The sequence below is a fragment of the Rhinoraja longicauda genome, chromosome 17, assembly GCF_053455715.1.
Source record: "Rhinoraja longicauda isolate Sanriku21f chromosome 17, sRhiLon1.1, whole genome shotgun sequence".
Taxonomy (NCBI): Eukaryota; Metazoa; Chordata; class Chondrichthyes; order Rajiformes; family Arhynchobatidae; genus Rhinoraja; species Rhinoraja longicauda.
The window spans coordinates 20,128,987-20,244,347 of NC_135969.1; the positions used below are offsets into that span (position 1 = coordinate 20,128,987).

General features: G+C 47.8%; 2 protein-coding genes across 2 annotated transcripts; one reads left to right on the plus strand and one right to left on the minus strand.

Moving 5' to 3' along the window:
- Positions 1 to 677: 677 nt before the first annotated feature.
- On the minus strand, positions 678 to 1,816 carry LOC144601816 (histone H2A). Its single transcript, XM_078414264.1, has one exon. It carries the CDS (start codon positions 1,665 to 1,667, stop codon positions 1,287 to 1,289), a length of 381 nt encoding a protein of 126 aa, XP_078270390.1. The 5' UTR covers positions 1,668 to 1,816; the 3' UTR covers positions 678 to 1,286.
- A 7,915-nt stretch (positions 1,817 to 9,731) lies between these two features.
- LOC144601817 (thioredoxin reductase 1, cytoplasmic-like) lies at positions 9,732 to 61,497 on the plus strand. Its single transcript, XM_078414265.1, has 17 exons — positions 9,732 to 9,862; positions 10,549 to 10,677; positions 12,593 to 12,653; positions 15,071 to 15,180; positions 16,278 to 16,382; positions 17,671 to 17,743; positions 18,273 to 18,392; positions 19,946 to 20,088; positions 22,189 to 22,304; positions 23,913 to 24,138; positions 26,743 to 26,835; positions 29,439 to 29,515; positions 50,956 to 51,112; positions 53,496 to 53,603; positions 55,890 to 55,985; positions 58,548 to 58,682; positions 59,313 to 61,497. Exons 1-17 carry the CDS (start codon positions 9,809 to 9,811, stop codon positions 59,376 to 59,378), a joined length of 1,869 nt encoding a protein of 622 aa, XP_078270391.1. The 5' UTR covers positions 9,732 to 9,808; the 3' UTR covers positions 59,379 to 61,497.
- The last annotated feature ends 53,864 nt before the right edge of the window (positions 61,498 to 115,361 follow it).

The window sequence follows — 115,361 nt, forward strand, 5'->3', positions numbered from 1 at the left end:
CATAACCAAGCCATTGGGAATAAGGTACAGGAGCCTGAAAACATGACCCCCAGGTTCATGAACTGCTTCTTCCCAGCAACCATCAGCGCTTCCTTGAACACTGCACAACACTAACCTCAGCAACTGTGATCTTCTATGGTGTCTGTCTTCGGTTGTACAATAGACTTTGGTTTTCGTACTAGTTTAAGGTTATTAATTAATTGACATATTAGATAGTTATGTGTGTGATTGTGTTTACAGGCCTGTTTCATTACTCCCTTGTCAGCACCCATGACAATTAAACTCGAGAACTACAGGGGAAACCATCGTGTTGTGTTCAAAGAGTAGGTAAACAGGCGAGTTACTCCAGCATTTTGTCTCTATCTTCAGTGTGAACCAGCATCTGCAGTTCCTTCCTACACATGTAAGCAGGTCCTTCGGCCCACCCGATCCGTGCTGTCTCACGTCAATCCTTCATTAAACCCGCTTTTAAACATTCTCCAATGAAAATCTTTAAAAGAACGATTGACCGAATAGTGCGAAGCTGTTTGTGTGTAGCTCCACGCCTCAAATTGTCAATCCACACACGGTGTCCCGCGGTCCTAAAGGGTTTGTGCGGTCGAATGCGTCCCTTCCCACTTCCTACAATCCGTCCATCCGACCAGAAGACAAAATAGGACAGCAATTCAAAACACTCATTAAATTTTATTTCAATTTTTCCACCCCACAAAAGTAAAAGTGCTCAAACGACGCGATGGCAGTGCTAAATCTACAACGTCTCACTATCCCAAGGTTAAATTAAAAACACACACAGGGATGCAGAATAAAAGCGAAATTATCGAAAACAAAATTCTTCAGGATAAAGACGAATTTAAAAGGCGGCAGAGAGAGGAACAATCACACAACGCCGGTCCCAGGGTCGCAGACTGCTCCACCGAGCGCACGATTTGTTAGGAATTCACGCCCCCGTTTTCACAAACAAAAATATCTACAACATTCCTTGTAAGTTAAAGACCAAAACACAAGAGGTGCACACTTTCACTCGCACACACACGCGAGGGCGGCTCACACACATTTTCCGGCCACAGATCCTTTGTCTTTTTTCCTTGCGTCTGTGTTAGGCAGAGAATTCACCGGCAACATCAACGGTACAATGAAAATGATGGAGATTGAGAGATTGGGGTCGGTGATGTTTCAGTTGGATTTACTCTTCCCCCCCCCCCATTATGTTTTATCTCCCCTCCCTTCCCCCTCAAAGAAAAATCAGTTGGTCAAAAAACATTCGCAAAACAAACTGCTCGGATGCCTCATTTTTTGGAAGTCTGGGTTTTCTTGGGCAACAGCACGGCTTGGATGTTTGGCAGTACGCCTCCCTGCGCGATGGTCACCCCTCCAAGCAGCTTGTTGAGCTCCTCGTCATTCCGGATGGCCAGTTGGAGGTGACGAGGGATGATCCTGGTCTTCTTATTGTCCCGGGCCGCGTTGCCGGCCAATTCTAGGATCTCAGCCGACAGGTACTCGAGCACGGCGGCCAGGTACACCGGCGCCCCGGCTCCCACTCGCTCGGCGTAGTTGCCTTTCCGCAGCAGGCGGTGGACGCGGCCGACCGGGAACTGCAAGCCAGCCCGAGAAGATCGGGACTTGGCTTTAGCCCGTGCCTTGCCCCCGGTCTTACCTCTGCCAGACATGTTTCGGTTTTTCAATTGACTCGCCTGCTCGATACAATGTAACCGAGGGCCGGTTTCAGCAACAATGTAACGCCCGCTTATCCGTTTCGGCAACAATGTAACAAATAAGCCGCCGACCTCAGGTTCTAGAACCGCATTGGCTCCGCCCCCTGAGCGTCACCGCATATTAATAACCCGCTCACGTCACAGGCATCTCACTCTCTGCCCTGCGATTGGTCCGCCACAGGTCAGGTAACTCTCCCATTGGACCTAATTTGGATCCTTCATTTGCATACTGCTGCAACGCCAACAGGCTCTCCAGCGTTGGGAAGCCCCGATGCTCCTCGGCTGAGACTCGAATGGGTGGGGCGTGTTGGGCGCTTTGCAGGAACGCGTATTAAGACAATGGTTCAATGCTTCTTTTATTCTCACGTGTACAAAGGTACAGTGAAATTATTTTTTAGCATACAGATCAGTAAGATTATTGCCGTACGTAAGTACACAATGCATAGAAACCGTCCACTGAGTCCATAAACAAGAGTTTTGGCGCCATTTCACAGTCCAAGCTGCAGCTGGCCATAAAGGTCCGTTACAATGGTTGCCTCCATCTGTTTGTCCTGGAACGGTCGTTCCTCTCCATGCCAGGCCACCTTCAGCCTTCGTGCCCCTGGGGCGCCTCCCGCAGCTGAACTTGAGGGCACGGAAGGTGGGTTTTTTACCGGCCCTTTGTCCAGCACCTGCCGCCGTCTACGACTTTCTTTCTCTCCAGTTCACGGTCCTCAGGACACCCAGGGGCCGGGTTCAGCGCCTTCCTTCTCCCGGTTTTGCGGCAGGCGAGCCAGGCCTGGGGTTTGGCCGTGGCTCTCCAGAACATGCACACGGACTGACAAACACACGTACAAGAAACAATCCCTCACAATTACACTCTCGACATCCCCCACTGCTCCTGAGCCTTGCTTGCCCGGGATTTTGCAAAAGCAACAATCTCAATTTTATAACCACTTCTGAGATCAAAGCAAAACTCTGGCTCCATGCAAGATATAAAATACAAGCCATGTTGTAATCTTGAACCAAAAACAAAACTGCTGGAAGATCTCAGTGGTATCTGTTGAGCCAGCGACCTGACCTGACAACGTTGACTATTTCCCTTCACAGATGCTGCCTGACCCGCTGAGTTCCTCCAGCACTGTGTCTTTTACGTAAACCAGCATCCGCAGTTCCTTGTATTTCCACCTATCATCAGGCTTTGTCCCGGCTCTACCTCTCTTTCCAGCTTTCTTCCTCTTCCATCAGTCCCCATCCAAAACATCATCTGCCCATTCCCTCCACAGATGCTGCATGGCCTGCTGTGTTCCTCCAGCAATTTGGGGGTTTTTTTTGGTTAAGATGTTAAAGAGGCTGTCTGGACTGATAATTCGGTGGGCAATTTGGAACAAGCTAGCTAGTATGATTATATTGCAAATATTGTAATATCTTTTCTCTCATTTGCAAATATAATTGTACTAGCTTGTTCCACATCGCCTACTCAATCATTAGTCCAGTCTTCCTCTTTAACATCATAACCAAAAAAAACGTCAAAGTGCTGGAGGAACTCAGCGGGTCAGGCAGCATCTGTGGAGGGAATTAACAGGACATTTCAGGTCAGTTCCCTTAGACCGAAAGAGAAGGGGGAAGAAAGCTGGAAAAAAGAGGTGGGGGTGAGACAAAGCCTGGTGAATGATTGGTGGGTACAGGGGAGGGGGTGGTGATTGGCAGATAGATGGAGTAAGTGACAAAGGCTGGAGGTGAAAAGGACACAAAAGGGTGTCAGGAAAGGAGAGGAGGGGTGAAATGTTTTAGAGTTGGGGAGCAGGCCCCAGATGTAGCTGAGCTCAGGAACTCAGCTCAGTGAGATGAGAGGAGACTAGATGGATTTGATAAACAACCTATAGGAAGAGGTTAACAGGCTCGGACTTGATTCCATGGAGCGTAGGAGGCTGAGGGGTGATCTTATAGAGGTGTACAATATCATGAAGGATCAGGTAAATTAATAAAATCTTATAGCCTGAGTTGGGGAATCAAGACCAAAAGGACATAGGTTTAAGGTGAGGGGGAAAGATTTTTTAGGAACCTCAAAGGTGGTGGGTGTATGGAACGGGCTATGGAGGTGCTAGTTGAGGCAGGTACTATCGCAATGTTTAAAAGACATTTGGACAGTTACGTGGATAGGATAGGTTTGGAGGGACGTGGGCCAAACACAGGCAGGTGGGACTAGTGTTGATGGGGTACATCGGTCAGCGTGGGCAAGTTGTGCCGAAGGACTTGTTTCGACGCTCTATATCTCTATGACTATGAAACGTGATGGCAAGTTATAACAATGTTGAGATTAAAGTGCTAACGATGTTAACTGACTACTCAAGGCCAGTTAGATAAGTTTTTAGACTTTCTGGGTGAACCAAAAGTTGAAACAAGATGAAGTTGCCTCTCGTTGCAGATACCAATGGCCTTGAGGCAGGTTATCAGCGGCATATCCTGCTGCTGTTCACTGCATGGATCCTGCAGCAGAGAACAGCTCACAGACAGACAGGGAGCTGAATAGAACCTAGAACAGTACAGAAGATAGACACATCTCTGGATACTGCCTGAACTCCTGAGTTACTCCAGCACCTTTGTGTCGATCTTTAGTATAAATCAGCATCTGCAGTACCTTATTTCTGTAGACCACTACAGCATTGCAACAGGCCCTTTGGCCATACCGAACATAATGACAAGACCATCTCTCATATGCCTGCAGGTGATCTATATCCCTCCATTCCCTGCATATCCATGTGCCTATCTAAAAGCCTCTTAAACATCACAATCGTATCTGCCTCCACCACCACCCCCGGCAGCGTGGTCTGGGCCCACACCTAAAAACCTTCTCCACACATCTGCTTTAAACTTTGCCCCTTGCACTTTAAAGCTGTACCCTCTATTAGTTGATTTTTCTATCTGGGTAAAGGTTCTGACTGTCTACTCCATCTATGCTTCTCATAATTTTCTATACTTCTATCAGGACTCTCTGCAACCTCTGGTGTTCCAGAGAAACCAATTCAAGTCTGTCCAACCTCTCCCTGTCAATAATACTCCCTAATCCAGGCAGCATTCAGGTAAACCTCTGCACCCTCTTCGAAACCTCCACATCCTTCCTGTAATGGCGCAAACAGAACTGCATGTAATACCTTGAATGTCATATAAAGCTGCATCATGACTTCCTGACTTTGGAATGTTGCATTCGTCTGAACGTTTGGGTAAGGTGTCTGGGCAAGTGTAAAGTTTAGGCGTAATACCCCTCTTGATCTTGTATTTGTGAATAGTTGTATAATTGTCATTTGTAATGCACACAGCAGGGAGCTCAGTTAAACAGTGAAAGAAATGAGTGGCACAGTGACGCAGCGGTAGAGTTGTTGCCTCACAGCGCCAGAGACCCAGGTTCGATCCTAACCATGGATGCTGTCTGTATGGAATTTGCACGTTCTCCCTGTGACCGCATGGGATTCCTCTGGGCGCTCCAGTTTCCTCCCACATCCCAAGGACGTGTGGGTTTGTAGGTTAATTGGCCTCTGTAAATTGCCCCTAGTGTGTAGGGAGTGGATGAGAAAGTGTGATAACACAGAACTAGTGAACAGGTGGTCGGCCTGGACTCCATGGGCCGAAGGGTTTCTTTCCATACTGTATCGGTAAACTAAACAAAGATTTATCGCTCCACATGTTGGGTTGATGTTTATTATCGTCACTTATTGTACAGTGAAAAACATTGTTTTGCATGTTTAATCAGATCAGATATACTAATCATAAATACAATCAGTTTAAACTCAAGTACAATAGATGGAGCAAAGGGGAAGATACAGAGTGGAGAATATAGTGTAGGAAAACAACTGCAGATACTGGTACAAATCGAAGGTATTTATTCACAAAATGCTGGAGTAACTCAGCAGGTCAGGCAGCATCTCAGGAGAGAAGGAATGGGTGACGTTTCGGGTCAAGACCTTTCTTCAGACTGATGTCAGGGGGGCGGGACAAAGGAAGGATATAGGTGGAGACAGGAAGATAGAGGAAGAACTGGGAAGGGGGAGGGGAAGAGAGGGACAGAGGAACTATCTAAAGTTGGAGGTCAATGTTCATACCACTGGGCTGCAAACTGCCCAAGCGAAATATGAGGTGCTGTTCCTCCAATTTCTGGTGGGCCTCACTATGGCACTGGAGGAGGCCCATGACAGAAAGGTCAGACTGGGAGGGGGAGTTGAAGTGCTCAGCCACCGGGAGATCGGGTTGGTTAAGGTGTTGAGCGAAACGATCGCCGAGCCTGCGTTTGGTTTCCCCGATGTAAAGAAATTGACATCCAGAGCAGAGGATACAATAGATGAGGTTGGAGGAGGTGCAGGTGAACCACTGTCTCACCTGGAAAGACTGTTTGGGTCCTTGGATGGAGTTGAGGGGGGAGGTAAAGGGGCAGGTGTTGCTTCTGCGGTTGCAGCGGAAAGTACCCGGGGATGGGGTGGTTTGGGTAGGAAGGGACGAGTAGACCAGGGAGTTACGGAGGGAACGGTCTCTGCGGAACGCAGAAAGGGGAGGGGATGGGAAGATGTGGCCAGTAGTGGGGTCCCGTTGGAGGTGACGGAAATGTTGGAGGATGATTTGTTGGATACGCTGGCTGGTGGGGTGGAAGGTGAGAACGAGGTGGATTCTGTCCTTGTTACGAGTGGGGGGAGGGGGAGCAAGAGCGGAGCTGCAGGATGTAGAAGAGGCCCTAGTGAGAGCGTCATCTGTAATGGAAGAGGGGAAGTCCCGTTTCCTGAAGAACGAGGACATCTCTGATGCCCTAGTGTGAAACATCTCATCCTGGGCGCAGATGCGGCATAGACGGAGGAATTGGGAGTAGGGGATAGACTTTTTGCAGGAGACAGGGTGGGAAGAAATGTAGTCCAAATAGCTATGCGAGTCAGTGGGTTTATAGTGGATGTCATTCACTAGTCTGTCTCCTGTGATGGAGATGGTGCGGTCCAGAAACGGTAGGGAGATGTCGGAGATAGTCCAAGTATATTTAAGAGCAAGATGGAAATTGGTAGTGAAGTGTATGAAGTCAGTGAGTTCTGCATGGGTACAAGAGATAGCACCAATGCAGTCGTCGATGTAGCGGAGGTAGAGTTCGGGGATGGGGCCGGTGTACATCTGGAACAGGGATTGTTCGACGTACCCGACAAAGAGGCAGACATAGCTCGGGCCCATGCGAGTGCCCATAGCTACGCCTCTGGTTTGGAGGAAGTAGGAGGAGAGTGGAGAATATAGATTCTGTTGCTTTTCTCATCTGTGATAAGGTTGCCCAGTTTTGCACATCCCCTCCAACGGTCCTGTGCTCCTTCAATGTCGTCCCTCTGGCAGTATGTGCTGCCTCAGTACTGCTCCATCTGCAATATTCCCTCAGCACCCCCTTTCCCAGTGCGATGCTCCCTCAGTACTGCCCCTCCCACAGTGCAGCACTCCCTCAGTACCGCCCCTCCCACAGTAAAGTGCTCCCTCAGTACTGCAAGACATCTACTCCTTCACAGTCTGCTGATGTCAGTATTACACTGGGCATCCACGGTGCACAGTGCCAGGCTGGTTTGAGAAGCACTTTTAGGAGCAGATGAGCCCTTAGCTCTAGGGAGAATACGTGTCTAAAGAACCTTGCGTAAATCTCCTTCAATCCCTCTTGGACAGCAGCTGGTGGATTGTGTCATGGTGTGACCTTGTGGAGAGTGACTGCAACAACATTGATGTCTGGCAGGCAGTGGTGTTCCATCTCCTTGTCCTTAACCATGCAATCTCTGGGTCTGGGAGGTGTTGTCAGAGTAGCCAAGAGTGTTTTATTTCATATGTCTCAGACAAAACAATGAAATTCTAGCTTGCAACAGCACAACAGAATATGTAAACATAGTACTCTATAAGCAATATAATAAATGAAAAAAATTCAGTATATATTATATATATATATAGAACTTTTTTCATTTATTATATTGCTTATGTGTGTGTGTGTGTGGAAATCATGGATAGGTGACATTTCGGGCTTTCAGTCAGATGCCACCTGACCCACTGAGATACTCCAGCACTTTGTGTCGTTTTTGTTGTAAACCAGCATCTGCAGTTCCTTGTTTCTCTAATCTTCTTGGTCACCTAACCAAACTGGTGAGACATGATTTTTCACGCACAAAGCCATAATAATAATTCCTGATCAGTCCTTGCCTTTCCAAACACAAATAAATGCTGTGTCTCAGAACCTTCCCACCACTGACTGATGCTAGACTTACCAATGTTCCCTGGTTATCCCTGTCCCCTTCTTAAATAAAAGACTAATGATCTATCCTTTGGTATCTCACCTTGGCTAAGGAAAGCACATATATCTCAGCCATTACATCAGTAATGAGATGGGTCCCAACGTGAAATGTCACGTATCTGTATTCTGCAAGGATGCTACCTTTCCCGCTGAGTTAGTTGCTCCAGCATTTTTTTACCTTTCAGTAATCTCCCTTGCTGCTTGCAACATCATAGGATATTTGACATGATGACATTTATTGATCAGTGCATTGAGTACAGATTGGGATGTCATGATGTATCTGTACAAGATGATGAGACCACACTTGGAGCACTGTGTCGGAAAGAACTGCAGAGGCTGGTTTAAATCGGTTTTAATGGATGATGTTTCGGGTCGAGACCCTTCTTTAAACTTCGCACTTGTTCAGTTTTAGTTTAGAGATACAGCGCGGCACAATGGGTCCGCACCGACCAGTGATCCCCGCATATTAACACTATCCATTTACCAAGCCAATTAATCTACAAACCTGTATGTCTTTGGAATGTGGGAGGAAACTGATCTCGGAGAAAACCCACACAGGTCATGGGGAGAACGTACAAACTCCGTACAGCCAGCACCCGTAGTCGGGCGCTGTAAGGCAGCAACTCCACCGCTGCGGCACCATGCCGCCAGTTCAGGTCACCCAACTATCAGAAGGAAAAGTGTGCAGAAAAGATTCATGAGTATGTAACTAAGACTAGAAGGCTTGAGTTATAAGGAGTGCTGTATCGGCTGGGTCATTTTTCTCTGGATCGTAGAATGGTCATAGTGATCTAATGGAAATACATAAATATAAATACATAAAATCATGAATCGTGTGAATAGTCTTTTTAGGGTAGGGGAGTCTAGCGCTGGAGGCCATGGGGTTTAAGTTGGGAGGGAAAAGATTAAACGGGAAACAAAGGGGCCACTTTTTCACACAGATAACGGTGGGCATATGGAACGAGCTGCCAGGGGAGGCAGTTGAGGCAGGTACAATAACAACATTTGGACAGGTACATGGTTTAGAGGGATATGGGCCAACTGTGGTTAAATGGGACTATCTTAGATTGGGCATCTGGTCAGAATGGATGGGTTGGGCAGAAGGGTTTGGTGTAGTTTGTTTGGAGAACTGTCTTCAGTACTAGAGGTGGAATGTGGTCTACACCCACTGCCCTGGCAGGATCCAATCCTTTCAGCCACTTCTTTGTAGTGGAAGAAGGAACTGCAGATGTTGGTTTAAAATGAAGATAGACACAAAAAGCTGGAGTAACTCAGCGGGACAGGCCACATCTCTGGAGAGGAGGAATGGGTGATATTGTCTGAGGAAGGGTCTCGACTCGAAATTTCACCTATTCCTTCTCTCCAGGGATGCTGCTTGTCCCACTGAGTTACTCCAACTTTTTGTGTCAATCTTCACTTTGTTATAGTATTGGAACAAGTCAATTGGCTGTAGAATGGCTTTTGATGGTGGGAATCTTTGGAACAAGGTTGTGACGAGATATAGAGCCGTGGTGTTTAGTTTATTTATACCGAGGTACAGTTAAAGGGTTTTTGTTGCATTCTGTAACATGTGTAACTATTGCTGTTGCCATCACTGATTGTGGGGGTGGGGGAGTTGAAAGGCAGGGAGGGAAATCATTCTGCCCACCGACTGCAAGGCAGCCCACGCCTTCCCGCACCCGCCACCAGGGGTCGCTGCTGCCATAGCAACGCCGACGTCTTCAGAACCCGCCCACAGTTGGTCAACCCAGCAACTGAGTGGCCGCAACCGCAGTCGCTGCGCCGCCGCCGACTTGATCCCGGTCCCACCTCCCGAGAAGGAGGATCCTCGATGGGTTTGTCGATTGGTTCGCCGCGGGGCGGAGACAAAAAGGAGGAGAGCGAGGTGAATGAAATTGAGGATGAGTAGCATGCGCGGGATGGGGACAGTGGATGGAACCGGCGGTGTGGGACGGGGACTGAAGCAAAGATAGACCACTCGACCTTACAAACCGTAGTGTGTCATGACGCCATTTTAGTAGGCAGAAACTTGCAGAAACATTTAAAAAGAAAAATCACCAAAATCTATGAATTGATAGATGAGATATATTCTGCATTTTAATGGTATCATCACACATACTGTTCCCACAAAGCACTGATTACACTGCGAGAGGAAGAGCGAACGGTGTGTTTTGCCTACCAAAATGGCGGACGTCACGCTCCTTTGCGTACTACACTTCAGTATCGGCGATTTCAACTGAGTGGTCCATCTTGAGTGGTCCATCTTGTTCCTCTAGTATCTTTGGACTGAGCGGAGAAGAGCAGAGAGCATGCGCCTTGGGGTGAATGGGCGGGTCAGATGAGAAGAGGCGGGGCATGCGCATTGGAACCGTTCTGTGGGTCGGGGGTTCGGAGCGCAGAGGTGTACAGTGAGCATGCGCAGTGGGGCCAAGATGGCGAGGGGCGGGGCGAGGAGGAGCATGCGCGGTTGGCTCGTCGCCGGTAGCCGGCGACCGAGCGCGAGAAGTTTCGGGAAGGCGTTGCTGTGGCCGCGGCTGATGTTAACGTTCGCGTCGGTGTCGCCACCGCCAGCCCGCCGCCAGCATGGCTCCCACCGGCTCGTCCGACCAGCTTGAGGAGATGAAGACCGTCATCAAGCGGCTGGTCGACTCGAACTTGGTGGTGGTGTTCAGCAAGTCCTTCTGCCCGTACTGCACGAAGGTAAGAAGGCCGGGGGAGAGGAGAGGGGAGGGGAGGGGGAGAACATGGAGTTGGGAGGGTGGGAGCCCAGGGGAGAGTGGGCTATGCCTGGGGGAGAGTGGGCTATGCCTGGGGGAGAGTGGGCTATGCCTGGGGGAGAGTGGGCTATGCCTGGGGGAGAGTGGGCTATGCCTGGGGGAGAGTGGGCTATGCCTGGGGGAGAGTGGGCTATGCCTGGGGGAGAGTGGGCTATGCCTGGGGGAGAGTGGGCTATGCCTGGGGGAGAGTGGGCTATGCCTGGGGGAGAGTGGGCTATGCCTGGGGGAGAGTGGGCTATGCCGGGGGAGAGGGGGTGGTGGCCGCTTGGGGGAGAGGGGGAGAATGGGCTATGTCTGGGGGAGAGGGAGGTGGTGGCCTGGGGGAGAGGGGAGTGGTGGCCTGAGGGAGAATGGGTTAAGCCTGGGGGAGAGGGGGTTGGTGGCCAGAGGGAGAGGGTGGCCAGAGGGAGAGGGTGGCCAGGGGGAGAGGGAGAGAGTGGGCTATGCCTGGGGGAGAGATGGGCGGAGGGTCATTGTGGGTCAACTTTCTGCCTTGCTTTCCTGTCTCTATGTCCATAATGGGACAAATGCTATGTAATCAGTCATGCTGCTGGGTCTTCCTAATTTTCGTGCCTTTTGTTTCTACAATGGGGAAATGCTATAGAAACATAGAAAATAGTTGTAGGAGTAGGCCATTCAGCCCTTCGAGCCAGCACTGCCATTCAATGTGATTATGGCTGATCATCAAAAATCAGTACCCTGTTCCTGTTTTCTCCCCATATCCCTTGATTTCTTCAGCTGTAAGAGCTAAATCTAACTCTCTTCAACATCCAGTGAATTAGCCTCCACTGCCTTCTGTGGCAGAGAATTCCACAGATTCACAACTGTGGGTGAAAAGGTTTTTCCTCATGTTTTGTATGTAAACGATTGGCCTGCAGAGTCTCTCTCCTTCCATTCCTCTGTATCTACAATGGGGAAATGCCGTGTAAACATGTCATGCTACAGAAACTCTAGCCCCTCTTCCGCCTGTGTATCTACAATGTGGAAATTTTATATAAACCTGTCAGAGTCTGCAGAATCTCTCATTATGTGTGATTTTATACAAATAGGAGAATTCTACGTTGTGTACGTGTGCGTTTATTCTAGAGTACAATTATGAACTATCTTGTTGCTCTTTGTGTAAAGTTGTTAGCCTGAAGAACGGTCCTGAGCCAAAACATCACCTGTCCATGTTCTCCAGTGATGCTGCCTGACCTGCTGAGTTACTCCAGCACTTTGTCCTTTATCCATTTCCTCAAGTACTTTTTTGTTTTGAAGTGTTAGGTGAATTGTTATTTTCTTCAAGCTTTCATCTATTCTCCAGAGGTTCTATACCATGTTCGTACTTGGCCCTGGTTAGCAAGTATAGGAATGTTCAACTGTTGTGGTCATGGGCAGGTTCGTGGTTGAGGTGCTTCAAATAGAGATGAAGGTTGCAATCACTTGCTTTAGTGGCATGTTTTAAAAAATCCTTTTTCAAGAAAGTGTCGTCTTGTGCTCTAGAGTTCTACAAGTGCTGATAACACTTTACGAAGATAAATTGGAGTCCTGCAATTTGATTACAATGTTCCCATAGTGAAATCAAATATCTTCAGGATCTTTAGATTGCAGTTGTATCGGAAATACATGCAACATATTAACGCATGGTTTTAAGTCAAGTTGCTGGAGGAACTCCAGCGGGTCAGGCGAGCCTGTTGAGAATAGAGGAGGTGTGGTGGGGGTTGGTGAAGGAAAATTAGAGATGGGCACATGTGAATGTAGTCTTATAGTACTGAGCCCATTGTGTGGTCTGTGGGTAATATTCAGACAGTGTTGGTTTCTTTTCATAACAAATCTCTCCCTTTTTTTATATATCATAGGTTAAAGATCTTTTTGCGAGCCTGGATGTTGATATTCATGTTGTGGAGCTTGATGTAATAGGTAATGATTTTTTAATTCTCTTTTTATTCAACTGATAGTGATTACGTAATTCTATTGAAAGACTGTTTTAATATTTGATGTGTTGTCCTTATCAGTGTAGACTTTCAGTAGAACATTGCAAACAAAAGGGAAATGTGCAGAGTCATGCAGAGTAAGGGAAAATGTTTAGATTCTAGTTCTTGTTTATGGGTTATCACTTTATTACCATGATGCATAATAAACAATGAAGCTGCTGTGTCATCATGCTCTTGGATATTTTTTCCTCATCTGCACCCAAATACATAGTTTGTCAGCAGCCCACCTTGCCCTCGAGAGAGAGAAGCAAAATTTATCAGGTCCATCACCTTCCACGGGAATTGAGTTTTGATAGAATTGCATTTGGTCCAATCTGCTTGTGCTAGCTCTTCAGTAGAGTTGTTAAAATACTCCAGCCCTCTACCTGAGGATTTTTATTCCTTCATTATTCATGAATATTACTTACTGGCAGAAGGTGCAGAAGCTTGAAAGTGTGCACCACCAGACTGCGGAAGAGCTGCTTCCACCCCATTATCAGGCTTCTGAATGGGCTTAAATAAAGGGCCAAGTGGATATTTAATTGAGAGCTGTACTAAATTATGTAATTGAAAGAATGAGTATGAAGGACATTTCTTTATCGGTGTGATCAGTAACCAAGGGTAAAGACCAAAAAAAATTAACAATTTTGAAGATATTGAACTTCAACCAGCTAGGGGTGGGCGTTATAGAGTTGAAGCTTCTTCTTGGTTGTGGAATGTTAAATAAGCTGAAGTTCATCACAATCACTGCAACTTATTTTTTCCCTGACTGGATCTATTTTTAGGCAGTTGCTGGTGAGAAAAATGTTGAAGGGGTGTAGGGGGCAGAGCTTGTGCCTTTCTCTTTGCCCATAATATTCATTTCTGCTTATCCTTTATTGAATTTCAAACATTGAACCTGGCTATTTAGAGGTGTGGTACAAGTTGCTATGGCAATTGGACAAACAGTGGTTTCAAGAGGTAAATTAGCATCTAAAGCAATTTGCATCTACATGTGTTCCACTTCAAAGGTACTTTAGCTATAAAGGTACATCAGCTGCAGATCATTGGTTTGCAAAGGGGCTTTAGTACTCAGCTAAGTGCACCATTTGGGCAGGATGCTTTCTGTGGATTCGCCTTCTTAAAGTAGTTCCTGTGTAGGAAGTGTGAGCCATTTTCTGCGTGTCTTGCAAATAGCGGTGAAAATTTTATCATTATTCAAAATTTTGAATAATTATTCAACGCTACTGAGGGAGTGGAAAAATAATTATTCAGAATATGAGGTGGTGTGGAAGAGAAAGTAATTGGATAACGTAGATAGCCAATAAGTTTCTCCTGCAAAAACAAATTAAATAACACTACCAGGTACTGTGTGGGCAGCAGGTTTTTCTTTACTCTTCCACTCCATCGAAGCAGGGATGTGGTTCTGTTCAACCACAATCTCATACTAACCTTTTAAACCCCAATCTCCATTTACAGTTAGCCATTCCCTGAGTTTGCTCATTACGGGTCTTGTACAATGCAGATAATATATCCATAAAGCTTGTTAGCAGATTTCATTAATAGTCTTGTTAAGCACCTTAGGATGTTCTAATATGTTAATGGCACGATATAAATATGGTCTATCATTTCAAACGTCTGTGGCGGCCTGTGTGTGGTTTCCATGACCTGTTTTGGTTGTTTTACAAGTCACAGTTCATGACTTTCACATCTAAGTCCCTTTGTGCTTAGTACAGCTGGCATAAAATACTTCAATTGCCCCACCTATTCCAAAATGTGAAACAAAAGCCTATATAGCATTGATCAGATGCTGAACCAGTTGGTGTATTTGTGTAGACTGCAAGCTAACTACAGTATATATTGTCGTTGTCCTTTATGTTACAATGTTATTTGTGTTACAATGTAGAAACAAGGAACTGCAGATGTTGGTTTACACAAAAGAGCACAAAGTGTTGGAGTAACTCAGCGGATCAGGCAGCATCTCTAGAGAACATAGATAGGTGACGTTTGAGGTCAGGGGCCTTCAGACATTGTAGTGGGGCGGGGCAGAAAGCTGAAGTGTGAAGAAGGGTCTCAACCCAAAGCGTAACCTATCCATGTTCTCCAGAGATGCTTCATCAGTCTGAAGAAGGGTCTCGACCCGAAACGTCACCCATTCCTTCTCTCCCGAGATGCTGCCTGACCTGCTGAGTTACTCCAGCATTTTGTGAATAAATTGATTTGTACCAGCATCTGCAGTTATTTTCTTATTATCCAGAGATGCTGCCTGAACCGCTGAGTTACTCAAGCACTGTGACCAATTGTTTTGTTCGGGTATCCAGCTCTCTTGTCATTGTTATCCTGACACTAAGTTGTATTTCCTCTGCCATGTTTTGTTTTCTCCAGAGAGGGGAGTACTTATGCAGGAAGCGTTGAATGAAATTACGGGCCAGCGGACTGTTCCCAATGTGTTTGTTAACAAGGCTCATTTGGGTGGCTCTGACAGTACCAAGCAGGTAAGGTACTATTTGATGAAACTGCACACGTTACTTGCTGCGAAAAATACTTCATATAACCTTTGTAAAGGAACTACATTTGAAGCTGCCTCGCTCCTTTTCCTGTAGTTTAGTTTAGAGATACAACGCGGAAACAAACCCACCGGGTCTGCGCCAACCACCGATCCCTGCACATTAACACCACCCTTTGCACACCAGGGACAATTTTTATATTTACCAAGCCAATTAATCTAAATACCCCCATTTCATTTATTATTTAAGAGAACAGTCTGAATGTAATTTAGAAGATGCATGATTAAGTGTGGAGCCCATTCCAGGGGTATTTGGAATTCCAATGTGATGATGAGACCTACAGGTCAAGTCCTAGGTTTGATTCCCTTGTCTCTCCTAGGTTAAGAAACATCCTTTGGCCTACCACATGCTGACTGTTTAGCCTATCTGCACTAATTGCATTTGCCTGCATTATACTTCTATGCCATGCCTATTCAAATGTCTGTTTAACTGCATCTAAAAGTAGTGATTGCATCTGTTTCTCCACCACCTGGCAGCATGCCCCCGATATCAACCACTCTCTGTGTGGGTAAACTATTGTCTCAGATCCCCTTTAAATCTCTTCCTCCTCACCTTAGACGTTTTATTTTCTATCTTGGGAAATTGACTCATCTATATCTATGCCTCATCATTTTCTATATCTCTATCAGATCTCCTTTGCTCCAAAACTAAAGTCCTCCATTGCAGTCAACATCCTGGTGAAGCTCTGCACTCTCCAGTGTAACCATGCCCTTCCTATAGCTGGTTGAGCAGAACTGCACACAATACTCTTGCTTAGTAAGGGTGTCAAAGGTTAACTGGAGAAGGCAGGAGATTGGGGTTGAGAAGGAAAGATAGATCATCCGTGATTGAATGGCGAAATAGACTCGATTGGCCCAATGGCCTCATTCTGCTCCAATGGCTTATGAACTTACTCCAGATGTGGCCTAAGCAAAGGTTTTATTCAGTTTCAACACGTTATCTTAACTTTCATAGTCTGCTGTGGCCTCTAATATAACCTAACTATGCAAAGTATGCTTAAATGATTATTTTTTAAAATCCTGCAGGCGTTTGATGATGGCTTGTTGAAGAGACTCTTGGATGGTGGTGAAAAGTATGACTACGACCTCATAGTTATTGGTGGTGGTTCTGGAGGACTTGCAGCCTCAAAGGTAAAGTGTCTTTTATATTGTGAAATAAATCTTAATGGTCATCCATTGATGTAATTAGAAAACATTTCTTCATGAAATCTGTTGCAGAAAGTGTTAGCAATTTAGCTCCCCTTGTCAAATTGATATGGAATTTTTTTTTTGTGCAAATTATTCTCATTGAGTTCTGCTTCCTCCATTTATATAAACAATATTTACCTATCCAGGTAGAGGAATTGATAAAAGGTTAACATGAAATATTACCTGTTTCTTCAGATGTTTTCTGACATATCTAATGTTTCCAACAAATTGTCTTTATAATTAAAGTTTAGAGCATTTGGCTTTTTTGCTGTTGGATTATTTTCTGACCATTTGGGTATGTAGAGGCTTTAATTAGCTTCTTTGCTCACATTTCTGAAAGGGAGTTAAGTTCATATCATGGGTGAATGCTGCCAGTGGGTACATAGTAATGCAACATAGTAATTTCATTGCAAAACGGAAATTCTGTTCTTTATGGCGCTGACTAGTAGATTGTCATAAACCACTCCCAATTCACGTTCAGTCACTCTACACCTCCATCCCCAACCAGTAAGGCCTTAATGCACTCAATTTCTTCCTCGACTGCAGAACTATCCAATTTCCCTCTACTAACACTCTACTCTGGTTCTCACCGAGCTGGTTCTCACCCTTAACAACTTTTCCTTCAACTCCTCCCACTTCTTGCCTGCCTCTTTGAAGGGTATGTTGAACAATCCCTGTTCTAGGCGGACACTGGGCCTATACCCAAACTCTATCTCTGTTACGTTGATGACTGCATCAATGCTACCTCCTGCACCATGCAGAACTCGTGGACTTCATCAACTTCACCACCATCATTTAAATTTATTTGGACCATCTCCGACACCTCCCTCCCCATTTTTGATTGCACAGTCTCCATCACAGGAAATAGACTATCAACTGACATCTATTACAAACCCACTGACTCCCACAACTATTTCGACTACACTTCTTCCCACCCTGCTTCCTGCAAAGTCTCTATCCCCTATTCCCAATTCCTCTGTCTACGCCGCATCTGCGCCCACGATGAGGTGTTCCATACCAGGACATCCGAGATGTCCTCATTCTTTAGGGACCAGGGGTTCCCCTCTCCCATCATATATGAGGCCCTCACTCGGAAACTTTGCAGGTTTCTTTGTAATCCTTTTGTCTATCTGAATATTGGTTGAAATTCTGACAATTTTAGGCAAGTTCACTTTGACTGAGACAGTCAATTCTATTTGTGATGAATCGTGATCTTTGCCTTTGTTTACAGGAAGCTGCCAACCTTAATAAGAAAGTCTTGGTGTTTGATTATGTTGTGCCGACGCCCAAGGGAACTACCTGGGGTATGTTTTTTGTGTTTTCCACTAAGCTAGAATTTTCACGGATGTGAATCAGCTTTTAGATTTTTGCTTGCATTGTTATGTTCTTTGCGTTGTCCAAGTCTGTGTGCCTGGGATGCTGCTGCAAACAAGCTTTTCATTGTACGTGTACCTCATCGTACTTGTGTATGGGACAGTAAACTTGACTCGACTTGGAATGTCTGTATTTGCGCCAGAGTGTAATCTTTCACCTAAGATTGTCCTTGTGGTAGAATTTGACCTGGATACCAATTACTTATGCCATTCTCAAAAGGAGAAGAGTTGCCCAATAATACAACACGTACTAAACTCAAATATCCCTCATGTATTAATGTGTCAGAAGTATATTTCAGGAGAGGCGAAATCATTTAATTATCAGAATGTTTTCAACATATTCATGGTTTATTTAATATTTAGGATTGGCTGCACTCCACCCCCCCCCCCCCCCCCCCCATCTCTCACTCCATTTTGGTAGTTCTTAAATCTTAATTTATCTACTTTCTTTCTCTTGGAGGACTTGGAGGTACTTGTGTAAATGTAGGATGCATCCCAAAGAAGCTGATGCACCAGGCTGCTCTTCTAAGCCAGAATTTAAATGATTCCCGTAAGTTTGGCTGGGAGTTTGAAGACACAGGTAAGATTTTGTAAAATAATTTGACTGTTTTCCTTTGGAGCTTAATAAGCGGATTTCTTCTCACAGCCTACAAGGTGGCTAAAGGTGAAAGGTATTTTAAGTTTTTTTCTATGATGGATCAATGAATTTAGTTAACTGTGTTCAAGACAGTTTTTCCACGTTGTTGTAGAATTGTATTAATGGCATCAAAGAGCACTCCACAAGACTAACAAAATGTTTCTACCCTAAGGCCATCATCACACTGAACACTGCACTGAAAGCACACCCCCTAGACAATATATATTCTGTACAATACCTACTTCAGTGCAATATCTGTGATATATTTGTTTATAATATTTATTCTTCTAATACTATTCTGTGCAATATCTTATATTCTGACATGGTGCAATATCTTATATTCTGATAAGGGTGCTTAGGTAGGTATAATGTGTATGCATGTGTGAATCTGTGTGTATGTGTCACAGTGTGCACACGAAGTGTATGAACAGTTTTTATTTTCCTCGCTCTTTTACTGTTATTTTATTATTATTTTTTATCTTGTACATTTGAGCTTCGCCCAGGCAGTGCGCCTTAATTTCATTGTATTCACCATTACAATGACAATAAAGAAATTTGATTTGGCCCATTGAGTCCATGTTATCTATATACTAAAGCTCTTGTTTGAACTACAGCCAAAATGGTGCATGTTAGTGCGACAATTTTAGGCCCACCTTACTCACCGTCGTCCCGTGGTCCTATAGAAGAAGTTTAATTGAAATTGGTGTTATATTTTTTAAGTTATTCACATTTTAGAGTTTTAAAAAATGCGCATGCGCAGTTGATCTGGTACTTACGTAAGATGACCGCTGCGTTCGCGTGTGCGCAGAACAAATGCGTCTGCGCCTGCGCAGTTGGGGCCCATTGATCTTGGGTAGGAGCAGGGCTCGGCCATCTGTCTCTTGGGGAGGGTTTGCAGGCTCCGAAGCGGCGGGAGCGTCGGGCCTGGTGCCGGGGGAAGCAGCCGGAGCCTGGGCCTGAGGTGGGTCAAGGGGAAAAGTGGCGGCAGCACCCATCCCCCCGGCCGGGTTAGTGCCTTCCCTACGCAGTCCAGCGGCATCGGCGGCGGGCCGGGCCGGGGGGGGAGTCCAGCAGCATCGACCCGAGGGCCGTCAGTGGGAGAGGCGCCGCAGTCTACCCACAGCACTGAACCACAGGGACGAAATGGGACAGGACTCTTTCACCCCTCCCCCACCCCTGTTCCACTAATGTCGGCCGCTCAGGCCGGGAGGTGGGTTTCTATGCAACCTCTCTTAGGCGGCGTCTGGCCAGAGGGGAGTGGGGGATGAGAGGGTGCTGCACCAATGCAGGAAAGGTTTGGGTCCACTTGGTCTAGTACTACAATAAAGGTGAAGAGTGTAATTGTTTTGTGTGGTCCCTTATTTAAATGTCGCAGTGCCCTTTTGACTTAAAAAAGAACTGCATTTTTTAAAATGTGACCTTTTATTTAGAACATTTGTCAACTGCTATAATGTTGCTATCAAAGTTGGGAAAACTTATTTGTTTCTGAATTACAGTTCAGCACAACTGGATCAAGATGAAAGATGCGATCCAGAAATATATTGGCTCTTTGAACTGGGGTTACAGAGTGGCCTTGCGGGATAAGAAAGTAACTTATCAGAACTCCTATGTAGAGTTTGTGGAACCACATGGGGTAAAGGTACGTAATACTGCACCTTTGTTTGTATAACGACATGTACAACATGTTTTATAGAATTATTCCTTGTATTTCGTTCTTCGGCCTTGTGTTCATTCGGTTGTCTGCGATGTTAGAGAATCCTGGCACTTCAAAGATTTAGCCTATCGAGGCTTTCACTCCTTATCTCTTGGTCCTTGAATGTTATGGCATTTCCAGTGCTTATCTAGGAACTTTTTTTATTTGATGGTTTCTACTATTTACTTTTTGGACTCTGAGTTGCAAAATACTGCTACTTGTGTCCATCTGCAGCTTCCTCTTGATATCACAGCCTTGGAAACTATTGCGCTTTCATTTTCATTGGATTTAATTAATTTTACTTTTTTAACCCGAAACGTTACCCAGTCCTTCTCACCTAGATGCTGCCTGACCTGCTGAGTTACTCCAGCATTTTGTGATACCTTCCACATGAAGAGTGATGGGTTTCAGTCACCAGTAATGCTTCACACTCTCCATGCTGGCTACAATGCAGCCTTATATCCAATATCCCATTGTGGAGCAGATATGCTGCTTAAAAGCACGTACCACCGGATTGAAGAGCAGCTTCTTCTCCGCTGTCATCAGACTACTAAACAGGCCTCTCATAAGCTACGGGTGTAGTCCTGATCTCCCAACCTATCTCATGTGGCCGTCGCAATTTGTTTGATTCGCACTTTCTCTGTAACTAACGCTGTAACATATTCAACACTCTAGTATTTTTTTGCTTTGCACTACCTGTTGTACATATGTATGGTTTAATTCTTCTTGTGTACGGTGTGATTTGACTGGAAAGTACGCAAATAAAGCTTTTCACTCGCTCAGTAACCGTGAGAATATTAAACCCATATTCCGCCATGTGCCTTGTCTGAGAGACCCTGTCTTCAGGTCCAAGAGCGTTAATGACTTAGACGAAGGGATTAAAAGTACCATTAGCAAATTTGCAGATGATACTAAGCTGGGGGGTAGTGTGAATTGTGAGGAAGATGCAATAAGGCTGCAGGGTGACTTGGACAGGTTGTGTGAGTGGGCGGATACATGGCAGATGCAGTTTAATGTAGATAAGTGTGAGGTTATTCACTTTGGAAGTAAGAATAGAAAGGCAGATTATTATCTGAATGGTGTCAAGTTAGGAGGAGGGGGAGTTCAACGAGATCTGGGTGTCCTAGTGCATCAGTCAATGAAAGGAAGCATGCAGGTACAGCAGGCAGTGAAGAAAGCCAATGGAATGTTGGCCTTCGTAACAAGAGGAGTTGAGTATAGGAGCAAAGAGGTCCTTCTACAGTTGTACCGGGCCCTGGTGAGACCGCACCTGGAGTACTGTGTGCAGTTTTGGTCTCCAAATTTGAGGAAGGATATTCTTGCTATGGAGGGCGTGCAGCATAGGTTCACTAGGTTAATTCCCGGAATGGCGGGACTGTCGTATGTTGAAAGGCTGGAGCGATTGGGCTTGTATACACTGGAATTTAGAAGGATGAGGGGGGATCTTATTGAAACATATAAGATAATTAGGGGATTGGACACATTAGAGGCAGGAAACATGTTCCCAATGTTGGGGGAGTCCAGAACAAGGGGCCACAGTTTAAGAATAAGGGGTAGGCCATTTAGAACGGAGATGAGGAAGAACTTTTTCAGTCGGAGAGTGGTGAAGGTGTGGAATTCTCTGCCTCAGAAGGCAGTGGAGGCCAGTTCGTTGGATGCTTTCAAGAGAGCTGGATAGAGCTCTTAAGGATAGCGGAGTGAGGGGGTATGGGGAGAAGGCAGGAACGGGGTACTGATTGAGAGTGATCAGCCATGATCGCATTGAATGGCGGTGCTGGCTCGAAGGGCTGAATGGCCTACTCCTGCACCTATTGTCTATTGTCTATAACACCATAGCAACGTTGTGCTGGGAACCAAAGGGGTGGTGGGGGTAATGGGGGGGGGGGGGGAAAGGAGAGAGTCGGCTTGATTGCATCCACTGTTCATTTGATCTTTTGTTTATACTGATTGAAGTGTTTCAAGTGATTTTATTTTTCCCTCTCCACTGCAAAACATCATTGTATGTAAGCATTCACTTTTCTCCCCTCTTTTTCCTACTGCCTCCAGGCAACCAACAAGAAGGGGAAAGTGACTTTCCATTCAGGAGAAAATTTTATAATCGCAACAGGTGAAAGACCTCGTTATTTAAATATACCAGGAGATAAAGAGTACTGTATAACCAGGTGTGCTTCCTGAATCTCATTTTTCTTTGATGCAGCTATGATTGAGAGCTATGTTCTGTCTTTAGTTGAGTGCATATGTTCCTTGGGTCTTTGAAAGCAACTCTGGTTTCTTTGTTATAGATTCATAAGGTTTCAAATTCCAGGTCGATAATAATTTGATACCAATAGTTAGTGTTACATAGAAAATAGGTGTAGGAGGAGCCCATTCAGCCCTTTGAGCCAGCACCAGCATGTGGGAGGAAACCAGAGCACCCAGAGGAAACCCACACAGTCACAGGGAGAACATGCAAACTCCACAAACACAGCACCCAAAGTCAGGATGGGACCTCGATCTCTAGCGCTGTGAAGGAGCGGGTCTACCAACTGCACAACTGCGCCACCCTAAGCCACTGTGCTGCCCTCTCGCCATTCATTGTGATCATCCACAATCAGTAACCTGTGCCCAACTTCTCCCCATATTCCTTGATGCCACTAGCCCCCAGAGCTCTATCTAAAGTTAGATAGAGCTCTGGGGGCCAGTGGATTCAAGGGATATGGGGAAAAGTTGGGCACAGGTTACTGATTGTGGATGATCAGCCATGATCACAATGAATGGCGGTGCTGGCTCTAAGGGCCGAATGGCCTCCTCCTGCACCTATTTTCTATGTTGAGTAAACTAATAGTGCCCTCCTAACCCTGTGTTATATCTGGTTGCTATTTGTGTATTTCCCTCTTCCAAATCTCCTTTAACCAGAGAACTGCGAGAGGGCAGCACAATGGCTTAGGGTGGTGCAGTTGGTAGACCCGCTCCCTCACAGCGCCAGAGATCGAGGTCCCATCCTGACTTTGGGTGCTGTGTTTGTGGAGTTTGCATGTTCACCCTGTGACTGTGTGGGTTTCTTCCCACATCCCAAAGACTTGCGGATATGTGGGTTAATTGGCTTCTGTAAAATTGCCCCTAGTGTGTAGGGAGTGGATGAGAAACTGGGATAACATAGAACTAGTGTGAGTGGATAATCAATGGTCGGCGTGTACCGAAGGATCTGTTTCTACGCTGTGACTAAAATAAACACGGAGCTCTGTACATGGTGAATAGTGCAGTTCGATAAACATGAGTGAGAAGGAATTTAAAATATTGTGACCAAAGATAGGAAGTTTAAGTGGAGCGTAAATCTTGCCATCAATAGTTGGACCAAGTATGCTGTGTTTTCTATTTATAAAACTTGATCTCGCTGTTGAAAGATTATCACCATCTGCAGAATCATAAAATTGGGATGGTCAATCTCTGAGTAAAGGAGATAAGAAAATGTTATTTTTTAAATAGTGATCATATGGATTGGGAGCAGACTCGCGCTTACTCCACTTTAAGATCATGGTAACCTCAATAGCATATTAGTATCTAACTGCTTATCAAGTATCTATCTACACTTAAAATATTGAAAGAATCTGCTTCTTTGGAGGAGGGACCCTTGGAAGAGAAAATCTTTCACCTCATCCTTTAAATGGGTGAGGTTGGCATGGACTCAGTGGACTGAAGGGCCTGTTTCCATGCCTTATCTTTAAAATTAAAACTAAAACTAAACTATTCCTGTTGATTCTCATTTTGTGCTTCTTGCTTTGTTTCCACAGTGATGATCTATTTTCACTGCCTTATTGCCCAGGGAACACTCTGGTTGTAGGTGCTTCCTATGTTGCACTGGAATGTGCGGGCTTCCTTGTTGGCCTGGGATTGCAAGTCACTGTTATGGTGCGCTCAATTTTTTTGCGAGGATTTGACCAGGAAATGGCAGTGAAAGTAGGAGATTATATGGAAGCTCACGGGGTGAAATTCCTGAGGAGATTTGTGCCGACTAAGGTAATGCAGGAGATATCTGTTATAATTGTCCTACAATATTTGAATTTTGAGATGATTAAAGTTGCTGGAAGGAGGACTTCTACAAAAAGATTGCAATATTAAGATCTTAATATTTGCAGCATCAGGAATACGATTTTAAATGTTGCTCTTAAAATCCTATCGATCTAGAAATAATTTTTTTGGAAATACTTAAGTTGGAGCTAGTGAGGAGAGTAATGTTTCGGGTCAGCAGAATGATCTGGTGAATAATCAGCATCTCCACACTTGTTACTTAGCCAATTGAGTGTTTTAACAGCTTTATTTTCCCAACAAGTTTCAAATCTGACTTGTGTACAGCTTTGATTTTCTTGCTTTCTTTAAAAAAGAGAGGAAAACAGACAGCAAAGTTTTTAATGTAGTATAAGAAGATAATTGCAGATGCTGGTACAAATCGAAGGTTTTTATTCACAAAATGCTGGAGTAACTCAGCAGGTCAGGCAGCATCTTCAGACTGAAGAAGGGTCTCGACCCGAAACGTCACCCATTCCTTCTCTCCCGAGATGCTGCCTGACCTGCTGAGTTACTCCAGCATTTTGTGAATAAAAAGTTTTTAATGTCGCAGGTTGCTATATATGGGAACAAACCTATCTTAATCTCATGCTGTTTGCCAGGGATCATATCAAATGGTGGACCAGGCTTGAGGAGCCAAGTGAACCACGCTGCTTCTAATTTGTACGTCTGTGTGCAATAGAGTGGGAAATCAATTCGCAGTTTCCCTTTAAACTATTCATATCGACTGCCTTCCCTGAATATGTTGTCTGTTGAACTCTGGCAGATCCCTCTACTTTCCCCCTTGGCAGCTTGATCCTACTTTTATTCCTTCAGTTTAACTACTGAATAAAATTAACCAATATGAATTAATATAGGAGGAGCACTCGGGTCTGCAGAAAGTTGCTCTACCGTGCGCTTTTGGACGGTTAGTCAACTTGTGTAGTGTAATAAATTTTCAGTAAACCAAGCTACCATTATACAGATCAGTACAACACAAGAACTGTCCCTTTGGCACACAATGTTTGTACCGAACATGATGTCAACTTAAACTGATCATTTCTGTCTGTATGGTGATCCATATCCCTCCTTCCGGCATATTTATGTGCTGTCAAAAAGTTTCTTAAACATCACCATCGTATTCGTTTCCACCATCACCCCAGGCAACATATTCCACGCATCCATCACCTTTTTAAAAAAAACACAACTTGATCTGCACATCTTCTTTAAACGTTCCCCCCTCACCTGAAAGCTACGCCCTCTAGTATTTGACATTTCTGTACTGGGAAAAAGCTTCTGACAGTCTACCCTATCTACGCTTCTCATAATTGTGTAAATCTCCCTCGGGTCTTCCTCTGTCCTCCAATGATCCAAAGAAAAAAAATCAAGTTTAACGTTTAATCCAGGCAGCATCCTGGAAAGCTCTGATGCACCATTTCCAAAGCCTCCACATCTTGCAAAAGTGTGACCATAAGTGCATACAATACTTCAAATGCAACCTAACCAAAGTTTTATGAAACTACTAGACGACCCGTGGACCTGTTGGGTTCCCTTTGGTACTAAAGGTTCTTTAGTATCTTGTCAGTTTCTTTGTTGAACTAAATTAAGGCAAATGTTGCAATCAAAAGCACTTGAACAATTGGTTGGGCATTAAGCAGCCAAAATGGTACACAATAGCGCAACAATTTGAACGAAACAAGACCTGTGAACCCGTTAGGTTCCCGTTGTGACAGCAGGCCCCACTCCAAAAGCTTACAACAAGATCCCAGGGTAAATCCGAGGCTGTGGCGGCTGGGGAGTCTCCCCCGGGGCCGGGGGCAGGCGAGGGGGAGAGGTAAGGGAAGAGGGAGCCCTCACCCCGGCCTCGGGGTGGTCTGGAGAGCAGCCTCCAGGCGCCGCCCAATGTTCTCCATGCCGGCGGCCATCTTTTACCTTTTCTCTGCCGCCGTGCTGTACCATGGGAGGAAGGTCGGGCGCCGGTCCTCCCTGCACTGCTGCGCAGGCTTGCTGCGCCGGGCCTGGCAACCCTCCATCAACTGCGCAGGCGCGGATGCCGTGCCATTGAAACTTATCCCATTCACAGTATAAAGTTTATAAAGTAAATTACTTAAAAAATATAATGAAACTCAAAATACCTTTGTACATCAATACAGTGAAGGGTCCTGCCATTAACTCTTTACATTCCCATTGCGTTTGGCCCCTCAAAGTGCAACACCTAACACTTGCCCAGATTAAACTCCATCTTTCATTCTCTATCCATATCTATAACTGATCTAAACCCTCTGACAGCTAACTTAATTGCCAGCAATTCCACCAGTTTTTGTATCGTTGCATACTTGCTAACCAACCTGTTTACATGTTCCTGGGACTACTTGCCAGGACAAGGAGTATCTGTGGGAAGAGTCAGTTAATATTTCACAGTTTCTACCTAACCTTATTTTTTTATCAAGCATTTACTGTTTATATTTTTAGCCTCTGCAATTTTTTGATTATTGTCTATCTAGCATTACTCATGCCATTTTCACATTTACGTAAAGCTTCCTCAAGCCTTAATTCGCAGCACAATTGTCTTTTCAGATTGAACAGCTGGAAGCTGGCACCCCTGGAAGAATCAAAGTAACTGCAAAGTCCACAGCTACTACAGAGGTTATTTCTGGAGTGTACAATACTGTGAGTATAGTGCTGCACAATTTTAAAATAGTGCTTGAATAATGGATATTGAATCACCACACTGATATTTAATCTTACCCTTGAAGAATTGAATTTTACACAAATGCAGATTGTTTAGGTACTTTTCCACTTCTGGAGTGCCCCAAATTGTGCTGTACAGTTGCATGGGCAATAATAACCAACACCTGGCCATTCCTGTTTTGAGATGACTATCAGCCTGCTGTCTAGCCATTTCAAGCAGACCATCAGTCTGAAGAAGGATTGAAACGTCACCCATTCCTTCTCTCCTGCTGAGTTACTCCAGTATTTTGTGGATCTGTCTGAAGAAGGGTCTCAACCCTAAGCGTCACCCATTCCTTCTCTCCTAGATGCTGCCTGACCTGCTGTTATTCCAGCATTTTGTGATACCAGCCACTTCGAGGAAATTAGTTTAAGACACTTTCAAGTGTCTACAGCTTTCAAGGGAGCTAATTTTACCTGCCACATTTAAGGATTGAGAGTCCAGTTATGTATGTTATGTACTCTGTTTGGAATTAGTTAATTTTAAATTGGCTCTTAATGAAACAGAGAAAGAGAGATGACAACAGCTCAGGAATTCCTCATTTTCTGACTTTTTTCAATAATGCAAAGTGGGATTGTACTGCCACTGCTTGTGTGCAGTGACATTTTTAATAATGTGAAAGTGGTCTGCAACTGTTCAATTGTATAAAATGGGGAAAGAATGATACTGAGACTATCTTGCTGTGCAGAATTTTTTTAAAGATAGTTCTGATTTACTCATTGTGCTTTTAATTTGTGAATAATGTATTTCGATCAATAATAATCATGGAAATTTCCTCATCTCAGTCCTAAATGGTCTACACCTTATTCTTAAACTGTGACCCCTGGTTCTGGACTCACCCAACATTGGGAACATTTTTCCTGCATCTAGCCTGTCCAATACTTTAAGAATTTTATATGTTTCTATAAGATTCCCTCTCATCCTTCTAAATTCCAGTGAATACAAGCCCAGTCGACTCATTCTTTCATTATATTGGAATTAACCTTATGAACCTATGCTGCACTCCTGTTAAAGTTTGTTTTCTCTAGACAGACAACAATGCAACAAAGTTAGTGGTAAAACAGTAAAGTCTTTATTACGCCGGGCGGGAGTGGGGAAGTCAGCACCGGGTGTCTTCAAATACCCAAGCTCACCTCATGTCCCACTCTCCGAAACAAAGGACAAAACGGTATAGTTATATCTTTTTCTTATCAGTGAATGAGGTGACACCACTAACATAATGCCCATACAAGGTAGTAAAGGAAATAAGACCATGTCCATATAGGGTATTAAAAAGTCATAAGTAGGTCAGGTTTTTTTCGTAATAAAGCAATCTCAGGTTATTCTTATTTTTTTAGCAAAGCCAACTAAAGGTCAGTTTTTTCATGTAGAAGTACATGCTGTATTTCTCAAGGTTACACACAGCTTACCTCTTTCTGCTTAGCTAAGCAATTTACAATGTGCAAGAAGAAGCAGGCAATCATTTTGTGACCTGCTTCTTTTGTAAATACTTAAACTCTTTCACTCCCTCAATAGTAATAATGTCCTTCCTCAAATTAGGAGACCAAAACTGCACACAATACTCCAGGTGCAGTCTCACCAGGGCCCTGTACCTCCTTGCTCCTAAACTAAAATTCTATCGCAATGAAGGCCAACGTGCCATGAACTTTCTTCACTACCAGCTGTATCTGCATGCTTACTTTCAGTGACTGACTGACTTAAGTGGCTTACTTTCGGTGACTGAAAGGTCTCATTGCACATCTCCTTTTCCTAATCTGACACCATTCAGATAATAATCTGCTGCCTTGTTCTTGCCACCAAAGTGGATAACCTCACATTTATCCACATTATACTGCTTCTGTCAAGCATCTGCCCACTCACCCAACCTATCCAAATCCTCATAGCATCTTCCTCGCAGCTCACATTGCCACCCAGCTTTGTGTCATCAGCAAACTTGGAGATGTTGCATTTAATTTCCTTGAATAAATCATTACTATTCCATGTCTTCTAACATTCTGGGCCAGCCTATCATGCGGGATCTTGTTCAAATCTATATTTATCACCTTGCCCTCGTCAATTATCTTGGTCCTATCTTTAAAAAGAAACGGAATCAGTTTTGAGACTTGATTTCTTATGCTCAGTCAACCTGTCCATCCTTATTCAGTCCCTGCCTTTTAAAATGCAAACAAATTTAGTCCCTCGGAATCCCTTCATTAACTTTCTACCACTGAAGCAAGGCTTACTAGCCTGTGGTTCCTTGGCTTATCCCTGTTGCCTTCATAAATAAAGTCTCAATATTAGTCTTCTGGTACTTAGCCTATGGCTGAGAAAAATACAAAGATCTCTGTCAAGGCTTCAGCAATTTCCTCATTTGCTTCCCTTGCACCATAGGGTACACCTGGTCAGACCCTGGGGATTTGTCCACTTTTATACATTTTAATGTTTCCAACACTACCTTTTAATATTGAGATGCTCCTGGATATTGCTGTAGCCTCCCTTAAACTCACCAGCTTCCATGTGAGTTATCTTTCAATAATTAACAAAGAATGACTTTCTTCTTTAGGTAATAATTGCGGTGGGCCGTGAAGCTTGCACCAAACGCATTGGCCTGGACAAAGTTGGTGTTACTCTCAATGACAAGTAAGATTTTTTTAAGTTCATAAAAGTAATTGGTTTGTCCTCGTCCTCAATTAGTCGATATGGTATGAAATTAGGTGTAAAGGGTAATTTCCCTTCCAACCCACTCTGCTCAAAGGACATTTTGCTGACAATTCTGCATCTTTCTGTTTTGCTTATTTTATAAATAATGACCACCATGAGTGATCCTGGATGATCCCTACTGTCTAACATCGGGATTCCAGTGGAATTCTGGCCTTTTCTTGCTGCATTGATGCTGAGAACTATATTCTGTACTGTGTATATTTGCCTTTGCTCTACCTTTTGTATTTGAGTTCTTCTTGATTGTATTTATGGGTAGTATTATCTGATTTGATTACATAGCAGGCAAAGCAAAGCTTTTCACTGTCCCTTAGCACACAAGATAATAAACCTAAGTTGGATTTAAAAAAATGATCAGAATAGAATGTCTATGATCCATTGCCATTGACTTGTTTTGCATGGAACACTTAACCCAATTCTGGAGACCCTCCATCACAGGCAAGATAACCTGACTAAGATAAAAAGGTTAAACATTATTATTTCTCCACCTCCTTTTCTGACAGCATATTCCAGATAGTAGCCACTAAAATAACTTCCCCACAAATCCCATTTAAAACTCCTTTCTCACACCCTAGACCTACCCTTGTGTATAGGTCCCTATACCTCCCTATAGGTCCCTATACCTCCACCCTCCGCTCTGTCCAGCAACCCTGCCAGTCCTTTCCGGTTAGGCAGAGGTTCACTAACACTATATTTAGAGTTCCAGAATATAATGTGCCAAGTAAAAGCAAGTCTAACCCCTCATAATTTTGTGCAGTGATTTGAGAATTAAAGTATGAGGGAACATTTGCAGATTCCAACTTTAGTACATTTGATAATGATAAAATATTATTTTAGGTTTAAGTCTAGAACAAGAGTTAACTAATCTATTGTTATACAAATGTTTTATTATTAATGCCAGCATTGTATTATTATAAATCATTGGAACAAAGCCTGTGTACAGGTTAATATTTACACAGAACAAAATTTCAGTTACTTCAGAACTTGTAAGTGGATAGTGCATTCAAATAATGAATTAGTCATCCAGCTGGCAAGAATCTAAGACATTCTATAAGTATATAGTCAGAGACTGATACAGCGTGGAAACAAGCCCTTCGGCTTAGCATGCCCACACCGGCCAACATGTCCCAGCTACACTAATCCCACCTGCCTGCGCATGGTCCATATTCTGCCAAACTTGTCCTATCCATGTACCCGTCCAATGATTCTTAAAGGTTGGAATAATCCCAGCCTCGACCACCTCCTCTGATAGCTTGTTCCATTTACCCACCACCCTTTGTGTTAAAACGTTACCCCTCAGATTCCTATTAAATCATTTCCCCTTCACCGTGAACCTTTGGTCCTAGATTCCCTACTCTGGGCAAGAGAATCTGTGCATCTACCCGATCAACCACTCATGATTTTATACACCTCTATAAGACCGCCCCCTCGTCATCCTGCGTTCCAAGGAATAGAGACCCAGCCTCCTCAGCCTCTCCCTATAGTTCAGACCCTCTAGTCCTCGTAAATCTTCTCTGAACCTTTTCAAGCCTGACAATATATTTCCTATAACATGGTGCCCAGAACTGAACACAATACTGTAAATGCGGTCTCACCAACTGTTACAAGGGAGCAGGTTCAAGGATCTGATTAGTAGAACGGTAGAGGGCTCACTCGTCTGTTTAGTTACAAATCAGTTTTATTGGCAAGAGAAAACAAAAACAATACTTGTCCTGGTGTGCGTGAGGTCCAGTTTACAGCAGCACACCTCTCTCTCTCTCTCTGCCTCCATCCGTGGCGCTGATCGCGACTCAGCCCATCGGTAAACCCCTCTCGTACATGTACACATCAGATTTATTGGCAAGAGAGAGTACAAAAAGAATACTTGTCTTGGTATGCGCGGGGTCCATTTTACAGCAGCAAACCTCTCTCTCTCTCCCTCCCCCTCGCTCCCTCCCCCTCGCTCCCTCCCCCTCGCTCCCTCCCCCTCGCTCCCTCCCCCTCGCTCCCTCCCCCTCGCTCCCTCCCCCTCGCTCCCTCCCCCTCGCTCCCTCCCCCTCGCTCCCTCCCCCTCGCTCCCTCCCCCTCGCTCCCTCCCCCTCGCTCCCTCCCCCTCGCTCCCTCCCCCTCGCTCCCTCCCCCTCGCTCCCTCCCCCTCGCTCCCTCCCCCTCGCTCCCTCCCCCTCGCTCCCTCCCCCTCGCTCCCTCCCCCTCGCTCCCTCCCCCTCGCTCCCTCCCCCTCGCTCCCTCCCCCTCGCTCCCTCCCCCTCGCTCCCTCCCCCTCGCTCCCTCCCCCTCGCTCCCTCCCCCTCGCTCCCTCCCCCTCGCTCCCTCCCCCTCTCCCCCTCCCCCCCTCCCCCTCCCCCTCCCCCTCCCCCCCTCCCCCTCCCCCTCCCCCTCCCCCCCTCCCCCTCTCCCCCCCTCCCCCTCCCCCCCTCCCTCCCCCTCCCCCTCTCCCCCTCCCCCTCTCCCCCTCCCCCTCTCCCCCTCCCCCTCTCCCCCTCCCTCTCTCCCTCTCCCTCTCTCCCCCTCTCCCTCTCTCCCCCTCCCTCTCTCCCCCTCCCTCTCTCCCCCTCCCTCTCTCCCCCTCCCTCTCTCCCCCTCCCTCTCTCCCCCTCCCTCTCTCCCCCTCCCTCTCTCCCCCTCCCTCTCTCCCCCTCCCTCTCTCCCCCTCCCTCTCTCCCCCTCCCTCTCTCCCCCTCCCTCTCTCCCCCTCCCTCTCTCCCCCTCCCTCTCTCCCCCTCCCTCTCTCCCCACTCCCTCTCTCCCCACTCCCTCTCTCTCCCTCCCCCCTCTCTCTCTCTCCCCCCCACGCTCCCTCTCTCCCTCCCTCTTCCCACGGACTGGCATGCAAATCAATACACACAGTGCTGCACACTTGGCTGCACACTCCCTCCCCCTCACTCCCCCCCCTCACTCCCTCCCTCCCCCTCACTCCCTCCCTCCCCCTCACTCCCTCCCTCCCCCTCACTCCCTCCCTCCCCCTCACTCCCTCCCTCCCCCTCACTCCCTCCCTCCCCCTCACTCCCTCCCTCCCCCTCACTCCCTCCCTCCCCCTCACTCCCTTCCTCCTCACTCCCTCCCTCCCCCTCACTCCCTCCCTCCCCCTCACTCCCTCCCTCCCCCTCACTCCCTCCCTCCCCCTCACTCCCTCCCTCCCCCTCACTCCCTCCCTCCCCCTCACTCCCTCCCTCCCCCTCACTCCCTCTCCCTCTCTCCCCCCCTCTCCCTCTCTCCCCCCCTCCCTCTCTCCCCCCCTCTCCCTCTCTCCCCCCCTCCCTCTCTCCCCCCCTCCCTCTTCCCACGGACTGGCATACAAATCAATACACACAGTGCTGCACACTTGGCATGTAAAGCAATACACAGAGCTGCCGGTTTGGCGCGCACTGTATACACTGGAATTTAGAAGGATGAGAGGAGATCTTATCGAAACATATAAGATTATTAAGGGGTTGGACCGTTAGAGGCAAGAAACATGTTCCCAATGTTGGGGGAGTCCAGAACAAGGGGCCACAGTTTAAGAATAAGGGGTAGGCCATGTAGAACTGAGATGAGGGAAAACCTTTTCAGTCAGAGAGTTGTGAATCTGTGGAATTCTCTGCCTCAGAAGGCAGTGGAGGCCAATTCTCTGAATGCATTCAAGAGAGAGCTGGATAGAGCTCTTAAGGATAGCGGAGTCAGGGGGTATGGGGAGAAGGCAGGAACGGGGTACTGATTGAGAATGATCAGCCATGATCACATTGAATGGCGGTGCTGGCTCGAAGGGCCGAATGGCCTCCTCCTGCACCTATTGTCTATAAAGGTTTGGACACAGGGCTGTTGGCTTAGTGCATGGGGATTTAAACAACGTGCTGTCGGCTGCAGCGCTATGGATTCTAAATATAGCGCTATGTCCACATTCTATAACATTCCAACAACCGCATCCGGTCCGCAGGTGTTACCTAGTTACATCCGTCCCACAGGCTGTAGTAAAATCCACGCGGTCGTGATGCCAATCTGCACATAAAACTTTGTAATATTATGGCCAACAAGATTGTCCTAATGGTCAGTCCCCAGTGCACCACCTTTGTCCACCAGCCTCCAAATATCCCAAAAGGCCACCATCCTCCCGGGGGATTTTAGTCGTGGTATTGTTTTCCGACCCTTCAAAACTTCACTACGGCTTCCTGGATGTGGTCGGCGAAGTTGGTGATGTTCTCTTTTACCCCCTCGGGATCAAACCAGTCACCGAGTCTGTATGACCACGCATGGTATAAATGAACTTATTTTGTCGGACCTTATGCGTCATCAATACCACCAGACATAATCTGATCGTTTGTGACATTAAACGTTGCTTCCATTACTTGGTACATGTTTTGAAATGTATGCTGCCATCTGTGTTATAATGCAATTCCATCACTGCTCCACTGTGACCTTTCAATGTAGCATAATTATCGCAGTTGCCATATAAATTCCAAAACAAATATGAGTTGATCAAATCCTGCAGATGCCAGTGTTGATCCATTCAGGTGAAATTTACAACAATAAACTCACGATAAACAATACAACAATAAACTCACGATCTTTGGCCCCCCTCGGTCATGGCTGACCATGGGTGATGCATCCTAGTTGGCTGCTAGCTCCACACCTCGGCTGGAGCAGCGTCGCTTGCGGCTGAAGGGACCAATGCAGGAGTGACAGTCTTTGTCGCAAAGGCCACATTTGTGTGTGGTCTCTCGTCTGTTGAAGTTGCTGCGCTCCTTTCTGCATGCACACTTGTCTGCCGCTGCACTCATCAGTTTCTCTTCCCCCGTTTTGAGATGTTGGTTCAGAGTACCTCTCCACCTCATACGGTCAGCTGCCAGGCTCTCCCAGGAGTCCACACTGATGTGGAGCGCCTTCAAATCTCTCTTGCAGACATCCTTGTAACATAGCTGGGGGCGGCCGATAGTTCTCCTCCCAGATGTCAGCTCTCCGTAGAGGATATGTTTTGGAATATGGCCATCCTCCATGCGGTGGTCTGCGCTGCCTGAGTAGAGTGTACATACTCGGAAGGCCAGCGCAAGACAGAATCTCGGCGTTGGACACTTTGTCTTGTCAGGATATACCCAGGGTACAGCGGATGCTTCAAATGTGGAAGGTGTTGAGCCTTCTGTCCAGTCTGGCATATGTAGTCCATGTCTCACTGCTATACAGCAGCATGTTGTTGACACAGGCTTTGTAAACTGCTCTCTTTGTCTTCACTCAGCTTTGGGTTGGTCCACACTTGGGTTGTGAGGCGAGCGAGAATTGTAGCTGCCTTCTTGATCCTCTTGTCAATCTCTGTGTCCAAGGAGAGGTTGTCGGTGATGGTGGAGCCGAGGTACATGAGCTGATGGACAGCATCGTTCGTATTCGTCAATGGTGATGACAGGCGGTGCCTCTGTATCCTGTCCCAGGACGTTTGTCTTCTTCAGGCTGATGGTCAGCCCGAAGTCCTTGCAAGCCCGATAGAAGCGGTCCATCAGTGACTGTAGTTCCTGCTGGGTGTGGGACACAACTGTTGCATCATCGGCGAACAACATGTCTCTGATGAGAGCTTCACATACGTTTGTCTTGACTCTGAGGCGGGTGAGGTTGAAGAGCTTGCCGTCTGATCTAGTACGCAGGTAGATCTCCTCTGTTGTGGTGCCGAAGGCATGTTTCAGGAGCAGAGCGAAGAAAATCCCCAAAATTTTGGGAACGAGGACACAGCCTTGTTTGACGCCACTGCGGATGTCAAAGGGCTCCGAGAAGCTGCCATTGAACTGCACTGTCTCCATCGTGTTGATGTGGAAGGATTTTCTCATGCTCTGCAGTTTTGGTGGGCAGCCGATCTTTGGGAGAGCCTTGAATAGGCCATCTCTGCTGACTTAGTCGAACGCCCTGGTGAGGTCATTGAAAGCAATATACAGGGGCATCCGCTGTTCTCTGCACTTCTGGAGCTGGCGAAGGGAGAAGACCATGTCTACTGTTGACCTTCCAGCTTGGAAATCACACTGTTTCAATATATGTTTCAATAAGATCCCCTCTCATCCTGCTAAATTCCAGTCTATACAAGCCTAGTCGTTCCAGTCTTTGAACATGTGACAGTCCAGCCATTCCGGGAATTAACTTAGTGAACTGACACTGCACTCCCTCAATAGCAAGAATGTCATTCCTCAAATTTGGAGACCAAAACTGCACACAGTACTCAGGTGCGGTCACACTAGGGCCCTGTACAACTGCAGAAGGACCTCTTTGATCCTATGCTCAACTCCTCTTCTCATAAAGGCCAACATGCCATTAGCTTTCTTCACTGCCTACTGTACCTGCATGCTAACTTTAAGTGACTGATGAATAACGACACCCAGATCTCTTTGTAATCCCCCTTTGTTATAATTTGCCTTCCTGTTCTTACCACCAAAGTGGATAACCTCACATTTATCCACATTAAACTGTATCAGCCATGCATCTGCCCACTCAGACAACCTGTCCAAGTCACCCTGCATCCTCATAGCATCCTCCTCACAGTTCACACTGCCACCCAGCTTTGTGTCATCCGCAAATTTGCTAATGTTACTTTTAATCCCTTCATCTAAGTCATTAATGTATATTGTAAATAGCTGCAGTCCCAGCACCGGGCCTTGCGGCCTGCCATTCTGAAAGGGACCCGTTAATCCCTACTTTTGTTTCCTGTCTGCCAACCAATTTTCTATCCATGTTTCCTTTATCATCGTTTTTTTTACATATCTTTTACTCATTGTTCTTTATCTCTGTACATCATCGTCTATATCTCTAATTTCTCTTATCCCTAACCAGTCTGAAGAATGGTCTTGAATCGAAACGTCACCTATTCCTTATCTCTGGAGATGCTGCCTATCCCGCTGAGTTACTCCAGCTTTTTGTGTCCAGCATGTTCTGATTATTTCTTCTGCATTAATAATTCACATTTGAAGAGAGTAAAAGGGCTCTGCCCTCCAGTACTTTGTTAGAACGACTGTTACCATTGTTTGCTTGTAAAATGTTCGAGGAGATGTCTTGTCCTGTTGATCCAGCTGTTTCTATGCGTTGAGCAAGAAATATAGTTGAAGTTACAGTTAGTTGTAAACCATGGCTTCCATCACCCCGCTACAAACATGGCCAATCCCTCCTAGATTCTTGTTTAGTAAGGATATCAAGGGTTATGGGGAGAAGGCAGGAGAATGGGGTTGAGGCAGAAAGATAGATCAGCCATGCTTGAATGGTGGAATAGACTCTGAGATGAATGGCCTAATTCTGCTTCTATGGCCTCTGAACTTATGATCCCTCAGATTTCATTGTGCTGATTTCCTTTCATTATTCCTTTCTTTTACAAAATGGGCAAACATACGCTTGAATCGAATAAACCAGTTGCATTTCCTAACGATGGAGGGTATTAACAGTGCTTATTTCATCTACAAATTAAAAAATATGTGTCTTGTGGCTCGAAAACACCTTGAAGGCGTCTAACTTTTTTTTAGAGGTGCTGATTTGGCATACTGGCAGGTACTGTCAGATAAAAAGCACAGGGTGTAAGTAAACCATCAGTTTTTGATTTTTTTTCATAGTTTTTCTTATGTCCATTTTCACTGGATTTCCATTAACACTGCAATGTTAAACTGATATTCTCCCTTAGTAATGGATCTCTTAAGTTGGAATGCCTCATGCCAAAATCTTCCATACTATATTTGGATTTTTCTTGATAAATTTGCTGTACTTTTGGCAGAGGTGTTGTGAGGGAATGAATTGGCAGTTTTTAACTTGAACGCAATCCAACTTGTACTGGAAAAACATCCAGCTGGAAGGCTGAAGTCTGTTTGTTGGACTTGCACGTGGAGATCAATGTCTTCCCTTGGGCCCAGGTGGCTTTTTCCTACACAATTAAAGTTTCTTTAGCTGTTTCAAATCCGTGCTGCTGGTGGTTTACAGCCTGGCGGTGTTCCAGTTATTGCTGCTTAAGGTGCTTAATCATTGAGATCTTCCTCATGACCCTAATCTGCAGAACGCTTAGTTTTGAGATAACTGCCAAGAATTGCCTAGGTGTGCAGGTCTGTGTCTGCCTTATAGTATTATCTGAACTAATTTAACATGGTGGTTACGGGTTATTCCTCATCCTCATGGCATCTTATTCTTCGAATGCTACATGCAGGCACCCAACATGCCACGTTAGTTCACAAACGGATGAGTTTGGGGTGGCGCAGCTGGTGGAACCGCTACCTCACAGTGCCAAAGACCTGGTTTTGATCCTGGCCTCGGGTACTGTCTGTCTGTATGTGGAGTTCACATGTTCCCTCTGTGACCGCTTGGGCTTCCTCTGAGTGCTCCAATTTACTCCCACATCCTAAAAACATACGGGTTTGTAAGGTTAAATGGCTCTCTGTAAATTGCCCTTTGTGTGTAGGAAGTGGATGAGAAAGTGGGTTAACGTGGAACTAGTGTGTGAAAGAGTGATTGATGTTTGGCATAGACTCTGTTCCAAAGGGCATGTTTCTGTGCTGTATTCTAGTAATCAATTGAGAGTTATGGGTCTGATGTCATGGCTCAAAGGTGCCATGACTAGAAAGCTCAGGAGAAATGGAAAAGGAAAGGAGGGCAAAAAGCAAATGCAAATAGGCTAGTAGATGATATGACGGAGAACCCCAACATTATTCTGTACATCTGAGTTCTAAGAGAGGTTGAGATAATTGTGGACTAGAAAAGAGAATTCCACATAAAAGCAATGGGCATGGTGAATATATTGAGTACTACTCGGTAACAGATTTTATGGAGGAGTGTGGTGAATTCATTCAATGTGAAGATGATGGTTGGGAAGATGGTCAGGATATAGAGTGAAAATTCCTGAGGGGAAGAGTATGAGAAAGATTGACTCTGCTTAAAGTATGTATCATTCAGTCTGGATTGGTACTCTGGGAGTAGAAATTGTAGATGGATTGCTATAATGTAGGTAAAAGAGTGGTGCTAGAGGTCTGGAGAGTGACAAATGTGATTCATTTGTTCATTTGCAAGTGCCTACAAGTTGGCAGCTAGAATGTTTGTTTACCTTGTACAAGATGTGGTTGCAGTTTGCTCTGTCCCACTTGCTTGCACCTGGCCTGTATCCCCCCAAACCTTTCCTAATTATCTACCTGTCCAAGTGAATTTTTAATTTTCTATTTGTGCCTACTTCCTCTGACAGCTTGTTCCATGTTCATGCCACCTTCTGAAAAGGTAGCCCCTCGGGTCCCTTTTTAAATCTTTCCCTTCTCCCACTAAACCTATGATCTCTAACTTTAGTCTCCTTTATGTTGGGGAAAATACTGTTTTTCACTGTTTTCTATGCCTCTCATGATTGTATATAGCTTAATACGATCACCCCTCTGCCTCCTACACTCCATGGACAAAGTACACAGGCTATCTAGCCTCTCCTTGCAGCTCAAACACTCTCGATGTGATAATATCCTTGTAAATCTTTTCTGCACCCATTCTAGTTTACTGTATGCTGTTCTGGTCACCCTAGCAGCAGCAGGGTTTCACCCCAGTAGTCGCAGCAGCACAGTATTCCAAATGTGGCTTTATGAAAGTTTTGCATAGCTGCAACATATTCCAATTCCTGTACTCAGTACCCAGATCAGTGAAGGCAAGCAAACTCCTCCTTTACCACCTATTCACCTGTGTTGCCTCCTTCATGGAACTATGGACATCTGCATACTTGGGTGTCTCTGTACTCCAACACTCCTCAAGTCCATACTGTTCACTTTGCAAGTCCTGACTCAGTTTGTCCTACTAAAGTTCCACATGTTGCATTTATCTGGTTTATACGCCATCAGCCCATTGATGCAGATCCCCTTTTAATCATTTTTAGTGTCCTCCATTCCACCAATTTTGGTGTCATCTACAAAACCCACTGGTCACTTCACCTACATTTACATCCAATGTGTTAATATAAATAATAAACAACAGTGGAGCCACCATTGATCCCTGGTAGTGGTTGCAAGAAATTAGCAGATGCTGGTTTACAAGTAAAGAGACAAAGAACTGGAATAACTCAGCAGATCAGGCAACATTCTCTGGTGAACATGGATAGCCGACTTTTCAGGTCCCAACCCAAAACGTCACCTATCCATGTTCTCTAGAGTTGCTGCCACGACCCTCTGTTTCCTCATTTCAAACCAATTGTCTATTCAATTGGCTAGCTTACCCCAGATCTAACCTTCCAGACAAGCCTATTTTATGGTATTGTGTCAAACCCCTCACTAAAGTGATTTGTGTATGAGTTGGTCAGAGGCTGAGCATTCTGTGGTAAATGATTCATCTCTTGACTGACTGAAGCCTTTCTGAGAGACACAAATAGAAATATGATCATGTTTTCTCCATTTACCTGGAAATGCAACTGAACAAGAGACATTCTTGCAACCATCGTCATTGGCAGTTCAGTCAACATACTACACGTTCCTCCCCCACTGGTGTGTAGTACCTACAAGATGCTCCTTGGACAGCAAGTGTATCGGAACACGATCATTCTGCAGGCAGGCAGTGACTGGATCGGTCAAAGTCAGCATGGATTATAAGGGAGAAATCATGCTTGACTTATCTTCTGGAATTTTTTGAGGATGCAATAAGTAGAATGGATAAGGGAGAGCCAGTGGGTGTGGTGTATCTGGTCTTTCAAGAAGCCTTTGACAAGGTCCCATACAAGAGATTTGTGTGCAAAATTAGAGCACATGGTGTTGGGGGTAGGGTATTGAACTAGGTGGCAGACAGGAAGCAAAGAGTAGGAATTAACATGTCCTTTTCAGAATGGCGGGCAGTAATTAGTGGGATGCCGCAAGGCTCAGTGCTGGGACCCCAGTTATTTACAATATATTAATGATGTAGACTAAGGAATTAAATGTAACGTCTCAAGTTTGCTGATGACACAAAGCTGGGTGGCAGTGTGAGCTGCGAGGAAGGTGCTATGAGGCTACAGGGGGACTTGGATAAGTTGGGTAAGTGGGCAGATGCATGGCAGTGCAGTATAATGTAGATAAATGTGAGGTTATCCACTATGGTGGCAAAAACAAGAAGGCAGATTATTTGAATTGTGTCAGATTAGGAAAAGGGGAGGTGCCACGAGCCCTTGGTGTCCTTGTACATTAGTCACTGAAAGTAAGCCTGCAGGTACAGCAGGCAGTGATGAAACCAAATGGCATATTCTCCTTCATCATAGCGAGAGGATTTGAGTATACAGCTAAGTGAAATTTTCGCGGATTTCAGCGGTTTTAAAATCCATTTTCCGCGCTTTTTGCATGGTTTCCACGTTTTTCATTTTGCCAAATAAACGGAGAAATCGGATCGAGAAAAAGAAAGAAAAAATAAACAATGTATATACTTGTAATGAACACTAGGTTCCGCTAGAGGTCGCTAGGGGTTCCGCAGGAAATCCCCTGCGCCGTGGCAGTCTTCCTGAAAATGTGGCACCTAGGATGGGCAAGATAGCCAATCGCAACCTCGTCGGGACTTCCATGGCCAATCGGTGGGTTCAATTTGCAACCTGCGGCCAGTGCTCTGGAACTCCAGCCCAGCTAGTGCCAGCACATCTATTCCCATAGCTGACTTCTTTGGCCTGCTGGATAAACCAGCAAAGATCTGGAACCAAGAGTGCCAGAAAATCAGTGGTGGAACTGTAATGAGTAAATATTAAATTTAAGTGCAAGATTTTATAACTAAATTAATTAAGACAGGGTTAAAATGTAAAACATAGCAGAAAAGCCAATTACCATCTTTTTGGGCTGATTATCAATTAATGTGCAAAATTACTTAAATGTTATTAGTATACGGAATTTAAAAGGATGAGAGGGTATCTTATGGAAACATACAATTATTAAGGGATTGGACAGGCTAGATGCAAGAAAAATGTTCCCGATGTTGGGGGCGTCCAGAACCAGGAGTCAACAGTTTAAGAAAAGGGGCATTTAGGACTCAGACGAGGAAAAACTTTTTCACCCAGAGAGTTGTAAATCTGTGGAATTCTCTGCCACAGAAGACACCTCACACGCTCTCCATCTCCTGGATAACTTCCGGTTCCCAGGCCCCCACTCCCTCATTTTCACCATGGATGTCCAGTCACTCTACACTTCCATCCCCCATAAGGATGGTCTCGAAGCCCTCCGTTTCTTCCTCGACCGTAGAACCAGCCAATCCCCATCGACCAACACTCTCCTCCGCCTAGCAGAGCTGGTTCTTACCCTCAACAACTTCTCCTTTGACTCCTCCCACTTCCTCCAAACCAGAGGCGTAGCTATGGGCACTCGCATGGGCCCTAGCTACGCCTGCCTCTTTGTCGGGTACGTCGAACAATCCCTGTTCCAGACGTACACTGGCCCCATCCCCGAACTCTACCTCCGCTACATCGACGACTGCATTGGTGCTACCTCTTGCACCCATGCAGAACTCACTGACTTTATACACTTCACCTCCAATTTCCATCCTGCCCTTAAATATACCTGGACTATCTCTGACATCTCCCTCCCGTTTCTGGACCTCACCATCTCCATCACAGGAGAAAAATTAGTGACGGACATTTATTACAACCCCACCGACTCGCACAGCTATCTGGACTACACTTCTTCCCACCCGGTCCCCTGCAAAAAGTCTATCCCCTACTCCCAATTCCTCCGTCTACGCCGCATCTGTGCCCGGGATGAGGTGTTTCAGACTAGGGCTTCCGAGATGTCCTCGTTTTTCAGAAAACGGGGCTTCCCCTCCTCCATTATAGATGAGGCTCTCACTAGGGTCTCTTCTACATCCCGCAGCTCCGCTCTTGCTCCCCATCCCCCCACTCGCAACAAGGACAGGATCCCCCTCGTTCTCACCTTCCACCCCACCAGCCAGCGGATCCAACATATCATCCACCAACATTTCCGTCACCTACAACAGGACCCCACCACTGGCCATATCTTCCCATCCCCTCCCCTCTCTGCATTCCGCAGAGACCGTTCCCTCCGCAACTCCCTGGTCCACTCGTCCCTTCCTACCCAAACCACCCTAACCCCGGGCACTTTCCCTTGCAACCGCACGAGATGCAACACCTGTCCCTTTACCTCCCCCCTCAACTCCATCAAAGGACCCAAACATTCTTTCCAGGTGAGACAGAGGTTCACCTGCACCTCCTCCAACCTCATCTATTGCATCCGCTGCTCTAGATGTCAACTCATCTATATCGGCGAAACCAAGCGCAGGCTCGGCGATCGCTTCGCTGAACACCTGCGCTCGGTCCGCATTAACGCCACTGATCTCCCGGTGGCCCAGCACTTCAACTCCCCCTCCCATTCCCAGTCTGACCTCTCTGTCATGGGCCTCCTCCAGTGCCATAGTGAGGCCCGCCGGAAATTGGAGGAGCAGCACCTCATATTTCGCCTGGGCAGTTTGCGGCCCGGTGGTATGAACGTCGACTTCTCCAACTTCAGATAGCTCCTCTGTCCCTCCCTTCCCCTCCTCCTTCCCAGATCTCCCTCTATCTTCCTGTCTCCACCTATATCCTTCCTTTGTCCCACCCCCGACATCAGTCTGAAGAAGGGTCTCGACCCGAAACGTCACCCATTCCTTCTCTCCCGAGATGCTGCCTGACCTGCTGAGTTACTCCAGCATTTTGTGAATAGGCAGTGGAGGCCAATTCACTGGATGTATTCAAGAGAGAGTTGAATATAGCTCTTGGGGCTAACAGAATCAACAGATATGGACAGAAAGCAGGAATAGGGTACTGATTCTGGATGAGCAGCCATGATCATATTAAACTGGTGGTGCTGGCTCAAAGGGCTGAATGGCCTACTCCTTCGCCTATTTTCTTTGTTTCTGTCTATATTTTCTCTCCAGTTACACAGTATCCTGTCTTGAAAATACATTTCATTCTTTTGTTATTGTTTGGCCTAAATTCAGAAATTTTTCCTGCAGTGGTTTATGGAAAGGGTCAACCAACACCTTTCAGGGCAATTAGAGATGGACTAAATGCTGGCCTTATCAATAATGCCCATGTTCATGTTCAAGTTCGGACCTTGTAACAAACAGACAACCATAACAAATCGATTTAAAGCACAAAAAGCTTTCCTATTTTCACCAAGGCGGGATTGGCAGAACTGCAGCAAGTGGAATTCTCTGCCTCAGAAGGCAGTGGAGGCCAATTCTCTGAATGCATTCAAGAGAGAGCTAGATAGAGCTCTTAAGAATAGCGGAGTCAGGGGGTATGGGGAGAAGGCAGGAACGGGGTACCGATTGAGAATGATCAGCCATGATCACATTGAATGGCGGTGCTGGCTCGAAGGGCCGAATGGCCTCCTCCTGCACCTATTGTCTATCACTATACTTGGCAGTCCTGAGCACCCACTCAAGGAATTAGGAAGATACAGATTTTATTATGGAGATGACAATGCAGAGTCCATGATAAGATGTCTTTACCATATAAGGAATAGACCTGCTCACAGTTAGCTCTCTGAGCTAAACCTTTGTGTGTGTATATATATATATATATATATATTCCTTTATTCGTCCCACACTGGGGAAATTTACAGTGTTACAGCAGCAAAGTGGATAGCAAGAGATCATTCATTATAAATAAAAGTAAGACAACGATAAATTGTCATCAGTTTACTGTGTATTCCTTAACTGTAACTGTTGACTCGTTTTCTGGGAGCAGTGCTGGTTGTGCAGTCTCACAGCAGCGGGAAGGAAGGACCTCCTATTTCTCTCTTCCACGCACTTGGGGTGAAGGAGTCTGTCACTGAAGGAGTTACTCAGTGCAGTGACAGTGTCGTGCATGGGGTGGGAGTCGTTGTCCAGCCGCGATGTTAACTTTGCTATCATCCTCCTCTCTCTCACCGCCTGCACTATGTCGAAGGGGCAACCCAAGACAGAGTTGGCCTTCTGACCAGCTTGTCAAGCCTCTTCCCCTCTGCCGCTGAGATGCTGCTGCTCCAGCAGACCTCTCCATAGAAAATGGCTGATGCAACCACCGTGTTGTAGAAGGTCCTTAGGAGTCCCCCCTGCACGCCAAACACAACTTGCAGCACAACTTCCAGTGTTGAAGGTACATAATAGAGGCAATTAGCACATTCGTGTAACTAGACATGAAGGCAGTTTTGGCCATTATCATAGCTTGCAACTAGCCACATTTCCTGAAATCAGGTACCTTTGCAAATAAGTTAGCTGTCCGGGCTTGCCTTTTGCAGTACACATTCTTTTAGCCACATTTTCTTTAGTCAAGCATCCCATCAACCTCTGCGAAAGGCAAGGCTAGGCAGCCACTTTATCATTCCCCCCTTTTATCCACTGCACTGCACTGTAGCACTCTAAATTTCCCCTGTGTGGGACAAATAAAAGAACATATATATATAATCATTTTAAATGATAACTACAAGTGGCTATTCTTGCAAGCTGCGGTCATTAATGATAAGATAAATCTAACCAGCAAAAGGACAATTAGGATTAAAACAACATTTGAACCATATTGCAAAATATTACCCCACAGATCACCCATCAAAGTAAAAGGCACCACCCTCCCTTGGGTCCTTGTTCAAAACTAGCCAAATAACTTCTTATTTCGTCAGCAGCATGTGTGATATTGTAGAATTCATCATGAAAATTGGTAATACACTTGTGTCTGATCACTGTACACACAGGAATACAAAGGAATACAAAGCTTTATTTGTCATTCGGTACCGAGGTACCAAACAAAATTACATTGCAGTCACACACAAAAAAAAAAGAACACAAGACACATGACCCCAACACAAACATCCATCACAGTGACTCCAAACACCCCCTCACTGTGATGGAGGCAACAAAACTTCCACTCTCTTCCCCACGCCCACGGACAGACAGCTCGTCCCCGACCGACCCGCACAGTCCCCGCAAGGGGATGGAAGTCCCCGCGGCCGAGCCGCACCGGGCGCTGAAAAGTCCCCCGGGCGATGGAAGGCCCCGCGGCCATCACCGTCATATAGTCCAATGCAAAACGTATTTGCTTGGCTTAAAGGCACAACTCAGCCAGCTCATGGTTTACTGCCTCTAGGTCTGGTTGTCGATGATGGTTAGCCTGCACACTAAATAATTACGATTCTTATTCTTACGATTCCCCAGATGTTCTAGTGGCTAGAGTTCCTAGTGTGACAGAGGAACTGAAGGAAATCCACATTAAGCAGGAAATGGTGTTGGGTAGACTGATGGGAGTGAAGGCTGATAAAGCCCCAGGGCCTGATGGTCTGCATCCCAGGGTACTTAAGGAGATGGTTCTAGAAATTGTGGACGCATTGGTGATCATTTTCCAATGTTCTATAGATTCAGGATCAGTTCCTGTGGATTGGAGGGTAGCTAATGTTATCCCACATTTTAAGAAAGGAGGGAGCGAGAAAACGTGAAATTATAGACCAGTTAGTCTGACATCAGTGGTGGGGAAGATGCTGGAGTCAATTATAAAAGACAAAATTGCGGAGCATTTGGATAGCAGTAACAGGATCGTTCCGAGTCAGCATGGATTTACGAAGGGGAAATCATGCTTGATTAATCTTCTGGAATTTTGAGAATGTAACTAGGAAAATTGATAGGGGAGAGCCAGTGGATGTGGTATGCCTCGACTTTCAGAAAGCCTTCGACTAGGTCCCACATAGGAGATTAGTGGGCAAAATTAGAGCACATGGTATTGGAGGTAAGGTACTGACATGGATAGAAAATTGGCTGACAGACAGAAAGCAAAGAGTGGGGATAAATGGGTCCCTTTCAGAATGGCAGGCAGTGATTAGTGGGGTACCGCAAGGCTCGGTGCTGGGACCGCAGCTATTTACAATATATATTAATGACTTGGATGAAGGGATTAAAAGTACCATTAGCAAATTTGCAGATGATACTAAGCTGGGTGTAAGTGTGAACTGTGAGGAAGATGCTATGAGGTTGCAGGGTGACTTGGACAGGTTGTGTGAGTGGGCGGATGCATGGCAGATGCAGTTTAATGTGGATAAATGTGAGGTTATCCACTTTGGTGGTAAGAATAGGAAGGCAGATTATTATCTGAATGGTGTCAAGTTAGGAAAAGGGGACGTACAACGTGATCTGGGTGTCCTAGTGCATCAGTCACTGAAAGGAAGCATGCAGATACAGCAGGCAGTGAAGAAAGCCAATGGAATGTTGGCCTTCATAACAAGAGGAGTTGAGTATAGGAGCAAAGAGGTCTTTCTGCAGTTGTACAGGGCCCTAGTGAGACCGCACCTGGCGTACTGTGCAGTTTTGGTCTCCAAATTGGAGGAAGGATATTCTTGCTATTGAGGGCGTACAGCGTAGGTTTACTAGATTATTTCCCGGAATGGCAGGACTGTTGTATGTTGAAAGACTGGAGCGACTAAGCTTGTGCACACTGGAATTTAGAAGGATGAGAGGGGATCTTATCGAAACATATAAGATTATTAAGGGGTTGGCCACGTTAGAGGCAGGAAACATCTTCCCAATGTTGGGGGAGTCCAGAACAAGGGACCACAGTTTAAGAATAAGGGGTAGGCCATTTAGAACGGAGATAAGGAAAAACATTTTCAGTCAGAGAGTTGTAAATCTGTGGAATTCTCTGCCTCAGAAGGCAGTTGGGGCCAATTCTCTGAATGCATTCAAGAGAGAGCTAGATAGAGCTCTTAAGGATAGCGGAGTGAGGGGGTATGGGGAGAAGGCAGGAACAGGGTACTGATTGAGAATGATCAGCCATGATCACATTGAATGGCGGTGCTGGCTCGGTGCCGAATGGCCTACTCCTGCACTTATTGTCTATTGTCTTATTGACTATAACCTCGGCTGTGCCATACCCAACTGATGATCCCAGGGTGTTGGGGTCTTCCAATCATTGCAAAATTCTTCACTGATGGAAGCTGATCATGCTATTAGTCGGCGGCGGACTTGGGCTTGTGTGGGACATGAGACCGTTAAGGGACTGATGATTCCTAAAGCCAGGTGTGGAGGCGACCGTTTTGTGGTAGTGGTATAGGTACCGTTAAAGAAAAAGACATATCCCTGTCTTGCATGTCAACAAGTGGATACCTTAACAGCAAGGCCATGATGGAACCGGGCAGATGGGGGAATTCCTTTAGGAAAGGAAAAGGTCACATTGCCTTTGAATAAATGAGCACCGTTACTGTTTGTAACATGAATACAGTTTGTATTCATGTTGCCAGAGGGACACAAACTGTGTTCAGACAGGTACATGTCAAGTAGCCATTTTTCACACCGCAGTGTCGCCGCATACAGTGCCGCTCTACACACGTGTGGTTCTTGGTTACATTGACCACTACACAACCCCATCCATGTCCTCTATAGCAGAACAGGTAATTAGCAGTACACAGACAGTGAGGGTCTTTTCATTGTTCGTGACCTACAAGAATCGATCCATTGTAAACAGCTTCGAGTCTGCGACCTCCCAAACAGGTACCAGTGAGATCAGTTTGTCTCATGACTGACCCATGATCGTGCTATTGATAGTGTCCCAACAGTGTCCCCAGCCTCCTACTCCAAATGTTCCCTTTATTCCCTTACAAGTGGCATCATGGGGGTGTTCTTCCACAATGTCATCCCAAGACCTATTGGTGGGGCTAGCGGCAAATAAAGAATTCACTGATCTAGCTCTCAGGTAGCATACTGTGCGATTACCATACAATCATACATGTGTTTGATAAAAGAGTTTATTCTCTAAGGTACAACAGGCAGCGGCTTCTGTAAGTCCTTCACCTGTGAATGTGAAACGGAGAGTATTTGAGTTAGCTGTTGGGCATCATTCAATGCGTGGAGGTCTAAAATTCCCAGGTGGGACGTATCGGCTCCCCATGGGGTCCTTAGAGGTCTCCCATAGATAATTTCTGCTGGCGATAACTTAGTAGCACTATGGGGAGTGACTCTTATCTCAAATGGTGCCAGTGGTAATACCTCGATCCATGTCTGTCCTGTCTCACCCATTAATTTGGTCAATTTGTTTTTTAATGTACCATTAGCCCTCTCAACCATCCCTGCAGCCTGTGGATGATGGGTACAGTGAAACTGCTGTCTAATACGAAAGTGGTTGCATATTTCTTTGTTAACTGCAGTCGTAAGTGTGGGCCATTATCAGAACTGATGGTTTCTGGTAGTCCAAACCTTGGAATTAACTTCCTTTAACAACAAGGTGACTGTTATTTTGGCGGTATTGTTAATGGTCGGCAAGGCTTCAGTCCATCTACTAAATAGGTCTAGAGTTACCAAACAATATTTGTAACCCGAGGCATTTCAATAAAATTAATTTGTAGGCATTGAAAGGCACATGATGGCATAGGCGTTGTCCCTGGGGGCGCTTTAACTGGTTTTCCCCGATTCGTTTTTTGACAGATTTTATAGTCCGAGGCCAGTTTCAGTGCCTCTTGCCGAATTTTTGCATGCCACCACATTTCCTTTACCATTCTTATCATTCCCTCCTTACCCGCATCTGTGAGAGAATGCAGGTAAGTGAGGAGCACAGGCAAAAATGCATCAGGTACACATGCTTGTCCATGAGGGCTCATTCAAAGAGCCGTGTCTGAGTCACGGTTACAACCCTCACGTTCCCACACGTGGTATTCGGTATCGTAGGCGTCTCTCTGTAATTTTTGCACCTCACCCATATCTGGCAGGACTGGTCTGTTCGCTTAGATCATATCCCCTGGGGGTACCAGGTTACCTGAATGACTAGCCGCTGTTTTAGCGACTTGGTCGGCACACGCGTTTCCCCGGTAGACGGGATTGTGTGTGTGTGTGTGTGTGTGTGTCCCCCCGGTGAGGGCACTGCTCTTAAAAATATAATATCAGGCTGTGGTTGGGGAGGGGCATAGGGAGGTGGTCTCACCACCACCTCATCATCTTCCTCGTCACTAGCGAATGGGGTCGTCGTGCCAGATTTGGGTCCTCTGGAGGATTTTTCTACCCTAATTTTTCCCTTTCTTGTAACCCATTGCTTCAGCTGAGTTCCCTGTTGCTTATTGGCGCCAAAATAAATCTCCCGTTTTTCCTGTTCCTCTGCCGACTGACATTCTGCCTGAAGCACTTTCTAGTCCTTCAGTGTCCCATCCTTATCTCTAAGCTCTATCCCTCTTCTACATGCGTTATTCCTCCAAATTTTGTCTCTTGCCTCTTCCCACCTTTTCTCGGCTTCCTCTTTCCAATCCCTAATTCTCTTTTTCCGGTTTTCCCCCCTACCTTCAGCAAGGTGGGAGTGGCAGTTTCGGCCGTTATCACAGCATGCAACTAGCCACATTTCCTGTAGTCAGGTATCTTTGCAAACAACTTAGCTGTCTGGGCTTGCCTTTTGCAGTACACATTATTTTAGCCACATTTTCTTTAGTCAAGCATCCCATGAACCTCTGAAGAAGGGTCTCGACCCGAAACGTCACCCATTCCTTCTCTCCCGAGATGCTGCCTGACCTGCTGAGTTACTCCAGCATTTTGTGAATAAATCGATTTGTACCAGCATCTGCAGTTATTTTCTTATATCCCATGAACCTCTACAGGTTAGGTAACCATTTTATCATTCCCCAAGTCTTTTATTCATCGATCATATTGTGCAGGAGTTGGCTTATGAACTCTTTTCCTATCTCAATGTCCTTGATTGCTTAGACTGCAGATGTTGGAATCTTGAGCAAAAAACAAAGTGCTGAAGGAGCTCAGGCAGCATCTGTGGAGGGAAATTGACTGACTGATAACCCATCACTACTCTGAAGAAGGGTCCCAACCCAAAATGTTTCCTGTCCATCCCCCCCCCCCCCCCCCAAATATTGCCTGAGCCACTCAGTTCCTCCAGTTTGTTACTGGCTCCTTGTTTGCCTTGCGATGAGTGTATCTTGGGAGAGGTGGGATGTTGGGGGGGAGGGGGGAGGAGAGTGTGGAGAAAGTCAGTGCATGAAGTAAAAGGATGTACAGAAATATAAGAAATCATTAAATTGTAAATGTTTCCATTGAATGCTCTTGTTTCAAGGAAACGTTTGGACGATTTGTGAATATAAAAACAGTTTTTGTGTACTGACCTTTGCTCAGGAAGTTCCATCTTATTTGTTATGTGGATGTCTGCCCATAATTTTACTACAGTAAAAAATACAGTGGAGGAACCTGCTGAGAGCATGTGATTTTCTGTTGAGCTTTTCTTTGAGCAGCTGCTGTTGTATTTAGTTGCAATTTATTGAGTGTTTCTTTCTGGGTAATTATTCTTAACCATATAAATTATAGCAAAGATTTTGAAAAATGAATTGCAATCTGTTAAGTTGTTGTTAAAGTTTTATATTTTAAAATCTCTTTAATTTTGGAATTGAGGAATGAGGATTTTTAAGTACAGTATTTTTAGATTTTTGGGCATATCTAGTTTTTGAAAGCTGAAAGTTTGGTTATATTAAGTTTTTTTTTGTTGTCAGAAATGGGAAAATCTTGGTGGACAGTGAAGAAAGGACCAATGTGCCACACGTTTTTGCTATTGGGGATGTTATTGATGGCAAGTTGGAACTAACCCCTGTTGCTGTTCAAGCTGGAAAGCTGCTGGCACGCAGACTCTTCAAGGGTTCTTCACTCAAGGTAAGATGCTGGCTGTATTTGTGTTGTTCCTGTGCGGTCAATGCAGAGTCTGCATACTTTGCACTGCTGTCCCAATGCTCATTCACCCTCTCGTCTCTGAGCTCAATCAGCCTGAGATTCTGAGAGAAAGGAGGCATCGGCGCAGTGGGTGAATATTTTCCTCAACCATGTGTGCAGGAAAATAACTGCAGATGCTAGTACAAATCACAGGTATCACAAAAGGCTGGAGTAACTCAGTGGGCCAGGCAGCATCTCAGGAGAGAAGTGATAGGTGAGGTTTTGGGTCAAGAAGGGTCTGAAGAAGGGTCTCGACCCGAAACGTCACCTACTCCTCTCCTGAGATGCTGCCTGATCCGCTGAGTTACTCCAGCCTTTTGTGATACCTTCTTTTCCTCAACCATAAATTTCTGTATTGGTGATAAAAAGCCTTTGAGGGCAACTCATTGGTGCAGTTGGCAGAACTGCTGACCTACAGCGCCAGAGATCTGGGTTCGATCCTGACCTTGGATGCGGTCTGTGTGGAGTTTGCACCTTTTCCCTGTGACTGTTTCGTTCGGGGGCTCTGCTTTCACCCACTTCCCAAAGATGTGCTTGTTTGTAGGTCAATTGGTCTCTGTAAATTGCCCCTAGTGTGTAATGAGTGGATGCAAATGTGGGATATCATAGAACCGGTGTGAATGTGTGGTCGATCTTGGTGGACCAAAGGGCCTATTTCCACACTATCTTTCAGTCAATTTAAATTTGAATCTTGGGACAGAAGGAAAAGCGAGTCAAGAACAGTTCCTAGTCCAGTGATACATGGTTGATGATCTATATTTATACTTTGCAAAATCCACAACATTTCTCAGAAGCAGATATCATAATATCAACGTTTTGATGAACAATTTCTAGTGAACACGAGTATTTTTTAAATGGCATTGTGTGAAAGAGAATTGGTGAGGTTTGTGAGGAAATTCAAGAGCATGGCGGTAGATGCTGCCTGTGATGGGTAAACTACATGTTGGTGCCGGTGATGTGTAGGAGTGGGGAGGCAAAGGAGATTCCACTAATACTGGAAATGCACGACTTTGGACTGTGAATGCAATGGAACAAATTAAACTTTACCTCTGGCACATCACCAGACTGCCATTGGTCTGGATGAGGCGCCAGTGAATTGAGTTATAGCCCTTGGGCCACTGTTTGTGGGAGGGGGCAGAGGCAGTATGGGGTGAAGGTACCAATTTGGTAAGCTCTTTTAAAGTTAAATCCTGGGGGCTTTTTCCAAACAAACTATAAATAGTTAATATAAATGCATTATCAGTAAACACTGGATAATCCATTGCTCAGAGCTTTGGTTTGACAGTTTTTCTAGACTATTAGATGTTAGATTTACGTTTATTACTGTCACAGTGAAAAGTATTGTTTTGTATGCTATCCAAACACATCACCTATACCAGACATAATGGCACAATGGTGGTATCACTTAGTGGTATTACACAGACAATGACACAGTCTGAAGAAGGGTCTCGACTCTAAACATCAACCATTCCTTCTCTCCAGAGATGCTAGCTGAGTTACACCAGCATTTTGTGTCTATCCAAACATAGATGCAATCAGTTCAAACTCAAGTAAAATAGGTAGAGCAAAGGGGAAGATAGAGTGCAGAATATAGTTCTCAGCATTGTAGCGCACCAGTTCCAGAGACCAATGTCCTCAGTGGGATGGAGGTGCATTGGGCAGTACTCTAGCTTATGAAAGGACTGTTCAGAAGCCTAATATCAGATTGGAAGAAGCTGTTGGTGGTGTGTGCTTTCGAGGTTCTGTTCCTTGTGCTGGCGGGAGCAAGGAGAATTTCTATGCATAGCTCAACTCTTAATTCACTTTTTTGGGGTGTTACATAGTATAGTAAATATTCCAGTGAAGCAGTTAAGATGAAAGGGAGCATGGAAGCTGGGGGCCTGAGACTGCAGATACTGGAATCTTGTGTGGAAAAAAGTGCTGGAGGAACTCAGCGGGTTTAGCAGTAGCTGTGCACAGAAATGGACAGATGATGTTTCAGGTCTGGACCCTTCTTCAGACTTGGCTCCAGTGACTTGAAGCAAAGCACGACAAATATTACCTTGTGGGACTTCTAAATATTTTGTTAGCAGATTATTGTAGATATCGGCAAAATTACAACTTGGAAAATGGAATAATAAAGCACAGGAACCAGACCTTCGTCCCACAATGATCATGTTGAACATGATGTTAGGTTAAACTAATCTCCTACACCTGCACATGATCCATATGCCCTGATTCCCTGCATATCCATGTAACTTATTATCATCTTATTACTCTTAATATTTAACTAGAATTAAACTGAATTGTGGCGTGTAGTGCATCAATTCTGCTTATTCCTTTTCAGTGTGACTATATCAATGTATGCACAACGGTCTTTACACCTTTGGAGTATGGATGTTGCGGGCTATCTGAGGAAAGCGCTAAAACACTTTATGGAGAATCTCAAATCGAGGTAGGAACCCAGTTCATTTCTGAGTTAAATTGATTCATTTTCTCATGGGCTCTTTTGTGACGAACTTGGTGTCTTGCTCTATACTGCTACTTAAAAGATAGAACCAGTTAAAATTTGAGCCAACATTATATACTCCTTGCAGCTGTAATTGTTCACACCAAATCCTGAACAGTGGGATGTTTGGTTGCTCTTCTAACAACTTCATTCGGCTCACATCCAGTCTTGGAACTTTAGCCCAGCTTCTGCAAGGCTGACCTTTCAATGGTTTCTAAAAGTAGTCAGTGTATTCTGAAAGCCTATAGCGCTCATCCTTTGTTATGGGATAGCTTTTGGAGAGAAGGTAAGTGAGTAATATATCTGCCTTATTCACAAAATGCTGGAGTAACTCAGCAGGTCAGGCAGCATCTCGGGAGAGAAGAAACCCATTCCTTCTCTCCCGAGATGCTGCCTGACCTGCTGAGTTACTCCAGCATTTTGTGAATAAATCGATTTGTACCAGCATCTGCAGTTATTTTCTTATAATATATCTGCCTTGTTCTTTAGCTGGTATATATGGGGTTTCTGAATATATTACAGGCCACTAACCCTCGGAGTTGATGTGAGGGATACAATGATGGTGGCTTAAAGCATCAAAAGAAGGTGTTTGGACACTTTGAAACAATTATAGTTGATACGAGTGGTGCAAATCTTTCCATTTAAGCTGGCAATGCTTGATGCTGAAGACAGACGTAAAATGCTGGGGTAAATACATGTTAGGCCATATCTCTGGAGAAATGGAATAGGTGATGTTTCGAGTCGTAACCTTTCAGATTGAAAGATATAGGCCAGAACAAAACAGCTGGCAACAGATGACCTCAGGAAGGGTCGAGTCCCTAATGGCCCATTGTTGGCTATGGAAGATATGCTAATGACAGAGAGTTCCTTCAAGTAGGCATTCCTTGAGGAGCTTGTGCTTTGGAGAAAACAAAATAAGTAGGAAGGAACTACAGATGCTGGTTTATACTGAAGATAGACACAAAATGCTGGAGTAAAGCAGCGGGTCAAGCAGCATCTCTATAGAAAAGGAATATGTGATGTTTCAGGTTGGAACCCCCTTCTTCAGACTAAAAGATAGTGAAGGCCAGAACAAAACAGGGCTGACAACAGAATACCTCCAGAAGGGTGGAGTCCATAATGGCCCAGTATGGACGTTTGATGTTCAATGCTGTTTCAGTTGGTGGTTGTAACTGGGTAAGAATGTAATTCTTAATGTCATGACCTACAGTTGGAAAATATTTGTGTGCCATAGAGCAAATGCATGAAGGTTTTCCAATGATATTCCATCCTGAAAAGACCTGTGCTTTGAATTTGCATTGAAAACACTGTTGAACAGGAAGGGAATTTAGTTATTGTTTCCTTCTGGTGTTATTGTTGTACTCTTGAGCTCCAATAAATTGCAGCCTAGAGTTGGATCTGTTGGACATCTAGCCCAGTATGAATTTTGATGAACTTTTATCTGGTGAAAAGGAGTTAAAATGTATGTAGAATTTTTCCTTTTAGTAGTGTGTTGGTGGATATTGTGTGAAAGAGATGTCACCCGTGTTTCCTACGATTTGTGTGTATTTGTCTGTCAATATACAAGATATCTTTTGGGACATGCTCTTCACTGGTGTTGTATTTGGTCGATGGTTCAAATGGTTGGCTAGTCTTGTTAATTTTGTCGGTAAGAGAATGTGTGGGGAGATTCTTGACAACAATATGGATTGATGGCAGAGGCTGTATCCCCTAGGGGGAGAAGAGAGAGGAGTTGTGAGCAGAGATCATGCTGACTGCCAGAAAGATTCTCTTGCCCTCCTGCTGCAGTGCAGAGTTGTTCGTTTCTTAAACAAGTTCCTTGTTTGCATGAAGCTAACAGAATAAACAGTGTACATAATAATGATAGATACGGCAATGAAGCTGCAGATGTTGGAGTCTTGAGCAAAACAAAGTGCTGGAGAAACTCAATGAGTCAGGCAGCATCTCGGAGGGAATGGATGGGCAACGTTCGGGTCGGGACCAAATGAGTGCAAAATAGCAGAATGGTACAATCTGCAACAGTGCAAGTAAAGAATAGTTCGGTATTATTAAGAAATACGCAAATTTCAACTCTGGATGTAGATAATATCACTGAGGGATCGCGGAATTTTATCTATTGCTGCTTTATGCAAAATGTGGCATTTAAACAGGTCGGGTATTAAATGCAGATAAGTTGGAGAATTACTGTTTCCTGTTTACATGTCGTCTATATCTACTTTTTCCACATTTCAGGTGTACCATAGCTTCTTCTTGCCATTGGAATGGGTCATTTTAGGAAGAGATAAGAATGTTTGCTATGGTAAGGTGATTTGCTCGAAGCTGGAAAATGTAAGTACTTTTAATAGCTGACATTCTCCAGAATATGGGAGAATTTATGGCATTTGCTTTAGGCTCTTTAACCAGAACAGTTGCTCCTTTGTTCTTCACATGTAGTTCCCATAGCATTGTTGTGGGAAAGAAAACTGCAGATGCTGGTTTAAATCGAAGGTAGACACAAAATGCTGGAATAATTCAGTTGGTCAGGCAGCATCTCTGGAGAGAAGGAATGGGTGACTTTTTGGGTTGAGACCCTTCTTCAGACCATAACATTGTTCAGGACAGAATTTAGCAGGAACTAGACCAAACCTCTCCTGCATTGGTGCAGCACCCTCTTCCCCCCCCCCCCCCCTTCTCCCTCCCCCCCTTCCCTTCCCTGCCTCCTCCCTCTCCCTCCCTCTACCCCTTCCCCTCCTCCCTCCCCTCCTCCCCCCTCCTCCCTTCCCCCCTCCCTCCCTCCCCCCTCCCTCCCTCCCTCCATGCCTCCACCCCCTCTTCCCCTCCACCCCCACCATCCCCCTAAACCCCCCCTTATCCCCCCCTCCTTCCCTCCACCCCCTTTCCCCTCTCCCCCCCCCCCACCATCCCCCTCAACCCCCTTCATCCTCCCTCTCCCCTCCCTCCCTAAGAGATAGATTTAAACTTTAAAATGTGAATAACTTTTAATATAAAACACCGATTTCAATGAAACTTCTTCCATTAGCACCAAAGGGACGGCGGTGAGTAAGGTGGGCCTAAAATTGTCGTGCTATCGTGTACCATTTTGGCTGTAGTTCAGGAACAAACAAACAAACAAACAACAAGAGTTTTAGTATATAGATGTTGCTGGGGATGGTTATGTGCGAGTTCTGCCAAGATGGTATCAACTGCACTATTATTTTGTGGATAGTAATTGCCTCTCCAATCTGAGCTCATAAGGTCATAAGGTCCAAATCTCCTTCCTAAAAAAAGTCTTTTAATTCTGAGGCTATGACCTCTAGTCCTAGACTCTCCCACTAGTGGAAGCATCCTCTCCACATCCACTCTATCCAAGCCTTTCACTGTTCTGTGTGTTTCAATTAGGTCCCTGCTTATTCTTCTAAACTCCAGGCCCAGTGCTGACAAATGCTCATCATAGGTTAACCTACTAATTTCTGGGGTCATTCTTGTAAACCTCCTCTGGACCCTCTCCAGAGCCAGCACATCCTCGGGTATGGTTCCCAAAATTGCTCACAATATTCCCAATGTAGTCTTACCAGCGCCTTAGAGAGCCTAAACATTATATCCCTGAAAACTAAGAAAGCTAAGACTTTCTGTGTGGTTTCACCCAATCTGATCCTCATCGACAACCTTTCAACTTAGTTATTTAACTTGGGGTCTTTCACTGAAAAGATCGGTGGAAGGTTCCTGGCTACTTTCTGCTTATCTGTTGGCTCGGGGTGTGACGCAAGCATTAAATGTGGGAACAGAGCAAGGCCCATCTGTGTTACAGCAGCTATAGGTCTTTATGAAATTGTGATTAATTGCAAAGGGAACACGAGATACCACCTGGATTAATCTGTGATTAAAACATTAATGTAAACAGAACAAAAGGACAGTAAATACTGGAAATCTGAAATGTATTCTAATTAAGAGTTATCACCTTGGAAATGTTAACTCTTTCTTTCCACCAATAAAGCCTAGCACAGTGCACAGTGGAGCCAGAGACCAAGGTTTGATCCTGACCTCTAGTGCGGTCTGTATGCAGTATGCATGTTCTTCCTGTAACTGTGTGGGTTTCCTCTGGTTTCTCCCACATCCCAAAGACATGCTGGTCTGTAGGTTAATTGGCCCTTTGTAAATTGCCCCTAGTGTGTAGGAGAAAGTGGGATAACACAGAACTAATGAAAATGGGTGATCACGGTAGCGCAGCGGTAGAGTTGCTGCTTTACAGCGAATGCAGCGCCGGAGACTCAGGTTCGATCCTGACTACGGGTGCTGCACTGTAAGGAGTTTGTACGTTCTCCCCGTGACCTGCGTGGGTTTTCTCCGAGATCTTCGGTTTCCTCCCACACTCCAAAGACGTACAGGTATGTAGGTTAATTGGCTGGGTAAATGTAAAAAAAAAATTGTCCCTAGTGGGTGTAGGATAGTGTTAATGTACGGGGATCACTGGGCGGCACGGACTTGGAGGGCCGAAAAGGCCTGTTTCCGGCTGTATATATATGATATGATATGATATGAATGGTCGGCATGGACTTGGTGGCCCGAAGGTTCCATTGCCATGCTATATTTCAACTAAATTAATATTTGACAGCAATTAAATTTGTTGGCTTGTGTGTTATCCTGTAGCAGCAGTTGGATACTAGTTATTTAATACTGCTCATTTTATTGGGATTTTTTACTGTATCTTCTGTATTCTGTATTTTACTTGGGTTTCTAAAGGCTTATCAATTTATTGACCCGCGTCTCATTTAAAATTAAGATGTGGAAATGATACAACCAGTTTTATGCTGGATGAAGATGGTGAATGCAGTCCTTTTAAAAAATAAGTTGAAGAAACAAATGTGTCGTGCATCTTTAGTATGCTCAAATTGACTTTGCTTCTGGTTACAGAATAAGGTGGTGGGGTTCCATGTTCTCGGTCCGAATGCCGGTGAAATCACTCAAGGTTATGGTGCGGCGATGAAGTGTGGCATAACCAAAGAGCAGCTCAACAGTGTGATCGGTATTCATCCAACCTGTGCTGAAGTAAGACTTACTAGTTCATGCTTTGTTCTTTTTCTTCTACTTTTCTCTTTTCCCCTTATTCTATCCTGCAAAAAAGGGCATTTGGAAAATGGCAGAACTTAAATTTTCTGGATGCAGATTCATTGTGCCCATATGCTCATGTTGTGTGAGTGCTATTTTCATTTAATTATAGGATACAAACATTAGCACGGTTCTAACACAAGGTTGCATTGGAATTTTCCCAATTGGAGTCCTTGTTTCTTGCTTAATGGCAAGTGTGGCTGATTAGCGAATCAACTCGGCCCTGATAGTAACTGACCATGGAAAATTCTTGGTATGTGCTCAACAATATGCGTGTCCTTTATATTTGACGCCTCCTCAAATAGCCCTCTGGTACGTTTCCATAGAGTCAGACGGCACAGAAACAGGCCCTTCAGCCAAACCTGTCGCATGGAGAGCAAATTGGCATTCTGGGCCAGTCCCATTTGCGTGCATTTGGCCCCTGGCCCTCTAAATCCTTCCTATCCATATCTGGACATATAGGACAGATCAATGATTTGAATCTCATTTCTTGTAAATTTAATGATTAAACTTTTTGCAAGTGATTCTTGATCCTTTCTCAATTTACTAATTGTTTTGTTTTATCTGTAGGTGTTCACAACTATGGAAATAACAAAACGATCAGGTGTGGACATTTCGAAGAGAGGAGGCTGCTGAGGTTAAGCCCTGCTGTTGTAACGCTGCTGCCTTGCTTGCATTTGTGCTGCTGTAAGGCCGGCTCAACTTGCATCTTGCTTCCACTCAGGTAAAACCAACACAAATCGCAGCAGGAACCGTGAAACGGATTTCCTTGTTGCAGTGTCTTGAGGTGTCGCAGCAGAGGATCACACATGCAGCGGGCATGCAGAGCAACAGTGGGATGAACCCTGGTTTGAACTTTATCTTAGTTCTGCTTGGAAGGGCATTGATGTAACAAGTGGTGCCTCCATGAAGTTTTGGCTTTGACCCTGTTATCAGGTAGGCCATGACGGATGACTACCGAGCAGAATCTGGAACCTCTATATCCATTCAGATGATTGTGCTTCCTTTTCTGTACTAGGTCCAGTACCTAAAGTCTCTCCCGGTGATATTACTGTTTATTGTTCCTTAAATGTACGTTGGGCTGCTGAAGGGGGTGAAATGAATATTTTTCTTTGTATGGTCTAGCATCATTGTACTTAAGTTTTTTTTTAAAGTCAAGAATTTGTCTGTAAAGGAATATGCTACGTTTGATTAACCACTCTCCAATTTTGATATTTTATCAAAAAATATACTGATTATGATTCAGGAAGCATATGTTTGATTTTTTTTAATGTGAGGAGCTGCCTTGTTCATTACTGTCTACACTTTACTACTCAAACTTTTGAATCTTAGCAAAGTTTAATGGGCGTAAGGAACTTCCAACCAAACTTTGTGTTCTTTTAAAAATGAGTTGGAATGTGTGCATCTAGTAAATTATTTTTGCAGATAATTGCATTCAAAGCTTGTGTTTCTCCAGAAAGTTTCTGTTAAAGTGGATGTCCTCATTTTTTTTGTCTTTGTGTTATTTGTGTTGAAGTGTTGGTTTAGTTCTATCTTGAGCTCTTCTCATAGATTGTTTCTTTTGGAACCAGGCAGTTTTAAAACTATTGATGTAGTCCTCATTGTGACCAATTGAAGTGGCGACTCGCCTTTTATGCTGAATTTTAATTTTGAACATCTGCATACTGAGGTTGGGTATAAAGCATGCACTTTCACATTGTTTGTGGCCTTGTATGTTTGAGGGTAAGCACGGGGGTGCTTGGATACTTAATTGGAATGATATTCTATTTGCATTTATTTATCACTGGTGCTTGTCTGATTAGAATTTTTGGTTTGCAATGTCTGATGTATCCCGCCTCTAAGCAGCACTAACTGAAACATTTCTATTGTAAACAAAGTTTGTTATCCAAAATACTTTTAATAAAAATCTATATCAAACTTGATGGTGTGCAAGGATCTGATGAGGCAACCAGACTTCATTGGGGTTGTAAATGCATTTCCCTTTGGTGTTGCTGTTCCGTTGAAAGTGGTGGCTTTCACAACTGTACTTAAATCTTTGCTAAGAATCTTTAAAATTTGTATCCAGTTCAACGCTACTCACAAAAACATTTGAATTGCAAACAGGAATATGGCACTTGGACCCTTAAGCATGCTCCAAAGTTTAATATGGTTGTGGCTGATCTGATTGAATTCTCAACTTTGCAATTTGTCCACTTGTGGGGAGCTTTCAACTTCCTTGCATAACAAATATCTCTCCACCTCGGCCTTAAATATTCAGCATTAGCCCTTGATTTGTGAATTGCAACCCTTTGACTAAACATTTTTACCTCTTCTGTCTTGAGTTATTTTAACATCCTCAAATAAAGAGACCAGAACTAAATACCTTTCTACATGTAGAAACATGTCTACTATTCTGTTCTGAAGATGTGGCCTCCATGTGCAAATGAAACATAACCCCTCTGCAACTTGCCTCCATCTTGATTTCCAGGACTTGCAATTTGGGCCCAACCAAGTTCTAAGGTACCAATATTCCATCTACTGCTTCTCGCAACAACTCTCCCTCCAAGCCCTACACTCTCTGCCAGTACCATCTGGCTCCTTGTCAGTCGCTCCTGCAGCTCCAGGCCTCACTTTACCTCACTTGCAAATGGACCTCTCCTCTACCGGATCCATGCCTTCAGCCACCTAATCTTATCTGAAGAAAGAACCCCAATGAAACCATCATCCATCCATTCCTTCCACAGATGCTGCCTGACCAGCTGAGTTACTCTGCACTTTGTGTTTGCTCAACGTTCCAGCAGTCTCTGTGTCTGCCTACTTTTACAGTTGATTAATCTTGCAATAAACAATAAAAATTACTTTGTGGAACCTCATTCTTGGTCTAGCATTCCATACAGATCATAACTCTGTGTTTGTTGAAGAGAGTTTAGAGATACAGCCTGGAAACAAGCCCTTGAGCCCACCAAGTCTACGCTGACCACCGGTCACCCGTTCACACAATTTCTGATATCAATAGCCAATAGTCATTTATTTGTCACATACACATAAATGTGTAGTGAAATGAAAAATTACCCGCAGTTCAACAATAAGACCAATAAGAATAATCAATAAAAATGCAATAACACATACAATCATAAACTAACACCAAACAAAAGAAACATCCATCACAGTGAATCTCCTCCAGTCACCTCCTCACTGTGATGGAAGGCCAGAATGTCTTTTCTCTTCCCTGCCGTCTTCTCCTGTGGTCAGGCTGTTGGAGTTGCTATGTCGGGGCGGTCATGGCTCCCGACATTGAAGCCCCCGCCGGGCGGAGAAAATCCTGCGGCCTATTCCATGCCAGAGCTCCCGATGTCAGCCCCCACCTAGGGGCCTGCGGGCTTCCGGCGGCCCGCGCCGGAGACGAGTCGCAGCCGCTCCCGCAGCCTCCGAAGGCAGCCAGCGCCGCAAGTGGTGAGTCCGGGCCGCGGGCTCTGCTAACCAGAGCCCAGGTGGTCCCAGTCGGAGGTTGCCAGCTCCAGGTGCATGGCCGGTGGTAGGCCGCAGCGGGAACGGAGACACGACACAGAAAACAAAGGTCGGGTCTCCGGTGGTCTGGTGCTGTTAGGTAGCAGCACTACCTGCTATGCCACTGTGCTGCCCCGGAGAATTCTCTGGCTTCTGGATCTCAGATGTACAGTTTAGAACTAGACCTTCTGGCCCACCGTCCATACTCTCCATGCTTCTGGAGCCTTTGTGCCTTGGTAATTTAGCTGTTCATTTGAACACTAATTCTACTGAGATTTCTCTCCCCCACCCCACTTGTTTAAAAAAAGTAAGTTTATTTACAGATACAAAGACAACTCAAAACACTATTCTAAAGTGAGGTTAATCGAAAAAGCAAATGTGCATATATGTATCAAAGCAAAATGTTTTACTCTAAGATAAGATGCACTCGGGGCCCCTGCAGTGCCCAGAAGTCCTTGAAATTGGCCATGGTGGCAGTAGACAGTGTGCTCCCTCTCCAGAGACGCACGGGCATAAGGCCGAGAGGAGAGGAGAGGGGGGGGGCTTGGCTAGGCCCAACAGCAAATTTCCCTCACCCACTTGGTTCACACATGTAAAAAGCCCTATTTACAAACTGAGGAGCCCCACAGCAGAAGTGTCCTGAGCTAATTCTGCTAGCACCATCATCTATTGTACAAGTGATGGCTCCCACTGATTGCTGCAGGACGGTCGATGACAGTGATGTAACATTTGAAACAGATGATGGACATGAAAGAAGACAAACTGAGGGGCTTTAAAAGAATAAATTAGCTTTTGAATTAAATTCAAAAGCTGCAGATGCTGGAAATATCAAAATGAAACGTGTTGCAAACACTCAGCATGTCAGACAATTTTTAAACTCTGATTCCTGTAAGGTGCACCAGCCTACCTGCAAGTTTCTGCAGATGCAGCACCCCATTGGGGTGTATCACGACTTGATATGGAAATTGCTCTGCCTAAGACCACAAGAAATTGCAGAGACTTATGAATGTAGCCCAGTCCATCACAGACCAGTCTCCCCACTGCCGACTCATCCACATTTCGGGAAAGCAGCCAACATAATCAAATACCACTCATACCCTGTTCAATTTCTCTTCTCTTCCCCTCTTTCAGAGTGAGCATCCTGCAAGGCCTCTCCAGCCCACCTCTCTGGGTTCATAGAATGTCTTTCAGGCTCTGTTCTGGCACATCTCCACCAGTTATAAAGAACAACGAATGCAAGGGCTGAATAAGGATCTTGGCTCTAAGAGTCACCTATTCCTTCTCCCCAGAGATGCCCCCTGTCCCGCTGAGTTACTCCAGCTTTTTGTGTCTATGTGGGTAGGAAGTGTTAAGATAGAAATTGGCCTATATTCACATCTTTATGTGCTGCCGCAAGTAAGAATTTCATTGTTCCATTTCGGGACGTACGAAATATAACCATCGCCTCTTGAAATGGGACTGGCCCATTATGCCAACTTGATAGGCATGGGCAAGGTGGGTTGTAGAGCCTATTTCCGTGCTGTACAGGAGGAGGAGAAGAAGCAGGGAATTGAGTTTTTAAACGTTTGTTCCAGAACGTTCTGGCTAGTCAGGTGATAAAAGTAGATTTAATGTTCTGAAAGGAGAGTGGGGTTTTAAAGGGAAATCTACATGCTGCAATCGAAAACCATCTTACAGGTGTGCGTGTGTGTCCAGGGCGGGGCAGGGAGCGGTACATTCACTCAACAGGGGAGAGAGTAACGGAGGCTGTGTTCCTGCTTTTATTTTAGATTTTCAACATTCTGCAATTGGTTTACATCGTGTTGCAGTTACCAAAGGTGGGACACGTTTGCACCTTGCAAAGTTACAACTGGAAACTTCTTAAGGCCGGGTTAATCTCACCCTTTTTGGGTCAGTTGGTGCGTGATCCAACACCCCGTTACTCCATTTCGCTCAGCAAAACAAAACAAAGTACTTACTGGAGGAACTCAGCGGGCCAGGCAAGGAATGCTCAAGATTCCAGCATCTGTATTTCTTGGTGTCCCTGTCCCAGTGTGAATACAAGCCAAGGAACTGCAGGTGTTGGTTTACAAAAAGAAAAGGTACAACGTGCTGGAGTAAGTCAGCGGGCCAGGCAGCATCTCAGGAGAACATGGATAGGTGACGTTTCAGTCTGAAGAAAAGTCCCGACACGAAACGTCCACTGACCATTCCATCCCCAGATGCTGCCTGACCCGCTGAGTTCCTCCAGCACTTTGTGTCTTGCTCAAGATACCAGCATCTGCAGTTCCTGGTGTGTCCGCCTCCGTGAGTGTATTATGTGTCGGAGGGCAGTAATTGACGGGCAGAATGGCTGACAATCCCTTTGAGGCTGCTGGTTTATTTTCGTTCAAACTGGGTTTTTTATAACGCCACTGTTCGCAGGCAGGCGGCGCCGAGCGACCGACCGTCCAACTCCAGGAAAGCCTAAGGACTTTGATTTTGTTACAGGGAACGGAACCCTGAAAGTGAGTCTGTTGGGATGAAGGGTTGGTTGTTTTCAGAGAGAAGAGGCCCAGGTAGCCTTGGAAGGGCGAGGAGGAAGGTTTATTCCAGGACGAGAGAAATCTTATTTCATTATCTCAAGGGAAGACCATTAGTGATGGTGTGGTGATCAAGAAGGATTTCCTAATAGGGACCTCATAAATCTGAATGACGCCCCAATTTCTCATCATGAACCCCTAAACATGGCATCCTCATCCCCACTGTGAACCTTTTCATCAATATGCCTCCTGACTCTTAATAGCCATAACCTCAAAGTGTGCCTTAAACTACAATGTTACCTGGGCTGTAGAAAACAAGGAACTGCAGATATGGTTTACACAAAAGATAAGACACAATGTACTGGAGTAAAACAATGCTGTCCTAACCTGCACCAACCAATTGTCATTTGCCAATTGCCCCTGTTGGTTCCCCCTCTGGAAATGTCCCAAGTTTCCGAAGTGGAATTCTCTGCCTCAGAAGGCAGTGGAGGCCAATTCTCTGAATGCATTCAAGAGAGAGCTAGATAGAGCTCTTAAGGATAGTGGAGTCAGGGGGTATGGGGAGAAGGCAGGAACGGGGTACTGATTGAGAATGATCAGCCATGATCACATTGAATGGCGGTGCTGGCCTCCTCCTGCACCTATTGTCTATTGTCTATCCTGGTCCCTTCTTGCAAGGGGTGGCACAGTGACGCAGCGGTAGAGTTGGTGCCTTACAGCACCAGAGACCCAAGTTCACTCCTGACCTCGTGTGCTGTCTGTACGGAGTTAGTATGTTCTTCCTGTGAACGTGTGGGTTTTCTCTGGTTTCTTCCCACGTTACAAACACGTGCAGGTTTGTAGGTGAATTGGCTTCTGTAAATTGTTCCGAGTGGGTAGGACAGACCAGTGAACGGGTGATCATTGGTAGGCATAGACTCGGTCAGCCGAAGGGCTTGTTCCACACTGCATCTCTAAAATTAAAAAAATTAAGAAAAACTCAGTAGGTCAGACAGCATCCCTGGAGAAAAAGGAAGGGTGACGTTTCATGTCAGGGTCCGTCAGTTTGACCCAACACGTCACCTATCCTTTTTCTCCTAAGAGGCTGCCTGACCCGCTGAGTTACTACAGCATTTTGTGTCCATTTATGTTACCTGGGCGTGCGAGCTTACGTTACAGAGAGAGATTGGATGGTTGTTGTTTGGAGCTTAGGAAGCTGAGGGGTGACCTTATTGAGGTGCACAAAATCATGAGGGGCACGGATGAAGTGAAAGCTCACAGTCTTTCCCCCAGGGTAGAGGATCCTAAAACTAGAGGGCACAGGATTAAGGTGAGAGGGGAGAGATTTAAGAGGGACCTCAGGGACAACTTTTTCACTTAAAGGGTAGTCAATGTCTGGAATGAGCTGCCAGAGGAAGCTATAGAAGCAGTATAAGGATGACTTATAAAAGACATTTGGACAGATATATGGATAGGAAGGATTTAGACAGGAATGGGGGAAATGCAGGCAAATAGTTTAGTTTTAGTTTAATTTTGAGATGAGGCATGGGAACAAGCCCTTCGGCCCACCAAGTCAACGCTGACCATCGATCACCCATTCACACCATTTCTACTTTATCCCACTTTCTCATCCACTGCCCTCACACTAGGGGGCAATTTTTAAGGGGCAATTAACCTACAAACCCGCGCGAACATGTCTTTGGGATGTTGGAGGAAGCCGGAACACCCAGAGGAAACCCACGCGGTCACAGGGAGAACATACAAACTCCATACACAGACAGCACCCAAGGTCAGCACTCGTCCAGTAAGCCACTTGTTCGGCATGGACAAGATGGGATGAAGGGCCAGTTTCTGTGCTGTGAAGCTCTACGGTGCTATGACTATTGGGTGTTGAGGTGGTGGGGCTGTGTAAAAGTCCCTGCAGTCCCAGAACCAATCTGATATTCAACAGAATAATTGATCCAATAAAATTACAGTGGAACTTGCTTTGCATTCCATGCTCAGAACCAAAACTCTTCAAGGGCTAAATTTTGTCAGTTTGGTGGAGAGGATTACTTGATTAGTATGGGTGTCAGGGGTTATGGGGAGAAGGCAGGGGAATGGGGTTGAGAGGGAAAGATAGATCAGCCATGATTGAATGGCAGAGTAGACTTGATGTGCTGAATAGCCTAATTGTGCTCTTACAACTTGTGAACTTATAACCACCCTGGGAGTGAAAGGAAGGGGCAGGTTGTTGGGATCTGATGCTCTTATCCTGTACCTATCACTGAAGCAGGACCTCAAGAACAGCTGGACACATCTGGCAAAGGGTGTGACCGTCGCTTTGAAGAGCAACATCTGCAGAGCACGGTGCAGGGATTGAGTAAACCCTCTTGGACCACAACTGCTGCGAACAGTCCGACCTTTCAAACATGCTGGCAGAAAAATTTGGGTGAGTGATGGCGAGGGGCCGAGTCCGGGCACCCGAGGGTGCTGGGCCTATGGACCAGGTGTGGGAGAGGAGGGGCATCGTTGTGGGTGCTGCCTCGTGGAACGCTCAGCCACTGTGAATCTCCATTCCCATTGGGGAAACGGTGGAACATAGAACTTCCCGGTGGAATCATGATTAAAGGGAGAGACTCTCAACAGGTCAGGTGGTGAGCCCATTGCCTGTCCCTCTACCAGGCCCAAGTCCGTACCCGTGGGTCCCTGGAGAGGGAACACGCGGTGCTCATGGGGACTCTGGAGGCCTTCTCTGCTGACCAGTCACCGTGGGGGGGGGGGGGGGGGGGTCCAGTGCATTGTGCATACGGATGATAATTGATTGATTGATGTTTGTAAACTGCCATTTGACAGAATTGATCCTGCCAGTACTTGTACTGTGATTATAAAGTAAAGTGAAATAAAGTACACCCATACACCCACCACCCAGTCAGGCATACACCCATACACCCACCACCCAGTCAGGCATACACCCATACACCCACCACCCAGTCAGGCATACACCCATACACCCACCACCCAGTCAGGCATACACCCATACACCCACCACCCAGTCAGGCATACACCCATACACCCACCACCCAGTCAGGCAGACACCCATACACCCACCACCCAGTCAGGCAGACACCCATACACCCACCACCCAGTCAGGCATACACCCATACACCCACCACCCAGTCAGGCATACACCCATACACCCACCACCCAGTCAGGCAGATACCCATACACCCACCACCCAGTGAGGCAGACACCCATACACCCACCACCCAGTCAGGCATACACCCATACATCCACCACCCAGTCAGGCATACACCCATACACCCACCACCCAGTCAGGCATACACCCATACACCCACCACCCAGTCAGGCATACACCCATACACCCATATACCCACCACCCAGTCAGGCATACACCCATACACCCACCACCCAGTCAGGCATACACCCATACACCCACCACCCAGTCAGGCATACACCCATACACCCACCACCCAGTCAGGCATACACCCATACATCCACCACCCAGTCAGGCATACACCCATACACCCACCACCCAGTCAGGCAGACACCCATACACCCACCACCCAGTCAGGCATACACCCATACACCCACCACCCAGTCAGGCAGATACCCATACACCCATACACCCACCACCCAGTCAGGCATACACCCATACACCCACCACCCAGTCAGCCATACACCCATACACCCACCACCCAGTCAGGCATACACCCATACACCCACCACCCAGTCAGGCATACACCCATACACCCACCACCCAGTCAGGCATACACCCATACACCCACCACCCAGTCAGGCATACACCCATACACCCACCACCCAGTCAGGCAGACACGTGCACCGTCAAGTTGAGTTTTTCCTCAGAAATGCAAGTACAGTGCGGACTTTATTCCTTGGAGTGCAGGAGACTGAAGGGAATCTTTTTTACACAGAGGGAGGCAGGTATATGGAACTGGTGCGCTACAATGTTGAGAACTATATTCTGCACTCTGTATCTTCCCCTTTGGTCGACCGTACTTGATTTTGACTTGATTGTATTTATATATACTATTATCTGATTGGATAGCATTCACAACAAAGCTTTTCACTGTACCTTGGTACAGGTGACAATAATAGACCTAAACCTCATTAACAACAGTTAAGAGACATTTGGGCAGGTACAAGGATAGTTGAGTTGAGTTTCGTTTATTGTCACGTACCGAGGTACAGTGAAAAGCTTTTGTTGCGTGCTAACCAGTCAGCGGAAACAATATAGATGATTACATTGGAGCCATCCACAGTGCACTGATACAGGATAAAGGGATAGGAAAGGTTTAGAGGGATATGGGGAAGCGCATGCAGGTGAGACTAGTGCAGATGGGCAACTTGGTTAACGTGGACGAGTTGGGCCAAAGGGCCTGTTTCTGTGCTGTATGACTATATCGTTCTATAAAAAGGTTTATTTCATTCACCTCTTGTCCTTTCTTTCCTCTTAACACAGGTCGCAGAGCTACGGGACCCAGGCAGAAGATGAGAGTGTGGAAATTCAGCCAAAGGTGTTCAGCGAGGGTGACTGGCTACATACCAGCCCATCATCGACGTTAGGGTTTCTGGGCAACTCCTATGTCTTGAATTTTCACCCAATTTTGATGACAAAATTTGCCTTTCCCAGAAGCCGGATGGAGGCTTTGGAAGGTGAGGTTCAGTTGAGATTCTGAAATAAAAGATTCAGTCCAGGACAGAGGCCAAGGAGATTGTGTGATAAAGAGCAATTCGAGGCTTCATTCAGAGTAGAGGGATCTGAAGGAGCTTGACTCTGTGTGTGACCCCCGGAGTGTGTGATGGGACGGTGAAGAGGGAGCTTCTCTCTGTGCCTACCCTGGGAGTGTGTGATGGGACGGTGAAGAGGGAGCTTCACTCTGTGTCTGACCCCTGGAGTGTGTGATGGGACGGTGTAGAGGGAGCTTGACTCTGTGTCTGACCCCTGGAGTGTGTGATGGGACGGTGTAGAGGGAGCTTCACTCTGTGTCTGACCCTGGAGTGTGTGATGGGACGGTGTAGAGGGAGCTTCACTCTGTGTCTGACCCTGGAGTGTGTGATGGGACGGTGTAGAGGGAGCTTGACTCTGTGTCTGACCCTGGGAGTGTGTGATGGGACGGTGTAGAGGGAGCTTGACTCTGTGTCTGACCCCTGGGAGTGTGTGATGGGACGGTGTAGAGGGAGCTTGACTCTGTGTCTGACCCTGGGAGTGCACTATTGGTATATTCTTCCCCTTGCAGTTACCTACAATGCCAAGGCGCGTCAGCTGATTGTGCTGGACAGCATGGGTTGTGTGAGCTGGTCCCTGAATGCAGTCGGTGGAGGTGAGTTCAGACAAAATAGGGCATAGGATGCTGGAGTGACTCAACGGGTCAGGGGCATCTCTGGAGAACACGGACGGGTACATAGTAGAAAGCATACTATTGGGATGCACCACAGTTTGATTTGGGAACAGCTCTGCCCAAGACCGCAGGAAATTACGGAGAGCTGTGGATCCAGCCCAGTCCATTGCACAAACCAGACTCCCCACGATTGACTCCACTACTGAGATGAGAGCTTGGCCAGGGTGGTGTGGATCTGTAGATCCTATAGATCCCTTTGATGGTGGGGAGGTCAGTACCTGCGAAGGACTGGGCAGTGTCCACCGCTCTCTAATCTCTTTCATTCCTAGGCGTTCAAGTAACCGAACCAGGTCGTGATGCAACCAGTCAATGTGCACTCTACCCTACACCTGTATATGATATGCCGAGTTCTTCTGAAGAAGGAAACCTAAAATTGGATGCGCTCGATGCACTCGAGCAGTTCCCACAAACTAACATCCCTCTCCTCTCCTCTCCTCACCTGGCCATCTTTGTGTCCCAGGGGAGCCTCCTGCAGCCAACCTTGAAGGTGCTGGAGGCATTTCCCCAGTTCACCCCCCTACTGGCCCACTCCTAGACATCTCCAGCACCCTCCCGGTTATGCCGTCCGATGAGTGTCCGGTCGAGTTTCCTGGACCCACTGACCGACGAGCCTTTTGTGACCTTACTGTGTGGAAATTAATTGATGCATGTACATAGTCAAAGAACAATACACCATGAAAACCATGTCCATGCTGGCCTAGGAGGCATATTGGCCTTCTCTCGTTTGTCTGCATTTGGCCTATATCCCTTTAAACCCTTCCAGTTTGTATATCTGTTCAAATGTCTTTAAAGCTGTATTGCATCCCCTTCTATAGCTTCCTCTGACAACTCAATCCAGATACGGACTGCCCTCTGAGTTAAAAAGTTGCCCCTGAGGTCCCTCTTAAATCTCTTCCGTCTCACCTTAAGCCTGTGCCCTCTAGTTTTGGAACCCTCTAACCCGGGGGGATGCAGACTGTGAGCCTCCACTTTATCCGTGCCCCTCATGATCTTGTGCACCTCAATAAGGTCACCCCTCAGCCTCTGAAGCTGCAAATCGTCTCAGCCTATCCAACCTCTCCCTGTACCTCAAGATAGTGTTTTATTGTCATATGTCCCGAAAATGAACAATGAAATTCTTACTTGCAGCAGCACTACTGATATGTAAACTTTGTGCTCTGTGAACCCGTATCAATAGATATATAAAAAATAAACAAACAAATAAATAGACAATAGTAGCGGAAACGCAAAAGGTAGAAGAGATTCCTGGTGAATCTCTTCCACCCCCTTTCCAACTTAATGACAGCCTTCCTACAGCTGGGCGACCAGAACTGCTCTAAACACTCAGGCATCCTGAGGTGAAATATATTGGAATGCTTTCATTTGGAGAGTGTGTGACGGGGTGTGTGGTTGGTGTGGGTTAGAATGTGTGTGTTGACTGGAACGAGAGTAACATTTGTAAAGGGAGATTTTCGTGTGATTAATCCTAGTCTTTCTTATTTCCAGGTAAAAGGGAATTGGCGTTTCCCAAGCAAATGTACGGCATTCTGAAACAAATTATCTACTGCAGCAAGTTCAATGTCTATTTTGTCCTGGGAAAGGATTGCTCCCTGAAGGTACAATGAAATTCCAGGGCCAGGGAATGCCAAACCAGTGGTTCCACTCACACAGACCGGGAATGGAGGAGTGCAGAGACTCGGGGTTGAAAGGGTGGAGGAGGTTTCCAGAGAAAGGGAGGGGGCAATGCCATGTACAGATTTACTTTACTTTAAGCTTTAGAGATACAGCGTGGAAACAGGCCCTTCGGCCCACCGAGTCCGCGCTGACTAGAGAGCAACCCCATACACCAGCACTATTGTACACACTAGGAACAATTTACCGAATTTATCGAAACGTATAAGATTATTAAGGGGTTGGACACGTTAGAGGCAGGAAACATGTTCCCAATGTTGGGGGAGTCCAGAACAAGGGGCCACAGTTTAAGAATAAGGGGTAAGCCATATAGAACTGAGATGAGGAAAAACTTTTTCAGTCAGAGAGTTGTGAATCTGTGGAATTCTCTGCCTCAGAGGGCAGTGGAGGCCAATTCTCTGAATGCATTCAAGAGAGAGCTAGATAGAGCTCTTAAGGATAGCGGAGTCAGGGGGTATGGGGAGAAGGCAGGAACGGGGTACTGATTGAGAATGATCAGCCATGATCACATTGAATGGCGGTGCTGGCTCGAAGGGCCGAATGGCCTCCTCCTGCACCTATTGTCTATTGTCTATAATTAACCTACATGCCTGTGCGTCTTTGGAGTGTGGGAGGAAACCGGAGCACCTGGAGAAAACCCACACTGTCAGAGGGAGAACATGCAAACTCCATACAGACAGTATCTGTAGTCAGGATTAAACCCAGGTCTCTGGCGCTGTAAGGCAGCAGCTCTACCGCTGCACCACTGTGAAGCCTCTTGCAAGAGAGGACCAAGAACTTCAGAAACTGGGACATTCCCAGAGGGGGAACCAACAGGTATGGGTTAGGACAGAACTGGTTTTTATTCCTGGGAGCAGAGCAGGTGGAGATGGTACTTTGGACATGGATGAGAAACCCTTCCTTGGATGTGAGGAACACAGAACATAGAACAGTATAGCACAGGAACAAGCCCTTCGGCCCACAAATGGCCGTACCCAACATGATGCCAAGATCAGAGAAGAAAGGCGCAAAGAGCTGGAGTAACTCAGACGGTCAGGCATCATCTCTGGAGAACATGGAGAGGTGACTTTTTTTCAGTGTCCCCCCACCTAAAATGTCTACCTATCCATTCAACAGTGGGTGGTGGGTGCCTGGAACATGCTGCCAGGGGTAGTGGTGGAGGGAGATACGTTAGTGGCTTTTAAGAGGCTGTTTTAGGTAGGCACGTGGATATGGAGGGATATGGATCACGTGCAGGCAAACAAGATTAGATTAACTTGGCATCATGTTCAGCACGGACATTGTGGACCGAAAGGCCTGTTCCTGTACTGTACTGTTCCATGTTCTAAGAGTGTTAACCCAGGTGTGCGGTGGTTGGATGTGGGAGGTGGTATCACTTGAACTCTTTTGGCATAACCCGATCCCAGACTGTAAGCCCAAAGCGGGAGGTAGTGGTGGGATCTCTCGAGGAAGAGGTGCCATCGATGATTTCTGGCTGAACTCTCTCTCTGCAGGTCTACAACAAGGATTTCTACGAGACCTTTGCAGTTCTCAACTCTGACATGAAAGTGGTGAAATCTATCCTATTTAACCCGAAGACTGATGAACTTATTACTGGCGGCATCGGTGGAGTCAAGGTAAATATCTTCGATCTTGGTGGAACTGCACCACATTTTCCACTTGGGTACCTCACAACCCAACAGTATAAAAATCCAGTTTCAAGTGAAACCCCCCCCCCCCCCCCCCTTACCCTTCCCCTGGTTCTCCTCCAGTGCGCACACATTTCTCTTATCAACTTCCAATTCCCACACCGGCCTTTCTGTCCTGGCCTCCTCCATTGTCAGAGTGAGGCCACAAAATGGCCTCATATTCTGCTCGGGTAGTTTACAACCCAGCGGTGTGAACATTGAATTCTCCAATTTCAAGTGATATCCCTCCATTCCCTGCGTATCTGTTCCTATCCAAAAGTGTCTTAAACATCACTATTGTATCTGGCAGCGTATTAGAGGGGTTTGTGGTTTAGAAGGATATGGGTCAAATGTAGGCAAATGGGACTGGCCCTGTTAGGGCTTCCTAGCCCTGTTAGGAAGGGAAGGCCAAGGGGGCTACTGGTAGGTGGGGGGGGGGGGGGTCGAGTGTCAGGGTGGTGGTAGGGAAGGGTGAGAGTACATTGTGTTGACCTTTGAAGGCTGAGAATGCTCCCATTAAATGACCATCTCTTTCTTGTCAGTTCTGGAAGTACAAAATCAACCCAAAGAGCACAAACAAGATTGTGGCCATGTCCAACTACGAACTTTTCTTGAGGTATGGTGATGAGGGAGTAGATGTCATAGCGTCGTACAGCGTGGAAACAGGCCCTTTGGCCCAACTTGCCCACACCAGTCAACATGTCCCATCTACACTAGTCCCACCTGCCTGTGTTTGGTCCATATCCCTCTAAACCTATCCTATCCATGTACCCGTCTAAATATTTCTTAAACGCCGTGATATTACCTGCCCCACTACCTCCTCCGGCAGATCATTCCATACACCCACCACCCTCTGAATGAAAATGTTACCCCTCAGATTCCTATTAAATCTTTCCACCCTCAGTTTAAACCAATGTCCTCTGTTTCTTGATTCCCCTACTCTGGGCAGGAGACTCTCTGAGTCTACCCGATCTATTCCACTCATGATTTTCAAAGGTTTCAAAGGTCTTTTATTGTCACATGTACCATAAGGTACAGTGATATGCAAATTACCATACAGCCATACGAGGGGGAAAAAAGCAACAAGAAACACAACTACATAAAAGTCAACATAAACATCCACCACGGTGGATTCCCCACATTCCTCACTGTGATGGAAGGCAAAAAGTCCAAAATCTGCTTCCTCTTTATTCTCCCGCGGTCGGGGCAGTCAGACCATCCGTCGGGGCGATCGAAGCTCCCGCAGCCGGCGGTCGAAGGACCTGCGTCGGGGCGGTCGAAGCTCCCGCGGCTTGGAGTTCCGAAGTCAGGCTCTGACCAGAGACCGTAGGCTCCGTGATGTATGTCCGCAAGCACCCACGTTTGGATCTCCTAGGTCGATCCCTGGCAAAGGGATTGTGGGCTCCGCGATGTTAAACTCCCGTAGGCTCCCCGCAGTGGAGCTCTCAAAGGTTGGTCTCCAGCAAAGGCCGCCCACCCCTCGATGTGCGGATGGAGATACGATACAAAAAAAAATCGCATCGCCAAGAGATTAGAAAAAGTTTCCCCCAGCCCCCGCCCCCCACATAAAACAAGCTAAAGAACACTAAAAACATACATTTAACACATACTATTAAAACACAAAGAAGGAAGGGACAGACAGACTGGTGGCGAGGCAGCCATTGCTGGTGCCACCCGGTGTGGTAAATATTAAATAATGGTCACTGAAAGAAGGAATAGCAGATGGGTGATCTCGACTTCAGTGCATTGGGTGTCCAATGCGTTTGATTTAGAATGTCTAAGGTGGTCATGGTCAACATCTTGTGGCTCAGTAACATGGAGATGGTGGGCAGGAGTTGTTCTATCCCTTGCACCTGCTCCTATCGCAGAGCGTTGTGGACGCAGCCCAGACCATCACACAAACTAACCTCCCTCCCTTCCATAGACTCCATCTACACCTCACGCTGCCTCGGCAAGGCCACCAGCACAATCAAGGACAAGTCGCACTGCGGTCACTCCCTCTTCTCCCCTCTCCCATCAGGCAAGAGGTATAGATGTGTGAAAGTGTACGCCTCCAGATTAGTCACTGAGATAGCATCATAAATGTGGAAACAGGCCCTTCAGCCACACTTGCCCACACCAACCAACATGTCCCATCTGCACTAGTCCCACCTGCCTGTGTTTGGCCCATATCCCTCTAAACCTCCTATCCATGTATCTGTCTAATTGCTTCTTAAACGTTGCGATAGTCCCTGCCTCAGCTACCTCCTCCGGCAGCTCGTTTCAAATATCCACCACCCTTTGTGTAATTTAAGGACTTTCTTCCCAGCTGTCATCAGGCAACCGAACCATCCTATCACCATGTGGAGAGCAGTCCTGAGCTACTATCTTCCACATTGGACATCCTCGGACTATCTTTGATTGGACTTTACTGGACTGAACGTTATCACATTATTCCCTTTATCCTGTATTTGTTCATTGTGGATAACGAGATTATAATCATGTATTATATCATATCATATCATATATATACAGACGGAAACAGGCCTTTTCGGCCCTCCAAGTCCGTGCCACCCAGCGATCCCCGTACATTAACACTATCCTACACCCACTAGGGACAATTTTTACATTTACCCAGCCAATTAACCTACATACCTGTACGTCTTTGGAGTGTGGGAGGAAACCGAAGATCTCGGAGAAAACCCACGCAGGTCACGGGGAGAACGTACAAACTCCTTACAGTGCAGCACCCGTAGTCAGGATCGAACCTGAGTCTCCGGCGCTGCATTCGCTGTAAAGCAGCAACTCTACCGCTGCACCACCCTGCCGCCCGTCTTTGTCTTTCCGCTGAATAGATAGCATGCAACAAAAGCTTTTCACTGTACCTCGGTACACTTGACAATAAACTAACTTAAACTAAAACCTCACCCATTACTCCATCTCCAATATGTCCAGAAATCTATCTCTCTCTGGTCCCTCTTTTCCAGCTTCCTCCCCCTACTACACTCAGCCCGAAGAAGAGTTCGACCCAATACATTGTGTGTCTAATTCCTCCACAAATGCTGCCTGGTCCACTGAATTACTCCATTGCCCATATTCCAACGCCTGCAGTTCCTTGTGGGTTCTCTCTGACAAGTCTGAGCCCCCACAAGGGGTGGGACCCTGGGGCGCATTCGCACCCATCACATCCTCTATGGTCTCCCCAGACTCCCACCCCCCCTCCCACGTCTCCACCGGCCCTGGAGGTGACCACCCCAGAGGACCTCCGAGAGGTTCTCCATCCCTCCGCCTTTGCCCAAAACTCAGGTCGCTTATTCTGAATTAAACTCGGTTTGAGATTCCCCTGTCTGATATTTGTCAGTGTGGACATTTTTTGTGTGTGTATGAGGGCCACGAGTGTTTAATTGTCATTATGTATCAAAAATGAAATTCTTCACTGCATAAAGGGTAAAATATATACTGTACGTTTGTGTGAACTTTTGTATGTGTGTATGCATTTTGCACGTTTGTGTGTGTATGTAGACATACAATTGTATGTATATGTCTATGTGTGCATGTGTCATTGCGTGCATGTGCATATATGTATGTGTGTGTCAGTTTATTGCACTGTGTGTGTGTCCCTCTCGTGTGACCTCTCCCGTGCTCTCCCTGTCTCGCGCTCTGTCCGTTTCACGCTCTATTTTTTGTGCTCCCTCCACCTTTCCCCCTCTCCCGCCCTCTCTATCTTTTTCCCTCTCTCTCTCTCCCGTTGAACACTCTCTTGCGTTTCCTCTCTCTCTCCCCCTCCCCCTCCCCCTCCCCCTCTCCACCCCTCTCTCCCTCTCTCCCTCTCCGCCTCTCCCCTACCCCTCCCCTCTCCCTCTCTCCCTCTCCCTCTCCCTCCTTCCCTCCTTCCCTCCTTCCCTCCTTCCCTCCTTCCCTCTCCCTCTCCCTCTCCCTCTCCCTCTCCCTCTCCCTCTCCCTCTCCCTCTCCCTCTCCCTCTCCCTCTCCCTCTCCCTCTCCCTCTCCCTCTCCCTCTCCCTCTCCCTCTCCCTCTCCCTCTCCCTCTCCCTCTCCCTCTCCCCCTCCCTCTCCCCCTCCCTCTCCCCCTCCCTCCACCCCTCCCTTCCCCCCTCCCTCCCTCCCTCCCTCCCTCCCTCCCTCCCTCCCTCCCTCCCTCCCTCCCTCCCTCCCTCCCTCCCTCCCTCCCTCCCTCCCTCCCTCCCTCCCTCCCTCCCTCCCTCTCCCCTCCCCTCCCTCCTTCCCCCCTCCTTCTCCCCCTTCCCCTCTCCCTCTCTCCCCCTCTCTTCCTCTCTCCCTCCCCTGCAGGGCGGACTACCCTAACATGGGAGGGACGTGGGTGAAGAAGGTGTTCCTGGATGTGGGCAGTCAGCGGGTCTTCTGCTGCTCGCTCCAGGCCCTGTTCTGCTATGACACGGAGGGGAAGCTGCTGCTGGAGATCCCCCAGCCCCACAGGTCGTCGCCCTCGGCCTGCCTCTATTCGCCCCACCACGAGGTGGTGCTCACCTGCTGCGGAGACTGCCACAGTAAGCTCACCCACTAGCGGCCAAGTGTATGGCCTGAGAGAGGCATGTGGGTGGACCGGAGGGAGGTGAAGGAGGGGGGGGAGAAAGGGAAATGGGGGTCTTGGGTATGAGAGATGAGTGTATCGAGGAGGGGGAAAAGCAGAAGGGTCACTGGGGGGGGGGGGGGGAGAGTGGCAGGTGGCAGGAGAGATGTGTGTGCATCAGGTGGGGTGTAGAGAAGAAAGAAAGAGAGAGAGAGAGAGAGGGGTGGAAGGGTAGAGTCAAGGGTATTTTAATGTCGTAGGTCCCAAAATGGAACAATAAAATTCCTTCTTGCAGCACAACAGATATGTAAACATAGTACTCTGTAAAACCCATCATAAAACGTACAGACAAATAAATAAACAATAATAGTACAATAATTTCTTGATATTGGAGAATTCAGTGTTTGTACCTTTGGGTTGTAAGCTGCCCAAGCGAAATATGAGGTGCTATTCCTACAGTTTGCGTATGGCCTCACTCTAGCACTGGAGGAGGCCCGGGACAGAAAGGTCAGGAATGGAAAGGGGAGTTTAAATGGTTAGTAACCGGGAGATCTAGGCCTTGGCGGACTGAACACAAGGTGTAATAGGACACCATTCCTGACTCTTGTCTTGCAGTTGAAGGTAGGAAATGCAGATGCTGGTTTACACCGAAGATAGACACAAAACGTTGGAGTAACTCAACGGGTCAGGCAGCATCTTTGGAGGAAAGGAATAGGTGCCGTTTCAGGTTGAGAGCCTTTTTCAGGCTGAGAGTCTGGTGTGGGGGAAACTAGAGGTATGATTTGTACTGTACCTTTTCACACCTCTAGTTTCCCTCTCCTCTGTCTCTTAGTCTGAAGAAGAGTCTCGATCTGAAAGGTTACCTGTTCCTTTTCTCCAGAGATGCTGCCTGACCCGCTGAGTTACTCCAGCATTTTGTGTCTATCTTCTTGTAGTTGGAGGAAATAGTTTGGAGTGTCGGAGGGGGCCGTGCTCATGGTATTGGGGTGTCACTGGTAGAATCAGACACGGTCGGTTCAATATATAATCATAGAAACATAGAAAATAGGTGCAGGAGGAGGCCATTCGGCCCTTCGAGCCAGCACCACCATTCATTGTGATCATGGCTGATCGTCCACAATCAATAACCCGTGCCTGCCTTCTCCCCGTATCCCTTGATTCCACTAGCCCCTAGAGCTCTATCTAACTCTCTCTGAAATCCATCCAATGATTTGGCTTCCACTGCCCTCTGTGGCAGAGAATTCCACAAATTCACAACTCTCTTGGTGAAAAAGTTTTTTCTCACCTCAGTTTTAAATGGCCTCCCCTTTATTCTAAGACTGTGGCCCCTGGTTCTGGACTCCCCCCAACATTGGGAACATTTTTCCTGCATCTAGCTTGTCCAGTCCTTTTATAATTTTATATGTCTCTGTAAGATTCCACTGAAGTAGTTTGCTGTTTCTAACAATTGAAAATGATGAATTCGTTCTGGACTGATCTTCAGTTGATAGAAGTTCATGAAATGATGAAAGGCATAGATAGGGTAGACAGTCAGAACCTTTTTACCAGGAGTAAATGTCGAAGACTAGAAGGCATAGATTTAAGGTGAGAGGGGCAAAGTTTAAAGGAGATGTGCGGGGCAAGTTTTTTTTTACACAGAGATTGGTGGGTGCCTGGAACGTGCTGTCAGGTGTGGTGGTGGAGGCAGAAACAATACTGGTGCATAAGAGGGTTTTGGCTAAGCACATGGATATGCAGGGAATTGAGGGATATGGATTACGTTTAGACAAATTAGATTACTTTAGCTTGGCATCATGTTTGGCATTGGTCATTGTGGGCTGAAGGGCCCGTTGCTTTGTTGTACTGTACTATATTCTTTGTCTATGTTATGCAATGAGCTGACGGAGGAGGTAGTTGAGGCAGGTACAACAACATAATTTTAAGAACTTTTGGGCAGGTAAATGGTTAGGAATAGTTTAAGGGAAATGGGTCAAACGTGGGCAGGTTAGACCAGCTGAGATAGGACATCTTGGTCGGCATGGATGAGTTCATCTTAAGGTAGACACAAAGCGCTGGAGTAACTCAGCGGGTCAGGCAGCATCTCTGGGAAAAAAAGGATGGGTGACGTTTTGAGTCAAGACTTCAGATCTGCCAAGTCCTGAATTAATTCACCATTTTCAATATTGTTAGAAGCTGCAAACTACTTCAGTGGATTGGATAGACCGTGTTTAATTCTATCAGCATCTGCAGTTCCTTTCTGTACAGTTGGGCTGAAGGACCTGTTTCGGTGCTGTATGACTATGGCTAAGCTACTATGACAAAGACATTTGGACAGGTACGTGGATAGGAAAGGTTTAGAGGGATATGGGTCACATGCAAGCAAATGTGACCAGATTGGATGGGGCATCTTGGTCAGCATGGACAGGTTAGGCCGAAGCACTGTATAATGGCTCCATGTTCCCCTTCTTCAGTTAAAAAGTGGTCGAGGAAGGGGAGCCTTCTTCACAAGTTCACAGGTCACACCAAGGTCGTCACGAACCTGCTGCTTCACCCTGAGACTTGCGCGGTCTTTATCTCCAGCTCCAAGGATGGCTCCATCAAGTTCTGGTCCCTGGACACGTTGAACCAGCTCCTCAGGTAAACCCTCCCAGGCTCACCGTCAAACACCATCCAAGTGGCAGGGCCGCACGGAGGTGCAGCGGGTCGACTCGTCAGAGAGGAGCCACAAGGAACTGGAGGCGCAGAAATCTTGGCGGGTAGAAACCCGCTCGGTCACAGCGTCAGAGACCCGGGTTTGATCCTGACCTCAGGTTCTGTGTGTGTGGAGTTTACACGTTCTCCCGGTGACCGCGTGGATTTCCTCCAGATGCTCCGGTTTCCTCCCACATCCCAAAGACATGCGGGTTTGTAGGTTAATTGTCCTTCTGTAAATTGCCCCTAGTGTGTACGGAGTGGGTGTGAAAGTGAGATCGCAAAGAACTAGTGTGCACGAGTGACCGATGGTCGGCGTTGCCAAAGGGTCTGTTTCCATGCTAAAACTAAAACAACATCAATTCCATTTCTCATTCTCCCCTTAATTCCATAATCGACGCCTCAGTCCCACACGGGCAAATTTATAGAAGCCAAAGTATCCTACAAACCCGCACACGAGTGTGTAGTGTGTTGGGAGTGTGCACGGTGTGTGGGGGTGGGTGTGCACGGTGTGTCAGGGTGAGTGTGCACAGTATGTCGGGGTGAGTGCACAGTGTATCATGGTGTGTGCGCAGTGTGCCATGGTGAGTGCGCAGTGTGTCAAGATGAGTGCACGGTGTGTCAGGGTGAGTGTGCGCAGTGTGTCAGGGTGAGTGTGCGCAGTGTGTCAGGGTGAGTGTGTGCAGTGTGTCAGTGTGAGTGGTGTGTCAGGGTGAGTGTGTGCTGTGTGTCAGGGTGAATGTACGCAGTATGTCACGGTGTTTGTGTGCGCAGTGTGTCAGGTCGTGTGTGTGCTCGATGAGTGTGCAGTTTGCCCTCAGCCATGCTGACTCTACGTCTCTTCCCCAGCCTGCCGGTGATGGTGGAGGGCATTGAGTGGATGGGATTGACGGAGAGCTCCCGGCTGTACTGCTGCTCCCAACGACATTGCCACACCTATGCCATCAACCACTTCACCTACTTCTGGAACCACACCAGCAGCCCCGTCACCCACATTGGCAGGGGCTCCGCCAAAGGGAAGACCACTCGAGTCACCGTCTTGCAGCAAGAGAACAAGTAGGAGAGGGAGCTGCCTTGCCGGGGTTGGGGCCGGATGCTCTGCCCAGACGACTGCCTACGCGATCTCCTGGTTACCAACCATTTCAACTCCCCTTCTCATTCCCACACTGACTTCTCTGTCCTGGGCCTCCTCCACTGTCAGAGTGAGGCTACACACAAATTCTGTAGCCTCATATTTCACTGGAGTGGCTTACAACCCAGCGTTATGAACATTTAATTCTATAATTCTAATTACCTTCATCTTACACTCCCCTCCCCTCTCCGTCCTTGCCTCCTTCCTAGTTGTATTACCAGTTCTAGTCTGAACAAGGGCCTTGACCTGTTCCTTTTCTCCACAGATGCTGTCTCACACACTGAGTTACTTCAGCTTTTTGTGCCTATTACCAGTTCCACAGTTCTCCACATTATAGCTTTATATATACCAATATATCCAGATATTTTGCCATATCCGCTAATATATATAGCAATATATCATCGTAGTCCAAGAAAAAAACAATATATAAGAATATATCTCCATAAATACCTATATATACCAATATATACCCATATATACCCATATATACCCATATATACCAATATATACCCATATCAAAGTCAAGTCAAAGTCAACTTTATTGTTAATTTCCAGTTAGTTTACACAGACAGAAAATCGAAATACCGTTTCCCACAATCCCGAGGAATAAAGTGCATTAAATTAAGTTAAAATTAAAAAGGCACAGCAAACAACAATCAATATAAAATATAGTCACTTCAATGAAAAAAAGATGAAGATGAATATATTACAATAAAAAAATAATGAACAGTAGTGCAAAGCCTGTCCATAGCAGCTTTAAAATTTTTTTTTTTTAAAGTGTCTGGTGCTGGATGTGCGTGTGTGTGGGGTGTTAAAGTCCAGGTCCAATGGGGGCAGGGGAGAGAGGAGGGAGGGAGGGGAGAGAGTTCAGCATCCTGACAGCCTGGTGGAAAAAACTGTTCTTTAGTCGGGTGGTGCTCGACCTCAGGCTGCGAAACCTTCTCCCTGAAGGCAGGAGGGTGAAGAGGCTGTTGGAGGGGTGGGAGGGGTCACCCACAATGCTCAGTGCTTTGCGAGTGAGGCGGGTGGTGTAAAGGACCAGGAGTGTTGGGAGTGAGGCGCCAGTGATCCTCTCAACAGTGTTCACTATGCGCTGCAGGGTCTTACGGCTGGAGGCTGTGCCGCTGCCGAACCACACAGTGATGCAGCTGCTGAGGATGCTCTCAATGGCGCCTCGGTAAAAAGTGTACATGATGGGTGTGGGGGCTCCCGCTCTCTTCAGTTTGCGGAGGAAGTAGAGGCGCTGCTGGGCTTTCTTGGCGATGGACGTGGTGTTGTTGTTCCAGGAGAGATCCTCGGTGATGTTCACCCCCAGGAATTTGGTGCTGCTCACCTGCTCCACAGCAGCACCATTGATGGTCAGTGGGTGGAGGTGTTGGGTGTGCGTTCTCCTGAAGTCGACAACAATCTCCTTTGTTTTCTCCACATTCAGGAAGAGATTGTTGTCTGTGCACCACGCGGCCAGCTGGTTCACCTCCTTCCTGTAGTGGGTCTCGTCGTTGTTGCTGATGAGACCCACCACTGTTGTGTCGTCCGCAAACTTGACAAAGTGGTTGGAGCTGTGGGTGGGTGTGCAGTCGTGGGTCAGCAAGGTGAAGAGCAGGGGGCTTAGCACACATCCTTGTGGGGCCCCCGTACTCAGCGTGATGGTGTCCGATGTGTTGCTGCCGACCCGTACAGACTGGGGTCTGGCAGTGAGGAAGTCCAGCAGCCAGTTGCAGAGAAGGGGGCTGAAGCCCAGATTTGTTAGTTTACAAACCAGCTGCTGGGGGATGATGGTGTTGAATGCTGAGCTAAAGTCTATGAACAGCATCCTAACATATGAGTTTTTAGTGTCCAAGTGGGTGAGGGCTGGGTGTAGAGCAGAGGAGATGGCATCCTCAGTGGACCGCTTAGCTCGATATGCAAACTGAAACGGGTCCAGGGAGGGGGGGAGGTTGGATCTGATCTGCTTCATGACCAGCCTCTCGAAGCACTTCATGATGGTTGAAGTCAGCACTACAGGGCGGTAGTCGTTGAAGCAGGATGGAGAAGACTTCTTGGGCACAGGTATGATGGTGGTTTCTTTGAAGCACGAGGGAACAACAGCCTGGCTCAGGGAGATGTTGAAGATGTCTGTGAGGACATCTGTGAGCTCAGCTGCGCAGTCTTTTAGCACACGACCAGGAATGTTGTCAGGTCCAGAAGCTTTTCGGGTGTTAATCCTTAACAGTGTGCTCCTCACACTGCCTGGAGACAGACAAATAGCCTGGTCGTTGGGGGGGGGGAGTTGTTTTCTGCGCAGGTGTGTTGCTCTGTGCTTCAAAGCGTGCGAAGAAGCCGTTGAGGTCGTTCAGGAGAGAGGTGTCACTGTCACAGGTCTGTGGTAGGGGTTTGTAGTCCGTGATAGTCCTAATACCCTTCCACAGGCTCCGTGTGTCTCTGCTGTCACTGAAGTGGGCTGTGATACGCCGGGTGTAGTGTTGTTTGGCTTTCCTGATGCCACTGGAAAGGTTGGCCCTGGCTGCTCTGAGACCGGCTGGATTGCCCTCTCTGAAGGCAACGTTGCGGACCCTCAGCAGCCCATGGACCTCCCCTGTCAGCCATGGCTTCTGGTTAGCCCGGATGGTGATGGCTCTGGTGTGGGTCACATCGTCAATGCATTTGGTGATGTAGCCTGTAACTGTCTCTGTGTATTCCTGGATGTTGGTTGTGTTGTTGTATGTTGCTGCCTGCTTGAACATGGCCCAGTCTGTAGTCTCAAAGCAATTTTGGAGTGCAGCTGACCACACACGTACCTCTTTTGAAACTGGTTTGGTGACTTTCACCCGGGGTCTGTATGCCGGTTTCAGCAGAACGGTGAGGTGATCAGAGAGGCCGATGTGGGGGAGGGGGGAAGCCTTGTATGCTCCTTTGATGGTCGTGTAAACAAGGTCCAAGGTGTTGTTTTCTCGTGTTGGGAAATCAACATGCTGGTATACTTTAGGCATGACAGTTTTTAGGTTAGCATGGTTGAAGTCCCCAGCTACGATGAGAAAGCCATCTGGGTGTGCTGTCTGCTGCTCAGAGATGGCCCGGTACAGTTCACAGAGTGCCTCCTCTCTGTCCTTGTTGTTGGAACTGGGAGGGATGTAAACAGCGACTAACAGGATAGCTGTTAGCTCCCTCGGGAGGTAGAAAGGCCGGCACTTCACAAACATAAACTCCGCCAGCGGTGAACAGTGTTTGTAGACCAACACAGCGTCCCGACACCAAGCATCACTGATGTAAACAATCACACCGCCGCCGCGAGTCTTCCCCCTGCTAACCGTAACTCTGTCCGATCGGTAGCATGTTAGCCGGTCGAGCTGAACAGCGGAGTCCGGGATGTTGTCATTAAGCCATGTTTCCGTGAAAACGTAAACACAGCATTCCCTCACCTCACGCTGGGTCGACCGGAGAAGTCTTATAGTGTCCATTTTATTGTCCAGTGAGTGTACATTAGCCATTAGCATGCTCGGAATAGCCGGTCTATGTGGGCTAGCCGCTAGCCTAGCCCGGATGCCTCCGCGCTTACCCCTCTTCTGCTTCCTCTCACACCGCCTGCGGCATCTCCTCTCACACCGCCTGCGGCATCTCCTCTCACACCGCCTGCGGCGTCTCCTCTCACACCGCCTGCGGCGTCTCCTTTCCAGCCGGGGGGCAGCACTCAAGGCCGAGGTCAGGCAGAGTATTCTGAGGCCGCTAATTTCCTCTGCAAGCGTAGCGTCCAGTGTTGTTGATGTTGTTGTTTTCTTGTCCAGCAAGAACTCACGACTATACTGTCTACTTAACAAACTTAACAAACTTGAGGAAACATTAAAAACACTCGAAAAATCGGGAGAGCGTGGGGCCGCTGCGCCATAGCCATAACAATTGTATGTTATATAGCAATATATACCAATATATACTGATATATACCGATATATACCAATATATACCCACATATACCAATATATACCCATATGTACCAATATATACCAATATATACCCATATGTACCAATATATGTCCATTATACCAATATATACCAATATATACCCGTTATACCAATATATACCCATGTATACATACCCGTTATACCAATATATACCCATATGCACCAATATATACCAATATTTTCCCTTATATACCAATATATACCCATTATACTAATATTTACTCATAGCAATAGCTTGTTTTCAAGCTCGTGAAGGTGAAGTTTGAGATGCTGCTGTGTTTCTGATCCCTACTCTAGTTTACACATCATATCCCAGAGTTCAGGGATGAACCTGTCTGTGGTACTCCCACTGTCGATAAGGACCCTGATACAGTACTCCTACAACAGGAGCAGGAACCTGGTCTTCTATCTGGTGGAGCCTGTGGAGATCTGGATCTTCACCATCAAGTGAGTGACGGTGCATGGGTGACAGTGACCTTGGCCCTGGGCTCACCTTCACTTTCATCTGTCTGATCCTTGCCCTGAACGTATATGTGTGTGTGCGTGCATGCGCGCGCATCGGTGTGTGTTTGTGTGTGCATCAATGTGTGGTAAGTCTGTGTCCATGTGTCCGTGTGATGTGTGTACATGTCCATGTGTAATGTGAATGTATTTGCGTGTCTGTGTCAATGTGTGAATCTTCATGTGTGTGTCTGCCTGTGTGTATGTGTGGTGGTGGGTCATAGTCATAGAGTGATACAGTGTGGAAACAGGCCGTTCGGCCCAACTTGCTCACACCGGCCAACATGTCCCAGCTACACTAGTTCGACCTGCCTGCATTTGGTCCATATCCCTCCAAACCTGTCCTATCCATGTACCGGTCTAACTGCTTCTTAAATGTTGGGATAGTCCTCCTCTGGCAGCTTGTTCCATATACCCATCACCCTTTGTGTGAAAAAATTACCCCTCAGTTTTCTATTAAAGCTTTTCCCCTTCACTTTGAACCTATGTCCTCTGGTCCTCGATTCCTTTACTCTGGGCAAAAGATTCTGTACATCTACCCGATTTATTCCTCTCATGATTTTATACATCTCTATAAGAACGCCCCTCATCTTCCTGCGCTCCAAGGAATAGAAACCCAGCCTACTCAACCTCTCCCTGACGCTCAGACCCCCTAGTCCTGGCAACATCCTCGTAAATCTTCTCTGAACCCATTCAAGCTTGACAATATCTTTCCGATAACATGGTGCCCAGAACTGAACACAATACTCTAAAAGCGGTCTCACCAGCGTCTTATACAACTGCATAACGACCTCCCAACGTCCATAGTCAATAGTCTGACTGGTGAATGTCAATGTGCCAAAAGCCTATTTGACTACTTTATCTACCTGCGACTCGACCTTCAAGGAACCATGCACCTGTACTCCTAGGCCTAGTGAATGGTAGGCCTCTACAACACTCCCCAGAGGCCTACCATTCACTGTGTAAGTCCTGCCCTTGTTAGGTAACCCAAAATGCAACACCTTACATTTCTCTGTATTAAATTCCACCAACCATTCCTCCACCCAGCTGGCCAATTGATCAAGATCCTGCTGCAATCATTCACAACCATCTTCACTATCTGCAAAACCACCCACCTTTGTATCATCAGCAAACTTGCTCATCTTACCCTGTATGTTCTCATCTAAATCATTGATGTAGATGACAAAACGTAGCGGGCCCAGCACTGAACCCTGAGGCACACCACTAGTCACAGGCCTCCAGTTCGAGAAGCAACCTTCCACCATCACCCTCTGCTTCCTTTCATGAAGCCAATTTGCTATCCATTCAGCTAATCTCTGTGGTCTCTCTCAGGGTCTGTGTGTAGCTGTGTGTGTTGGTGTGTCTACATCTGTATCTGTGTATGTTAGTGTGTGTGAATCTGTACGTGTGGCTCTGTGTGTGTCCCCATAGATGTGTGTATGTGTCTGTGTCAGTGTGTATGTGCGGTGAGTCAGTGTGTTTATGTGTGTCTGGGTCAGTGTGTATATGTGTGTCTGGGTCTGTATATATGTGTCTGGGTCAGTATATGTGTGTCTGGGTCAGTGTGTATATGTGTGGCTGGGTCAGTGTATATGTGTGGTGGGTCAGTGTGTATATGTGTGTCTGGGTCAGTATATGTGGTGGATCCGTCTGTATATGTGTGTCTGGGTCCATGTGTTTATGTGTGGTGCATCTGTGTGTATGTGTGTGTCTTGGTCATTGTGTATATGTGTGGTGGATCCGTCTGTATATGTGTGTCTGGGTCAGTGTGTATATGTGTGTCTGCGTCCATGTGTTTATGTGTGGTGCATCTGTGTGTATGTGTGTCTTCATCATTGTGTATACGCGTGGTGGGCCATTGTGTATATGTGTGTTGGGTCATTGTGTGAATGTGTGGTGGGCCATTGTGTATATGTGTGGTGGGTCAGGGTGTACATGTGTGGTGGGCCATTGTGTATATGTGTGGTGGGCCATTGTGTACATATGTGGTGGGTCAATGTGTACATGAGTGGTGGGTCATTGTGTATGTGTGTGGTGGCTGTATATATAACTGCCCGATACATTTCCAATTGCAACTCATCACAAATTCTTTCTCTGCAGAACCAACCCAGCCTGCAGAATCGCTGTGTGGAACATTCCGGAAATAGTCAGACATGCCTGCACCCACAATGGTGGCAAACCGTCGAGCTGGATGTGAGTAACTCCCCACGTGTCCAGGGGCCAGGCTTGAGGGAGATTGTGGGCAGAGGTGGTGGGGGTGGAATGTGGCTGTGTCCCATCTACCCAGCCCACCCTAGCTCCACTCCCACCCCTCCCAATGCCTCCTCTCATGCCCCCCCCCCCCCCCCACCACCCATCCTCCACCTCCTCTCAGCACCTGTACCTCACCTCAAACCACCCCCACCCCTGCAACCCTCCCCATTCCAAGTCAGTAATTGCTGAACCAGATACAGATAGAGACAAAGTCCTGGAGTAACTCAGCGGGTCAGGCAGCATCTCTGGAGAAAAAGGATGGTTGACATTATGGGTCGGGACCCTTCTTAAAAACTGAAAGTGGAGGGGAGGGGGAGTGGAGGTAAGAAAAGACCGGAAGAAATCAGGGCCGGCAACAGATGACCAAGGAAGGATGGAGCCCATAATGGCCCATTGTTGGCAGGGAAAGGGGTGATAATAAAGGGACACAAGGATGCCAACAGTGGAACTAGTAGGACGACTAGGGTGGAGGAAGGAGGGGAGGGAATGCAGGGGTTACTTGCAATTAGAGAAATCAATGTTCATACCGCTGGGGTGTAAGCTGCCCAGGCGAAATATGAGGTGCTGTTCCTCCAATTTGCATGTGGCCTCACTCTGACAGCGGAGGAGGCCCAGGACAGAAAGGTCAGAATGGGAATGGGAGGGGCAGTTGTGCTATAACCCAGCAACAAAGAAACCTCCCACATTGTAGAAAATCATGTTATTAAAACAATTTTGCTGATGGGGGGAAAAAGGGGTAAAGGGCCAGAGAGTTTAAGACTTTGAACTATCTTAATAAAGACTTTATTCCTTGAAGCGCAGGAGGATGAGGGGTGCTCTTATAAAGGAATATAAGATCATGAGAGGAATAGATCAGGTAAACGTACAGTCTTTTGCCCAGAGTAGGGGAATCGAAAACCAGAGGATATCAATTTAAAGTGCAGGGGGAACAGATTTAATAGGAACCTGAGGGGTAACTTTTTTTATACACAGGGCGGTGGGTGTATGGAATGTGCTGCTGGAGGAGGTAGTTGAAGCAGGTAGTATCGCAATGTTTAAGGAGCATTTTGACAAGTACATGGATAGGTTAGGTTTAGAGGTATTATGGGCCAAATGCAGTGTAGATGGCCAGTGTGTGCAGGTTCAGCCAAAAGGCCTGTTTCCACGCAGTCTGACTGACTTAATTGGATTTTATCAAACTTCAATGTTATATCTTTGCACTAAATATTGTCGCCTTTATCCACCATGCACTGTGGACAGCTTGGTCGTATTCATGTGTAGTCTTTTCTTTGACTGGATAGCACGCAAACAAAAGCTTTTCACTGTACCTCGGTACACGTGACAATAAAAAAAACGAACTAAGACTAAACTAAACAATAGCAGTCATTTTTCCCTCAGGATTTTCAAGTCTGAAAGTAATCATTGTGTTCATTTTTGTTGCTGAAAGCTAAAAAATAGGCAATGTGTTACATTATCAGATGATCCTCGCACAAGTATTATCAATAAGAGCGTTTGTTTTGCAATTTCAGTGGTCTCTCGTGGTTAAAGTAACAGTTGTGTTCTGAAGAGACATGCTGTCTGATTACGTTGGGGAGGTTACTGTGGAGGTTACTGTGCTCTTGTGAGAATGCTTCACCATTTCACCAGGGCCTGATGGTCTGCATCCCAGGGTACTTAAGGAGGTGGCGCTAGAAATTGTGGACGCATTGGAGATCATTTTCCAATGTTCTATAGATTCAGGATCAGTTCCTGTGGTTTGGAGGGTGGCTAATGTTGTCCCACTTTTTAAGAAAGGAGGGAGAGAGAAAACGGGAAATTATAGACCAGTTAGTCTTACATCAGTGGTGGGGAGGATGCTGGATTCAATTATAAAAGACAAAACTGTGGAGCATTTGGATAGTAGTAACAGGATCGTTCCGAGTCAGCATGGATTTACGAAGGGGAAATCATGCTTGACTAATCTTCTGGAATTCTTTGAGGATGTAACTAGAAAAATTGACAGGGGAGAGCCGGTGGATGTGGTGTACCTTGACTTTCAGAAAGCCTTCGACAAGGTTCCACATAAGAGATTAGTGGGCAAAATTAGAGCACATGGTATTGGCGGTAGGGTACTGACATGGATAGAAAATTGGTTGACAGACAGAAAGCAAAGAGTGGGGATAAATGGGTCCCTTTCAGAATGGCAGGCAGTAACTAGTGGGGTACCGCAAGGCTCGGTGCTGGGATCGCAGCTATTTACAATATACATTAATGACTTGGATGAAAGGATTAAAAGTACCATTATCAAATTTGCAGATGATACAAAGCTGGGTGGTAGTGTGAACTTTGAGAAAGATGCTATGAGGTTGCAGGGTGACTTGGACAGGTTGTGTGAGTGGGCGGATGCATGGCAGATGCAGTTTAATGTGGATAAGTGTGAGGTTATCCACTTTGGTGGTAAGAATAGGAAGGCAGAGTATTATCTGAATGGGGTCAAGTTAGGAAAAGGGGACGTACAACGAGATCTGGGTGTCCTAGTGCATCAGTCACTGAAAGGAAGCATGCAGGTACAGCCAATGGAATGTTGGCCTTCATAACAAGAGGAGTTGAGTATAGGAGCAAAGAGGTCCTTCTGCAGTTGTACAGGGCCCTAGTGAGACCGCACCTGGAGTACTGTGTGCAGTTTTGGTCTCCAAATTCGAGGAAGGATATTCTTGCTATTGAGGGCGTGCAGCGTAGGTTTACTAGGTTAATTCCCGGAATGGCAGGACTGTCATATGTTGAAAGACTGGAGCGACTAGGCATGTATACACTGGAATTTAGGAGGATGAGAGGAGCTCTTATCGAAACGTATAAGATTATTAAGGGGTTGGACACATTAGAGGCAGGAAACATGTTCCCAATGTTGGGGGAGTCCAGAACAAGGGGCCACAGTTTAAGAATAAGGGGTAGGCCATTTTGAACTGAGATGAGGAAAAACTTTTTCAGTCAGAGAGTTGTGAATCTGTGGAATTCTCTGCCTCAGAAGGCAGTGGAGGCCAATTCTCTGATTGCATTCAAGAGAGAGCTTGATAGAGCTCTTAAGGATAGTGGAGTCAGGGGGTATGGGGAGAAGGCAGGAACGGGGTACTGATTGAGAATGATCAGCCATGATCACATTGAATGGTGGTGCCGGCTCGAAGGGCCGAATGGCCTCCTCCTGCACCTATTGTCTATTGCCTATTGTCATTTAACTGTAAATATGGGTCCTTCCGAATCACAGATGGCCCTGGAGGCCAAGTCAATGGATATTTTTACAGTGCAGATTGACAGGTTCTTGATCAGTAAGGTGTCGGGGGTTATGGGAGAAGGCAGGAGAATGGGGTTGAGAGGGAAAGGTAGATCAGCCATGATTGAATGGTGCAGTAAACCTGATGGGCCAAATGGTCTAATACTGCTCCAATTGCTTATGCACATGGGAGAGGGGGCATATTATCGGAGGGAGGGTGAAAGTGCAGGATGTCACCGTGACCAACTCTGCCCTCTGTGCTCGGAGCCAACCAGATCGCTTGCCGACGACATGCGTCTGTCTCCCTTTGACGAGAGCCTGTGGAAGGTTCCGGACTGTGCGTGCCGATGTATTGCCAGCCTCTCCTCTCGCATCTACTACCCGACCAGTGACGGAATCGCGTGCGCCGACTCAGAGGAGTTTCTGCTCTTGGGCCTGGAGGTGAGGGGACGGGGAGGTGAGGGGATGGGGAGGTGAGGGGACGGGGAGGGGAGGGGACGGGGAGGGGAGGGGACGGGGAGGTGAGGGGACGGGGAGGTGAGGGGACGGGGGGAGGTGAGGGGATGGGGAGAGGTGAGGGGACGGGGAGGTGAGGGGACGGGGAGGTGAGGGGACGGGGAGGGGAGGGGACGGGGAGGTGAGGGGACGGGGAGGTGAGGGGACGGGGAGGTGAGGGGACGGGGAGGTGAGGGGACGGGGAGGTGAGGGGACGGGGAGAGATGAGGGGACGGGGAGGTGAGGGGACGGGGAGAGGTGAGGGGACGGGGAGGTGAGGGGATGGGGGGAGGTGAGGGGATGGGGGGAGGTGAGGGGATGGGGGGAGGTGAGGGGACGGGGAGGTGAGGGGACGGGGGGAGGTGAGGGGACGGGGAGGTGAGGGGACGGGGAGGTGAGGGGACGGGGAGGTGAGGGGACGGGGAGGTGAGGGGACGGGGAGGTGAGGGGACGGGGAGGTGAGGGGATGGGGGGAGGTGAGGGGATGGGGAGGGGAGGGGACGGGGAGGTGAGGGGACGGGGGGAGGTGAGGGGACGGGGAGGTGAGGGGACGGGGAGGGGAGGTGAGGGGATGGGGGGAGGTGAGGGGACGGGGAGGTGAGGGGACGGGGAGGTGAGGGGACGGGGAGGTGAGGGGACGGGGAGGTGAGGGGATGGGGGGAGGTGAGGGGACGGGGAGGTGAGGGGACGGGGAGGTGAGGGGATGGGGAGGTGAGGGGATGGGGGGAGGTGAGGGGATGGGGAGAGGTGAGGGGACGGGGAGGTGAGGGGATGGGGAGGTGAGGGGACGGGGAGGTGAGGGGACGGGGAGGTGAGGGGACGGGGAGGTGAGGGGACGGGGAGGTGAGGGGATGGGGGGAGGTGAGGGGACGGGGAGAGGTGAGGGGACGGGGAGAGGTGAGGGGACGGGGAGAGGTGAGGGGATGGGGGGAGGTGAGGGGACGGGGAGGTGAGGGGACGGGGAGGTGAGGGGATGGGGAGGTGAGGGGATGGGGGGAGGTGAGGGGATGGGGAGAGGTGAGGGGACGGGGAGGTGAGGGGACGGGGAGGTGAGGGGATGGGGAGGTGGGGATGGGGGGAGGTGAGGGGACGGGGAGAGGTGAGGGGATGGGGGGAGGTGAGGGGATGGGGGGAGGTGAGGGGACGGGGAGAGGTGAGGGGACGGGGAGGTGAGGGGACGGGGAGAGGTGAGGGGATGGGGACAGGTGAGGGGACGGGGACAGGTGAGGGGATGGGGAGAGGTGAGGGGATGGGGAGAGGTGAGGGGATGGGGAGAGGTGAGGGGATGGGGAGAGGTGAGGTGGGGAGAGGGGAAGGGAGAGGTGAGGTGGGGAGAGGGGACGGGGAGGTGAGGGGATGGGGAGAGGTGAGGGGATGGGGACAGGTGAGGGGACGGGGACAGGTGAGGGGATGGGGAGAGGTGAGGGGATGGGGAGAGGTGAGGGGATGGGGAGAGGTGAGGTGGGGAGAGGGGAAGGGAGAGGTGAGGTGGGGAGGTGAGGGGACGGGGAGGTGAGGGGATGGGGTGAGGTGAGGGGATGGGGTGAGGTGAGGGGATGGGGGGAGGTGAGGGGACGGGGAGAGGTGAGGGGATGGGGAGGTGAGGTGGGGAGAGGGGAAGGGAGAGGTGAGGTGGGGAGAGGGGACGGGGAGAGGTGAGGGGATGGTGAGGGGATGGGGAGAGGTGAGGGGATGGGGGAGGTGAGGGGACGGTGAGGGGATGGGGAGGTGAGGGGACGGGGAGAGGTGAGGGGATGGGGGGAGGTGAGGGGATGGGGAGGTGAGGGGAGGTGAGGGGACGGGGAGAGGTGAGGTGGGGAGAGGTGAGGTGGGGAGAGGGGACAGGGAGAGGTGAGGTGGGGATAGGGGACGGGGAGAGGTGAGGGGATGGTGAGAGGTGAGAGGCGGAGAGGGGACGGGGGGGGAGGTGAGGGGCGGAGAGGGAATGGGGGAGGTGAGAGGCGGAGAGGGGACGGGGGTGAGGGGGGGGGGGAACCATGCACGCGGGAACCCATCTGTCGCAGTCGCTCGAGGACCAGGGTCGTGGGCAGGACCAGTATTTACTGCCCCTTGACAAGGTGGACAGCACAGTTGCACAGCGGTAGAGTTGCTGACCATGGGTGTTGTTGGATCGAGCTTGCACGTTCTCCCTGTGACCACGTGGGGTTTCTCCGGGCGCTCCGGTTTCCTCCCGTACTCCAAAGACGTACAGGTTTGTAGGTTAATTGGCTTGAGTAAAAACTGTAAATTGTCCCTGGTGTGTAGAATAGTGCTAGTGCACGGGGCGATCGCTGGTCGGTACAGACTTGGTGGGCCGAAGGGCCTGTTTCCATGCTGTATCACTGAAGTTTAAAGGTGGGGGTGAACTCCAGCACGAATGTCTACAATGATAGTGCAAAAAAACAAAACCAATGCCCCAAGTCTCTGTAGTTCAGAGCTTATTCACAGGTTGAGGTGTTCAATAGCCTGATGGCTGTTAGGAAGCAGCTGCTCCTGAACCTGAACATTACAGTTTTCAGGCTCCGGTACCTTTTTCCTGATGGCAGGGGTGAAATGAGTGCCTCGACAGCGTGGTGTGGGTGTGTGATGATGCTGGCTGCCATTTTGAGGCAGCGCCTCCTGTAGATCCCTTTGACGGTGGGGAGGTCGGTACCCGTGATGGACCGGGCAGTGTCCACCACTTTTTGCAGTCATAGAGCCTCTCTCCCTCTGACAGGATGGACGGATATTCTTCATGGATACCGAGGTGATGAACGTGTCTTACCATGACGTCCAAGCCCACCAGGGACCAGTGAGTCACAAGGAACACGCCGGCGGCCGCAGTCGCTCCCTCCCGAACCCTTCATCATGTTGACCTCCCTCCACCTCCAGAGGTAGCTTCATGTGTTGTCCAGCCAAAGAAGCTTCAAAGCGCCAGAGACTAGGATCCGATCCTGACCTCGGGGGCTGTCGGTGTGGAGTTTGCACGCTCTCAGAAGTTCATAAGTAATAGGAGCAGAATTAGGCCATTCGGCGCATCATGTCTACTCCGCCATTCAATCATGGCTGATCTATCTTTCCCTCTCAACCCCATTTTCCTGCCTTCTCCCCATAAACCCCAACAGCTGTACTAATCAAGAATCTATCAATCTCTGCCTTAAAAATATCAATTGACGGTCTCCACAGCCTTCTGTTGCAATGAATTTCACACATTCACCACCCTCTGACTAAAGACATTCCTCCTCATCTCCTTTCTAAAGGTACGTCCCTTTATTCTGAGACTATGGCCTCTGGTCCTAGACTCTCCCACTAGTGGAAACATCCTCTCCACATCCACTCTACCAGTCCTTTCACTAGTCAGTAAATTTTAATGAGGTCCCCCCTCATCCTTCTAAAATCCAGCGAATGCAGGCCAGTGACGTCAAATGCTCACCATATGTTCACCCTGTGACCACATGGGTTTCCTTCGGGTGCTCCGGTTTCCTCCCACACCCCAAAGATGTGTGGGTTTATAGGTTAATTGGCCCCAGGTGTGTAGGGAGTGGATGAGAAAGTGGGATGACATCGAACCAGTGGGAATGAGTGATCGATAGCGTGAACTCAGTGGGCTGAAGAGCCTGTTTCCATGTTGTATCTCTAAGCAAAACTACACTAGAGGCTGATATAACACTTTCGCACAATACCCTCCATGTCGTGTAAATGGTCAACTTGGACGTGTTGGGCTGAATGGCCTGTTTCTGTGCTGTCTCACCTTGTGACTCGATGTAATAAAAAACAACGGCAGATGCTGGTTTATACCAAAGATAGACACAAAGTGCTGGAGTAGCTCAGCGGGTCAGGCAGCATCTCTGGAGAACATGGACAGGTGGTATTTTGGGTCGGGACCATTCTTCAGTCTGGTTTATACCAAAGATAGGCACAAACTGCTGGAGTAAGTCTGTGGGTCAGGCAGTTTCTCTGGAGAACAGGATAGGCAACGCTTTAGGTAGGGACCCTTCTTCACTCTGAAGAAACATTCTGACATAAAAATGTCACCTATCCATGGATCTGAAGATGGGTCCTGACTCGAAACATCACCGATTCATGTTCTCCACAGATGCTGACTGACCGCTGAGTTACTCCAGCACCTTGTGTCTATTTTGTAACTCAGTCACTGACTTACCTGGGAATAATGTGTTGCAGGTAATCCTCATGAAGTCAATGGTGGAGCAGAGCCAGTTGATATCCCTGGGCGAGGACACTGCAGGCAAGTGTCTCAAGATCTGGAGTCTGCCCAAGTTGCTTCTGCTCCATGATGTCATCATCCCGCCCTCCACGGTCAGCCTCTCAATAATAGTGAGTACATCTGGGTGTGGGGACTTCCTTGTTCCTGCAAATATGTTTTATTTCAGATCCGTTTCACTTTTGCTTGGTGGTTGGGGAAGGCTATGAACTCTTGACCACACTTTGTACGACAGGGCGACACAGTGGCGCAGCAGTAAAGTTGCAGCCTCCTTTCACCAATTCTACAGATGCACCATAGAAAGCATGTTATCAGGATGCATCACAACTGGGTTTGGGGACAGCTCCATCCAGGACCGCAAGAAATTGCAGCGAGTTGTGGACGCAGCGCGGACCATCACACAAACCAACCACCCTTCACATTGACTCCATTTATACTTCACGCTGCCTCGGCAAGGCCAGCAGCAAAATCAAGGACGAGTGGCACCCTGGCCATTCCCTCTTCTCCCCCTCTCCCATCAGGCAAAAGGTATAGAAGTGTGAAAAAGCACACCTCCAAATTCAGGGACAGTTTTTTCCCAGTTATCAGGCTGAATCATCTTACCACAACCAGAGAGTCAAGTCAAGTCAAGTCAAGTCAAATTTATTTGTCACATACACATACACGATGTGCAGTGAAATGAAAGTGGCAATGCCTGCGGGTTGTGCACAAAAAGAATTACAGTGCTTTTTAGCAGTGCTGAACTACTATCTACCTCTTTGGTGACCCTCAGACTATCCTTGATCGGACTTTGCTAGCTTTATCTTACACTAAACGTTATTCCCTTATCATGTATCTATACACTGTAAATGGCTCGATTGTAATCGTGTATTGTCTTTCTGCTGACTGGTTAGCACGCAACAAAAGCTTTGCACTGTACCTCGGTACATTTGACACTAAACAACTGGATTTGATCCTGACCTCAGGTGGTGTATGAACTCCGTCCAGACAGCACCTGTAGTCAGGATTGACTCCAGGTCTCTGGTGCTGTCAGGCAGCAACTCTACCTCTGCCACTGTGCCGCCCTCTATGTAGTGCACACGTGACAAGAAAACGGCATTGACCCATTGATAGGTGAATGTGTTTGGTTTCAGGACAACTACCTCTGTCTAGGGCTGTCGTGCGGGTCAATCATCTTCTCCAACTTCGTAACCACCAGCTCCTGGCTATTTCCGGTAGCTGTCAGCTCACCGCCAGGTGAGCTTTGTGTGGCCTGGGGTCACCAGGGGAAAGCTCCGCGCAGGGGGAGATCCCAGGCTTGTGGGGGGGGAGAGGGAGGGTGGAAAGGGAGAGACGAGGGTGCGTGAGGAGGGGTCTCTGCATTAATCAATTCAAGGCAGAGAGTGAGAGGGGGAGAGACACGGAGAGGGGAAGAGTGAGAGGGGGAGGAGAGAGAGGGGGGAAGAGAGGGTGGGGGTGAGGGGGTGAACCCACGAAAAGCAACTGGCCCAGGCGGGGTTCCTGGCCGTGTCAATAGTCGATTTATTTATCACATACACATAAATGTGTAGTGAAATGAAAAATTACCCGCAGTTCAACAATAAGACCAATAAGAATAATCAATAAAAATGCAATAACACATACAATCATAAACCAACACCAAACAAAAGAAACATCCATCACAGTGAGTCTCCTCCAGTCCCCTCCTCACTGTGATGGAAGGCCAGAATGTATTTTTCTCTTCCCCTGCCGTCTTCTCCCGCGGTCAGGCTGTTGGAGTTGCCACGTCGGGGCGGTCGGGGCTCCCGACATTGAAGCCCCCGCCGGGCGGAGAAAATCCCGCGGCCAATTCCAGGCCGCGCCGGACGGTGAAAGGACCGCGGCGGGCCGACCCAAGCCTCGCGATTCGGGGCGGGTGAAGACGCTCGCGCTGCTGGAGCTCCCGATGTCGGCCCCCACCCAGGGGCCTGCGGGCTTCCGACGTCCAGGCGGCCCGCGCCGAAACCTCCGGAGAGGAGTCGCAGCCGCTCCAGCAGCATCCGAAGGCAGCCAGCGCCGGAGGTGGTGAGTCCGGACCGCGGGCTCTGCGAACCAGAGCCCAGGTGGTCCCAGCCGGAGCCCGCCAGCTCCAGGTGCATGGCCGGTGGTAGGCCGCAGCGGGAACGGAGACACGACCCAGAAAACAAAGGTCGCGTCTCCGTACGGGAGAGACAATGTTACAGTTCCCCCCCCCACACACCCCCACACCCACACAACACACAACCGCAAACACTACATCATATTTAAACTACAATTAAGACAAAAACAACAAAAAACACAAAAGACAAACGGACTGCAGGCAAGCCGCAGCCGCGAGGGCAGCGCTGGCTCCTCCCCTCAGTAGCTGCGCTGACCAGATAGCGGGAGTATTCACGGATATCTTTAATCTCTCCCTACTCCGTTCTGAGGTACTCACCTGCTTCAAGAAAATCACTATCATCCCGGTGCCGAAGAAAAGCAGGACCGCATGCCTCAACAACTACCATCCAGTGGCCTTGATATCCACCATCATGAAATATTTTGAGAGGCTAGTTGACCCACTGCAGTTCGTCTACTGCCACAACAGGTCCACGGACAATGCCATCGCCCCAGCCCTGCACTCATCCCTGGAACACCTGGATAAGAGAAACACCTACGTCAGCTCTGCCTTTAATACCATGATACCATCCAAGCTTATCACCAAACTCATGGGACTTGGTATCAGCACTCATGTCTGCAACTGGATCCCTGACTTCCTGACCAACAGACCCCAATCAGTGAGGATAGGGTCAAATCATCCGCCACGATAATCCTCAAAACTGGGGCTCCACAATGATGCGTTTTCAGCCCCCTTCTTTACTCCTTGTACACCCACGACTGTGAAGCCATGTACAAATCTAATTCAATTTTCAAATTCACTGATGACACCACCATTGTGGGCTGGATATCAAATAATTACAAGACGGAGGAGAGGATGGAGAAGAGAACTTTGTGTCCTGTTGTTGAGACAACAACCTTCCAATGTCAGCCAGACAAAGAAGATATTGATCGACATACCCCAGTGTGCAATCATGGTGCCGAAGTAGAGATGGTTGAAAACTTACAATTCCTTTGAGTCAAAATCACCAAGAACTTCTCCTGGAACACCCATATTGAAGCAACGACCAAGAAAGCACACCAATGCCTCTACTTCCTTAGAAGGCTGAGGAAGTTCGGCATGGCCCCCAACAACTCTCACCAAATTTCACAGATGCACCACAGAAAGCATTTTATCAGGATACATCACAGCTTGGTTTGGGAACAGCTCCATCCAAGACCGCAAGAAATTGCAGCAAATTATGGATGCAGCCCAGACCATCACACAAACCAACCTTCAGTCTGAAGAAGCATCTCGACCCGAAACGTCACCCATTCCTTCTCTCCGGAGATGTTGCCTGTCCCGCTGAGTTACTCCAGCTTTTTGTGTTTATCGACCTTCTATTGGCTCCATTTATATATCATGCTACCATGGCAAGGCCAGCAATATAATCAAGGACGAGTCGCTCCCTGGCCACTCCCTCTTCTCCCCTCTCCCATCAGGCATAAGGTATAGAAGTGTGAAAACGCACACCTCCAGATTCAGGGACAGTTTCTTTCCGGCTGTTATCAGACAACTGAATTCCTACTACAACCAGAGAGCAGTGCTGAACTACTGTCTACCTCTTTGGTGATCTCCGGACTATCCTTGATCGGACTTTACTGCCTTTACCTTGCACTAAACGTTATTCCCTTATCATGTATCTATACACTGTAAACGGCTCAATTGTAATCATGTACTATCTTTCTGCCGACTGGATAGCAGGCAACAAAAGCTTTTCACTGTACCTCGGTACACGTGACACTAAACTAAACTGTAACTAACTGATGGGGGGGGGGGGTGGAGAGTGAAGAGGAGACTGGCAGTGGGGATGAGAAAGAGGGTGGAGGGAGTGGAAATAGAGGGTGGGGAGGGGTGGAGATGGAGAGAGGGGTGCGAGGAGGTAATGGAAAGGGGTAGAGAGAGAAGATGGAGAGGCAGAAAGGGGGAGACAGAGAGGGGGACAACAAGAGAGGGGAGAACGGGGAGGGGCTAGGGTGTCTGCCGATGCCAGTCACTGAAATTGTCCACATTAGCTGATCTTCACCCCTGTCCATTGAGCTCCACTTACTCTAGTCCTCTCCGAGTGATAACCTCCTTCTCTATTCAGATTTAGACGGGAGGAGTGATTCAGATGAGACGGAGACGCAGTGTCTAACGAACAACGTGTTCACCGATGCCTGTCGAAGGCAGAAAATCTTCCTGAGTTGCAGGTGTGTCCGGGCGGGGGTGGGGGTGGGGGTGTTTGTCACTTACTCCACCCATCTGCCAATAACCCCTCCCTCACCTGTATCCATCTATCATTCACCAGGCTTTGTCCCGCCCCCACCTCTCCTATCCAGTTTTCTCCCCGCACACACTAGGGACAATTTTACACATACACCAAGCCAATTAACCTACAAACCTGTACATCTTTGGAGTGTACATCTCGGTGAAAACCCACACGGTCACAGGGAGAAGGGCACCCGTGGTTGGGATTGAACCCGGGTTTCCGGTGCTGCAAGTGCTGTAAGGCAGCAACTCTACCGCTGCGCCACCGTGGGGAGAATGACGGAGGATTGCGAGAAGAGGGCCGGAGGAGTGGGAGCCGAGGATGCCAGAGAAGTAGAGACAGGGAGGGCCGGAGGAGTGAATAGAGGCGGGAGTGGAGGGGTGAGAGGGATGGAGTTAGGGGTAGGGAGTGCTGGAACAGTGGATGCTGAGAGGCATGCAAGGTGTGGGTAGAGGAGGTGATAGAAGAGTGGAGGAGGAGACAGGGCCCGGGAAGTGAGGAGAGAAGGCCAGGGGATTGGTGAGAAAGAGGGCCCGAGCTTTTGGGATGGGTGAGAGAGTCGCAGGATTTTGTGAGTATGGGCCAGAAGAGTAGAAAGAGAGAGAGAGAGAGAGAGAGAGAGAGAGAGGTACGGACGGGTAGGGGCTGAGAAAAGGCCGAAAGTGTGAGGGAAAGTGCCTATAGAAATGGAAAGTAAAGGCCAGAGGAGGGGGGGCATGGAGGGAGGTGTGGGGGAAAGAGGTTCAGAGGAAACGGGAAGGGCGTAATGGAGATGAGCAGGGAGGAGAGTGGGATGGAGAAAAGGAGGGAAAGTGGGACAGAAGACTGGGAATAAAGGCGGGAGGCAGATTGGCGGAAGAGAGGACTGGAACAGTAGCTATTTGGAACGATGAAAGTCTGGGAGGCGAGAGGGAAGGGGGATTGGGGAGAGAGACGCCCAGTGGAGTGGGGAAAAGGAGAGAGCCGGAGGAGTGGGGAGAGAGAGAGACCGCAGGAGTGAAGAGAGAGAAAAGGCCCTAGCAAGGAGAGGGAGGGGCGGAGGGGTAGGGAAAGAACAGGCGGGAGCTATGCGGAAGAGTGAGCTGCGGAGGATTGGGGGGAGCAAGTGCCAGAGGAGTGGGGAGAGAGCGCTGGAGGAGAAGGGAGAAGGAGGGCCGGAGGAGTGGGAGAGATGGGGGGGGGGGGGGGGGGGTGAGGTGAAAGTGGCCCGGGGACTTGAGAGAAAAGAGCCGATGAGCGAGGAGTGAGAGGGACGGGATGTGTGGGGAGACAAGACCAATATTCGAGCAGAGAGGTCCGGAGGAGTGAGGTGTTTGGGTGAGGCCAGAGGTGTGTGGAGTAAGAGGGCCGGAGGTTGGGCGGTGACGCGCCGGCTGCCCATTGGTCCGGGCAGCCCCGCCAACACATTCAAACCGCTGCGGTTGGGGAGCGGCGCGCGCAACACAGCGCCCCTCAGTGGATTGCCGATGTAAAGCATTTAGCACGGTGCCCTCGAAAGTGCGGGGCCCGTGGCAAATGCTACTTTTGCTACTATGTTAATCCGGCACTGTCACTACCCTGTGCCCATCCTCCATTCACGTTGCAGTGGTGAAGCTGTGATCAAAGTCTGGGATCTCCAGGGGTTTCTGATGACTGAGGTAGTTCTCGATCACACCCTCACCCACGCCATCTTCCTCAATGACGCAGGAGATATCCTGATGGGCTTCAAGCAGAATCTCTTCTTCATCCCCCACTCCAAGCTGATGATTGAAGTGACAGACTACATGTCTGATATATCTGCCAAAGGTGCGTGGCCCTACTTTACACTTTATTTAAGACTAGAGATATAGATATAGATATAACAGACTCTCCGGTCCATCGTCCACATCAACCACTGGCACTGTACTCTGTCTGATGAAGGGTCTTGATCCAAAACGTCACCTATTCCTTCTCTCCAGAGATGCTGCCTGTCAAGCTGAATTACTCCAACATTTTGTGTTTATCAGCAGAATCCTACACACTAGGGACAATTTCGCAACTTACCGAAACAATTAACCTACAAACCTGCACGTCTTTGGAGAAAACCCACGCGGTCACGGGGAGAATGTACAAACTCTTTACAGACAGCACCCGTAGTCAGAATCGAACCCGGGTCTCTGGCGCTGTGAGGCGGCACCTCTACTGCCACGGCACCGTGCCGTCCTCCAAACAAAGGCTTTAATTGTGTTTAATTGTCATATGTCATGAAACGGAACAATGTCATTCTTACTTGCAGCAGCAGAAAGGGTCAGTAAACGCAGCACTCAGTAGATTACATAACAAACAAATGGAAAAAAAGTTCAATAAATTAAAAAAAAAACTATTGGTGCAAAACAAAACAAGAGCCCGAAGTTCCAAGTGCAACTAAGACAGTTCTTATTTCGAAGTTTAGTTGGTGTTGTGCAGCGTTCAAGAGCCTGTTGGTTGTGGGAAGAAGCTGTTCTTGAACCTGGAGGTCACAGTTTTCAGGCTCCTGTACCTCTTCCGGATGGTAGCAGCGAGATGAGAGCGTGGCCAGGGTGGTGTGGGTCAGTGAGAGCGTGGCCAGGGTGGTGTGGGTCAGTGAGAGCGTGGCCAGGGTGGTGTGGGTCAGTGAGAGAGTGGCCAGGGTGGTGTGGGTCAGTGAGAGCGTGGCCAGGGTGGTGTGGGTCAGTGAGAGCGTGGCCAGGGTGGTGTGGGTCAGTGAGAGCGTGGCCAGGGTGGTGTGGGTCAGTGAGAGCGTGGCCAGGGTGGTGTGGGTCAGTGAGAGCATGGCCAGGGTGGTGTGGGTCAGTGAGAGTGTGGCCAGGGTGGTGTGGGTCAGTGAGAGCGTGGCCAGGGTGGTGTGGGTCAGTGAGAGAGTGGCCAGGGTGGTGTGGGTCCTGGTGTGAAAGGCAAGATGTTTATAAAGGAGTCTCACTGCTGTCATTCGTGGGGCTCTCAAGTGGATGGGAGGGAGAAAGGGAGGGAAGGGGTCGCATATGGATTTCTCCAGACGGGGATCCCGTTGTCTGGAATGTTGACAGAAGCGGAACGGCGCCAGTGTTTGCTGACTTGATCCCTGCTCCTTCCTGCTCTCTCTGCTTCCAGAGTCAGATATCTACGAGGACCCAGACATTAGATACGAATACAAGGGGATAACACTGCCCTACCAAGCTCAGACCCACTTGGATATAGATTCTTATTTGGTACGTAACAAGTTCACAACTTCAAAAGATATCGGAGCAGAATTGGGCCATTTGGACCGTTGAGTCTACTCTGGTTTTCATTCATGGCTGATCAATCTTTCCTTCTCAATCGCATTCTCCTGCCTTCTCTCCATAACCCCTGACACCCGTACTAATCAAGTATCTGTCAATCTCCACCTTAAAAACAACCAATGACTTGGAAGATGGACACAAAATGCTGGAGTAACTCAGTGGGGGCAGGCTGCATCTATGGAGAGAAGGAATGGGTGACGTTTCGGGTCGAGACCCTTCTTCAGACCCTGAATTACTCCAGCATTTTGTGTCTATCTTCGCTGTAAACCAGCATCTGCAGTTCCTTCCTACACCCAATGACTTGGTCTCCACAGCTGTCTGTGCCAACGAATTCCACAGATTCACCACCCTCTGGCTAAAGAAATTCCTCCTTTTTACCTTTCTAAAGGTACGTCCTTTTACTCTGAGGCTGTATCCTCTGGCCTAACGTGTCCACACTGACCAACACGCCCCACCTGCACTAGTCCTACCTACCTGCCTGTGTTTGGCGCTGTCTAAATGTTTCTTAAACGTTGCGATAGTACCTGCTTCAACCACCTCCTTCGGCAGCTCATTCCATTCACCCACCACCCTTTGTGTAAAAAAAGTTACCCTTGGATTCCTATTAAATCTTTGCCCCTATCACCTTAAACCTATGTCCTCTGGTTCTCGGTTCCTCTACTCTAGGCAAGAGACACTGTGCTTCCCTGAGATCTTCCCTGCACCCTTTCCAACTTAACAACATCTTTCCAATAAAGTGACCAGAACTGTACACAGTGCTCTAAAATGTGACCTCACCAATACCTTGTGCAACTGTAACGTGAATGAATGATACTTTACTGCAACTTGTCACAATGAAATTCTTTGTTTTGCATACCAGACACAAAGTATGCAAAGGGTTTCCACCTATAGCGCACCGACAAATTTACAAGTGTACAATGTAGTCCCAAAGATCCTTCTTTGTTCTCGGCAATCCCCCCCCCCCGGGTCCCTCCTCATTCTCTCCTGATCTCCCAACATGACCTCCCTACTTCGATATTCAATACTCTGACTTTTTTTATTATCAAAAAACACTTTTTTCACGAAATAAATGTATGCAAAACATTTTCCTTCCAAAACTCCATCCGACATTCTCGGAGGCTATACATACATCCAATACATACATTCAATACACTAATTACATAAAATTACCCTCCACCCTTGCCGCTCATGTGGCCCACTGGCGTGGAATCCCTTCCCTTGTTTTGAGGGGCGTTTCCACCACACCCTGCCTCCCATGTCCAGCAGCGGAAGGCCCCCAGACTGTGGTCCTCCCCCACAGAGTTGTTCAATACTCTGACTGATGATGGCCTAGCTGCAGAAAGTCTTTATAATCACCCTGTCTACCTTGGTAACCTGCCCACTGCATTTGTCTTTCAGATACCCTTCTATGATGAGCTATTGTCGGAGAATCAACCAGTCGTGCCCGTGCTGTTATCCCCTGCAGCGGTTGCGTTCACCAGCACAAAGGTTTCTATAAGTGGGCCCTGTCAGTCTCCCATTCCAGCCTCGGGCACAGCTTATCTCCGCAGAGACGGGATCTGGCTCGGCCACTGAGGCGGGTTCAACGCCGCTGACCTAGTCTCCCCGATCGCAGTGCCATTCTGTGTTTCATGTCTCAATGATGAGTGAAATTATAGAGGGAGCACCGCACTGTGGGAGGGGCGGTACTGAGGGAGGGTCACACTGTGGGAGGGGCAGTACTGAGGGAGGGTCACACTGTGGGAGGGGCAGTACTGAGGGAGCGCCGCACTGTGGGAGGGGCAGTACTGAGGGAGGGTCACACTGTGGGAGGGGCAGAACCAAAGATACTAGAGGAGCAAGATGAACCACTCCGATGAAATCGCTGATACTGAAGTGTAGTACGCAAAGGAGCGGAACGTCTGCCATTTTAGTAGGCAAAACCCACCGTTCGCTCCTCCTCTCGCAGTGTAATCAGTGCTTTGTGGGAACAGTATGTGTGATGTTACCATAAAAATGCAGAATATATCTTATCTATCAATTCACAGATTTTTATCATTTTTCTTTTTCAATGTTTCTGCAAGTTTCTGCCTATTAAAATGGCGCCATGACATACTACGGTTTTTAGGGTCGAGTGGTCTATTTTGCTCTTCTAGTATCTTTGGTACTGAGGGAGCGCCGCACTGTGGGAGGGGCGGTACTGAGGGAGCGCTGCACTGTGGGAGGGGCGGTACTGAGGGAGCGCTGCACTGTGGGAGGGGCGGTACTGAGGGAGCGCTGCACTGTGGGAGGGGCGGTACTGAGGGAGCGCCGCACTGTGGGAGGGGCGGTACTGAGGGAGCGCTGCACTGTGGGAGGGGTAGTGAGGGAGTGCTGCACTGTGGGAGGGGTAGTGAGGGAGCGCTGCACTGTGGGAGGGGCGGTACTGAGGGAGTGCCGCACTGGGAGGGAATGCAGATAGAGCACCAAAACATGTTTGATGTAAGGCTTCCCTGGGGAAGGATGGGAGTGAGAATCGTAGCTCCCAATTCGTTTTTAATACACCTTCTTGCTAAATATTTTGGGGAACCAACAATTATCCAATAGATTTTCCATCGGAAAGCCATCCCAATAGTTGGCATTTTGAATTCCCTCACAGTGGAATATCAGGGAGGTGTATGGTGACACAATAGGCCGGCACAGCAGGTAGAGCCGCTGCCTCAGAACGCCAGAGACTCGGGTGCTGTCTGCGTGGGGTTTGCAAGCTCTCCTTATGAGGTTCCTCCGGGTGCTCCGGTTTCCTCCCACATCCCAAAGACGGGCAGGAATTCTGTCTTGGGGGTCAGCATGGACAAGGTGGGCCAAAGGGCCTCTTTCCCCGCTGTACACCTCTAAGAGTACGCGCCGACCAGCGATCCCTGTACACTAACACTATCCCACAAACTAGGGACCATTTACAATTTACCAAAGCCAATTAACCTACAAACCTGCACGTCTTTGGAGTGTGAGATGAAACCAGAGCACCTGAAGAAAACCCACGCGGTCACAGGGAGAAGGTACAAACTCCGTACAGACAGCACCCGTAGTCAGTATTGAACCCGGGTCTCTGGCGTTGTGAGGCAGCAGCTCTACCGCTGCGCCACTGTGCCGCCGGACTCGGTGCGCCGAAGGGCCTGTTTCCACGATGTCTGACTCAACAAAGACATGAGATATGTTGACGTCTGAACTCTTCTCAGGGCGAAGATCAGGCCTCCACCGTGGTAACCTGTGTGTTTCCAGACAACACAGTCAAAATGGTACCGCCGGACCAGTGTCCAGACACTACACAGCCAGAGCATGTGGTGGAAGGTAAACCCCTCCCCTCCACTTTCCCTTCCTCCCTCTCCTACACCCTCTCCCTTGCCCTCCCCTTTTCCCTGCCCCTTCTCCCTGCCCCTCTCCCACCCCCTCTCCCACCCCCTCTTCCACCCCCACTCCCTCTTCCACCCCACTCCCTCACCCTCTCCTTGCCCCTCTCCCTGCCCCTCTCCCTGCCCCTCTCCCACCCCCTCTCCCACCCCCTCTCCCTCACCCTCTCCCTCACCCTCTCCCTTTCCTTCCTCTCCTCTGCCCCCTCCACCTTCCCCACCACCTTCTTTTTTCTTTCTCTTTCTATCTTTCCCTTGTCTTTCCCTCTTTTATTAAAACAAGCAGACTTTATTTCACTTTACTTCATAATCACAGTAACGATCTGGAACGTAAAGCACTGGAACGATCAATACTGCCAATAGTTTACAAACATTGATCTATCAATGATCAAATTCCAACAGTATCATCGTAAGCACGAATTACTGCCCCCTCCCCTCGCCGACTAGCGTTCACGGAAGGCCTCCAGAGTTGCCGTGGGCACCGCGTGTTCCCTCTCCAGGGACACGTGAGAATTAAACCTGGACGAGGGGCGGGCAGTCAACTCGGGCAGGACCCTCGACTGCCCACTGCCTGGACCTGTGAATGGCCACCGTGGCCAGGCCCAGCAGCAAACCGACTGGGAGAATCCTCCCCCAGTGACCGTCCCTCCCCCCTCCGTACTGGGTGACCACATACCACGAGTGCTTAACAAACGGTATCAATATTTAATAAATCAAAATCTTGGGTCATAAGTGATAGGAGCAGAATTAGGCCATTTGGCCCATCAAGTCTATTCCACCATTCAATCATGGCTGATCTATCTCTCCCTCCTAACCCCATTCTCCTACCTTCTCCCCATAACCCCTGACACCCATACTAATCAAGAATCTTGACTGACGGGTCTAATTAGTTTCACTCTGGTCAACTAAAAATCTTAATGCTGTTACTCTAAATAACGCATTCCCAGTTTACATGATCACAGTTACAAAGTACTGGAAAGTCCAATACTGCCAATTAGCAGTTTGCAAACATTCATAGGTGTTGGGTTGAAATGCAGCCAAAGCTTGAGGAGCAGCCCCCGGGAGCCACCATCTGTTGACTTTACTATGAAAACAGACTTCCCACTGACCTTCAAGCTTACAATGGCCTCAAAAGTCCGATTACTTTGTAAATTTGTTTTAACCCCACATTTACGCCTCATCAACTCAAACGCTGGTCGAGGCTCAGGAGCTGCATAGCTCTGCGTGTTCGCCATCATTGAGGAGTGAGTGGCTGGACAATCGTCTTCATTACTTCATAAATCAAAATCTTGCCACTGTTGCTGCCGTGAACAGCGCATTCCGACATTTAATGAACGGTCGAATTTAGGAGTGTCTAGAAACACTGAATTCTCTGCCACAGAAGGCAGTGGACGCCAATTCACTGGATGAATTAAAAAGAGAGTTAGATGGAGCTCTAGGGGCTAGTGGAATCAAGGGACATGGGGAGAAGGCAGGCACAGGCTACTGATTGTAGATGATCAGCCATGATCACAATGAATGGCGGTGCTGGCTCGAAGGGCCAAATGGCCTCCTGCACCTATTTTCTATGTTTCTAAAAGCAACGAAAGCAGTATTCCCCAGATAACAAGGAATATCCGTGTGGATCTTCCCCGTTTAAGTTGCAGCTCCGAAGGTGCTTTCCCCAGGTCCACTCGAACTGTCCAGCTTCATTGGCTATCCAAAAACACTTCCCGTCTCCAGCAGCCGACCTGGGCTGGGTAAATCGGTATGGGAGGGAGGTTTACCATGCGAACAACCACAACAATGATCCATATCTCAGCTCCCACTTTTCCAAGTGCACTTGGCAATCCGCCAGCCACTGCCGCTCCTCCAACTCTCAAAGACACACCGTCAAATTCCTCACAAATTGAGGAAATCTTTTTTTAAAAGAAAGTCTGGTGATGATCCGAGCTCCAAAGTCTCACTACTTTTGTTCCCCTTCCACAACGACTCCTTCCAACGACTCCTTTTATCATATCATATCATATATATACAGCCGGAAACAGGCCTTTTCGGCCCTCCAAGTCCGTGCCGCCCAGCGATCCCCGTACATTAACCCTATCCTACACCCACTAGGGACAATGTTTACATTTACCCAGCCAATTAACCTACATACCTGTACGCCTTTGGAGTGTGGGAGGAAACCGAAGATCTCGGAGGAAACCCACGCAGGTCACGGGGAGAACGTACAAACTCCTTACAGTGCAGCACCCGTAGTCAGGATCGAACCTGAGTCTCCGGCGCTGCATTCACTGTAAAGCAGCAACTCTACCGCTGCGCTACCGTGCCGTACACCGTGGGACAGTGTAGAGGGAGCTTCACTCTGTGTCTGACCCCGGGAGTGTGTGATGGGACGGTGTAGAGGGAGCTTCACTCTGTGTCTGACCCCGGGAGTGTGTGATGGGACAGTGTAGAGGGAGCTTCACTCTGTGTCTGACCCATGACTTTTCTGAGAGTGTGTCTAAAAAATCAAGTTTCCAGCTTAATATTTCTCCTTATTTTCTCCTTCCTCTGTGGCTGGGTTCCTTAGAATGTACCAGGAATTATTCCTTAGGAATAAAGAGCAGGCATCTTGATCCGAGACTGTTGCCTTTCTGTCTCTAGACTTAAGTGGAGACGCCCTGCAAGAAGCTAGCTCATGTACTGATCTGGGGAACGTTCCTAAAAGTTCATCGATGGGCGAATTCACAACTGTCAGTGACACCGAGGTCAGTGCAGGGGACTTGAGCAAAATGCTGGAGGAACTCAGTGGGTCAGGCAGCATCTGTGGAGGGAATGGACAGGCAATGTTTTGGGTCTGGACCCAGACTGAAGGAGTAGGGGAGAAAGCTAGAAAAGAGAGGTGGAGGCGGAAGAAAGCCTGGCGAGTGATAGGTGGATACAGGGGGGGGGGGGGGTTGTTGGCAGATGGGTGGAGTTAGTGACATGCTGGAGAGACAAAGGTGAAAAGGAGACAAAATGGTGTCAGATAAGGAGGGAAGAGGTGGAGGGAAAGGTAAAGCTCGATGAAGGGACATGGATGGAAAGGTGGGGAGGGGAAAGACGGTGGTAAGATGGATGAGAGATGAACGTAGGGAGGAGGGGAAAGGAGGAGCTAGACTGGATGGTGGGGAGAGATGGTGGGGGAGATGTGTGCGTTACTGGGGTGGCGCGTGGGGGGTGGTATTACATGAAATCGTTTAATGTTCACACCGTTGAATTGTAAGTTACCCAGGTGGAATATGAGGTGGTGTAGAGCTGGAATGGGGGACAAATGGGTGGAAAGGGGGAAAAGGGAGAATAAAAGGGATATTGATTTTGATTCTTCCCCATCACATCCTGTCGGGCGTCTGGAGCAGCTTGCCATGAGTGAGGTCAACTTCGGGGAGAGCAGGGCTTCATCCACTGAAGACATCAAGAGGCAGCTGCACCCCAGCCCAGCCACAGTCACCATCAACAGGGCCCCCATGGCCGTCGTGGTCAACCTGGCCGACAGATTCGAGCTGGCTAGAAGAGGTAGGGGACACAAAAAGTTGTAGTAACTCAGCGGGACAGGCAGCATCTCTGGAGAGAAGGAATGGGTGACGTTTCGGGTTGAGAAGTTTCTCCAGACTGAGAGTCAGGTGAGAGGGAACGGAGAGATATGAAAAGGTATATAGAACGAATTAATGAAAGATACGCAAAAAGACAAAGCCAGCAACGATGATCAAGGAAAGGTGGAGCCCACAGTGGTCCATTGTTGGCGGTGGGAAAAGTGATAACGATTGATACAAACAGAACCCAACAGGACCACAGTGAAACTGGTACAATGACTAGAGTGGGGAAGCGAGAGGGAGGGGGGAGAGAGAGGGAATGCAAGGGTTACTTGAAGTTAGAGAAATGAATGTTCATACCGGTGGGTAAGGACCGGCCAGGAATGAATGTGCAGTGGCTCACAAGGAGCCCTGAGGGCCCCATAGCAGAAGTGCTGGAAACTGGAAGTGTCCTGAGCTAATTCTGCTACAACCACCATCTATTGTACAAGTGATGGCTCCCACTGATTGTCGCCGGAAGCTCGCGTCCTTTTCAGGACGGACGATGACAACGATGTGACATTTGAAACATAGATGATGGACATGAAAGAAGCAGGCGTCCTGAGCAAAACACAAAGTGCTGGAGGGAATGGACAGGTGGCGTTTTGTGCCGGGACCCTTCTTCAGACTGATGGAGTAGGGGGAGAAAGCTGGAAAAGAGGGGTGGGGAGGGACAAAGCCCGGCCGGCGGGTGATAGGTGGCCACAGGGATATGGGTCAATGGGGATGGGGAGGGAGGGGAAAGAGGGGGATAAAAGGGAAATAGGGGATGGGAGGTGAGTGTACAGAGGAGGGGAAAGGAGGAGAGACACTGGGGGCATGGGGTTGGAGGGTGGGAGAGTGTTGGGTGAACACCAGTGTGGGGCTTGGGGTGGGGGTACGGTGAAAGAGGAGGGTAGGGGGTGGTATTAGATGAAATGTTATCATTCAACATTCACACCAGGCAGAATATAAGGTGGTGTAGAGCTGGAGGGAGGACAAATGGGTGGGGAGGGGATGGGGGAAGAGGGGGGGGTGAAAAGGGAAATGGGGGATGAGGAGAAGGGAGATGAGCGTATGGAGGAGGGGAGGAGCAGGGTGACAGAGAGAGTGGGAGACTGTGGGTGGGGGGGGGGGGGGGTGGGCAGGTGATCCATCACCCACTCGTTTGTATTCTTTCCCATCGACAGGTCTGAAGTTGGACCGGTTCTTCATCGCCAACCCCACGCGAGCCAGGACCTTCAGCCTGAACTCAGTGCGTCCACACTCCCCCCACTGCCCCCAGGAATACCCCCTGAGGGAGTCTTTTAATTTTATTTATACAACCAAAAATAATGTAATCATGGGTCATGTTTACAGTACAAAATGATGTTTACAGCACAAAATAAAACAAAGCAAAACCCACCACATGATACAAGACAAACAAATATACGAAATAAGCTCCTCTACAACGATATCACCACCCTTATCGAGGATGGCTTCCACGCCACGCGGTGCCCCAACGATCCCGGAAATCCCCCAGGGCACCTGTGGACAGCGCCTTGTCCCTCTCAAGTACCGAGCGGGGTGGAGGGGTGGTACTGAAGGAGTGCTGTCGTGTGGAGGGGCGGCATTGAAGGAGTGCTGTCGTGTGGAGGGGTGGTACTGAAGGAGTGCTGTCGTGTGGAGGGGGTGGTACTGAAGGAGTGCTGTAGTGTGGAGGGGGCGGTATTGAAGGAGTGCTGTAGTGTGGAGGGGTGGTACTGAAGGAGTGCTGTCGTGTGGAGGGGTGGTACTGAAGGAGTGCTGTAGTGTGGAGGGGTGGTATTGAAGGAGTGCTGTCGTGTGGAGGGGTGGTACTGAAGGAGTGCTGTAGTGTGGAGGGGCGGCATTGAAGGAGTGCTGTAGTGTGGAGGGGCGGTATTGAAGGAGTGCTGTCGTGTGGAGGGGTGGTACTGAAGGAGTGCTGTAGTGTGGAGGGGCGGCATTGCGGGGGACGTGTTGTCACCTATCCTCACTGATTGTGGTCTTTGGGTCAGTAAGTGGAGGATCCCGTGATGGTGGGGGGTACCTGATTAGCTCTGGCTTTGAGCTGGGGAGCTGGTGGTTGGGGAGTAGGTGTAGCCCTCGGGAGCTCTTCTCCATGAAGAAGCCAGGGATCTCCAGAGACCAGAAGGGTGAGATGCGATCTGATTGAAATTGTGCCGGTACTTGTCAGGGGACCTGTGGGGACGCTGATGCATGGAACCAGGGTCACTGTCTCAAGGTAAAGGATCAGGGCGGGAATCAGGACCACCTTCACCCATTGGAGAGGAAAGAGTTACGTGGCACTGGAGGACAACAGGTCTTTAACTTGTGCTTTTCCTATTTGTGTACAGAAGGATATCATGCAGCCTCTATTTATGAGAACAAAACAATTCTAAAAAAAACAGCAAGGAAACGCGTTATCTGGGCCCAAGGAAGCCGATGAAGATCCCAGAATGTTTCAAGGTGAGCTCAGAGACGGGGAACAGTGAGGGGTTGCGGGAGGGGCAGGGGAGCACGGAGGGAAGGGGAGGTAGGGGTGAATGAGATGTGGGATGGGGAGAGCGGGGGGGGCAAAGGGATATGGGGGAAGGAGTGTGATAGAGGGTGGGAGGGGCAGAATAGAGGTGAAGGGGAAGATGGAGGGATGGGGAGGGAAAGCAAGGAGGGAAGGGTGCTGGAGGGGGAGGCGGGGAAAGAGCAGCAGGGGAGAAGGATGTGGGGAGAGGAGCAGGGAAGGAGGGAGTAGGGAGGGACGGGCGCAGGAGGGGTGAAGGGGAAGAATGCAGGATGGGGAGCTGGGAAAGAGGAGAGGACCAAAGAGGTGTGGGGAGGTCATGAGTGATCGGAGCAGAATTAGGCCATTCAGCACTTCAAGTCTACTCCACCATTCAATCATTGCTGATTGATATCTCTCTCCTAACCCCTTTCTCCTGCCTTCTCCCCATAACCCCTGACACCTGTACTAATCAAGAATCCATCTCTGCCTTAAAAATATCAATTGACGGCCTCCACAGCCTTATGTGGCAAACTCCACAGATTTACCACCCTCTGACTAAAGAAATTTTCCTAAAATAACCTCCTTTAATTCTAGGGCTATGACCTCTAGTCCTAGACTCTCCCACTAGTGAAAACATCCTCTCCACATCCACTCTATCCAACATTTTCACTATTCTGTATGTTTCAGTGAGGTGCTCCCTCATTCTTCTCAAATCCAGTGAGTACAGGCCCAGTGCCATCAAACGCTCATCATATGTTAACCCACTCATTCCTGGGATCATTTTAGGACTCAACCTCCTCTAGACCCTCTCCCCAGGGCCAGCTCATCCTTCCTCAGATATGGTGTCCAAAATTGCTCACAATACTCCAAATGTGCCTGACCAGCAGCTTAAAGAGCCTCAGCATTACATCCCTGTTTTTGTACTCTAACACTCCTGAAATAAATGCTAGCATTGTGTTTGCCTTCTTTACTACCAATTCTTGCAGATTACCTTTTTGGGAATCCTGCACCAGCACTCCCAAGTCCCTTTGCACCTCTGATTTCTGTAGTGGAGGGAGGGGAAGGGAGGGAGTGTGGTGGAGGGGGGAGATGGTGTGGGGAAGGTGAGGGAGAGGGTCTGAGACTCCTCCATCCCTTTGCCCAAAGCCCCCACTGGATGTGGGTTGTGCCCTCACGGTGGTGGGTGAGGAAGGTAAGGACAGAGGGGGGTGGCATTTTCCACAGTATCTGCATCTTGTCCTCCCTCCCTCCCGCGGTGATTAACTCCCCATGTTCCCTTCACTCCCCAGAACCACTGGAAATTCTTCTCAGATTCAGGTGAGCGCAGGGATCGGGGAGAGAGGACTCAGCGGATTGGCCCCGCTGGGAATTCCACTGAGAGGGATGGGCTGACTGCCGAGGGGAAACGGGATCTGTAACTCATGGCACAGAGGGAGCCCCCCGGCCTATCGATCCCGTGCTGACCGAGGAGAGTTTGCATGAACACAGATCAGAAAGTTTCCCATCCAATGCAGAGTTGGAAAAGGATTACACACTGAGTCACACGATGTTTGGTTAGCATGCGTGAGATGGGCTGAAGGGCGTGTGTCAATGCTGTGTCTCCATGACTAATATGTCAGAGGGTTCGAGTGTGCATGACGGTGTAGAGGGAGCTTCACTCTGTGTCTGACCCCGGGAGTGTGTGATGAGCTTCACTGTGCCTAATCTCTGGTGTGTGTGTGATCATATCATATACATACAGCCGGAAACAGGCCTTTTCGGCCCTCCAAGTCCATGCCGCCCAGCGATCCCCGTACATTAACACTATCCTACACCCACTAGGGACAATTTTTACATTTACCCAGCCAATTAACCTACATACCTGTACGTCTTTGGAGTGTGGGAGGAA

Bases quoted from the DNA above. Each gene is read 5' to 3' on its own strand.
- LOC144601817 (XM_078414265.1), top strand. From the start codon at position 9,809: ATGGGTTTGTCGATTGGTTCGCCGCGGGGCGGAGACAAAAAGGAGGAG. The intron at 17,744-18,272 runs GTATGTTTTTTG...TTTCTCTTGGAG, and splicing joins GCCCAAGGGAACTACCTGGG to GACTTGGAGGTACTTGTGTA. The intron at 18,393-19,945 runs GTAAGATTTTGT...TCTGAATTACAG, and splicing joins CTGGGAGTTTGAAGACACAG to TTCAGCACAACTGGATCAAG.
- LOC144601816 (XM_078414264.1), bottom strand. From the start codon at position 1,667: ATGTCTGGCAGAGGTAAGACCGGGGGCAAGGCACGGGCTAAAGCCAAG.